Genomic DNA, 144,179 nt, shown 5'->3' with positions numbered 1-144,179 from the left:
GGTTTTTGTGCCAAGTCATCAGAATCATGTTTATTGGCCAAGTATATGTGCATACAAATACAAGGAATTTGGTTCCGTAGATGGTGGCTCTCGAGCACAGCAATGTAAATCTCACACACACACACACACACACACACACACACACACACACGCACACGCACACACACACACACACACACGTATCTATATATACATTACACATGCATACCCATACATACACAAAGCTGTGTAAACCAACTATAAATAACTAATCTAAACGTATATACAGAAAATACAAAATGAAATGAGGTGGAATGAATACTACAGAATGTACATAAGGTGCAGTTGCAGTCTGGCAGTGGGAGGAGTGTGACAGTTCAACTGTTTAGAAGGGAGATGGTGAGGGAAAGAAACTGTTCCTGTGTCGGGTGGTCCTGGTCTGCAGGCTTCTGTACCGTCTGCCAGAGGGCAGCAGATCAAAAAGTCTGTGTCCAGGGTGTGAGGGGTCTGTGATGATTTTCCCTGCCCGTTTCCTGGTTCTTGAGAGGTACAGATCCTGGATGGAGGGCAGGGGGCGCCGATGATCCTTTCTGCTGCCCGTACAGTCCGCTGCAGTCTGCACCTGTCCTGTTTAGTGGCTGCACCATACCAGACTGTGATGGAGGAGCACAGGACAGACTCAATGACTGCAGTGTAGAACTGGATCAGCAGCTCCTGTGGAAGACTGTACTTCCCCAGTTGTCTCAGGAAGTACATCCTCTGCTGGGTCTTTTTGAGGATGGAGTTGATGTTGGTCTCCCACTTCAGGTCCTGGGAGATGGTGGTACCCAGCAACTTGAAGATCTCCACAGTCGACACAGGGCTGTCTGATATGATGAGGGGGCAGAGTTGAGGATGTCTCCTGAAGTCCACTGTCATCTCTACAGTTTTAAGAGTGTTCAGCTCCAGATTGTGCTGACTGCACCAGAGTACCAGCCGCTCAACTCATCATAACATTTGTGTTATGTTATAGTATTACTACTAAGTGGAGGAATTTCTGTCATGTTACAGTATATGTGCTGATTACAGTATTTCTGCCAAATATAGTATTTCTGATTAATTATAGTTTTTCTACCAAATCATATTACAGTATTTTTGCTTTTTATACCATTTTTATAGGATTTTATATTGCTTAATATAGTATTTCTGCTTTTATAGGATTTGTGCTTAATATAGTATTTCTGCTTTTTATAGGATTTGTGCTTAATACAGTATTTCTGCTAAATGTAGTATTTATGCTTAATCACACTATTACTATATATTCCTGCCAGCTTCCCAGCCAGCCAATCATATCTGAGGTCTGCCGCTTCTTCTCTCGTCATATCTCAGCGACGGATGTACAAAGAGTAATGAAAATCGCAGTCAAAGTACACCAAAGTCCGCTGATTCACCCAGTACAAGAATTATGCTTCTAGTCCACCTAGTTTTGGAGTTACACGACGTTTTGTAACTCCAAAAAACGGCGCTCTTTGCCTCTCACCGCGATCTAATTCTGACTGCTCATCACCCCGTTTCCCAAGAGCTCACTGTCTTTCCCAGTGGGGCAGCTGGTAAGGAAATTATAGCCATTTGTTTGAGAGGAGTCCTCACTATGAAAAATAGACTGCACAAATCCTGTCTCTGTGCTGCGTGTGTAAAAACAGGTGCACCTGTTTTGGCGGGAAAAAGTACATAGCCTTTCTGATTGGTGGATTCAAATTAAGCAGCTCCAGGCTTTTTGACCCACCTAGAAACATACAGGAAACACTGTATGTACAGCCCCTGTTTGTTCACTTGCTTCTGCTGCTGCTGCGTGTGTGTGTGTGTGTGTGTGTGTGTCTGTATGACAGAGAGCGAGAGAGAGAGAGAGAGCCTTTTTATGGGTGTATCTTATTGTGTGATTTAAAATCAATATATTTACACTGGTTGATTGAATTGGATCCTGTGTGTGTCTCTGTGCATGTGTGTTTCCATATATGGGGAAGCGATCGTGGCTCAAAAGTTGGGAGTTCGCCTTGTAATCGGAAGGTTACCGGTTCGAGGCCCGGCTCGGACAGTCTCGGTCGTTGTGTCTTTGGGCAAGACACTTCACTCGTTGTCTACTGGTGGTGGTCAGAGGGCCCGGTGGCGCCAGTGTCCAGCAGCCTCGCCTCTGTCAGTGCGCCCCAGGGTGGCTGTGGCTACAACGTAGTTGCCATCACCAGTGTGTGAATGGGTGAATGATTGGATATGTAAAGAGCTTTGGGGTCCTTAGGGACCATAAAAGCGCTATATAAATAGAGGCCATTTACCATGTCCATATTTGTAATTGTGCAAGTTATTACTATTATGCTAAATTACAGTATTTCTGCTACTTTTCGGTGTTTGTGCTAAATACAGTATTTCTGCTAAATCTTAGTATTATTGCTTAATCATATTATTTGAGCAAAATCATAGTATTTGAGCATATTCTTTCTATTTGTGCCATAGCATAATATATTTGCTGAATTACAGCATTTCTGCTATGTTGTAGTATTTGTCCTAAATCACAGTATTTGTGCAATGTTTAGGTATTTTTGTTTAAATAAAGTATCTATGTAATCTTGTACCATGTTTGCTAAAATCCTGTATTTCTGAAAAGTTATCTTGTTTCTGCTAAGTTACAATATTTATTCTAATTTCTGCTGCTAAGTTCTGCTATGTTATTGTATTTCTGCCAAGTATTATGTTTTCTTTACGTTATTGCAGTTCTGCTAAGTAATTACATTTTTGCTAAGTTCTTATGCTTCTGCAAAGTTATTACAATTTTTTGCAAAGGTTTTACAACTTCTGCAACTTTTCAGCTTTTTCAGCTAGTTTCAGCTGACAGCTTCAGCTTTACAGCATCCACACTGCATTTTCGCAGGAAATGCAAATTTTTAGTTGTTGTGTGATGCTGGAGGCATCCACACTATTGTTTTCCTGTTTCTCTTTATTCTTTATTATTCTTCAAGTTGCTTCCGTACGTTTTTCGTCCGTTAACTACTTCCACAATTTTCAGCCGATTTTCACCGTTCAAATTTTAAACTATTCTGCTATTTTTGCTAATTCCTGCTATGACTTTTGCTATTTTCTGCTCTTATACTTTTTAAAATATTAAGCTTTTTTCCTTTAATTTGTCCCATTGAAATGAATGGGAAACTTCCGCAATTCTGCTAAAACTTACTCTTTTTTGAAACTTAACTACTTTGTCATACTTTCGCCTAGAACAACCATTCAAATTTTAAAATGTTCACAAATTATTGGGCTATTCATGAATGATTCAGCTTTTTCATATCTGTTACCGTTTTCATCTTATCCCTCTTTAAGTTTTGAGTTTCATCTTTGTGATTTTTCACAAAATACATGCGTTGTTATGGTTGCTATGCAGTTGGTTCTAAGTGAGCCACTGTACCTTTGGCAATTTTCCTTCATGTCCGAACAACTTCTTGCTACTCACTCAATTTTCACTCAACCCACACAAATTATACATCAAAACGTAGGTATTTTTGCTGGCTTTCAGAAAATGTCACCATCATTGTTGTGAAATTTATAGAATTTTGGCAAATCTCCTCAGACCAACACAAAGTCAGAAAACTCTCCATAGAAAGTCAATGGAGAGTTTGTTCAAAATCATCGCTTGATTTCTGTAATGAGAGGCATATTCGAATCGTCATATCTCCTTAACGAGCGAAGTTACGACATGAGGCTTGTCCCGTATATCTTCAGACACTCCTGACGCTCACAATTCAAGAATTATTTTCTCACCTATTACCGTTCTGAAATGAGTTAGACTTGTTTGAGGGTAGGAAATTCGTCCTTCGCTCAGATTTCTTCAGATTTCAAACTCTGGAAATGAACCACTTTTTTCTCTCGTCATATCTTTTTAATGGATTTCCACAGAGACCTGAAAATTTCCATGATTGTTCACCAAAGCCTACTGTCTCTTACGGTGAAAGAATGATATTGATACTCCAAATAGATTTAGAGTTAGAAAGCGTTGTTTGAGGGCAAGTCAAGGCAGTTTTGCTTTGCTCTACTCAGTTATGGTGCATTAGAAGTCAAATATCTTTAATAATTCATATTTTAATGATAAAGTGTCAACACTTTAAGATTCCCCCATCTCTTCTGAACAAAACGGTGTAAGAATGACCGTTCTAGCCCCTACGGTTAGGAAATTATGGTCATTTGTTTGAGGGGAGTCGTCATTATGAGAAATAGACTGCAAAAGTCCTGTGTCTCTCTGTGCTGCGTGCACCTGTTTTGGCGGGAAAAAGTGCACAGGCTCTCTGATTGGTGGATTCAAATTCAGCAGCTCCCAGGCTGCTTGACTGAGCTAGAAACTTACTTCTCTCTCCCTGTGTGTGGGTGTGTGTTTGTGTGTGTGTGTGTGTGTGTGTGTGTGTGTGTGTGTGTGTGTGTGTGTGTGTGTGTGTGTGTGTGAGAGAGAGAGAGAGAGAGAGAGAGAGAAAAGCCCTTTATGGGATGATCTCATTGTAAGATTCAAATTCAATATATTTAGACTGGTTGACTGAATTGGATCTTGTGTGTGTGTGTGTGTGTGTGTGTGTGTGTGTGTGTGTGTGTGAGAGAGAGAGAGAGAGAGAGAGAGAGAGAGAGAGAGAAAGCCTTTTTATGGGATGATCTCATTGTAAGATTCAAATTCAATATATTTAGACTGGTTGACTGAATTGGATCTTGTGTGTGTGTGTGTGTGTGTGTGTGTGTGTGTGTGTGTGTGTGTGTGTGTGTGAGAGAGAGAGAGAGAGAAAAGCCTTTTATGGGATGATCTCATTGTAAGATTTAAATTCAATATATTTAGACTGGTTGACTGAATTGGATCTTGTGTGTGTGTGTGTGTGTGTGTGTGTGTGTGTGTGTGTGTGTGTGTGTGACAGAGAGAGAGAGGGAGGGAGAGAGAGAGAGTGAGAGAGAGAGAGAGAAAGCCTTTTTATGGGATGATCTCATTGTAAGATTCAAATTCAATATATTTAGACTGGTTGACTGAATTGGATCTTGTGTGTGTGTGTGTGTGTGTGTGTGTGTGAGAGAGAGAGAGAGAGAGAGAGAGAGAGAAAGCCTTTTATGGGATGATCTCATTGTAAGATTCAAATTCAATATATTTAGACTGGTTGACTGAATTGGATCTTGTGTGTGTGTGTGTGTGTGTGTGTGTGTGTGTGTGTGTGTGTGTGTGTGTGTGTGTGACAGAGAGAGAGAGAGAGAGAGGGCGAGAGAGCCTTTTTATGGAAGCATCTTATTGTATGATTTAAATTCAATATATTTAAACTGGTTGACTGAATTTGGTCCTGTGTGTGTCTCTGTGCATGTGTGTTTCCATATGTGTACATATTTCTGATTGTGTGACTGTTATACTTTTTTTTGCTGATTTTTTTTCATTTAACAATTATATTTGAGGGACCCTTAGCATGTTCAGGATTTTTTCAGCTGTCCATTTTGCTTTTCCAATTTTTCTATTTAACTTATTACTATTGTGCTAAGTCATAGCATTTCTGCTGCTTTTCAGTATTTGTGCTAAATACAGCATTTCTGCTAAATCATACTATTTCTGCTATTTTATAAGATTTGTGCTAAATACAGCATTTGTGCTAAATCATACTATTTCTGCTATTTTATAGGATTTGAGGTAAATATAATATTTCTGTGTAATTATAGTATTTCTACCAAATCATAGTATTACTGCTAAAACTAAAAGTATTTCTGCCAAATCTTGATAGTTCTGCTATGTTATTGTACTTGTAATTAATTATAGTATTTGTGCCCTAGCATAGTATTTCTGCCAAATCTTAGTATTATTGCTAAATCATAGTTTTTGAGCAAAATCATATTATTTGAGCATATTCATTCTATTTGTGCCATAGAATAGTATATTTGCTGAATCAAAGCATTTCTGCTATGTTGTAGTATTTGTCCTAAATCACAGTATTTCTGCAGTGTTTAGGTATTTTTGTTTAAATAAAGTATCTCTGTAATCTTCTACCATATTTGCTAAATTTCTGTATTTCTGAGAAGTTATCATGTTTCTGCTAAGTTACAATATTTCTGCTAAGTTCTGCTAGGTTATTTTATTTCTGCCGAGTATTATGTTTTCTTTACATTATTGCAGTTCTGCTAAGTTTTTACATTTTTGCTAAGTTCTGCTATGCTTCTCCAAATATATTACAATTTTTTGCTACTTTTCAGCTTTTTCAGCTATTTTTAGTAGACAGCTTCAGCGTTACAGCATCCACACTGCATTTTCGCAGGAAATGCAAATTTTTCTAGTTATTCTAGTTGCAACTTTTTGTACTTTTTTGGCACTTAACTACTTCCACAATTTTCAACCGATTTTTACCGTTCAAATTTTAAACTATTCTGCTATTTCTGCTAATGTGCGCTATGACTTTTGGTATTTTTAACTGTTATACTTTTTAAAATATTAAGCTTTTTTCCTTTAATTTGTCCCATTGAAATGAATGGGAAACTTCCATAATTCTGCTAAAACTTACTCTTTTTCGAAACTTAACTACTTTCTCATACTTTCGCCTAGAACAACCATTCAAATTTTAAAATGTTCACAAATTATTGGGCTATTCATGAATGATTCAGCTTTTTCATATCTGTTACCGTTTTCATCTTATCCCTCTTTAAGTTTTGAGTTTCATCTTTGTGATTTTTCACAAAATACATGCGTTGTTATGGTTGCTATGCACTTGGTTCTAAGTGAGCCACTGTACCTTTGGCAATTTTCTCTTCATGTCCGAACAACTTCTTGCTACTCGCTCAATTTTCACTCAACCCACACAAATTATACATCAAAACGTAGGTATTTTTGCTGGCTTTCAGAAAATGTCACTATCATTCTTGTGAGATTTATAGAATTTTGGCAAATCTCCTCAGACCAACACAAAGTCAGAAAACTCTCCATAGAAAGTCAATGGAGAGTTTGTTCAAAATCATCGCTTGATTTCTCTAATGAGAGGCATATTCAAATCGTCATATCTCCTTAACGAAGCGAAGTTAAAACATGAGGCTTGTCCCCGTATATCTTCAGACACTCCTGACGCTCACAATTCAAGAATTTTTTTCTCACCTATTACCGTTCTGAAATGAGTTAGACTTGTTTGAGGGTAGGAAATTTGTCCCTCGCTCAGATTTCTTCAGCTTTCAAACTCTGGAAATGAACCACTTTTTTCTCTCGTCATATCTTTTGATAGATTTCCACAAAGACCTGAAAATTTCCATGACTGTTCACCAAAGCCTGCTGTCTCTTACGGTGAAAGAATGATATCGATACTCCAAATAGATTTAGAGTTAGAAAGCGTTGTTTGAGGGCAGGTCAAGGCAGTTTTGCTTCGCCTCTACTCAGTTATGGTGCATTACAAGTCAAATATCTTTAATAATTCATATTTTAATGATAAATTCTTAACACTTGAAGATTCCCCCATCTCTTCTGAACAAAACGGTGTACGAATGACCGTTCTAGCCCCTACGGTTAGGAAATTATGGCCATTTGTTTGAGAGGAATCCTCACTATGAGAAATACACTGCAGAAATCCTGTCTCTCTGTGCTGAGTGTGTAAAACGGCTGCACCTGTTTTGGCGGGAAAAAGTACACAGCCTCTCTGATTGGTGGATTCAAATTTAGCAGCTCCCAGGCTGCTTGACTGACCTAGAAACTTGCTTGTCTCTCCTGTGTGTGTGTGTGTGTGTGTGTGTGTGTGTGTGTGTGTGTGTGTGTGTGACAGAGAGAGAGAGAGAGAGGCGCGAGAGAGTTTTTATGGGAGCATCTTATTATATGATTTAAATTCAATATATTTAGACTGGTTGACTGAATTTGGTCCTGTGTGTGTCTCTCTGTGCATGTGTTTCCATATGTGTCCATATTTGTGATTGTGTCACTATTATACTTTTTTTTGCTGATTTTTTCATTTAACAATTACATTTGAGGGACCCTTAGCATGTTCAAGATTCTTTCAGCTGTCCATTTTGCTTTTCCAATTTTTCTATTTAAGTTATTACTATTGTGTTGAGTCATAGCATTTCTGCTGCTTTTCAGTATTTGTGCTAAATACAGCATTTCTGCAAAATCATACTATGTCTGCTATTTTATGAGATTTGTGCTAAATACAGCATTTCTGCTAAATCATACTCTTTCTGCTATTTCATAAGATTTGTGTGCTAAATATAGTGTTTCTGCTATTTCTGCCAAATTTAGTATTTTTGATTAATTAGGGTTTTCCTACCAAATCATAGTACAGTTTTACTGCTTTTCATAGGATATTTAGAGGATATTTATATTGCTTAATATAATATTTCTGATTTTTATAGGATTTGTGCTTAATATAGTTTTTCTAAAAATGTAGTATTTATGCTTAATCATACTATTTCTATATATTTCTGCCAGGTCCCCAGGCAGCTAATCCTCTGTGAGGACTGATACATACAAATACATATCAGGGCCTGCACGGCTTCCCAGCCAGTCAATCATATCTGAGGTCTGCCCTTTCTTCTCTCGTCATATCTCAGCGACAGATGTACAAAGAGCAATGCAAATCACAGTCAAAGTACACCAAAGTCCGCTGATTCACCCAGTACAAGAATTATGCTTCTAGTCCACCTAGTTTTTGAGTTACACGACATTTTGTAACTCCAAAAAACGGTGTTTTTCGCCTCTCACCGCAATCTAATTCTGACTGCTCATCACCCTGTTTTCCAGGCACTCACTCTCTTTCCCAGTGGCGCAGTTGGTAATGACACAGGTCTGCAACCCAAAGGTCATGGGTTCAATTACACCTTGGGCAACATGTGTTTTTTCCCTACAAATTAATACACTATCACAGACCACTAATTCATATTCATCATTTATTACAATTCTGCAACCTTTTATGATTTTAGCAGCTTTTCTAATATGGACCTCAGATTCTTGTTAACACTCCATGGCACAAATACTGTTCCCTTTAGGCTCTGTGTGTGTGTGTGTGTGTGTGTGTGAGAGAGAGAGAGCGAGCGAGAGAGAGCCTTTTGATGGGAGCATCTTATTATATCACTTAAATTCAATATATTTAGACTGGTTGACTGAATTTGGTCCTGTGTGTGTCTCTCTGTGCATGTGTGTTTCCATATGTGCCCATATTTGTGATTGTGTGACTGTTATACTTTTTTTGCTGATTTTTTTTTTTTTCAATTAACAATTAGATTTGAGGGACCCTTAGCATGTTCAGGATTTTTCCAGCTGTCCATTTTGCTTTTCCAATTTTTCTATAAGTTATTACTGTTGTGCTAAGTCATAGCATTTCTGCTGCTTTTCAGTATTTGTGCTAAATACAGCATTTCTGCTAAATCATACTATTTCTGCTATTTTATGAGATTTGTGCCAAATACAGCATTTCTGCTAAATAATACTATTTCTGCTATTTCATAAGATTTGTACTAAATATAGTGTTTCTGCCAAATATAGTATTTCTGCTTAATTATAGTATTTCTGCCATTTTATAGTATTTGTGCTAAAACATAGTATTTCTACTAAATGTAGTATTTATGCTTAATCATACTATTTGTATATATTTCTGCCAGGTCCCCAGGCAGCTAATCCTCTGTGAGGACTGATACATATAAAATTTACATATCAGGGCCTGCACGGCTTCCCAGCCAGCCAATCATATCTGAGGTCTGCCCTTTCTTCTCTCGTCATATCTCAGCGACAGATGTACAAAGAGCAATGCAAATCACAGTCAAAGTACACGAAAGTACGCTGATTCACCCAGTACAAGAATTATGCTTCTAGTCCACCTAGTTTTTGAGTTACACGACGTTTTGTAACTCCAAAAACAGCGTTTTTTAAGCCTCTCACCGCAATCTAATTCTGACTGCTCATCACCCTGTTTTCCAGGCGCTCGCTCTCTTTCACAGTGGCGCAGTTGGTAATGACACAGGTCTGCAACCCAAAGGTCGTGGGTTCAATTACACCTTGGTCAACATGTTTTTTTTCCCTACAAATTAATACACTATCACAGACCACTAATTCATATTCATCATTTATTACCATTCTGCAAACTTTTATGATTTTGGCAGCTTTTCTAATATGGACCTCAGATTCTTGTTAACACTCCATGGCACAAATACTGTTCCCTTTAGGCTCTGTGTGTGTGTGTGTGTGTGTGTGTGTGTGTGTGTGTGTGTGAGAGAGAGAGAGAGAGAGAGAGAGAGAGAGAGCCTTTTTATGGGATGATCTCATTGTAAGATTTAAATTCAATATATTTAGACTGGTTGACTGAATTGGATCTTGTGTGTGTGTGTGTGACAGAGAGAGAGAGAGAGAGAGAGGGAGAGAAAGCCTTTTTATGGGATGATCTCATTGTAAGATTCAAATTCAATATATTTAGACTGGTTGACTGAATTGGATCTTGTGTGTGTGTGTGTGTGTGTGTGTGTGTGTGTGTGTGTGTGTGTGTGTGTGTGTGTGTGTGATTTAAATTCAATATATTTAGACTGGTTGACTGAATTTGATCCTGTGTGTGTCTGTCTGTGCATGTGTGTTACCATATGTGTACATATTTGTGGTTGTGTGACTGTTATACTTTTTTTTGCTGGTCATTTTTTCATTTAATAATTACATTTGAGGGACCCTTAGCATGTTCAGGATTTTTTCAGCTGTCCATTTTGCTTTTCCAATTTTTCTATTTAGGTTATTACTATTGTGCTAAGTCTTAGCATTTCTGCTGCTTTCCAGTATTTGTGCTAAATACAGCATTTCTGCTAAATCATACTATTTCTTCTATTTCATCAGATTTGTGCTAAATATAGTGTTTCTGCTACAAAATAGTATTTCTGCCAAATATAGTAGTTTTGATTAATTATAGTTTTTCTACCAAATCATAGTACAGTTTTACTGCTTTTTATATGGCTTCCCAGCCAGCCAATCATATCTTAGGCCTTGCACATTCAAATTTGCATATTGGGGCAATCATGGCTTCTAAGACAACCAATCATCTATGTCATATATCTATGATATTTCATATTTTTATTTTAAATGGTCAACATTTCAAGATTCTCCCATGTCTTCTGAACACAACGGTCTAAGAATGACCGTTTTAGCCCCTACGGTTAGGAATTTATGGCTGTTTGTTTGAGGGGAGTCCTCACTATGAGAAATACACTGCAAAAATCCTGTCTCTCTCTGTGCTGTAAAAGCCTGCACTTGGTGCACCAGTTTTGGCAGGAAAAAGCACACAGCCCCTCTGATTGGTGGATTCAAATTGAGAATCTCACAGCTGTTTGACTGACCTAGAAACATGCTGTTAACAGCCCCTGTTCACTTGCTGATGCTATGTGTGTGTGTGCTCGCGTGTGTGTGTGAGCCTGAGTGTGGGTGTGGGTGTGAGTGTTTGAGTGTGTGTGTGTGTGTGTGTGTGTGTGTGTGTGTGTGAGAGAGAGAGAGAGAGAGAGAAGAGAAGAAACACACACAAAGCCCTTTTAGGGCAGCATCTCATTGTTGGATAAAAATATAATATATTCAGACTGGTTGACTGGCATAGACCCTGTGTGTGTGTCTCTCTCTGTACATTTGTGTATCCATATTTGATTTTGTGTGTATTTGTTGATTTGTGTATCCATATTTAATTTTGTGTGTATCTGTTGGCTGTTCTTATTTGTATTTCTAAATGTATTTTTATTTTATTTTTCACAGGTGAACAAAAATTAGTTTTGAGCAAACTTAACCATGTTCCTTTTTATTCAGCTTGTCATTTTACCTTTCCAATATTTTCACTTAAGTTATTACTATTCTGCTCAATCATAGTATCTGTTCTAAATCATTGTTATTGAGCTATATTTTAGGATTTCTGCTAAATCATAGTATTTCTACTATATTATATTTTTCTTTCTAAATATATCATTTCTGCTATATAATAGTTTTTCTGTAATGTTTAAGAATGTTTGGCTAAATATATTCTTTCTGTTATCTTATACTATTTCTCCTAAATTCTTATATTTTTGAGAAGTTATCGTGTTTCTGCTAAGTTACAATATTTCTGCTAAGTTCTGCTATGCTATTGTATTTCTGCCAAGTATTATGTTTCCTCTAAGATATTGCAGTTCTGCTAAGTTACTACATTTTAGCAACGTTCCTTTGCTTCTGCAAAGTTTTTACAATTTCTGCAACTTTTCAGCTTTTTTCAGCTAGTTTCAGCTGACAGCTTCAGCGTTCCAGCATCCACACTGCATTTTCGCAGGAAATGCAAATTTTTCTAGTTGTGTGGATGCTTTAAGCATCCACACTATTGAGTTCCTGTTTCTCTTTATTCTTTATACTTTATTATTCTAGTTGCTTCCGTACGTGTTTTGGCACTTAACTACTTCCACAATTTTCAGCCGATTTTTACCGTTCAAATTTTAAACTATTCTGCTATTTCTGCTAATGTGCGCTATGACTTTTGGTATTTTATACTGTTATACTTTTTAAAATATTAAGCTTTTTATGCAATTTTTGTCCCATTGAAATGAATGGAAAACTTCCAAAATTCTGCTAAAACTTGCTTGTTTTTGAAACTTAACTACTTCCTCATACTTTCACCTAGAACAACCATTTAAACTTTAAAATGTTCACAAATTATTGGGCTATTCCTGTCTGATTCAGCTTTTTCATATCTGTTACCATTTTCATCTTATCCCTCTTTAAGTTCTGAGATTCATTTTTCTGATTTTTCAGAAAATACATGCGTTATTATGGTTGCTATGCAGTTGGTTCTAAGTGAGCCACTCTTCCTTTTTCAATCTTCTCTTCATGTCCGAACAACTTCTTGCTACTCACTCAATTTTCACTCAACTTCCACAAATTATGCATCAAAACGTAGGTATTTTTGCTGGCTTTCAGAAAATGTCACCATCATTGTTGTGAGATTTATAGAATTTTGGCAAATCTCCTCAGACCAACACAAAGTCCCAAAAATCCCCATAGAAAGTCAATGGAGAGTTCGTTTAAAATCACCGCTTGATTTCTGTAATGAGAGGCATTTTCGAATCGTCATATCTCCCGAACGAAGCGAAAGTTAAGACATGAGGTTTGTGCCAATATATCTTCAGACACTCCTGACGCTCACAATTCAAGAATTTTTTTTCATCTATTACCATTTGGCCATGAATTGGGTTTGTTTGAGGTTAGGAAATTTGTCCCTCGCTCAGATTTCTTAAGATTTCAAACTCTAGAAATGAGGCACTTTTTTCTCTCGTCATATCTTTTTGATAGATTTCCACAGAGACCTGAAAATTTCCATGACTGTTCACCAAAGCCTGCTGTCACTTACGGTGAAAGAATGATATCGATACTCCAAATAGATTTAGAGTTAGAAAGCGTTGTTTGAGGGCAAGTCAAGGCAGTTTTCGCTTTGCCTCTACTCAGTTATGGTGCATTAGAAGTCAAATATCTTCAATAATTCATATTTTAATGATAAATTGTCCACACTGTAAGATTCCCCCATCTCTTCTGAACAAAACGGTGTAAGAATGACTGTTCTAGCCCCTACGGTTAGGAAATTATGGTCATTTGTTTGAGGGGAGTCGTCATTATGAGAAATAGACTGCAAAAGTCCTGTGTCTCTCTGTGCTGCGTGCACCTGTTTTGGCGGGAAAAAAGTGCACAGGCTCTCTGATTGGTGGATCAAATTCAGCAGCTCCCAGGCTGCTTGACTGAGCTAGAAACTTACTTCTCTCTCCTGTGTGTGTGTGTGTGTGTGTGTGTGTGTGTGTGTGTGTGTGTGTGTGTGTGTGTGTGTGTGTGTGTGAGAGAGAGAGAGAGAGAGAGAGAGAAAAGCCTTTTATGGGATGATCTCATTGTAAGATTTAAATTCAATATATTTAGACTGGTTGACTGAATTGGATCTTGTGTGTGTGTGTGTGTGTGTGTGTGTGTGTGTGTGTGTGTGTGTGTGTGTGTGTGTGTGTGTGTGTGTGAGAGAGAGAGAGAGGAGAGAGAGAGAGAGAGAGAGAGAGAGAAAGCCTTTTTATGGGATGATCTCATTGTAAGATTCAAATTCAATATATTTAGACTGGTTGACTGAATTGGATCTTGTGTGTGTGTGTGTGTGTGTGTGTGTGTGTGTGTGTGTGTGTGTGTGTGACAGAGAGAGAGAGAGGGCGAGAGAGCCTTTTATGGAAGCATCTTATTGTATGATTTAAATTCAATATATTTAAACTGGTTGACTGAATTTGGTCCTGTGTGTGTCTCTCTGTGCATGTGTGTTTCCATATGTGTACATATTTCTGATTGTGTGACTGTTATACTTTTTTTTTTTGCTGATTTTTTTTCATTTAACAATTATATTTGAGGGACCCTTAGCATGTTCAGGATTTTTCAGCTGTCCATTTTGCTTTTCCAATTTTTCTATTTAACTTATTACTATTGTGCTAAGTCATAGCATTTCTGCTGCTTTTCAGTATTTGTGCTAAATACAGCATTTCTGCTAAATCATACTATTTCTGCTATTTTATTAGATTTGTGCCAAATACAGCATTTCTGCTAAATCATATTATTTCTGCTATTTCATAAGATTTGTGCTAAATATAGTGTTTCTGCTATTTCTGCCAAATTTAGTAGTTTTGATTAATTAGGGTTTTTCTACCAAATCATAGTACAGTTTTACTGCTTTTTATAGGATTTTTAGAGGATATTTATATTGCTTAATATAGTATTTCTGCTTTTTTTTTAGGATTTGTGCTTAATATAGTTTTTCTAAAAAATGTAGTATTTATGCTTAATCATACTATTTCTATATATTTCTGCCAGGTCCCCAGGCAGCTAATCCTCTGTGAGGACTGATACATACAAATACATATCAGAGCCTGCACGGCTTCCCAGCCAGCCAATCATATCTGGGGTCTGACCTTTCTTCTCTCGTCATATCTCAGCGACAGATGTACAAAGAGCAATGCAAATCACAGTCAAAGTACACCAAAGTCCGCTGATTCACCCAGTACAAGAATTATGCTTCTAGTGCACCTAGTATTTGAGTTACACGACGTTTTGTAACTGCAAAAAATGGCGTTTTTCGCCTCTCACCGCAATCTGATTCTGACTGCTCATCACCCTGTTTTCCAGGCGCCGCTCTCTTTCCCAGTGGCACAGTTGGTAATGACACAGGTCTGCAACCCAAAGGTCGTGGGTTCAATTACATCTTGGGCAACATGTGTTTTCTACAAATTAATACACTATCACAGACCACTAATTCATATTCATCATTTATTACAATTCTGCAACCTTTTATGATTTTAGCAGCTTTTGTAATATGGACCTCAGATTCTTGTTAACACTCCATGGCACAAATACTGTTCCCTTTAGGCTCTGTGTGTGTGTGTGTGTGTGTGTGTGTGTGTGTGTGTGTGTGTGTGTGTGTGTGTGTGTGTGTGTGTGTGTGTGAGAGAGAGAGAGAGAGAGAGAGCCTTTTGATGGGAGCATCTTATTATATCACTTAAATTCAATATATTTAGACTGGTTGACTGAATTTGGTCCTGTGTGTGTCTCTCTGTGCATGTGTGTTTCCATATGTGCCCATATTTGTGATTGTGTGACTGTTATGCTTTTTTTAATGATTTTTTTTTTCAATTAACAATTGGATTTGAGGGACCCTTAGCATGTTCAGGATTTTTCCAGCTGTCCATTTTGCTTTTCCAATTTTTCTATAAGTTATTACTGTTGTGCTAAGTCATAGCATTTCTGCTGCTTTTCAGTATTTGTGCTAAATACAGCATTTCTGCTAAATCATACTATTTCTGCTATTTTATGAGATTTGTGCCAAATACAGCATTTCTGCTAAATCATACTATTTCTGCTATTTCATAAGATTTGTACTAAAACATAGTATTTCTACTAAATGTAGTATTTATGCTTAATCATACTATTTGTATATATTTCTGCCAGGTCCCCAGGCAGCTAATCCTCTGTGAGGACTGATACATATAAAATTTACATATCAGGGCCTGCACGGCTTCCCAGCCAGCCAATCATATCTGAGGTCTGCCCTTTCTTCTCTCGTCATATCTCAGCGACAGATGTACAAAGAGCAATGCAAATCACAGTCAAAGTTCACCAAAGTACGCTGATTCACCCAGTACAAGAATTATGCTTCTAGTGCACCTAGTTTTTGAGTTACACGACGTTTTGTAACTCCAAAAACTGTGTTTTTTCGCCTCTCACCGCAATCTAATTCTGACTGCTCATCACCCTGTTTTCCAGGCGCTCGCTCTCTTTCCCAGTGGCGCAGTTGGTAATGACACAGGTCTGCAACCCAAAGGTCGTGGGTTCAATTACACCTTGGGCAACATGTTTTTTTTTCCTACAAATTAATACACTATCACAGACCACTAATTCATATTCATCATTTATTACAATTCTGCAAACTTTTATGATTTTAGCAGCTTTTCTAATATGGACCTCAGATTCTTGTTAACACTCCATGGCACAAATACTCTTCCCTTTAGGCTCTGTGTATGTGTGTGTGTATCAATATTTCTCCCATTTTAAAGTATTACTCCTCCATAATTGTATTTCTGTTAAATCAAAGTACTTTTACTACATCTTAGTACTTCTGCTCAATCATAGTATTTCTGCTAAATCATAGTATTTTGCCAAATTATGGTTTTTGTGCCAAATCATAACATTTGTTTTATGTTATAGTATTACTACTAAGTGGAGGAATTTCTGTCATGTTACAGTATATGTGCTGATTACAGTATTTCTGCTAAATCATAGTATTTCTACTATATTATATTTTTCTTTCTAAATATAGCATTTCTGCTATATAATTGTATTACTGCTATGTTATAATATTTGTGCTAAACCAGAGTATTTCTGCTGAAACATAGTATTTCTGCCGAATGATAGTATTTCTGTCAAATTACAGTATTTTTGCTAAAACATAGTATTTTTAAAAAAAATTTCAATATTAATAGTAAATTACAGTGTCTCTGGTAAATCGCAGCATTTCTGCTATGTTGTACTGTTTTTCTAAATCATAGTATTTCTGTAATGTTTAAGAATGTTTGGCTAAATATATTCTTTCTGTTATCTTATACTATTTCTCCTAAATTCTTGTATTTTGAGAAGTTATCGTGTTTCTGGTAAGTTACAATATTTCTGCTAAGTTCTGCTATGCTATTGTATTTCTGCCAAGTATTATGTTTCCTCTAAGATATTGCAGTTCTGCTAAGTTACTACATTTTAGCAAAGTTCCTTTTCTTCTGCAAAGTTTTTACAAATTCTGCAACTTTTCAGCTTTTTCTGCTAGTTTCAGCAGACAGCTTCAGCATTACAGCATCCACACTGCATTTTCGCAGGAAATGCAAATTTTTCTAGTTATTCTAGTTGCCACTTTTGTACTTTTTTTGGCACTTAACTACTTCCACAATTTTCAGCCGATTTTCACCGTTCAAATTTTAAACTATTCTGCTATTTCTGCTAATGTGCGCTATGACTTTTGGTATTTTTAACTATTATACTTTTTAAAATATTAAGCTTTTTTCCTTTAATTTGTCCCATTGAAATGAATGGGAAACTTCAGCAATTCTGCTAAAACTTGCTTGTTTTTGAAACTTAACTACTTTCTCATACTTTCGCCTAGAACAACCATTCAAATTTTAAAATGTTCACAAATTATTGGGCTATTCATGAATGATTCAGCTTTTTCATATCTGTTACCGTTTTCATCTTATCCCTCTTTAAGTTTTGAGTTTCATTTTTGTGATTTTTCACAAAATACATGCGTTGTTATGGTTGCTATGCACTTGGCTTTCAGTGTGCCACTGAAGGTTTCGCAGTCTTCTCTTCATGTCCGAACAACTTCTTGCTACTTGCTCAATTTTCACTGAACTTCCACAAATTATACATCAAAACGTAGGTATTTTTGATGGCTTTTAGAAAATGTCACTATCATTGTTGTGGGATTTATAGAATTTTGGCAAATCTCCTCAGACCAACACAAAGTCTTGAAACTCTCCATAGAAAGTCAATGGAGAGCTTGTTCAAAATCACCGCTGGATTTCTCTAATGAGAGGCATTTTCAAATCGTCATATCTCCTTAACAAAGCGAAGTGAAGACATGAGGCTTGTGCCAATATATCTTCAGACACTCCTGACGCTCACAATTCAAGAATTTCTTTCTCACCTATTACCATTTGGCCATGAATTGGGTTTGTTTGAGGGTAGGAAATTTGTCCCTCGCTCAGATTTCTTCAGATTTCAAACACTGGAAATGAGGCACTTTTTTCTCTCGTCATATCTTTTTGATGGATTTCCACACAGACCTGAAAATTTCCATGACTGTTCACCAAAGCCTGCTGTCTCTTACGGTGAAAGAATGATATCGATACTCCAAAGAGATTTAGAGTTAGAAAGCGTTGTTTGAGGGCAAGTCAAGGCAGTTTTCGCTTTGCCTCCACTCAGTTATGGTGCATTAGAAGTCAAATATCTTCAATAATTCATATTTTAATGATAAATTGTCAACACTTTAAGATTCCCCCATCTCTTCTGAACAAAACGGTGTAAGAATGACTGTTCTAGCCCCTACGGTTAGGAAATTATAGCCATTTGTTTGAGGGGAATCCTCACTATGAAAAATAGACAGCACAAATCCTGTCTCTGTGCTCTATGTGTGTAAAAACGGCTGCACCTGTTTTGGCGGGAAAAAGTACACAGCCTCTCTGATTGGTGGATTCAAATTTAGCAGCTCCCAGGCTGCTTGACTGACCTAGAAACTTGCGCCTCTCTCCCTGTGTGTGTGTGTGTGTGTGTGTGTGTGACAGAGAGAGAGAGAGAGGGAGAGAGAGCCTTTTTATGGGAGCATCTTATTGTATGATTTAAATTCAATATATTTAGACTGGTTGACTGAATTTGATCCTGTGTGTGTCTCTCTGTGCATGTGTGTTTCCATATGTGTCCATATTTGTGATTGTGTGGCTGTTATATTTTTTTTTTGCCGATTTTTTTCATTTAACAATTATATTTGAGGGACCCTTAGCATGTTGTTAAAATCCCAGTTCTTTTAATCTTTGGGCTGAAGGAAGGACAACACTCGGTGTATAAATGCTCAATCAACAATATTTTATTTCCATACAATTCAACACTTAAGAGCATATGAACGTCCGGACGGGAGAGATGCTTGTAGAGGGTCACAGCATGTCTCAAAATGGTGACGGGTTACTCAGCCTTTTATAGCCCCTAGTGGCCCCCACCTAGTCATAAAAAGCCTAAACATTCACATGTTTTCTCTCTTACGGCGCCTAAGTTATGACCTCGGCTCCCTGTCTTTCTGCTCTCTGTAAAGGTGGGGGTATGGAATGTGGTCGTCTCTTCTATTATCGGCACAAGGTCTTCTGCACACAACATTCTCTTCATGATTCAGCAGTATGAAATGTCAAGAAACAGTGTAACACATTCAACAGTGTCGAGTAATACAGGTCAATCAAATAGATCTAATGATTTTCACACTCTTTTAAGCCAGAAGTATAATGCAAACTAAAACTACATACTGATCACACACTCTATATTAAGGGGTATAATATGATCTACAGCAATATCATAATTCAACTACTTTGATTACAGATATAAGGTAACATATGATAACAGAATAATCTCACAATTCCCCCTTTTGATCTCTTAAAAAAGAGATCACTTATAACATACACTCCAGCGTTACAAGGTCCAGTTCTTCTTGGCCCTGAGGCCCTCTGTCCCCCTTTAACGGGTGGACCATATGTGGGATGACCTCTGTGTTTACGCAGTTCAGATGCAACAAAAATTAGATTTACAACCATAACAGCAGTTACAGATGACACTCCCATCACTCCCAGTTCTCCCACAGCTTTATTTTGGTGCTACAGTTTCCCACTCCCATTTTGGTGCCACCTTATACCTTTCAAATGTACTCAGACTAGAGCCTCTGTCTAAGGAGCTTTTAACCTTTATTTTATTGCTGCAGCTACCAGTATCTTCCAGTTGGGTGATTCTCAGCTTCTTTCTTCGACCTCCGGGGTTAGACCACCCTTTAGTCGTTGCACAGATCAGGGGATTATTCTGCCCCGATTTCAAACAAAGATCTGTGTATTTTGGGGTCACCGCCGTGTCCCCCTTTTTGCCAAGAGCCTCTCGAACCTCGTTGGTCTGGTGTTCCTAGATTTTCGCCAACCCCTTCATGGTTATTGCTGTGTTTATGGGATCCATCTTCTCAAGGAGCCCAAACGCCATGACACTTGACCCCAGTTGCTGTCTCGGGAGTCCCTACGTCTGTCTCTGCTGTGAAGGGTCCTCATATCTCCGTGTCCTCGTCTGGTGTCTGTTCCTCTCTCTGTGGGAGACAGAAAACCAAAACACCTCTCCCCCTAGCCTTGATAATCTATTATATATTATGTTCAGGACTCTCTGACCCAGGGACTTATTCTAATCATAATCTATGTGTGTGTAAAAGAAATCAAAAATTAATGAACCATTTCTAAGTCTAACATACCCTAAGCTTAAGTTTTACCATACCTAAATTATTGAACACACAAATAAAGCCATAAAAATTTTTATATGACCATTGTTTGATGTTCAAACTCAACTTCCATTGTTTGATGTTCAAACTCAACTTCCACTCCCCCCTTTTTGACACACTCCCATGTGTCAATTCACCGGAGCTAGAAAATTAAAAGAGAAGGTTAGTGACATCATATCTCAGAACTCAAAATTAGCATTAGCAACCAAAGGGTTAAATCTGCAGTTCCACACTCTCATGTGAAGCTACCGTCTCCTCTTCAGTCTCTCTTATCCTCCTGCTCCTGCAAGAACAAAACAAAACAAAGCGAAGCATCCACCCTTCTCTTGCCGGCTAGGTGAATTATTTGTTGGCATTTACTAATCCTAAAGTTGGTGCAGTCATTGTCTCAGTATCAAGTCAGTCAAAACTTTTAGTCCGTCCATCACAGTCCAGTCACATGCATTCATTCACACCCATTCATACCAGATGTTGCTGATAATGGAGTCTCACGCGCGACCTATTCGAGCATCCATCACCAGCAAGATGACGTCATCATTTTAAAGGAAAACAATTCCTTGTTTTTTGGACTGGATTGACTCGCTGCAATCCTTTTAGACTCAGGACTTCTCACGTGATCAGTGTCCCCTATAAGTGAATTTCTCTCAAGCCAATTACAATCATGGAGAAGCACACTTTGCAACTGTTTACTGTAATAATATTTTATAGCGCTTTAAATTTCAATCTTTCAGGCCTGGTTTAAAGAGCTGATTGTTAAATCATGAACTCACAAAATATCACCACCGGTGGATCACACCTCTCAGATTTTCTTATCTCAGTGCACTGTAACAAAAAACGAAAACAGATGTAACCAACAAAATACTAATAAAATAACACAAACTAGGGCCCGTTGCAGACATGTCCAAACATAAAATCATCCCTCTCTCGCTTAGAGAAAGAACACAAGCCAAAGCTCACTGATAAAATCAAGCTAGCGCTAAGCAAAACCAAAAAATCAACCAGAAATTCACAGGAAAGTTTTGCTTCCTGCCGGGACAGTATTGTGTGGGAATGAGAACCTCAGGTGCCGTAGCACCTTTGTTCCTCCTTGAATTAATTCTCAATCACAGAAAATGCCGTACTCTGACCTAAAACATCATCATTTTCACTCTGTGCCACTGTTCCTCATCAGAGCTGTGTGAAGCACAGCAAAGAATTCAGTCAAGGCCTTGAGCCATAAACAGATATCACGCACAGACATTGTTTTCATAACCAAACTGTTTCAGACCTTACCCCTAAAATCTACATAAATGTCCTCTGGGTGACATAAAACACATTTTAAGTAATCAATGGTAATCAATGGCCTCATAAAAATTATGTATTGGGATATTTGTGTGCAGCATTTTGCATATCAGCATAAGCACTTGTTAGCAAAGCATTCTTCATTGCATCAGCATGTGTGTGTGTGTGTGTGCGCATCACTCTTCATTGCACAAGCATGTGCATGTGTTTGTGTGTGGATCACTTCTCAGTGAATCAGCATTTCGATGTGTGTGTGTGTGTGTGTGTGTGTGTGTGTGTGTTCGTGTTCATCACTTTCCTGTTCTGGTGTCTTGGGTAAACCACAGCCTGAAGCGTGCCCTGAGGTCCTGCCCTCCTCCTTTTCAGTCTGTTTGCGACCATTGCTGCTGCTGCTCAAAGTCCTGTCCATCCTGGTTCTGACCCCAATTGGGGCAGTCCTTTTCTCCAGTGTCCATGTTCACCGCAGGTGAAACCTGCATCTTCTCCTGTGTTTTTTGTCCATTCTGAGGTGCCTTTTGACCTCAGTTGGTCCTTCGGTCTCGGTCACGCCCTTTTCGCTGCCGTGTTGGTCCATCACTGTCCTGCACAGTGTTAATGCAGAGTTATCAAGATCAGCATTCTTTTGTTCGGCCTTACTTTTCATTCGGGCTTGGCGGGCGTCTCGTCACAGCTCTGTCAGCTGAAGCTGTCGGAGAATTTTCCCCCGTGTAGTGAAACGGGCCTTAGGTTTAGTGCTCTCCATCTCCGCTGCATGAGATCCTTTTCCTGCAGCACTGTTGACATTTTCAGGTTGTTGTTGTGGGTCCAGCTGTTGCAGCATTTGGTCAGGGTCACGTAGAGGGGAGAGCAGGAGTCCAGGTCAGCCTCGGCTTTCAGGGCCGGCAAAACAGCCTGTAATTAAACATAAAGAAAAAAACAAAAAACAAACCAAACCAAAAACAAACCGAAGTGTACGAACAGGAAAATGATGTTATTTTGGCTGTGTTACAAAGAGAGGGGAGAAACACCGGGCCAGGCCCTGTGTCAGCCTTCTCTCCCCCTTTTTTTTTTTTTTTTTTTTTTTTCACGATATAATCAACTCATAACCCACCAAGTTGACAGGACAACATGCACATGTTCAAATTTTTAAGATCATGTTTAAACTCACAAAAGAGAATTTTCTTTCCGTCAGTAATCACTTGTTGTTGTTCAATCATCAGAAAACATCTCACAATTTGACTGTTAACCACTAAATTTGTCGTTTCATCACTAGTTGGTCATACCAGTCTCTTTATTTCCTTTTTTCTTTGAAGCTAAATTGTTGTCCTGCAACCCAGAGGGTTTATTTGTTAGTAATGGATAAACTTCATCATTAAAAAACAACAGGTGTATGTTAATTTTGCTGCTTTAACCTTGCTGGAAAATCTTCACATGTTCATGAGTGTAAGCTGTTTTTTCATTGCATGTGTGTGCATTTGTAGGCAGGTTAATTTTGACTTTTTCTCAAACTAGGCGTTACCTTAAAAGGAGCCTTTCTCTCACATTTCTCTGCTTGTGTGTGTTTTTGTTTCACCTTTTGTTGTGATGCTCCGGACGCCTTCCCAACCTCCACAAGTCTGTTGGCCCCAATTTTGTGTTAAAACTTCTCTTAATTTCTCCTCTAATTCTCTCCTCGCTGCTGTCTGTTTCACAGCTGCTGATTCGTGCTGGGTGTGGTTCCCATTACTATAATTTTGCTTCGGCCGCTGTGCTTGTGGGGGCAGTTGGTCCAGGTCCGTAGCTTCCTGTATTAACACACTAAGAGATTTATTTAATATCATTTTCATCACTGTTAAACAGATAAGCAGGCAACACGCCCACCTTGACAGCGCAAACTGCACGTCAGTCTCCCAACACATTCCTCTCTCTGCTTCTCAATAATTCTCCACTACACACCTCTTACTCTCTCTCTCTCCTTTTTTTATTGTTTTTATTTTTATTACACCACAGAGTAATACATCCAATTATGCCTGTCTATCTCTATGTGGCTCCAAATTCCCTCTTTGTTCGTAATTTCACGCTATCAGGGGACAGGCACACAACAATTTTAACCACTGAAACGTCACTGAAACGAGGACTCTAACCTCTATTTTTCGACTAATATAGAACTCAACCTTAGATGTCAAAGCATTCTCTTGTTCTATTCCAGAATAAATGTGAACCCGTGATTACACGGCCGTTCCAGTGTTATTCTGTAGCTATGCGGGAGTCCTCAGTTCCCAAGTCGCCACCTCGGCACCCAGACGACGCTGGACCGGCCTGTGCGTCCACAGACAGGGGGGTTGCCACACCTTGAACAAAATTAATTTCCACAGGTACACTAGGCGTCAACCTTTGATCTTAAAGCATTCTCTTCGCACTAATGTCCTCCTATTCACACATCAACCGTCACTGTCACTGTCACTGTGTTCACGCTTCACACATGGAAACACACCCAGAGCGCCTCTCACACACAGAACAGCACCCAGAGCGCTTCACACACACAACGCCCAGAGCGCGCCTCACCAGCAGTGAGACCCACAGAGAGCGCTTTTCATCAGCGGAAATTTACACAGAAACCTCTGAACTCAACTGTTAGAACTCTTCCGAAGCACAACCGCACCATATACCAGGTACCCCTTTCACTGCGCTTATGGCCGCCACCACGGGGCAAAATCGCATCATAAACAGAAGTGATGCTCGTCCCCGAGGCTCAAAACCGACACCATAAACCAGCGTCTACTTTACCTTTAATCGGGGTGAAGTAAATATTTTACTTATAATTTTATGGCCGCAGCCCTCGAGGCTTAACCGACACCATAAACCACCGTCTAACCTCTATTCAATGTGCTGAAACCAGCAACCCCTCACTACTGCACTTACGACCGCATCACCAGAACACGGCCGCATCATAAACCAAAACCTACGGACGTGTTTCGCATTACGCGTTGCTGGCGCTTAACCGACACCGTAAGCCAGTATCTGCTTACCCTTAATTTTATACTAATTTTATGACCGCATCAACGAGGGCTTATAACCGACACCATAAACCAACTTCAAAACCTCTATTCAATGTACTGGACTTATGGCGCTCTCCAAAAGATTCTAATGTATTATTGCTACAGAAGCCAGTCTTAGACAAAGTTAAATGTGGAAGGTAAAGTGGGCTGCAACTAGACTCAACGTAGTATGTAATTAGTATCTTGCTAGAAGCAGTTCAGCTGCAACTAGACTCAACGTAGTATGTTATTAGTATCTTGCTAGAAGCAGTTCATTTAACACACTGGAATTCAGCCTCAACTTATGTTGTTAGTATCTTGCGCCAAAAACCAGACACCGACAAATTTAATGTGAAAATACGTGTAACTCAGCGAACAGATTAATTTGGAAAGCCCAATATGCACATTTGGTATTTATAATACAACAGGCTGTGCTTACCTTTTTGTGTGGACCGGTCCTTTCTGTTCGCCTCACCCCACGATCTCACCACAGGCCAAATCTGCCCCTCCTCAGCACGCCAAAGATCCGGGTCACCGGCACCAAGTTGTTGAAATCTCCCAGTTCTTTTAATCTTTGGGCTGAAGGAAGGACAATATTCGGTGTATAAATGCTCAATCAACAATATTTTATTTTCATATAATTCAACACTTAAGAGCATAAGAACCATCATGATGGGGAGACCTGCCTGCAGAGGGTCACAGCAAGTCTCAAAATGGTGACGGGTTACTCAGCCTTTTATAGCCCCTAGTGGCCCCCACCTAGTCATAAAAAGCCTAAACATTCACATGTTTTCTCTCTTACGGCGCCTAAGTTATGACCTCGGCTCCCTGTCTTTCTGCTCTCTGTAAAGGTGGGGGTATGGAATGTGGTCGTCTCTTCTATTATCGGCACAAGGTCTTCTGCACACAACATTCTCTTCATGATTCAGCAGTATGAAATGTCAAGAAACAGTGTAACACATTCAACAGTGTCGAGTAATACAGGTCAATCAAATAGATCTAATGATTTTCACACTCTTTTAAGCCAGAAGTATAATGCAAACTAAAACTACATACTGATCACACACTCTATATTAAGGGGTATAATATGATCTACAGCAATATCATAATTCAACTACTTTGATTACAGATATAAGGTAACATATGATAACAGAATAATCTCACAATGTTCAGCATTTTTTCAGCTGTCCATTTTGCTTTTCCAATTTTTCTGTTTAAGTTATTACTATTGTGCTGAATCATACTATTTCTGCTATTTTATAAGATTTGTGCTAAATATAGTATTTCTGCCAAATATAGTATTTCTGATTATTTATAGTTTTTCTACCAAATCATAGTACAGTATTTTTGCTTTTTATAGGATTTTTATAGGATATTTATATTGCTTAATATAGTATTTCTGCTTTTTATAGGATTTGTGCTCAATATAGTATTTTTGCTTTTTATAGGATTTGTGCTTAATACAGTATTTCTGCTAAATGTAGTATTTATGCTTAATCATACTATTTCTATATATTTTTGCCAGGTCCTCTGTGAGGACTGAGACATTCAAATTTACATATCAGGGCCTGCACGGCTTCCCAGCCAGCCAATCATATCTGAGGTCTGCCGCTTTTCTTCTCGTCATATCTCAGCGACGGATGTACAAAGAGCAATGAAAATCGCAGTCAAAGTACACCAAAGTCCGCTGATTCGCCCAGTACAAGAATTATGCTTCTAGTCCACCTAGTTTTTGAGTTACACGACGTTTTGTAACTCCAAAAAACAGCGCTCTTTGCCTCTCACCGCGATCTAATTCTGACTGCTCATCACCCTGTTTTCCAGGCGCTCGTTCTCTTTCCCAGTGGCACAGTTTGTAATGACACAGGTCTGCAACCCAAAGGTCGTGGGTTCAATTCCATCTTGGTCAACAGGTTTTTTTCCCTACAAATTAATACACTGTCACAGACCAGTAATTCATATTGATCATTTATTACAATTCTGCAAACTTTTATGATTTTACCAGCTTTTCTAATATGGACCTCACATTCTTGTTAACACTTCATGGCACAAATACTCTTCCCTTTAGGCTCTGTGTATGTGTGTGTGTATCAATATTTCTCCCATTTTAAAGTATTACTCCTCCATAATTGTATTTCTGTTAAATCAAAGTACTTTTACTACATCTTAGTACTTCTGCTCAATCATAGTATTTTGCCAAATCATGGTTTTTGTGCCAAATCATAATATTTGTGTTATGTTATAGTATTACTACTAAGTGGAGGAATTTCTGTCATGTTACAGTATATGTGCTGATTACAGTATTTCTGTATAATAGAATTTTGGCAAATCTCCTCAGACCAACACAAAGTCTGGAAAATGCATAGAAAGTCAATGGAGAGCTTGTTCAAAATCACCGCTGGATTTCTCTAATGAGAGGCATTTTCAAATCGTCATATCTCCTTAACCCAGCGAAGTTAAGACATGAGGCTTGTGCCAATATATCTTCAGACACTCCTGACGCTCACAATTCAAGAATTTCTTTCTCACCTATTACCATTTGGCCATGAATTGGGTTTGTTTGAGGGTAGGAAATTCATCCCTCGCTCAGATTTCTTCAGATTTCAAACTCTGGAAATGAGGCACTTTTTTCTCTCATCATATCTTTTTGATGGATTTCCACAGAGACCTGGAAATTTCCATGACTGTTCACCAAAGCCTGCTGTCTCTTACGGTGAAAGAATGATATCGATACTCCAAAGAGATTTAGAGTTAGAAAGCGTTGTTTGAGGGCAAGTCAAGGCAGTTTTCGCTTTGCCTCTACTCAGTTATGGTGCATTAGAAGTCAAATATCTTCAATAATTCATATTTTCAAGATAAATTGTCAACACCTTAAGATTCCCCCATCTCTTCTGAACAAAACGGTGTAAGAATGACTGTTCTAGCCCCTACGGTTAGGAAATTATAGCCATTTGTTTGAGGGGAATCCTCACTATGAAAAATAGACAGCACAAATCCTGTCTCTGTGCTGCATGTGTGTAAAAACAGGTGCACCTGTTTTGGCGGGAAAAAGTACACAGCCTCTCTGATTGGTGGATTCAAATTCAGCAGCTCCCAGGCTGTTTGGCTGCTGCTGCTGCTAGTGTGTGTGTGTGTGTGTGTGTGTGTGTGTGTGACAGAGAGAGAGAAAGAGAGGGCGAGAGAGAGTTTTTATGGGAGCATCTTATTGTATGATTTAAATTCAATATATTTAGACTGGTTGACTGAATTTGAATCTGTGTGTCTCTCTGTGCTTGTGTGTTTCCATATGTGTCCATATTTTTGATTGTGTGACTGTTATACTTTTTTTTGCTGATTTGTTTTCATTTCACAATTACATGTGAGGGACCCTTAGCATGTTCAGGATTTTTTCAGCTGTCCATTTTGCTTTTCCAATTTTTCTATTTAAGTTATTCATATTGTGCTAAGTCATAGCATTTCTGCTGCTTTCCAGTATTTGTGCTAAATACAGCATTTCTGCTAAATCATACTATTTCTGCTATTTCATAAGATTTGTGCTAACTATAGTGTTTCTGCTAAAAAATTGTATTTCTGCCAAATATAGTATTTTTGATTAATTATAGTTTTTCTACCAAATCATAGTACAGTTTTACTGCTTTTTATATGGCTTCTAAGACAACCAATCATATATCTGAGGGCTTGCACATTCAAATTTGCATATTGTTGCCTTCATGGCTTCCCAGCCAGCCAATCATATCTGAGTGCTGAGACATTCAAATTTGCATATGGGGGCATTCATGGCTTCTAAGTCAAAAGATAATCCATGTCATATATCTATAATATTTCTTTTTTTTTTTTTTAATGGTCAACATTTCAAGATTCCCCCATGTCGTCTGAACAAAACGGTCTAAGAATGACCATTTTAGCCCCTACGGTTAGGAATTTATGGCTGTTTGTTTGAGGGGAGTCCTGACTATGAGAAATAGACTGTAAAAATCCTGTCTCTCTCTGTGCTGCATGTGTAAAAGCCTGCACTTGGTGCACCAGTTTTGGCGGGAAAAAGCACACAGCCTCTCTGATTGGTAGATTCAAATTGAGAAGCTCACAGCTGTTTGACTGACCTAGAAACATGCTGTTAACAGCCCCTGTTCACTTTCTGCTGCTGCTGTGTGTGTGTGTGTGTGTGTGTGTGTGTGTGTGTGTGTGTGTGTGTGTGTGTGTGTGAGAGAGAGAGAGAGAGAGAGAAAGACCCTTTTTATGGTAGCATCTCATTGTTGGATAAAAATGTAAAAATGTAACAGCAAACTTAACCATGTTCCTTTTTATTCAGCTTGTCATTTTACTTTTCCAATATTTTCACTTAAGTTATTACTATTCTGCTCAATCATAGTATCTGTTCTAAATCATTGTTATTAAGCTATATTGTAGGATTTCTGCTAAATCATAGTATTTCTACTATATTATATTTTTCTTTCTAAATATAGCATTTCTGCTATAGAATAGTATTTCTGCTATGTTATAATATTTGTGCTAAACTGGAGTATTTTTGCTAAAACATAGTATTTATATAAAATTACAATATTCATAGTATATTACAGTGTCTCTGTTAAATCACAGCATTTCTGCTATGTTGTACTGTTTTTCTAAATCATAGTATTTCTGTAATGTTTAAGAATGTTTGGCTATATATATTCTGTCTGTTATGTTATACTATTTCTCCTAAATTCTTGTATTTTTGAGAAGTTATCGTGTTTCTGGTAAGTTAAAATGTTTCTGCTAAGTTCTGCTATGCTATTGTATTTCTGCCAAGTATTATGTTCCCTCTAAGATATTGTAGTTCTGCTAAGTTACTACATTTAAGCAAAGTTCCTTTGCTTCTGCAAAGTTTTTACAATTTCTGCAACTTTTCAGCTTTTTCAGCTATTTTTAGCAGACAGCTTCAGCATTACAGCATCCACACTGCATTTTCGCAGGAAATGCAAATTTTTCTAGTTCTTTCTTATACTTTATTATTCTGGTTGCTTCCGTACGTTTTTCGGCGCTTAACTACTTCCTCAATTTTCAGCCGATTTTCTCAGTTCAAACTCTATACTGTTCTGCTCTTTCTGCTCTTTCCTGCTATGACTTTTGGTGTTTATTACTAATATACTTTTTAAAATATTACACTTTTTTCCTTTAATTTGTCCCATTGAAATGAATGGAAAACTTCCACAATTCTGCTAAAACTTGCCTGTTTTTGAAACTTAATTACTTCCTCATACTTTCACCTAGAAACTCCATTCAAACTTTAAAATGTTCTCAAAGTATTGGGCTATTCCTGTATGATTCAGCTTTTTCAGATCTTCTACCGTTTTTAATCTTATCCCTCTTTAAGTTTTCAGTTGCAAAATTGTGATTTTTCAGAAAATACATGCGTTGTTATGGTTGCTATGCAATTAACTCAGAGTGGACAGTGAAACTTTCTGAATTTTCACCACTTGTCTGAACAACTTCTTGCTACTCGCTCAATTTCCACTCAACCCCCACAAATTATACATCAAAACGTAGGTATTTTTGCTGGCTTTCAGTAAATGTCACTATCATTGTTGTGGGAGTTACAGATTCTTTGCAAATCTCCTCAGAACAACACAAAGTCTTAAAACTCTCCATAGACAGTCAATGGAGAGCTTGTTCAAAATCACCGCTGGATTTCTCTAATGACTCTCATTTTTAAATCGTCATATCTCCTTAATGAAACAAAGTTGAGACATGAGGCTTGTGCCAATATACCTTCAGACTCTGCTGATTCTCACAATTCAAGAATTTTTTTCTCACCTATTACCGTTTTGAGATGAGTTACATTTGTTTGAGGATAGGAAATTCGTGCCTTGCTCAGATCTCTTCAGATTTCAAACTCTGGAAATGAGGCACTTTTTTCTCTCGTCATATCTTTTTGATGGATTTCAACAGAGACCTGAAAATTTCCAAGACTGTTCACCAAAGCCTGCTGTTTCTTACGATGAAAGAATGATTTTGATGCTCCATATAGATTTAGAGTTACAAAACGTTGTTTGAGGGCAGGTCAAGGCAGTTTTGCTTTGCCTCTACTCAGTTACAGTGTATTACAAGTCATATATCTTCAATCATTTAGATTTTATCTCTGAATTATGAAGACCTGCAGATTCCCCCATCTCTTCTGAACAAAACGGTGTCAGAATGACCGTTCTAGCTCCTACGGTTAGGAAATTATGGCCATTTGTTCGAGGGGATTCCTGAATGTGAGAAATACACTGAAGAAAATCCATAGCTCTCTCTGTGTCTGTGTGTGTAAGTGCTGATTACAGCAGGTGCAGCCAATTTAGCTGACCTAGATATACCAAGCCCAGACTCTTAACAGCCCCTGTTCACTTTGCTCTCTGTGTATGTGTGTGTGTATCAATATTTCTCCCATGTTAAAGTATTACTCCTCCATAATAGTATTTGTGCTAAATCAAAGTACTTCTACTACATCTTAGTACTTCTGCTCAATCATAGTATTTCTGCTCAATCATAGTATTTTTGAAAAATCATGGTATTTGTGCCAAATCATGGTTTTGGGGCAAAACCATAATATTTATTTCATGTTATAGTATTACTACTAAGTGGAGGAATGCATGTTATGTTATAGTATATTTGCTGAATATAGTATATCTGCCAATTCATAGTATTTATGCAAAATCACAGTATTTCTGCTAAAAAGTAGAAATAGTACCTTTTAGCAGAAATTTCTGTCAAAAGCAGGGCTCGCAAAATCGCTAGCCCGACGTCCCGGGGCTAGCGATTTTTCCAGTCGGGCTACCAAAATCTATCTCAGCCCTGCCCGTCGGGCTATCATAGGAAGGGAAAATATATGTCAATGCTTTTGCATTCTTTCGGAAATGTAGCTGAGTAATTATGTCATTGGCATTGATGAGCCTCTGCCAATATGTGACATATTGAAATCGCGTTTTAATTTGTGCTTATTTTTTGCTTTCACTTTCACTTTGCGTTCGCGCGAACGGTGTGTAGAGAGCGGCAGCACTGATTGGTGAGTGACGATTAATTGCGCACCAATTCCTCTGACATCGTCTTATCACTCATTAGCTACTATTCAAACGTGACAAGTGAAATCTCCCACAGCAAGCTTAAACATGTGAGAGGTTGATTGCGCAGAGAATCGCTGACCGTTATGTAAGTACCTGTGTAAAAGCAGCAGGATTTACGCCGGTATTTTAGTTCTGCTGAGCCAAATAAGACAGGTCAGGGTGAAGAAGGGGCAGCCAATGAAAAGCCGACCACAAAACGGAAAAGTTATGACAAATCAGATTATGAGGCAAAAAGAAAGCTCAGCTTTTTTGGTTTCATGGACAAAAGAATTTCTGTGGCTGGAATACGACGAGCTAAATAACATAATGTTCTGCCAGGTGTGTCGTGAGTTTCATTTCATTTGAGTCGACAAGTGCCTTTGTAACTGGGACCAGTAATTTTAAGAAAGACCCCATCAGAACCCATGACAAATGCAAGAAATGCATTATTGCTCAGTATGCAATATCTTTCCCAGAACAAACAGCAATTGCAAAAAACATACTAAAAATAAACCAAGCACAAGCAGAAGTCCTGAAAAATCTTTCCAAAGCATACTATGTTGCAAAGAGTGAACTACCATTGTCAAAATTTAGCAGTCTTTGCAAACTTCAAAAAGCAAATGGCCTCGATCTTGGTTCCACTTACCCCTTACGTGTGACTTCAGTGGAAATTTCAGATTCAGGATCTGACACAGACTGATTCATGTTCTACACAGTTCTTACAAGTTCATAGACATTTCTGTTCAATTAGAAACAAGTATTTGAGTTGATGACTGTGATTTTTATACAGTTGTTGTGATTTGTATTTTAACAACTTTCTGATTAATTTTTGTTTACGTTACAATATTATACTTTAATGTATAATATTGTAACGGATACAAACATTAAAAAAATTGCTCTCTTTTTTATTCGGGCTACTTAAATTTATTTTTGGGCTACCAAAAACTGAAGAGTGCCTGCCCGAAGGGCTACTAGAGATTTTGAAATTTTGCGAGCCTTGAAAAGATATTATTTATGTTAAAACATAGTATTTCTGCTAAATCATAGTATTTGTGCCAAATCATAGTATTTGTACTAAGTCATAGTACTTGTGCCAAATCATAGTATTTGTATCCAATCATAGTATTTCTGCCATATCATAGTATTTTTTTGCCAAATCATGTTATTTGTGCCCAATTAAAATTTCTGTTATGTTATAGTATTACTACTGAGGCATAGTATTTCGACCAAATCATAGTATTCCTTCAAAATCATAGTATTACTGCAATTTCATGGTATTTGAGCAAAATCGTAGTATTTGTGCAAAAATATATTATGTCTGCAAAATCACAGTATATCTGTTGTGTTATAGTATTACTACTAAGGCATAGTATTTCTACCAAATCATAGTATTCCTTCAAAATCATAGTATTACTGCAATTTCATAGTATTTGAGCAAAATCGTAGTATTTGTGCAAAAACATACAATGTCTGCAAAATCACAGTATATCTGTTATGTTATAATATTACTACTAAGGCATAGTATTTCTACCAAATCAAAGTATTCCTTTAAAATCATAGTATTACTGCAATTTCATAGTATTTGAGCAAAATCGTAGCATATGTGCAAAAACATACTATGTCTGCAACATCACAGTATATCTGTTATGTTATAGTATTACTACTAAGTCACAGTATTTCTGCCAATTCGTAGTATTTGTACTAAATCATACTACTCGTGCCAAATCATAGTATTTGTTGCAAATCATAGTATTCAAATCAAAATATAGTATTTGTCCCAAAGCATAGTATTTCAACAAAATCACAGTATTTCTGTTATGTTATAGTATTTGTGCTTGTAGAAAAACCTGTGTTAGTGTGAGCTACATTACCCAGCAGTGAGGGAATTCATGGGACTTCTGAGCTAGATGGTCTTCCTTCGTTCCTGGGCTAACGATTGAGGAGAGAGCTGCTGGGAAGGGGAGCAAATAGCCCATCCTGTATTTGTTGGGGATGGTGTGTGTCACATAAACGTGAGTTAATGTTCCATGCTTAAGATGTTTACCCTGCTGCTTGTGCATATTGGTTTTAGTTACCTTTAGCGTATGTGCTAGTTAGCGATAGCTATGGCAGCGCAGTTATTTGATTGTTTTGGGCTTGTTCCTGCTTTGTTTGTTCCCCCTGCAAATTTATGTGAATTTGTACACTGTAATATCGCTGTATTACATAGTGGCTAAGTAGGAGGCTGACTGTTACTAAGTGCATCAGTGTACATAGGTCATCTCTTGTGTTGGAGTGCCCTCTTGTGGCGCCTTTTGGGTAGTGCCTTAGTAAACGTGAACACTGCAAGAAGTGGTATCAGACTGGTTTGTAGTGGAGGAATTTGTTGCCAGTTTCTTTCATCTTTAATCCGTATTCATGTTGTAATGTAGTAACTTTTGTGGCACAAATACCACAATATGGCAGAAATACTATGTTTTGGCACAAATACTTTGATTTGGTATACTTTAGCTTCTTCACCCCTTTTCAGCAAAATTTTCATTTTTTTCACCCCTTTTCAGCACAAATTCCAGCTTTTTTGGCTGTTTTCAGAAAAAAACTCTTTTCAGCAGAAACTCTGCTGATTCACCTCTTTTCAGCGCAACTTCTGCTTCTTTGCCTCTTTTCTGCAGAAATTCTGCTGATTCACCTCTTTTCTGCAAAATTTTCATCCTTTTTGCCTCTTATCAGCACAATTCTCAGCAGCTTCTGATAATTTCAGCAGAATTGTCAGTCTATCCACCTCTTCTTTGAGAGAATGAGTTTGGGTCCGTGAGATGAGTAGCTGCCTTGAGACCAGGAGGGCCAGGTTTGAATCCTGCTCATGGCAAATTTTCTTTTCACCACTTTTCAGCAAAGATTTCTCCGTCTTTACCCCTTTTCAGTAGAATATTTGGCTTTTCACCACTTTTCAGCAAAAATTTGTGCTTCTTCACCTGTTTTCAGCAGAATTTTCAGTTCTTCACCGCCATACAATTTTTTGCAACTTTTCATCTTTTTCAGCTACTTTCAGCACTGCTGACACTCACAGTGGAAGCAGTTTTTACAATTATCTTACCGTTGAGCAATGAATTACGTTTGTTTGAGGGATGGAAATCTGTCCTCCTCTCAGTTTTCAAACTCCGAAAATGAAGCCGTTTCTTCTCTCGTCATATCTCCGCTACGGAGGTACAAAGAGCTATGAAAATCGCAGTCAAAGTACACCAAAGTCTGCTGATTCACCCAGTACAAGAATTATGCTTCTATCCCATCTAGTTTTTGAGTTACACGACGTTTTGTAACTCCAAAAAACGGCGTTTTTCGCCTCTCACCGCGATCTATTTTTTGACTGGTCATGTGTTTGTTTTTCAGCCGCCCGCCCCCTTTCCAGGTGGCGCAATCAGTAATGACACGGCTCTGCAGCTCAAAAGTCGTGGGTTCAATCCCACCTTGTTCAACATTTTTTTTTTCACTACAAATTGATACACTATCACAGACCTGTAATTTATATTGCTAATTTATTACAATTCTGCAAAGTTTTATGATTTTAGCAGCTTTTCTAATATGGACCTCAGATTCTTGTCAACACCCCATGGCAGAAATACATACAAGTACACAGCCTGATGAAGCAGACAGAAGCAGTGCCTCTGATTGGTGAATTTGAGCAGAACCAGGTTGTTCTGCCTCTTTTCAGCAGAAATTCTGCTGATTCACCTCAGACTTTTTAGCCTTTTCACCTCTTATCAGTGCAATTCTCAGCAGCTTCTGCTCATTTCAGCAAAATTGTCAGTCTCTCCACCTCTTAATTGGGAGAATGAGTTTGGCTCAGTGAGATAAGTAGCTACCTTGAGGCCAGGAGGGCCGGGTTCGAATCCTGCTCAGGGCAACGTTGTTGTTTATTTTCACCACTTTTTTAGCAAAATTTCGCCGTCTTTACCCCTTTTCAGTAGAATTTTTTGCTTTTCACCACTTTTAAGCAAAAATCTCTCCTTCTTCCACTGTTTTCAAAAGAATTTTCAGTTTCTTCACCACCATACAACTTTTTGCAACTTTTCATCTTTTTCAGCTTTTCAGCAGACAGCTTCAGCGTTAAGGCATCCACACAGCATTTTCGCAGGAAATGCAAACTTTTTCTAGTATGGTATGACTTTTGGTGTTTATGACTTTTATAGTTTTTTAAATATTTTGATTTTAGTGCAAATTTGGGCCAATTTCTAGGCTCCTGAGAAAGATTCTACTTTTGGCCCCATAGAAACAGACTTCATTTGTGGTGTGTTGGCTCTCTCTAGTGGTATACCGGGAGTAGTACAGCCGAAAAGATGCATGCTTGGGGGGGGGAAACTCCATATCCCACAATTCATAGCACGTCTCTACAGAGTAAACAATGGCGGCCACCACTTCATTTTATATGTCTTTTATTAGTGTTTCTAGGTCACAAAATAAACTTTTAAGATATTTTCAGGCGAGAATGTAGGTGTGTAAACTTCAAATATCTGCTCGTTTTATCAAGACATCCCATATTAGCAACCAGGGCTGGACTGGGACAAAAACTCGGCCCGGGCATTTTGACTAGAGACCGGCCCACCAGGATAGAGATTGAAAATGTGACGTCATTCAGGGGTAAAACCGCAAAGGATTCTGGGAACTTGAGGCAAGAGGTACTAGCGCACGCAGGCTTTCAATTGAACTCAGTTACACAGCGATAAAAAGAAACCCAAAAAATGGCAAGAAGCTGTTGTATTATTAACTGCAATAGCCGGTGGCATGACAGCCACGGGAAGCCGAAGGGTAAAGAGATCGTTTTTTGTTTTTTTTTTTATCGGATTACGTCGTTGAAGAGAAATTGTTTAAGCCATGTTTCCGAAGTAAAAGCCGACGGATGGTCTGGATATACCAAATATAACGTCTCAGAACACTCCTGCTCACATGTTAGTCTGCTCCAAGCATTTCCACAAAGGTCAGTGTTTTGTAGCAGTTAATATGTCATTTTTCATAACATAATTGGTGATATAGGTTACAAGCAAGTGTGGCGCTGAACAGAAATTGTCGCGCTATGCTCCTTTGTTTAATGTGCATAAATAGTGAATTGTCCTGACACAATATTATGTTTTTCGCTTCTGTTATTACCACGGTACATTGACAAAAACATATACTTTTATTTACAGGATAAAACAGTTTTTTTGTGTCACTAATTGCCCAGTGGATTACAACATACAATATTATTGTCACTGCTACATTTCTGTAATGCGTACCAGAGATTATTTCCACTACTAATTAATTACCGTTGAGCTCAAAGGTTATATTAATAAACGGTTAACGATTGTGTATTTATGAAGACGATTTGTGAGACTGGTAAACTTACCTTTGTTTGTACGATGGTCGTTCTACACGGTGCATTTCAAGGTCCTGTACCCATCCGTCGGTAAACTGTACCCAGGCTTGTTGCAGTGACCTGAAGTTACTAAAAACTTCATGAGTGTATGCACTCACTCCAAGAACCGTATAATTATAAATCTGAGCGTGGTGAAAGTTGGGCAGCACGCTAACGTCTTTTGTCCACTCTGTGTGCTCGTAAGGGTCTGACCCTTTCACTCCTTTGATTTTTTTCCTCGTATCTTTTCGTTGCCTTTTCGTCGAGTCTGTCTTTGTACGGACCGGCATTGTTCTCCTTAGTTTTGTACATTCCTTTTTTGCGCGGCAAAGAAAAACCAAGAAGGTATTGGAACCGGAGAATGAACGTTTTGATGGTGCTGCAAATGCTTGCATTTGATGCGGTACTTGGATTGTTTTGCCTCGAGTTCCCGGCATGCAATGCGCGAAAGTCACGTGATCTGTCAATCGCTATAGGAAAAACCTTAAATTAAGACCAAGAACACTAGAGGTGAGACATGATCATTAATTAATATTAAAATTAATAAATGACAGATTTAGTGATATTTTCATAAACACCTCCTTTCCTTTTTTTGTTCTCCATTTTCTTTAGTTCGTCTATAAGATTGCTAAACAAGGGGGAGCGCTGTTTGTTTTTACCATAGTTCATGGTGGAGAATGGCTGCTCTGCTGAGTTTTGCTCTCTGTAGCCATATGAATGGCAAACTACACTGATTAGCAGCGGCATAGGCACACTTAAAATTTCTTCTGAAATTTTCGCTTTCTAGTTTTCTTTTTTCTTCTTCTCAAATGCCACAACAACAACATACTCACTAGCGCCCTCTAGCGCTTCTGGTAAATGCATCTACAGAACAAATGCAATAGTATGTGGACACAACAGTAGCACACTTACAAAGATGGGTTAACATGACACAGGGAATTGTGACTTGTGTGGACAAGAGGAGACATTTGAGCATGTAGTGTTGGAGTGCGATAAGTACAAGAGAGAAAGGGAAATATTGAAGTCTGAATTGCAGGAAAATAGAGTTCACCTAAGGGTAAGGGACATATTTCAAAGGAGTGCAGGGGATGTAATTTATAGGGCAGTGTTTGGCTTTTTAAGATCGACAGGTGTGTATCCGAGACTATAGATTGAAAAACCGCTCCGACCGACACTCCAATCCAGAGGGTGGCGGTAAATGCACGTAAAAGTTGTTTGCCAACCGCCATTAAAATGTAGGAGAAGAAGAAGAAGAATTTTCCGGAAGTGTCGTCTGAACTAGCTGTGAAGCTATTCGGTTACAGTCTTTGGACTGCTCCGTGTTGTTTTGTGTTTAAAATTTCGGTTTCTTCAGAAAAAATGAAACAGATAAGCAATCTGTAATCCTAGTAGTTTAATCAACGGATATACCGAAAGCATTTATTGCTGTTTTCTCTAAAAGGGAGGTAAGTACACGGTTGAAGAACTGGTGTGCTGCGTCATTATGAGTTAGCGCCTTAGTGTTTAGCAAGGTTAGCCGCAGCTAACAAACATGTGAGCGGACGGTAAAAGAGGACGTTTTATGCTTCAACCTTTCAAATTGATTAGACTGTATGTCTTGGATAGATTTAACCTTTCTCTTTCAATGTGTCAGAACATTCATGACTAAATCAAAGCTAACCGTATTTTACGAATATTAGCTTGGCGGTATGGCGAACGTCGTTTTAGGACAACCAGGGCTCTGTCAGCAAGCTAACTAATTCTGTAGTTAGCTTGCTGACAGAGCCCTTAATATTTGTGATGATGTTATTATTTAGGATCTTAATCTGCGAAATGTTGCGATAATGCGAAAATGTAACTTTATATAGAACAAACGACGTTCTGCGGTATGTTGTAGAGCACTTATTGTAAAAAGTACTTATTGTAAGTAAAGCTAATGCTAACCGTTAGCTTAGCAAGAGGCCATTATACGTTCATAGTACGTTTAAGATATCTCAACGCGCCTGTAAGGAGAATGCCAGCACCTCACACGAAATGATTCATAAGTGATTTAAGAGGAGCAAATTATTTTCGAGCCCAAATAGGAAAATACTGTATACGTCTTTCATATTAGTATGCCGACAATTTTATAAATGTTTAGGTTATTCTGTACAGTTGTAGATTAGTTATTTTTCATTGGTCTGTGTTTACTGTATTACTTTTGTTTGTTAGTCAAATCTACACCAACATACTTATGTTTCTGTCTTTACATGTTCAGGTCTTTGTGGACAGGTTCCTTGCAGTCCAGCTGACAAATCACAATGATCACTAGAAGTCGTCGCACTGTCACCAGCACAGAAGTGCAGTCTGCAGAGGTTGAGGCAGTAGATGTGGAAAGTATGAAAGGTCTTCCGATTCCATGTGACGGATTCCAAGATGAAGATATGGATGCTGCTGGAGTAGAGCTTGATGACCTGTTTGAAGACTTAAAATGGACACTAGACAGAGATGCTTCATCCCCGCTCTTCAATATTGATTTGGCTGATCTCTGTGTGTACAACACCAAAGATGGAGACTCCGGGCTTGAAGCTTCAACTGCCTCATCTCCAGAGAGAGATTCTTCTGACTCCCAGAACAGCAGGCAAAAACAGTCAAGTCACGTGAATAACAAAAATGCCATCGCTGCCAGATTAAATCGTCTCAAGAAGAAGGAATATGTCAACAGCTTGGAGCAGAAGATCGGCATTCTTTCAACAGAAAATAGCACGCTCAAACTAGAAAATTCTCAGCTGACCAAGAGAGTGGAAGAGTTGGAAGATGAAACCAGGTACTTGAGGGCTGTGCTGGCAAATGAGAGCATGTTAGCCCAGCTCTTGTCCAGGCTGAGCGGTGTGAATGGGATGAAATTATCTTCCTCGCTTTTCCAGGGGCCCAACTTAAACGAGCATGACTACGCCCTGCCCAGGAAACGGGCCAGAGTGGAGGAAAAAGAAACATCTGGTGGTGTGTGTCTACATGTGGACAAGAATCATGTCTCAGTGGAGTTCTGCACCAAGTGTGCAGAGAGTGCAAGCACGGTGCTCAAAATGTAGGGTCAAGTACTTCTCTCTGTTTTCAAATATTGAGACTGAGCTTGATGGGGCTCAGTGTGCTGAACTTGAGGGTGGATGAACGCTTTGAATTGGTTAATTACCTAAGAACTGTGTATGTGTTTTTGTGTGATGATGGAATGAGTTTGGATGGAATGAGTTCATGTTACTGCTAAACCTTGTTGACAGTTTCTTCTAGGTAATTGGTTGATCCACCATGCGGGATGAGTGGCTTTCAGAGCGCCTTTGCCTGCTTGGCTCCTTGGTAAGGATCAGATAAGAACAGACATTTTTTGTTTTGTTTTATTTCACAGGGTATAGCATTCAGCCGTGACGCCAGTGTTTTTGTTTCTATACACTTTATTTTCCTGCTAGTTTTTTGAGCACATGTCTTTTCCTTATGGATCGTTGTTATAGGAAATAACTTGATTAAAGTTGATCAGATTTTACTCTTAATTGTTTTTTATCTTCAATCTTAAGATGTTAAGATAAAGGTGGGGGTCCACAAAGAGTGCTCTTGTATCGTCTCAAATTGGAAAAGCAATAATCTGTCGAAAGACAATTTTTTTTTGTACGTTCAGTTTTTGTAGAACTAATCTCTTTGTGAACCTGCACCCCTGTACAAAAGAATACTTTCATTTAGCGCCACCTATTTTTCTTTATGCTAAAGTGGATTCTGCTGGTGGAAGGGGAAGAGGCTGGACAAGCGGCTGCCATCATGGCCTGGTATTTTTTAAAGGTAGTATTGGTATCAAATGGTATTTGTGATCCTATTTCATCACTACTCCACAACATCTGTAGCTGCAGAGCCTGTCAGCATAGCTCTTGCAGCATTTTTAAGGGCTGACTATAGCTTCTCGTTTATGCAAACACAAGTTTAACAGTCTCAGAGTTATAACTTGTATATATTGTTGGAATGTATATTTAACATACATAGACAAATCTGCTGTAAGTGGGAAAAAAAAATGTGTAAATATGTACATAACTCTGAACACATACTGTTTTAGGTAAATGGCCTTTGAGAAATGCTGGACGAATAAATCCTATTTGCAGTACTTTTGACTTAAAAGCATCTGCTTGTTTTGTTTTGTTTTTGAGTCTTGTTTTGTACTGTTGATATTAATGTATCTCTTTTTCTCTCTCTAAACAGCAAGCTCTCTGCCGATAAACTGAACATTTGGGTCAAGTCTGGTAAAGGTTTTCAAAACAAATGACCAAGACCTCATTTGATGGAAGCACAAAGCATGAGGGCCCACAGGGGTTATTCATCTTGCCCATGTTTTAGCCCATTTACTTCAGATTACACAGCCACATCCTACACCTAAAATTAGTGGCGTTTTCATAGGTCTGGGTCAGTCCACTTAAACTGTACCAAGCCAGTCCCTGGTGATCTTTTCACTACTACAGTAGCCCTGTGACTGTCAAACACCACTTTCAGTAGTTGTGTAGTTACTTAGGAACAGGAAACCTTACTTTCTTTGAGCTTAACTCATTAGTTCAATTCAAATGTTCAGCTTTCATAAGTTGCTCTATCCTTGAGTCAGCTTCACATGAAAAGCTGTCCATGTGAGAACTAGTGGAAAGCTTTTATTTTGAAGTGAAAATGGGTGTAATGAATCAGATCTGTACGCAGTACAAGTGTGGTCTGTAGACAGGAGATGGGTTTAAGTGAACTGCTTTAATTTCAGTCACTAATATTGTATACATTGTAATATAGTTTATTTGAAAACTACCTTACAGTCCTTTGATCCACTGAGATCTTTCATTTTTTTCAGTGCTCGTATGCAGACTGGAATGATTATCACCCCGGCATTAAATTGTGATGCATGTGAAAGTGGAGTCTGAGCTTGCATGGAAACCAAATAAGTGCATAGCTTCTCTGACTGTCCAAAGTTTATTTGTATATTTTTCTGTTCATGATGGTTAGCTACAGGCTGTTTGACTCTGATTTGAAAACCAAAATCATCGACAAGGGAAACTCATTTACATACAAGTCAGACTGTAAGATCTGTAGCTTAATGATTATCTGTGTCAATCCTCATGGATATGAGTCTACATGTGAACTGTGTACTTAAAACAACTTGACTTTGTGTATTGCTGATTTCAAGACAAAATATTTCAAATACTAAGGAATTGCTTTTAACATCCATCTTTGCACGTGCACAACCCCAGTGCTGTTCGTAGTTAAAAAAAAATTTCCCCCACTTGTAGTACAAATGGCAGTGTGTGGTTGAGTCATGTCTCTTAAGAACGTCCATGCAAAGCACTCCCCAAGTGGGGAGGGAAAAAAGCCATCTTAAAACTTGAAGTAGATGGGCTAAAACCAGTTTATAGCAGCAGGGAAAGTGGCCATGTTCAATTCATACCACTCATTTAAAGGTTAGAAAAGGGTCCATTTCACCTGCTAAGTGTTTATTCAGTAAACTGCTGGGGAGTGTTAACATGGAAGCCCAGCATTTTTTTGTAAACCCTGATTATACAATATTAAGAAATGATAAAGAAGACCTGCTCATTTCCACGTTCCTTTTATCTGCTTTTGGTTTTATTTCTTTTCTATTAGAATAACTAGTATTATGTGTGTCTATGTCAATTTATATGCAGCTAATAATTATTTATGAGGCAGCTTTTCTGTTGTGAATCCTCAAGATATTTTTAGGTTATTAGTATTTTCAGTTGACATATTTGGCTTCCTGAAACCAGCCATCACAGGGCAGTACAGGGGTCCGTTCTTCGTACCTCGCTAAGTAAGTTAGCCGGATTTGATTGTTGACGATTTCGCGTGATCTTGGATCATTCGGTTCTCCGAAGCTCATCCGGGACTTGCTGTCATAGCAACAGATCCGTAAGCGTAAACCTGCTCGGGAGCAGGCTTACTTTATGTAAACAGGATTAGATCGCAGCCACTCAGGTATGTCCGCTTCATTTATACGAAAGCAACAGCGATATTTCTCCACTGTTTTGCCATAAATAAATATTATAAATGTAACTAAAGATAATGCAGTATTTGATTCTTTTATTGATTTCATACAGATACATACAGGTCATTTCCGAAAAAAAGGGAAATGTACTAGTAATCATTCTATGTCATGTAGTAGATTATGTCAGATGTAATTCATATTTTAGAGTAGTAATAGTAAATTACTTCGTGCAATCAAGATGAGAGACCACGGCTATAAAAGCAAAGGTGGATTTGGGAAGTCTGTCGCAGCCATGTCCTGTCCGTTTGTACGCGAGCAACCCATTGCGGAAGGTGCAAGATTGATAAGGAGAGTTTCCAGAATTCAGCGTATATTGCGGGATAGACAGGATCCTTTAGCTCAGCGCGACAGTGTGCTCATAGAGAGATATCGATTCTCCCGTGAGGGTATTATTTTCTTTCTCTCTCTCTCTCTCTCTCTCTCTCTCTCACTCTATAGATATATAGATATATTTCCCAACTTACTGTGCATGCTTCAGTCACCCCTTGCATGGGAACAGGTAAAAGTGATGGAGTGTTATGTCAAACTACAAAAAACCCACAATGTCAATAAATGTCACAGTACAAAAAGGGGTGTGACGAGGGGGTGCAGGACCACCACCTGTCTTTACTTGCTCTGTCCTTTTCTTGGTTGCTGTTATAAACAAACAAACAGATTATTTCAGGGTCTCTTTTCAAGAGACTAAAAGCAATATAAGTGATAAATATTACCATTCTGTAGAATATTCTTATATTTCACTTTTACTTGTTCCCATGTTCTAGTGGGTCCTGTTGTGGCTCTAATGTGGAAGAGGATATGATGTAATATAATATAATGTGGTATAATATAATATCACATGATATAATGTAATATCATGGATCACTTACGAGTTTAATTTGTCAGCGACATTCTGCCAGCCCTCTCTCCTTGCTTTTGCAGCCTTTGCAGTGTTCCCCTACGTTTTGATTAAATTCTGAAACTCCTGATATCCCTCAATAAAGAGTTCTTGCTCTGCTGCTGTCAAATACTGAGCGCGCTCCTTCGACATCTTCGCCGACCAATCACAGGGTTGCCGATCAATGTTTCTACTATCGATGCGTAACCCCTTTTAAGCCACCCAGTGATCTCAGATTACTTCATCCAGCTATACTAATCGTCAACAACAGGTGTGTTCGGAGAACCGGATTAGCGAGCTCAAAGTTAGCGCGATGATTTGATCTTGGATGTGTCATTTGATCTTGGATGTAGTAAGCGAGGTACGAAGAACGGACCCCTGGTCTCCCTGACAAACTGAGACATGGTACACTCACACAGTAGTGACCTAAGATAACAGGTTGAAAAATGAATATAATTTTGTTTTTAGTAAGACCTCAAACTATTGAGATCATAAACTCACCAGTGAAGTGTTTACCAAGGATAAAGAACACTCGTTTTAAATGTATGATTTCACATAACCTCATGTTTAATCAAAGAAGTCACCCCCTGCTGGCCATGAGGAATAATGCATATTTAAGGTACTTGAGCATTGTATGTGACATACGTGGACATTGTTGACTGTTTCTTGTACAACTTTGTAAGAAATGAGCAGTTTCAGCTTCAGTCAGTTTAAATCAGGTGTGTCAAACAAAAAACTCAACTATTCAGTCTCATTAAAAATCATAAGCTCAGGAGTGCTCACCGCTCCCCTCAAGATCTCAGACCGAGTGAATCACCAGTGATACAGCGGCGACCAGCTCCAAGGTTAAAGCAACAAACCTTGAGGTCAGACTTGATCCAGGAAAGATGCCAGCCTACTAGATGCCTTTGGAAAATGTGGAGGGCATGGATTTTGGACTTTACTCTATTTACATAAATTTTGCAGCTATCTGTACTACTAATAAAGACACTGCCACATGCATAGACAAACAATTACTTGATGGAGAAGTTTCTGCTTTTTAATTACAGGACAGTACACGTATGCGGCCCCAATGTAAATGAGTTTGACATTCCTAATTTAAAGCAACTGTGTCCTGATTTACTGTATCTATCAAACAGTAGGTGGGTGAAGGCTCTGTGCTTATAAGCAGATTTGTATGTCTGAGATCACTAAATTAGGGAAGGCTGAATGTTTTGCTTTCTTGTACATACAAAGAAATCGTACTACTTTTTGAAACTTTGGCTATTATTAATTTGAACATCCACCACTTGCCCTGTATGCGTATTTGTATAGACAGCTAAAAAAAACACATCCACGTTCCTTAAATGTTTTTGAGCAGTGCTGTGAAGATTTGCATCTTTTTTTTTTCTTGCATAATTGTCACACATTTTACATCATCAAACAGATTTTGATAACCTAAGCAAATGCAAAATGCAGTTTTTAAATGATGATTTCATTTATATTTAGAGGGCAATTACTTTTTCACAAAGGGACAGGTAGGTTTTGATAGCTTTTTTCCATGGATAAATAGATTATTAGACAAATTATTTGTTTAACATATATGTAATATTTATTTTTTAAATTAAGACCCAAATTAAAACAATTCTGTATTTTTTTGTGTTTCAGCTAATTATCCCATTTCAGAGTACATAATTGAGTCCTTATGTCCAGTTGTTACAGTTTCCAAAACAAAAACACTTAAAGATGAATCTGTTACCAGATGTTGGACCACTACTCATAAACTGAGTTCCAAACCAATGAAACTTCCATCAGTTTTAACCGCAATTCTGAAGAAGCTGACAAAGTGCAATGACATGCATCTCTCATAAGCCTACAGTTTAATCACAATGTATCACAGGTAACATCAAATGTTTAAACTGAGGAAATGTACTATTTTGAGAGAAAATGACTCATTTGGAATTTTGGCAGCAGCACATATGATCAGAAAGTTGAGGCCGGGCCATGTTTTCTACAGTGTTGCAGTAGTGCTTTAAACATCTGAGAACTGAGACCGGTTGCTGGACTTTGGGAGAGGACTGTCCTCCCATTCTTATCTGATACAAGATTCCAGCAACAGCTTCACAACTGTAAGAATAAAATAAACATGAATAGGATGTACTTCGGGGGATCATATTCAAAAGTCTACTTATCCTTATCACAAGGCCATACCCTTATCAAAACTACATTAGAGGATAAGCAGAAGTCATATACCAATAAGTCAACAACAGACTATTCAGCCTGTCATAAGGACTCTGCAACTAACCCACCCACTTTTACTTCAGCAGAAGCGCCTGACAAAGCCAGCCAATTTTTTCTGATGTGACAGCTTTTGAAAATATCACCAGTTGCATTTATTTAACAGAGACAGTCTCCTCCAAGAATAGCTAGTACTTCAAAAAGAAAAGAAGAGAAATGACTAAAGCATCTAAATATTTAATTTTTACCACAGATATGTGGCAATGACCTAAAGTGTCACGAATCCCACCTGTATTTCTTATGATGTCATAATAATGTCACAGCTGAGTCTGTCCAAATATCACTTAAGAGACGAGAACAAGGCTATTTTAGTTTGTTCAGACAGGTGATATTGTATTCCACATCAAAGCAGAAAAAACTGCATACAAAAAGTCTGAAAGCTCTGTTTGGGACAGAAAGCACAGTATAAAGGGTGTTTTCTGAAGCAGAAGTTAAGTATATGCAACGATGTAGCTGGAGTGTTTCCAGGGTTTATTTTTTAATGTTGAAGGACAGGAAGGACCAATGACAAAGCAGGGGGCCCACAAGAAAGCCAAATATTTATCAAAAATAAAGTAGGTGTAGAACGATTATAAAACATTAGGCATGATTTTCAAGCTCTGGATTCTCTATATCACAAGTGGTGTTGCACAAGACTTGAAATATTGTTTTGTACTTGATAAATTGTTTTGCAAGGTAGATTAAAGTACTGAGTTAAAGTAATTTAATAGTGGACAAGATATGTGATCAAAGTATATTCAAATGAATAATAAACATACTCATTATATAGACTGGCCCTTTTTGGAATCCTATACATTATCATTGCATCATGATTATTGATGTGTATATAACGCTTTAATGTGGTAGCTGATCTGTAATATCAACTTATCCTTATCGGGGGTTCTGGAGCAGGGGTGCACATAAGTGGTCCGCAGGTGCGCATGCGCTGTCAAAATAAAAGACGTGCACCAGATAAGAATTTGCAACGCGCGTTTGCGTACATATAAAAGGCACTGTTTTTGTACCTGGAGGTAACCACACAGACACATAGAGAATATGCAATCTTAGCTGGGAACAAGGAAACAAAGAAACCCAATGAATCCAAAGAGAGTCTATGAAAGGTTGCTGTGGACAAAGAAACTCAAAGGAAGTTCTGAAACTGTGGAAGAGATGGGCAAAGAGTGGAAAAAACCAAAGCAGAGTTTAGCCAATTGAAAACCTTAATTATACGTTTAATTATATCTAGTCTAATTTACTTAAAGTTTGAGGATGAGAAAACTTAAGATAGTTCTTTGGGAATATGTGTAGACATTAGTTAACAAGGCTTGAGTGTAATGCCATACATCAAGGGCGTAGATTTGGCATGGACGGAAGGGACATGTCCCCACCAATATCCAGCGATTATTGAATTGTCCCCACCAATAATTTGATCTCTTCGAGTAAAGAAAAACAAAACCGATAGAAAGAAAAAAACGATCTGTCAACGTCTCATTCACCCAGCGGTGCAGAAAGAGTTAAATTACGTTCTCTACTGGAGACCTACCTCATGTGACAAATATGGCCAATGTAATTGGCTGTTTCTTTCAGGGAGCTCTGTTTAGTTTTAGCAGCGGCAAGCCTGCGCTGTGAGGACCTGCAAGGAGGAGAGGAGGATGGCAGCAAAAAGGAAGAACCTGAATATAAGAAAGTATTTTTCAAAGAAACCTGTAAGTCACTTAAAGTCAAGTTCACTCATAAAATGTGTCCGTCATAATAACGTTACAGGCTATGCAAGGCTTTGGCCCACATCAGTCTAAAATTGTATGTAACCATGAATAACGTGTTTTGGAAACTAACTGCACAACAGGCAGCACTATTACTTATCTCAGTCTCCCAGAGTAGCATTTATAATTTTGATTGAAAGTGTCAGAGAAAACGGCAACCTCGAGCAAGCCAGGATATTAGTTTAAAGAGGCTGTTAAAATTATATGTCTAACGTTAAAATGTTGGTGACACAATAATTTCATCCTAATGGTACTGACATAGGGTTAATTTTTGAGACAAAATATCATGAGGTAGTCATGATTTTGCAAATATTCCACCTTGGAGTGCAGTTTGCACAAATTGTTTTAAAAATGCACTCACACTACAAGATCTGCACAAATTGACAGAAACACTGAAGCAGCTACCCATTTTATTCTTATTATCCATTTGTCAGGTGACAGAAGAACCAACACAAAGCTCAGAGAGTAATGGTGATACAAGATCACAGGTGAAATTGGATGATGACTTGGTGGTTCATGACTGTATTTGAAGCACATATGTGACTGCATGTATTTGGAATGTCTCACTGTTATTCATCAGGTGACAAAGGCAGCTCTGCCATGTTGTACTTGGACAGAGGTGAAGAGGCAAGGTCACAGGTGACTGACTGATGATTTGGTTAGCACCAAATCATCAGTAATAGATTAACTATATTTATTTATTATCATGACAATTGTTAGGCTGCTGATGTAAATTAATTCATTAGTGTATATTTGACAAAGAATCTGAATTGACATGTCTCACTTTTTATATGGCACGAATCAATGTGTTATTTTATCAGGTGGCAATATGTCCTAGTGCAGTCAGAGGGGAAGAGCCAGGGCCGAAGGTGAGGCACATCAAGCACATAAGAATAATTTTGTGGTGATCTTAGATGAGTAGTTTTATGGACAAAAACCCCCAGGTCATTCAGTGTTCCCTTAGTGCTAATGTATAAGAGATGTTGGTGTACTATAACTGAAGTAATGTTGTTAAGTCCTTAAAGTCATATTCTTTTATTGTCTTGACTGTATTTGAAGCTATTTTTATTTTTGTATGATACCTGGTTTATATGGAATATGGCTGAAGTAAACTAAAGTCTAAAATACTTAGTCATTTGTTTAATAGTAATTTATCTCTTCCTCTTCCGGCGCCCCCCGTGTGCGGCAGCCTGTTACAGCAGCTCTGCTCATTCTGAGTTTCTTTCTTTCTTATCTTTTTCTTCTCGTAATTTTTTTATAACTAACGTATTAGAAAAAAAAATTTAACAAATTTCCCACGTGTGGGACTAATAAAGGTTATCTTATCTTATCTTAACATTATATAATTCACATATAAAACTATGAATTGTAATTTTAAATGGTTTAAAAGCATGTAGATTAGCATATGTAGGCAAGCATATTTTTCCTTTTTTATCAAGAAGCAAAGACCAAAAGGAAAAAAAAAAGAAACAGGGCAGGGTTCGGTGGTTGAATCAACCGTCCCCACCAGTGCCAAAACCAAATCTACGCACTTCCCATACACATGTGTGTGTGTGTGTATATATATATATGACAGCAACATCAGGAAGAAGGAACACGAGAAGCTCGAGAAATACCAAGGGCTCAGAGAAGAGCTTGAGAAGATGTGGAGGGTGAAGGTAACGGTGGTCCCAGTGGTAATCAGAGCACTAGGTGCAGTGACTCCCAAGCTAGGCGAGTGGCTTCAGCGGATCCCGGGAACAACATCGGAGATCTCTGTCCAGAAGAGCGCAGTCCTAGGAACAGCTAAGATACTGCGCAGGACCCTCAAGCTCCCAGGCCTCTGGTAGAGGACCCAAGCTTGAAAGATTGACCGCCCGCAGGGGCGAGCGGTACACACGTGTGCATGTCATCATGACATCCCTGCACCACTGCGCTTGACAGTGCCTGTAGCAGTATAATTATATGTTTACCTAGACCACAAACTAACTAGGTAAGATTTTTTTAAGTTTTGGAGGGAGCTATTTGTTTAGACAGCTGTTTTTTGTTTGTTTGTTTGTATTCAAAAAGTTTATATAGGTTGCAAAGTTATACCGCCTTTTTTCTCTCGCAGTTCTCATTTATGTAACGCTCGTGCTTTTGCGTAGTTAAAGTGATTTGCACATATGTAAAATTTACATATGTGCAACGGAAAATAGTAGCTTTAGTATTTACAGTAAATACTAAAGCTACTACTTTCCGTACAAGTGCAGAGCGTTCATTCAGTGTTTGCAGAGATGGTCTGTGTTTGTTAGCAAGCTAGCTGGCATGTTGCCTAAGACAGTGACTGTAGCACTCTCTCATAGTTAACAATAGTGACGGTGAACCTTGGTTTGTAACTAATGATGGCCAAATGAAGCTTAAGCATCAAATGTTGTATTGAAAACAATTGAAACCCAGTTCATTAATCCAAGATTTTCACAGTCCTCTTTGGTGACATCTGGTGGCCAAAAATATGAAGAGCAGCTTGAATCTACAACTTGAAATTAACAGTTTCATTGTGATTGCCCACTCTAAAGTGCTGAGTTGACAGCTTCTGTTTCATATCATGTGACAGGTCTCTGAGATATTGGGCTACTACTCCATAGTAGTGCTTTAAACGTGTAAAATTGTGGTGTCTATTTGATTTGATTAATAAATTGTTTTGATAAATAAAACTTCATTATTTAAACATGTGCAATGGTGTATTCTCCCTTTGCTTGTGACTTCTTGATGTTTTAATAAATAAAAATAAAATACACTGTATTGTGTACACTGTACTCTGTATAATGCACTGTACACTGTATCATACAATATAACCTTGGTTGGGAGTATGGTTGTGCTGTGAGGTCCCTGCATCCACGTGATTATGTACCTATGGACAGGTACGTTTATATCAATTGCTGTTTTCTTCACTTGCTGGTTTATATATAATATACTATAACTTATAGTTTACTTCTTATGTACATTTTAGACCTGGGGGTTGAATTGCTAATGAACTGCTTTTCATTCATGAAGAAGCAGAACTTCCTCGCTGTCCGTTATTATGTTGCACGCTGGTTCACTATCTCTCACACAAAATCACCACCAAAACAAACCATCAATCCCGCCAATGATTCAATGTGTTACAAACCACTGAATCAAGTACTGAAGCAGTGACATGCCGAATGAAGCTTCGGACGTCATTAATCACTTGCCTGTTCAGATGAACCAAGCCTAATAAACACCTTCATATAGAAACTGTGTAAACTTGCGTTGTCTGGGTGTAATATTTAAATTTGTTTGATCTGAAACATTTAACAAACATACAAACAAATAGGAAATCAGGAAGGGGGCAAACACTTTTTCACACCAGTCTAAGTGAATTGGAAAAAAAACACACACGATGCCTAATGGGAAAACTTGGATTCATTAAGTTTCAACCTCAAACACATGCTACCATGCAGAAAGCATTTAAAAAAATTGTTTATAGGTGTGAGATAATAAAAAGGTTTCATTTTAGGCCATATCATAGTTTTAGCCTTGATTTTGTATCTTTCAGACAACTGACATTCTGGCTCACAGAAAGTCTACAAGGGTTCGAGGTTTGCCTTTATTCTTGAGGGAGAAACTGGGCAGGTTTCTGAGGACACATCTGGTCAGGCCAGTTCTGTTAATGTCTTTAAGTTGGAATACTGAACAAGATGTTACACCCCAGCCCAGGGGAAGCCGGTATGCAACACAAGGAAAATTAAAAAAAAAAAAAAAAAAGGAAAATGCCCCCACACTCCCTGCTCTCAAGGAAGACAAACCAAATATTGCCACAGATTTACATCATCCAGTCAGTTTTTGAAGTCCCAAAAGGTAGTGGACGTCAGGGTGAGCATGGCCAAAATAACAAACAAAGCTCTCTAGAAATGAAATGCAACTGGCTTACCTACTCGGAGAAAACCCAAAAGAAAATACAGGTCTCTTAACTGCCTCCCTAACCAAAAAATAGGAGAAAAGGTTCCAAAAGAAAATGACTTCTCACCCCTACAGCAACGGAGTAAAAATATTTACAACACAGCAAAAGCTTCCAGAACACAGATTCACACGCAGCCGCATGCAGAGTTTGTTGGGAACGGGAATTTGCATGGGAACATTAATGCAAATTTTCAGCAAATCTTCACTTATGTATTTTATTGCTTCTACTATTTCGGTTAATATCTCTGTAGCAACAAGGTTACAAGTGTTATGCACTCATTACATGCATTTTACAGAACTCTTCTTCAGAGTGACTGGTCACATTAAAAAGTGGAAGATTGCATTGGTCATTATGTAGTAATAGTGTTTTGACTTGTTTGTGATTTGGGACTAATCTGGTACGAAAGTTATATATATTAGTTTTTGACTTTCTTTGACCAAAAAATGTCTTTTCATCTTGACATTTCATTTTGTTACATAATGAGAGAAAAAAAGAAAACCTCAAAGTAAATAATCATTGTAGTCTCTGTATACGTTTAAGTAATTCAAACGGTGTTCATGGCTCTGGTAGGTGCTCATGCTAACATTTTTTTTGTGTAGATCCAGCATTATCATTTGACCATGATTACTGATTTATGTTAAATCTAAAAGATAAAAGCAATATCTGACTAATATTTCAGAAATGTCCCATTTTTTATATTGTACAGATAAAAATATTGGTAATGGAATTCTTGTTTGTTCAAAAAAGTGTGCTTATGACAGATATTTTTTGGCATTTTTCACTTAGTTCCAGTGCATTTTCATGTGCCTTACACTTAAGGGCAAAATATTCCATTTTCTTCAGCAATGGTCAGTCAGACTACATGTGATCTGTAACTAACCTTTTTTTGTTGACAGGTTATCCTTACTTAGGATACAGTTAGATGCAATAATACAGTGTGGAAGGGGAATTCAGAAATAGTTACTGGGACTGAATTATTATATAATAATTTGTTCATAATTATCTCTTTCTTCTTAAATGTAATTCCAACACTGAGAAATACAGAAAAGTAACTATTGAGGTTATTATTAAAGTTGTTATAAAAGATCCAACAATTATCAAGAGGTTCCCAATTCATTCTTCTTCTTTACTAACTTACTAACTGCACATTTTCTTGCACATTGCTAGCTAATGTTCCTTTATCCAGTGATTTCACATGGCTGGGTTTGGGGAACTGTTTCTTCTTCTTTTTTCTTTTTTTTTTGGGGGGTCTTTTGCCATCAAAATTATTGTCTAAAGGCCAAGAAAGATGCCCGATGGATTTACTTTACCAAATGGACTATCCCGGCCTTGCCGTATCTGTCCATTTGATTGACCTGTGTTTTTATTGTTTATTTTATTTTATTTTCACTTGCTATACACGGGACAGACATGACTGGGGGAAAGAAAAGGGAGAAAGAAAGAGCGGTAGGGAAAGAAAAACAAGGGAAGAGGAACGGTGATAAAGGGCAAAAAACAAAAACAAACAAAACAGACAAAAAATACATATCAATCACGTGGATCACCTGTTGAGAAAGAAAAAAGAGAAAACAAGCAAAAAAAGAGAAATATAATAAACAACATCATCGCGATAATCTATGAGAATATAACAGTAAATACTAAATATTGGATATTATTGTGCAGCACGTAAGATCGACAGCGCACAGTGTGAACTGTTTCTTCAACCGTCCTAAACTTTGCTCTGTATATTACATATAGATTATGAGTTTCCTTTTAACCTTATTGCTTGATTATAGTACAGCTGAACTATCCAGTGCTGGTTGTGCACTTAGTATATATTTAAAATGTTTTTTTCTAATTTATTTTTATTCACTTTACGTGGCAGAACCTTAGGGGTGACGCAGGATTTTATTGCTAAAAAAACACATTTTAAGAATGTATATTGACCCTTTGCTTTCTACCATTTTAATTTTTGAAACTGACAGACCTTTTAGAGGTGGTCACTTTGGTTTATAGAATATGTTTACAATTTTGATATTATAAAGTCCAATGGTAGAAAATGTTTCAGTCTTTTCTGGTTTCAGCAAAATAATTAGCATTTTTTTAAAAGCTATAGCCCTTAGTAATGTAATGTGTAAACCACTTATTCAAGCCTAAAGAGAAACACATGAAAGGAAATCCTGTTTGTTTATTAATCACCAGAGCATGTTGCATAAAAAGAGATGATGTGTGCTAAAGTCGGGGGTTAAAAGCCAGACGGTGTTTGTTTTTTGTTTTTTTTTACACAACACCAGAACGACTGCAGGTGTCCGTAAATTCCGGTATTTGAGAAGGGGAGCAAGCATTTAGAAGCGGAGCAAGCATAAAGGGGGTGACTTTTTAAAAGTGACACTCACTCAGAGATGGAGAAAAATAAGAAAGACAGGACAAGAGAGGAAGAAGAGAGGAAGAGCTGCTCAGTGGAATTTGATAAACTGGAAATGTAAAGCTTATGTAATGAAAGTCCTCATGTTTTTAAGTTAGATATTGGGTCTGTACATGTTACATAATATTTTTTCATATTGTGAAACATGCTGCAAAGCAAACTGATGATCCTGAGATTCATTCACTCAATTCCACCTTCATACCAACTTTATACTGTTTAAAATAAAGACAGCCTAAACAGTGTACTGTAAGTGTAGAGGATGAAAATCAGGCAGGACAACTCATGAAACATCTTTTGACATCTGGTTGAATTCAGTTGTGTACATCCACAAAAGCAGCAGCTCAGCTGATCACATCATGCACACTAAGAAAATCTGCTGGAACTCTCAACTTCAGGGTTCCCCCACCTGCTGAATCCACTTAACCCTTGACTGTGGTCATTTTCCTGTTTAGAGGCAAAGTCACCCTCTACAATGTACGTAACCAAAAATAGATATATATATTTTTTATTTTCCTATAAATTTCCCTTACTTTCAGATTCAAGCAGCGTATAAGCAGAATGAAAAAAGGTAAACTGAAGTTTGTATTCCCATCTAGTGATATTATATCAATATGGTTCAGTTAGCTTTGCACAAAAATAGAAACACCTTCCAACGAGCTACTTTTCACTTTGAGTACATTTCAGAGCCTGTACTTTTTTACTTTTACTTGAGTAAAGAGGTTGAATCAGTACTAGAGTATTTTTAACAGTAGTATTTGTACTTTTACTTAATGTCTTAAGTAGAAGTACAAATACAAAGAGTAGAAGTACTTAAGTACAGAATGTCTGTACTTTTGTCAACTCTGCTTATACATACACAAACCTCGTTAACTTCAATATCCGAATTCACCATTTTGACAGGATGTATTACAAAAAATAAGAAAACACCTAAGAAGCCTACTTTAATACTATCCACTCCACCTGTTTGACAAGCCACCATGTTTGTTGTGCAAGAGGTTTATTGAAGAAAGTCAGCTGAAGCGTCAGGTGTTGCTTAAATTTGGTGATTTTACTTACGTTTGAGGGACAGGATGACACGTCACCTTGTGCAGAGGTTTAAAAACGGAAGGGCATTCCTGCATTATTGTGAAAAAACAACACAGGACCACACAAACTTTGTCAAAGTTATTATTGTAGAATACTTTGATGTATTTTTTTCTTTCATACAGACAAAAGGTGTTGGACTTAATTTCCATTAAATTCTCTTAGATTTCCATACAGACTTAGTCTACAGTATACAGGTGTGTTCTTTCTCATATATAGATATTTATTCGCTTAAATAACAGGCAGGTAACTCTTTAATATATTCAATAGTCTTCATGGTTTTTTTTTTGGTCTTTTTTAATTTCAGCACAGTTAAGGCTGCATTTTCTGTCTGCAGAACAGGACTGCTTTGTGCAAGAAGGGGGACCATTCCACACATAATATTTACAGTAGTATGTATAATGAATAATGTAAAAGCCTTCATTCGTTCCTGTGGTAACATGGCAGTAAATACTGGTGGCAGATCTAAAAGAGCAGCCTAAACAGCACATGGAAGCACTGCACTTCTGCAGTCTCTAGCTCTGCATCGCCTTCTGATTCTCCATCCTCTCTGGGTCCCCACTTTGTCCAGTCCTTCAGACTATAATGAGGTACATTTGTATCTCCTGTTCTCTATTTACAGAGTGGTGTCTCTGGTCTTAAGAGACTGTAAGCATCTCTGCACCTCTGCACACTTCAGGGGCTGTTCACTGGACAGAAAACACAGCCCTCAGAATATGCTCAGGAGAATGTGCAACTGTCTTTCCATCAGTGGGAGCACCGGTGGAGAAAATCAAGAGTAATAATCATAATAATAACAATATAATACAAGCGCTTCCGTTTTGTTGTTCCTCTCTTTACAAAAAGCAATTGGAATAAAAGAAAGAAACATTTAAAAAAAAGTGTAACAGGAACATAGTACCTGTAAATCAAAGATGCACATGTGCACATTTGGGCGATCTGTACAATTGTGGTGCAGTTGTACAATTTATAATTTTGATAAATAATTCTGATAAATATATTCTTCTTCACATTGTTTTGTCTTTTGTGAATCTGGCTCACAACATCATGATGTAACATGGCTGGACAGATGGATAGAGATGGCTGGACAATCAAATTTACACCACTGGAGATTATCACCCTGTAGTCTGGTGTGTGTGTGTGTGTGTGTGTGTGTGTGTGTGTGTGTGTGTGTGTGTGTGTGTGTGTGTGTGTGTGTGTGTGCGTGTGCGTGTTTTCATACATACAGAAAAAAGCACTGATGTAGCTGTACTGAAATAGAGGAGACTTGAACAGGATGTGCGCATGCGTGCGTGTGTGTCTGTTTGTGTGAGAGACAGAAAGAGAGTGAGAGAGAGGAAGAGAGCAGATGTGGAGAGATCAGTAGCCTAAATGACTTACCAACACATAAAGAGTGACATTAATGATACCAAATGCATGCTTCAAAACAGACAGACCAATACAGTGTCACCGCCTGCCCCACCCAGCTTGGGTCGGTTTAAGGTGGTGACGATGATGATGAGCATTCAGAAGACAAGAGTTCTGTACAGGTAAGGGTGTTCCCAGAAAGCCCTGCGCGCTTCCTGAAACAGAACTAGCAGGACAGATGCGTTCTCACTGTGGTTTTAATCCTACGGCTGGGTGCGTTTGTCAACATGGCAGTCTTTTGCATATCATCTGCCCTTGCCTTAGTCTGGCGGTGGGACAAGTCAGCCGCGAGGGAGGTGCAGGGGTAGAGGAAGGGAAGGAGAAAGGGGAGGTAGCAGGGGTTTGCATTGCTTTGAGGTGTCACACTCTGAGGCAACATGAAGTCAGCGGTCCACCCACACCTAGTACAATATGGGATACAGGAGGGCACTCTCACAGCCGCTCTGGAATGTGATGTTTGGAATGTATGTTCCATGGAATGTCAAGGTGGAGGTGATGTCATGGGTGTCGTCACTATGGTGGATATCTGATTTTTTTTCTCTTCTTTTGTTGTTTTCGGCGGGCTGTGTGCTCATGTAGTGTGTTATGGCCTTTTAGGTTGGCAGCTTAGACATAATGTCAGTGGCAAAGTGGCTGACTGGGTTTCTTGTGGGGAGTTAGATAAAGGCATGGGTGCAGCAGGAAGTTAGCTTAGTTTAGCTTAGCTTGACATAAAGACTGGAAACAGTTAACATCTAACCTGTGAGCTTTATAATTGCTACTAACCATTTCTCTTAGGGATTCTCAAAATTTTGATGATTGGTTGCCAGTTTAGCAAGCCTACATTTACTTCACTGTATGCAATGTCTAACCAGATGGTTTTTTATATGGGTAATTGTGGTTAATTGTTTTTTTAAGCACTAGTGAGCTGTTCTATTTTTTGACACTGAAATTGAGTTTTCTATGACGATTAGCAGAGTTGAGTCATTATATCTCCTTCTGCACTGGATCACACCATGTCATGACATATTGAAGAGTGAACAGATGTACAGTAATGTAGTTGCTGGCTATGTTTTTAAGGGCTATGAACTGGAAAGGACTTGGTTGATACTTGTGTTTGTTACCAGAGGCTTTGGCCTTATTTCCTGGATGTGAGTTGAAAAGTGAATGAAATGCGGCAAGTTTAAATTCCATGCCCTTTCACCTTTTATGTGATGAGGCAACACAACAGCAAACCTTCAGAAAGCTCTGTTGTAAAAACTGTAAGAGATCTAGATTAGTGTCACAAAGAAAACTTACTACCTGTTTCATGGGCCTGCTGTCCAGAGTCTGGCTGGGGATGTTTTAAGCCCTGAAGTCTTTATTGCATCCTGTTTTAATTTTAAAATAATTTAATAAATGAGACTTGGGCCTGCATAAACAGCATAAAGTGGAAATAAATGGAAATAATGTGTCAACAACTATGAGACCATTATGGGACTGGGCGCTTTGTGGTGTAGGAGCAGCGGTGCCTCTTGTTTGCTGTCTAAAACATCCTCCTGCAGCACAGTCCACTGTCACCGCAATGCTGCTCTTTCTTTGTAGCAGTCTGATGTCTCTTGACAGCCAAGAGAGAAGAGATTTTGACCTGCACGTGTCCTGTGTTTTTTAAAAGTTACAGAACCATCAATGTATAGGCCTAACGTCTGTATCAAACACTATCAGCCTTCACTCACTGCTATTGTTATATCTGCATTTAGGATGGCATTTACAGATCCTTATCCGTGTGTCATATTTTGCCCTGACTATGTTTTCATAGATATTGTGATGAATAGCTGTCAGACTTTAACTAAGATTTTGCTTGTTTCCCTAGAACAAAACAAAAGCAATAAAATTGCATAACTCAAAAATTTAAAAGGGAGATGTCATGGAGTGCTTTACAGGTGTTTCTGAATAAGTTAGGCTAACTCTTTATGCTAAACGGAGCTAACTAGCTAAAACACCTAGCCTTATATCCTTAAAGGTATCCCAATCAATGATCTGTACATAGTAATGAAGGAGAATGCGCAAGGACATAATAACGTTTACAATACGCTCTTCTTGGTTGTTCCTGATAACTAAAAGTGAACACTGACATTAGTCGTGGGCAAGTGGTTGAGACACTGAGCAGGTTAAAATGGCATAATCCTTTTGTCTGTGCAGAGGGCGCTGGTTACGTAACAGAGACGACCTGATGTCAATATGAGCAGGAGGGGCTTCCAACCGAGTGCACGTTAAGTCTTAAAGGGCCTTCGCCTGTGCATTGCGTGTTTGATGGCATTTAAAGGGTTAATGCTTCCCAAGCATTCAGCTTTTTTTCCAAAAAGAAAAAAGCTGACACACACACACACATGCACCGACAAACTCATGGACGTAATGCAACAAAATGAGCAAAGGAGGAACAGCAAGAGAGAAGACGATGGGACACGGAACAGAAATGAAGGGACTGGAAGAGGATGTCAGCCATGGGGGTTGCCCAAGGTGACAGGTGCAGATATTCCCCATGCATACTGGGGATATGGCAGGAGGCTGGAAATGAAGTTTACACAGTACGTAGACATGTATATATCCAAATTAACATGACATCTCATACACTGTTCATCTCAGAGCAATATTCCAGATAACAGGTCATGTGGACTAATGGGGCAGCATTCAAAGAGAAAGTGAAGTGATGAATGAGTTCTGTGTTGTTGCTTCCCAAACATTTACATCTATGTATCTATAGACAGATGCATAGATATAAATGCCCTGATCTTTTAGACATTGTCGCAGCCATTGTATTTAAATGAACAGCAACCTGTTTTGTTATGCTTTTGTCAATTTTTTCAGAAGAGACAAGACAATACACGTACACACAATGAACGAGAAAGAGGGATGAAAGAAAAAGAAATCTAAAAGTTTCTGAGAAGAAATAAAATGATATATAAGAACGAAATAAATGAGCACCATTATGTTGGAAAATAAATGAGTGGGAAATGGAAATGACTGTTAAAGCTTTAACAAAGCGCTTTACTTATATTACAAGCAAAGTAGTGACTTTGAAGCGGCTGCAGAATCTACCCAGATAAATGGTGGTGGAAAGTGGGTGACAACCACATTAATGATGAACACTAATAAAAACGGAGTGAGTCAGCCCCCATAGACGCATGGCCTTGTTCTGCTGAAGCATTAAGGGATGTGTGGTTTTCTTCTGGAGGTCTGTCACCCCAACCCCCACCGCCCCACCCCCCACCCCCACTCAGACCCTGCCAAAGCACACCTGCAGGTGTGTGTGACAAGAGTGTGCATGAGGTCGGTGTGCAGCTGGGCAGGGTGAGTGGCGTTCCACGAGGAGGGGATGACAGACTGAGTTGGATGGTTTTGTGGGTGTAGGAGGGGAGGGACTGGGGTGAAGGTAGGGAGTCAGACTGAGAGGGCTGGAGTAAGGGCAAAGGGAGGGAAAGTGGCAACATGTTCTCAGGGAGTTGTAAGCAGAAGTCTCCGGCCATTGTCCACTCCCTCCTTGTCCCTCGCTCCCTCTTGTGAGCTTGTTGAAAGGGCGATTAGATGAAAATGTCATGTGTGTGTCCTCTGCCCTCTCTCGTTCTCACCCTAACTTCATCCCCCCTCTTTCCATCCGCCTCCCAAACCCAAGTTCAGCTCAGTTATAAGGAGGTCTCCACACAGTAGAGATGGGCCGGGTAGGGGGTGGAGGGTTTCACCGGCCTGTCCCTGCCATGACGATTATGGTGGCGGTGGTGGTGGTGATGACGGGGGCTTCGGTTATAGGTGATGATTGCGTTGGTGCTGTTTCGGTTGCTGTAGGCGACCATTGAATCAATGCTGCTGCTGCTGCTGCTGTTGTTGTTGTTGTTTCGGTTGCATGGGGTCACCGGGAGGCTGTACTGGCGGTAGGGACGGGTGGGACGGGTGCGAGCCGGGGGTTGGGGCTGGGTGGGAGGTGGGGGTGGCTTGCGGAGGGCTGGGTGCAGGTGCTGGTATCTGCTGAGTTCTGATTCGTCATCCACATCGGTGTCGTCGATCAGCGGGATGTTGTGGATGAGGTCATTGATGAGGAACTCTGGGTGGACCATGAAGTTGTGGATGGAGTTGCGGGATTCCGGTTTCTCCCGGCCCTCGTACAGTGAACTACGGAATGCTTTCACCACTCGCATCTGCCCAGAAGAAAAAAGATCAGGGAGAGACCACAAGAAAGACAGAGGAGAAAGTCAGAGAAAAAGAAGAGAAAAAGGAGACATGGGAACCCCAAAGACAGACCCACTTGTGTCCTCCAGCAGACAAACAGAGTGAAAGACAGGCAGACACTCAGGGCCAGGTGGCTGCAGTTAAAATAAAGGCAATGTAACTTCTAATGGTCAGTTAAGTTTTGTTATAGATTTCTGACCAAGAGCTGCTGTGGAAGCTGAAATTAATAGGACTCACTCAGGACAAAGGACAAAGGCACTATCTTTGACTAATCTTTGACTTTGTAATCAGAGTCCAAGTAAAATAATTATTTTGAAATTATAAAATATGCTTCATTTTTTTTTTTACTGAGATTTAAGGTGTGTCCACACTGCAAGCGACTAGTGCTCTTCAGAATGATATCAATCATTCTAAACGACACATCAATATTTTTTTAAAGGATAAGAAACCCTTAATTGTATTGTAAGTTCATTCTCTTAACTTTGGACATGGTTAGGCTAGCGCTATCTCTCTTGCTTTTTTTGTTTTTTTCTTACTTAACTTAAGCTAAACCTAAACATCACACTCTTAGTATGAAGAAAGATTTTGAAAAAGATTTTGAAAAGGCTCAAAGACACAAATCTGAACTGATACCTTTCTTGTGTCAGTCTGCTAAATATAAATGTACAGCTAGCACACTGTTAGCTAAATGGCCCGTATTTGTATAGCGCTTTTACTAGTCCCTAAGGGCCCCAAAGACACAACCAGTCATCCACCCATTCACACACTGGTGATGGCAAGCTACATTGTAGCCACAGCTGCCCTGGGGCGCACTGACAGAGGCGAGGCTGCCGGACACTGGCGCCACCGGGCCCTCTGACCACCACCAGTAGACAACGGGTGAAGTGTCTTGCCCAAGGACACAACGACCAAGACTGTCCAAGCCGGGGCTCGAACCGGCAACCTTCCAATTACAAGGCGAACTCCCAACTCTTGAGCCATGATCGCCCCGCTAGGTCTTGATTTCTGATCTTCTGCTCTTGATTTATCTTGTTTAAAATCCCCTTCAGAGCAGTAGCTTTTAAAACATTTTTATTTATTTATTTCACATGAATTACATTTAGAATTTAAGTAAAAACACAATAAAAGCATTTAATAAATGATGAATAAGTGATATTATATTTTAAGCTTTAAGGTGCTAAATAATATGGGTCATCTGAACGACTTGTCAAATTAATTTAAATCCCTTCTTGGCTCTTTTCACTCTGCCCCGCAGGCATCTTTAATTGCCCAGAGTGATCAAACCCAACTTCTTCATGCCTTAAGCCCCTTGATGTCATAGATTTTAACACTGTATTCTTAAAAGCAGCACAAATACTGTAGGACCTATGTTGTTAATATTTATATTTTATGGCAAGGATTCTGGTAAGAAGCAAGTTAAGAAAATGCTATAAAGATGATATGATAGCACAAATTGAGATAATCATTTGACTGGTATGGAAGAAGGTTGATAAATAGCCATGGATAGGAAAACATGGATTAAATAAATATATTTATAACTTTGTTTAGATAGCTGTTGTTTTAGGTAGTTTATTTCTACACCTGGATCTGTATGATGTCATTGAAAGTGGATATCCCTAACATAGACAAAAACAGCCCTGGCTGTGAGCACAGAAGTCTCTCCTAGCTGTTGCTTAGACTTGTTGTTTATGAAGGGAGGCCAATCAAAAGAAAGTTGGCTTAAAGTGACAGTAGTGTTAAAGGACAAGTTTCTTTCAGACAGGACCTCTACGAACTGAGAGGGTGTTATAAGACAGCAGAATAGGTCCTTTTGAAAATAAATTGGTGCATTTCATTTAATTGAGATATATCACCATATCATGTAATAACCACCTAAGTCCTTTGTGTTGCCTGCATGTATGATCAGTTCTGCATAGAAACACATTTTTCAGAAGCTACACCATATTGTTAATAAGCAGAATAGATCTTGTTTAAAGTTTTTAACTATATCACCATCCAAACCATGGCACTGCACTATTTTAATAGCAATCTGTCCTACCATTGTCCATTTGAAGATTAATTATACTGGGGTAACATCATATGTGGATTAATTTAGTGTCAGCTAGACATCCACCTGATCCTGTGTGTCTCCAACACACAAAAGTGAAAAATAAATAGTTTTAAAATGAGTTGGTTGGTGACATGTTTCCGTCAGTTCTCACACATCAATCACACCTTACAAGACAAAAACATTCAGTAGCCACCATCACAAAAAACACAGAAGCTGCAGAAACTTTACATCACACACACGGGGCATATGTGTCTTTATGACTGTGTTTGTGTGTGCATGTGTTGGGCTGGTGATACAGTATGCATGGGAAAAACACTCATACCTCAACACACAGGATCACTGGCATGCACACATGAAGGTGTTTGTTAGGCACAAATGGAGAAAGAAGCAGGAATGGTGAGTGTGTTAATTCAATGTACAACAAAAAAAGAATTTTGCAAGAACCTATAGCAGTGACCAAACACACATACACATATAAATAATACATGCATGCAGCAGAGTGGACCAGAGTTATCTCCACATCGTGCAGTTTGGAGTCTGAATTCCGCATGCATCGGGCAGCTGTCAGACATGGGGGCTGTTTGTTAAAGAGAGCTGCTTTATAAACACATCGACAGCCAAACTGTGAGTCATTCAGTCAGCACTCCGACACGTGTGCTCATGCACATGTGCAAAGTGTTCTGTGTGCCATGCAGCAGTGACAGACAGGAGAGCAGAGTGACAAGAATGATGACGATGAAGTTGCTGCGGGATATAAAATAACAAATCTTGCAAAACAGAAAAGTGACATCATGAAGAATCAGCAGGTTAGAACGCTATGCTAGATTACTAGTAACAAAAGAGTGAAGCTTGGGTGTCAGCCCTGCCACACAGAGAGAGACAGTCAGGTCATGCTGAATCAGATCTTTGTCACTTACACTCTCTTTATGTCTCTGCCTCTCTCTCACACACATGCGCGCACACACACACGCGCACAAGTGAGTTTCACGAGTGCACTTCAAGGTGCATTCAAGGTGGTGTATGCGTGCATAAACACATTCCTTTGCCATAGCAGTTGGTCCATGCACCCCTCTCCAATGCCCAAACAGAGGAAAAGAAGCAGCATGAGCTCAAAAGAAAGAGAGACAGTTTAATGCAAATATACTGACAGGCAGAGGCAGACAGAGCCTTATACAGAGACAGTTTGGCCGAATGAGATCGGCAAAGAAAAAGCTTCATGTTCACTGCAACACCTACTGGAGTCCCAACTGTGATTATGAGAGGCGGATGGTCAAGCAGCTGAATGGAGTTCAGTGCTGCAGTTGGCCAAACTAGGAGAAGTCTCTATATATGACTCTGGCTCATATGATAGACTGAGAGACATACAGATGTACAGACAGACGGTCAAGCAGTTGGTTCAGTGCTTATCTGTTTTTCCAAAGAGCATGTCAGACAGTAGAAAAACACCTCATGCAGCCTGAGAAGGTTTCAGAATGTTACTTTCTCACTTCGTCAGTGCTCGGTTTGTTTTCATTTTGTCTCCATGGTAAGAGTAAACTTTCGAGTATATGACGCCCAAAGTGTGACCAGAGAGGCCCGGAGGTCAGGGCACTGCTGTGTTACTTATTCCTCTCAACCATTTCCTTTCTCTCTCCCCCTCTCTCCCTGTCGGCTCTTTCAGCAGTGCTTGATGGAAAAACGATGATGGTTAAAGAACGAGAAGAAAAAAGGGCGCTGGAAGATAGAGAGGCAAAAGAACTGCTGATGAGAAGAGACTGCAACATAAATACAGGGAGAAGCTGTGAGGTAGATGACTGGTTAATGGTTCTTATTTCCCGAAGTGAGGCCCAACTGAAGAGGCACCCACCCCTGGATATAATGAGCTGTAATCCATAACGACACCTTGTGGCATTAAGAGCATCTTTTCCTTATATGTCCTGCTCACATCCCATTTAAGGGTGGAGGCTGATGTATTTTTTTTATTTTTCATTTAAAAATTCTTTACTAAAGAACTGAATGGATGAGAGTAAAATATCTTATTGCCCTTTGTTTTTTCCTGACCAAAGTAAACTTAAAGGTTAATCTCTTTAATGGTACTTGCTCATGGAATTAACTTGAAATGAAAAGAAACTGGATCCAGATCACTTCTAAAGATCCAGAGGAATCTCTAAGATCCAGGTGAATGATGGCAATAAACAAAGACTTTTATCATTTTTATATCTCCACTTATTATTTGTAATTTTTCCTTCGAATTTCCCTATGCTGTCTTCTCATAGAATTGGTCAGGGAGTCAATGGTGTCAATGTCAGGGTGTAGGCACACCATAATTCAACAGGGCACAAGTCTGGTTGCTTTAGAAAGAACTTTGGGTAGTGGGTTAGAGTCCGTCCCTGAAACAAACTGTGGATAAGCAGCAATGCAAGGCACTGTTTGGATAGCACATGGGCATCTGCAAGTAATGTGAATTTGGTGCTTTGGTCCAATCAGACAACCAACCCCTGGCAATGAAGGGGACAGTTTCCCCATCTTAAGAGGTCATTTTTTTAAAAATGGGTGATAATATAAAACAATTTCCTGAATTGTGACAGCTTCACTGACAACTTAAACTTGTGGTCACTCATAGTATTACAGTCCAAATCTCTTTCACACTGTTAACAAATTAATATAAATAATCATAGAGTAAAACTGTTTACAGGACAGCCACAACTACGAAGAAGGCCAATTTTACCTTTAACATTTTTTTAAACAATTTTCAGTCCATTCGGCCCAGAAGTATGACTATCCCAGCTGACACTGGACGAGTTGCAGGGTATAAAATGCACACCGCATCAGGTCATACGCGTTCTGGATATTAGCATGTTTGCACTGGCATAGAAGAGGAAAACACTGTAAATTTAAAAAAAAGTGGGGATTTTGTTTCCAAAAAAATATTTCACTATAAAAAGATTAATTTATACCCCTTGTAAGCTGTTATAAAATCCAGTTCTAGCTATGTGTTATATGTGCTACTACGCTTGCTTATACACCACTAAGGCATGTGAAAAAATAAAAATGGTGCTCACAGATTTCACAGATTTCCAATTTATACACATTCAAATCCATGTAACACAAAGTCAAAAGAGAGCCGTGAATTGGATCCTCCTCCGGATTGTTGGTGTAAAAGCACACTTTACCCACTGTAAGCAGGTTAGCATGCTGGCATTCACTGATAGCAGTAATGTCTACAACCAAAGAACATCTGAGTACTCCCAAATTCATCGGGGCAAAAATTTCACTGGTTAAGCATTTTTATCACGATTTTGAGCAAAGGGACTATAAATGGCGTATTAGGGCCACATTAAGAACAGAAATGTTACTGTTAATTTTGAGAATAAAGTCGAAATTTTGAGATTAAACTCAAAAGACAAAAGCTGAAATACGATTTTGACTATGTGAGTTGTAGAGAGTATAGCAGCTGTGGCAAGTGTTTGATTTGAAATGACAACTTAAATCTCAACATTCTGACTTCATTCTCAAAATATTATTTTGACTTTTTCTCTCAAAATAATATTTAATCTCAAAATTGTGTTTAAAAAAAAATCTCTTTCTGTAATCATTACAGAAAGCACTTAGAGCCTGTGGTGAATCTTTAACAGAAGAATCAGCATGCATTAGCTGAATGGTAGCATTTTATGAGCAAAATCTTTGCCCATGTAAAGAAAAAAAAGCTAAAGCAAACTAGTGTTGTTTTGTTTCAGTTTAAACAGTGGGAAAGGTTCACCTTGACTGGCACAGGTATAAAGAGCCATGGATGAATACTCTTGCAGGCACATTACATGTGTTAGCATATGTGTTAGCACCATACATTCATTGTTGGTTCTGAACTTTTTTTATATAATTTTATTATCACCTGACCTCTTCTTTAAGAAAAATCCTTTCTGGTATATATATTTCTCTGGCTTAGGCTTGTGACACATTCAGATTTATATTTTTTGTATAAGCCAAGCTGGATCTGAGAATAATGGGACCACTGGATGCCTCCAGACAGCACAAAGTGATTCAGAGAAGACAACCTGGGTCACATCAGACTCAAAGTTAATGCTTGGTCCTTCACATTTTTTCCCTGTTCCATTTGTTTGTCCAAATCCATTTTGTTTCCCATCAGGGGCTCAGCCACTACAAGATGACTGCAAAATGCAAAAAGTATGTGTCACACTGCTGTTGAGTAACAGATTTGGACATAACAAGCTCTTCGAATTAAGGTAGAAGACTAGAAAAAGCAAGCAAATGAGCTAGCAGACCTAAAAACTTGCTTCATACTTGGACTGTACATCCCTCCTTCCACTCCTCTACAACAAACATTACACCAAACCAATGTTCTACTTTCAGTGTTGATATAATACATTTTTTAACATGCTATATTATGAAACGTTGGAGTGAAGGATGTGTTTCCAAAGTACTTAAACAAAGCCCAGGTTCCTGCTACTGTCTATGCAGGGTGATTGTGACAATGAGGTATCAACAGAGCTGACTTGGGCCTCTCTGTATTTACACCTACATGTGATGGAGCACGGTGGAGAGGAGGTCAGCATGAAATGGAGGAAGGGAAGGATGGACGGGAGGGAGCAAGGAAGGTAAAGAGAAGCAACTGAGAAGACGGTTGATGACAATCAAATGAAGAGACAGCACAAACACACGCATGCATGCACACAGTCACACAGACAGGTATACGAGCACAGGTGCACACACCCCAACAGAGAATACACACAAGTCAAACTGCAGCTCTCGGATATGTCAGCAAAGAACACGTGTTCAAAAGGGCTTTCACACAGACGTGCAGAACTGACATACGAAGAAATCAAGAGAAAAGATGAAGGGGCGATCACTATTCTAGTAAGAAATGGAAGATGACAAAAAGGGATGAGGTAAAGGACAAAGTAAGATCCAAGAAAACTGAGGAAAAAAAATTTAAAATGAAGAGAAACCTACTAAAGAAATCTTATCAGTATGCTACACAAGAGCCTGTATTTAGATCTGATGAAATCTAAATACCACTACAAAAGAACAACTCTACTTATGAAGAACAATTAGAAAACATTTCACAGAATATTTCTGCAAACAGGGAACCTGTAATATCTCATAAATAAGGAAGAAAGACAAGAAAGAGAAAACTGCCATTGAGAGAGAGAGAGGGGTGAGGAAAAACAGAGTGGACAGAGAGAGAAATTAGGACTTTTTGGAGACGTCAGGGGGCCAAACTTGTGACGTTGGAGCTGGAAATACTGTTACAGAAATAACCAGTTGACAACAATTTCAGCACCGAACAAAAGTGAGACAAGAAGAAGAAGGAAAGCTAGAAAGATAGAGGAAGAAGGAACCGTTTCTTTATAAAACTACATTCTTGAAGACAGCAGTGTGTTATAGGGCTTTTATACTCGAAGGTTTACAGTATTGCTGAAGCCACATGGAAGCCTTTTTTAATGATAATGAATTCTATGGCAGTGAAATATATTTGTAGCATTTTCCCAAGTATGTAGAGAATCAAAAACGTAGTAGAGAAGTACTACATTGTGTTGTTGTTCAGAGAATAGAAAGACACCTTTACAATAGAGATGTTTAACAGAGGCCAACCACAGTAACTACGCTTGACCTCAGTCACGGACAAGAAATAACACATTGTGCAGGAGGAGCTGTTATCTGCTCTCTAAACTTCAGGATGCACCCGCAGCTTCTGAGAATTATGCATAACAAACTCCTTGTTTTTTTTAAATCTGAGTCACTTATAAAAGTGTTGCATCTTTTGCATCAGGGCACATCAGACAGAGAGAGAACAGTCAGCTTCCTTCTGCACTGACAAATGACAAAAACAGTCTCTGGCCTGGGACCAGGAGTGGGTTGGGACCAGACCAGATAAGACCAGAACTACACAGCCCTGGCAGGATTGGGTGCTGTTTGAAAGGGAGGATAAGAGCAAAGAACAGAGGACACATTGCACATAACACGAGTAGCGAGCGAGCCGGAGAGACACAACCATAGAGAGTCAAAATACTGCAGTCCACGTGCCGTGCAGCTGTGTGGCAGTGTGTGGGTGGTTGGGTGGATGCGAGTGTGTGTTTCTGTGTCTCTGAATGAGTGTGTGAGTGTGTGCATGTATGCACGAATGCTTCTGTATGTGTGTACATGCGTTCGGCGGACTCACTCCCAGGGGCTGGGCTGGTATGGGCTGTTGCAGTGGAGAGAGCTACGTGAGAGGGGGTAGAGATAGTGTTTACGTCGTGGAGCTGACTGAGCACAGAGGAGCGCCGTCTCACCGCTCCCTGAAACGAACCGCTTCGCTTGAATGTGCTCACTACCTCCATCTGCAGGACAAAGATACAAACAGCATCATTCAGTGAGGGCAGGAAAGTCCAGTCTGAGTGTGTGCGTGTGTCTTTGGTCCTTTTAAAAGATTCTCCTGTCACAGAGGAAATGACAGAGTACAAAACTCTCTGATTTCAGTGTATCATAACTGATTTATGAATGTAACTAACAAAATCTGTGCGTCTACACACTACACACTCAGACCAAACCCTCTTAATGAAAAACTGGCCACTTTATGCAAAGACAGGCACTTAAGCAGAGAGTCTGGCCTGGGTCTCTAACACTCCTTAGGAGGAGACTGCTCTGGTTTCCCTGTCTTAAAGTCCACTCTCACACAAAGTTGTGCAAGAATCAATCAAAGTAATCAATTGAATCACTGGCCTGTCTACTTGCATAAGCTTGTGTACAACATGTAAATACTCACTCTCACACACACAAACATATACACACACATACGCTCACAGCATTTATCTCCTGTTATGTTTATGAGCATCTAAAATAGCACTTTCAAGGTAGATAACGCCATTGTGTGACTGTGACTGAGCAGAACAAAAAGGTTAGCTGTGTTGGGGAGAGAGAGAAAAACAAAAACCTGAATCATTATGTTTGGCACAATTCAGAAGAGCACAACAGAATGGATGAGAGAGATTGACTTTTGAAGAGTAAGAACAAATCTAAAATTGTAACTTTCAAAGAAGAGTCATGTATGCAGCACTTCTTTCTTTCCAAAAGTCTCTTTGCGTGTGAAGGCCATGATACTAACAGTTTATTTAGGCAGTAACAACACCCCCATAGTAATGTGGATTTTATCATGCTGCACATGATTAAAGAAGTGCAGCTGTTTGTGATACATACCACACCTTTTAAAGATTCCCCAATTTATCTGTAATTAACCTTGAACAAACTGCTTGTGGTCATGACCAAGCGAAGCTTCTGGCTAGCATGTGTCGAAATCTGTTGGTAAGACTTTTGGTTAGGGCCTGGTTAAACAGTACCTGGGTCTGGATACGGTTGAGGCCTCTGAACCAGAGGATCTGTCCACGGCGCAACTCTCTTTCTGCACAGTCGATCTCCTCCTCATCCTCTGCCAGCTCTTCCCCTTCCTCCTCCCCTGGTTCTAGTCCCAGCCCCGCCTCCTTCAAACACGGCAGTCGCTCTGCAGGAACTGTAGCGATCACCTGGAAGCCAGATTTGTAACAATGTTACTTGACCAGAACAAACCGGAGTGACAAAATAATGAGCAGTGTGTGTGCTTTTCCAACCTTAGTTCACATGCAGTGGTTTATTATTTAACTGTCAGTTTTAGCACAGAATAACTCTGAAGTGTTCTCTCAGGCAGTGTGAACACGTTTCCTTAGCCTCACCTTGGAAGAAACCAGGTCTGCCAGCCTACACTTGCTTAGTGTTGTTTGATTCAACAGGCTGAAGAGCTACTTACCTGCCCCCAGAGCAGCTCTCCAACTCCCACAAACAGACACCAAAGCCACTGCTCGATGTTGAGAGGAGCACAGCTGAAGGGTTTCCCTCCAAACTGCACAATCACAATCTGCAGCAGAAACACAGGAAAAGACATCATTACACACATACACAAACAAAGCAGAAAGCAGTGCTGCACCAAGTAGCTTTGCTCTATCCATCACTAACTTTCACACTTCTTAGCATGCCCAATCTCATCTAATCTCAGAAACTAATTAGGGTCGAGCTTGGTTAGCACATAGATGGGTGATCACCGTTGAATACCAGAGCCTATTTTGGTGGTTGTGGCTTAGGAGGTAGAATGGGTCAGCTAACAAAGAAAGTTGGTGGTTTGATCCTTGGCTCCACAAATCTACATGCTGAAGTATTCTCAGGCAAAGTACTAAAGCAGAAGTTGGCACGGAAACAGCCATTGGTGTGTAAGTGTGTGAATGTGAATGTTGCTGTGTTTTTTTTCTACACACATCATCAGGCTTTCCAATATGTTAGTGCTAACACTGATAGGTAAAAACCACAAATGATGATATTAAATAAAGGATGACATTACTTTCAGGTTGTGATTAAGGTGGCAGAGGTATGTACACATACAGATGAAAACAATCATTTGTCTATTGGTTTTGCTCGATAACAGCCTGCAGTCATTTGTTGTCTCACTCATGTCTCCTGAGCAATCCAAGCGGATTCTTCTTTGGTGAAACTCTCAAGCTCCTCCAGATTTTATGATCTTCTAGCATGGATCTTGGTCCACGAATTTTCAATGAGATTCAAGTCAGTCCTTGATGCAGGCCAGCCAGTAATATTCACTTTGGTCTTCTGGAGGTATATTTTGGAACATTGTCGTGTGAGAAGGTGACAAGGCGACAACCCAGACCCAGTTTTGCTTCTGACTACTTAAAGCTTTCTTTCAAAATCTTTACATATCCTTCTTTCTTCATAGTTCCTTCCACATTGATGAGATTCACAATTCCAGCCGCTGGATAATATTCCCACCACCGTGTTTCACTGTGGGAAAGGTGTTCTTGGATTGTACATCTCTCTCTTCATTCTCCAAACAGAAAAGTGTGTCTATTCAATTCAATTTTATTTATACAGCGCCAAATCACAACAACAGTCACCTAATGGCACTTTATATTGTAAAGTAGACCCTACAATAATACATAGAGAAGAGCTGGCTCTGTGGCTAAAGAATTCTAGTTTTATCTCATCTGACCAAAGGATGCACTTCCAGTATGCATAATCTTTTCTCAAGGTTGTCGATGGTATACTTCAGTCTAACTTGAAGTCTAACTCTTCTGCAGAAGTGGTTTTTCTTGGTCTTGTTAGAGGCCAACCTTGTTAGGGAAACCATAGTTGGCAAGCACAGCAGTAAAGCATTTCTTGTTGCTGGTCACCAGGTTTGCACAGATCTCAAGAGGGATTCCGGGAAACTCTCTAAATTCCTTAGTTTCCTTGGCTGCCACTTTACAACTTAAAGCTTCAGCTCCTTACATAGCTTCAATAGCTTTTCTATAGAACTGAGGTCTGAATTTCATAGACTTTTACAGTGGCTTGCAAAAGTATTCGGCCCCCTTGAACTTTTCCACAATTTGTCACATTACAGCCACAAACATGAATACATTTTATTGGAATTCCACATGAAAGACCAATACAAAGTGGTGTACACGTGAGAAGTGGAATGAAAATTATACATGATTCCAAACATTTTTTACAAATAAATAACTGAAAAGTGGGGTGTGCGTAATTATTCAGCCCCCTGAGTCAATACTTTGTAGAACCACCTTTTGCTGCAATTACAGCTGCCAGTCTTTTAGGGTATGCCTCTACCAGCTTTGGACATCTAGAGACTGAAATCCTTGCCCATTCGTCTTTGCAAAACAGCTCCAGCTCAGTCAGATTAGATGGACAGCATTTGTGAACAGCAGTTTTCAGATCTTGCCACAGATTCTCGATTGGATTTAGATCTGGACTTTGACTGGGCCATTCTAACACATGGATATGTTTTGTTTTAAACCATTCCATTGTTGCCCTGGCTTTATGTTTAGGGTCGTTGTCCTGCTGGAAGGTGAACCTCTGCCCCAGTCTCAAGTCTTTTGCAGACTCCAAGAGGTTTTCTTCCAAGATTGTCCTGTATTTGGCTCCATCCATCTTCCCATCAACTCTGACCAGCTTCCCTGTCCCTGCTGAAAAGAAGCACCCCCAGAGCATGATGCTGCCACCACCATATTTGACAGTGGGGATGGTGTGTTCAGAGTGATGTGCAGTGTTAGTTTTCCGCCACATATAGCGTTTTGCATTTTGGCCAAAAGTTCCATTTTGGTCTCATCTGACCAGAGCACCTTCTTCCACATGTTTGCTGTGTCCCCACATGGCTTGTGGCAAACTGCAAACGGGACTTCTTATGGTTTTCTGTTAACAATGGCTTTCTTCTTGCCACTCTTCCATAAAGGCCAACTTTGTGCAGTGCACGACTAATAGTTGTCCTATGGACAGATTCCCCACCTGAGCTGTAGATCTCTGCAGCTCGTCCAGAGTCACCATGGGCCTCTTGGCTGCATTTCTGATCAGCGCTCTCCTTGTTCGGCCTGTGAGTTTAGGTGGACGGCCTTGTCTTGGTAGGTTTACAGTTGTGTCATACTCCTTCCATTTCTGAATGATCGCTTGAACAGTGCTCCGTGGGATGTTCAAGGCTTGGGAAATCTTTTTGTAGCCTAAGCCTGCTTTAAATTTCTCAATAACTTTATCCCTGACCTGTCTGGTGTGTTTTTTGGACTTCATGGTGTTGTTGCTCCCAATATTCTCTTAGACAACCTCTGAGGCCGTCACAGAGCAGCTGTATTTGTACTGACATTAGATTACACACAGGTGCACTCTGTTTAGTCATTAGCACTCATCAGGCAATGTCTATGGGCAACTGACTGCACTCAGACCAAAGGGGGCTGAATAATTACGCACACCCCACTTTGCAGTTATTTATTTGTAAAAAATGTTTGGAATCATGTTTGATTTTCGTTCCACTTCTCACATGTACACCACTTTGTATTGGTCTTTCACGTGGAATTTCAATAAAATTTATTCATGTTTGTGGCTGTAATGTGACAAAATGTGGGAAAGTTCAAGGGGGCCGAATACTTTTGCAAGCCACTGTATGTGGTTCTTCTTTAGCCACTCCTTTGTTGCCTTAGTGGTGTGTTTTAGGTTACTGTCGTGCTGGAGGACCCATCCATTGCCCATTTTCAGTATTGTACATCATGGCTCAGGTAATTTGTCCTGTACCCTTAGCAGAAAAACAGCCCCAAAGCATAATGGTTCTACCTCTGTGCTTGAGTGTGGGGATGATGTTCTTTGGATCATACCAAGCATTTATCTTGCTTCATTTGACCACAGCACTTTATCCCAAACCTTCTCTGAATCATTTAGATGGTTACTGGCAAATTTAACACAGGCATATACATGTGCCTTCTTGAGCAGGAGGACCTTGTGAGCGCTGCAAGATTTCAGTCAATTATGGGGGTTTTTTTCATCATTTGTTTCTGCTGTAGCAAATAGGCAAATATCCAAGTAGGCAAATAGGTTTGGTAATAAATAATATCAACTGATTAATATACTGGCCTAAAACATATAAGGGCATCTGCACCCAAAAGCCTGTATCAGGCCAGCTCTGATAAAATATCCTTTTCTTCAGGGTCACTGACTTTGTACAACACAAAAGACTGCAAGTGTTTTAGTCTTATTGCTGCAGGGAAAACACTCAACATTGACAATTAGAATATGTTCCTGTTGCAGTGTGCTGATTTAAACTAATGAGATTTGAGTTTAATGGAGTATGTAGTCACTGAACACATTAGTCATTATTTGTATTTCCCAGATTTCTTTGAGTGTGGAGTCTCCTGATTCCAAAAACAATCAACTGGAGAAGAGGCTTGCAGTCGCCATTTAGTGGAAGTTGGAGCTTTTTTGTTTATTTGTTTTATATATAGAAACAGGAAAAAAATGGAGTGGGCTTTGAGAAGAGTGAGTGAAATCATATGACCTCCAGGTAAGTTAAATATATTACTTTAACTTATCTCCAACCATCAGATGTACTGCTCTTGTGTCATCCTGCAAATATTTGTTGGTTTCTAAAAGCACACTTAGATCAGTGACATGAGTTAAAACTTTGCCTGAACACTACTTAAAAGTTATTCTACAAGGGCAACCTCTTCTACTTTTTCCAGATTATCTGTGATACAGATAAAAACATCAACATGACATAATGATACAATGCAGCTCTTAAAACTGGATTTTACCACTACTTGAGTGGTGGAAACTTCTGGACCCCTGGAGATCTGTTACCCCTGGGCAGATTCATCTTTGGTAACTCAGACATGATTGTAAGCTGAGAACAGGGAACCTCTGCCATATTACCCAGAGCAGTCAGTCTGCCCCAACTTACATCACTGTGTAAAAATATGTATATAATGTATAGATTATTATCTATTATTATTCCAAAACATGTGGCTAGCTCAAAACCACTTCTTTAAGCTCAAAGTAAAGCAGCACTCTTATGTCCTCTAAGGTCTACATGCGTCAGTGGATGTACCAACAGCACTTTATACAGCAGCATGATCATTTACACCTGGAACAAGGCTTATCAGTGATCATCTTTGGACCAACCCAGAGAGTCGGAAATCACACTGTGAATACGACCCATCATATCACGTGTAATATAATTTTGTAGCTTTACGTATTTCTTCCTCTTTCCACTCTCAGAGATCTCTCTGAAGTTTTTTGGTTTTGTTTTGGGTTTTTTTTTACAAATCTGTCTCTTCATCACTATTATACACCAAATCCCTACTGTTCCCCTCAAGCCCCCTCTTCTCTTGTTTTTCTCTCCCCAGGGTAACACCAAGCACTGTAGAGTTCTGAAAATATTCTTCTTCTTTCTTCCCTCCTCTCAGTCTCTCTTTGTTTTCTTGTCTGTATTTCTGTGTACACAGAGTTCCTTTCTCATTGCATTGCTAATGTGTTCAGCATGAGTCAATTGATCCAAATATGGACTAAATCTATGAAGGTGACCAAATCAGCAAAATAAATGACCACAATGTAAAACCCAATTACAGTCTTGTGGGAGCATTAATTTTTTCCCAAACTAAACTAACTGTTTACCAAACTGTTGAGATGAGACATTCATTTATGTCTCACTTCAAATAACAACTATAATACAAAAAAAAGACATTAGAGTTCTGGATATGGAAATGTTAGCATAAATGACATATCAGTGACATGCCATCTATGCAATGAAGTTCCAGTAAAAAAAAAAAGTGTTTTGTAGAATGTCATGTCCATGTACTATGAGCTTCCATTGCTAGTCTTGCATCTTAGAATTGAACTGAACTGAACCAAATGCAAATAGTCAGTTTTAATAGAATTCATCCCTCATACGATTATTATAAAGGTGAGAACCTTAGGCATAAATCCAGCCCAAGCTATTTTTGTAGCATTTACACTTTAATTTCATGGCTAAAGTGTGACATTTTAACACTGGGGTCTGTGAGGTTTTACTGACTCTTGAAACAGCCACAAGTGGTCATTGGAGGAATTAGTTTTTGGTCCTGGAATAACACAGTATGCTGTACCACAAGAAGGACAAAACATCAGCAGCATTTCCTCTATGAAATACTAAAAGGTGTTCAAGGATTAACCTGACCTGCACAGCAAAAGTTCCCAGAACAATGGAGCAGAAGATTGGGTTAGAAAAAATGCCATCAAAAACATTTCTCTCTCCGTGGATTTTGCGAGCATTGATCTCGTTGAAAAGCTGCATGAGGACAAAGGTGTTGAAGATAATGGTGTAGTGCTCAGAGGGTGGGGAGTGAAGCGGAGCATTACGACCACTGTCAATGTTGAACATTCGTTCGCCTGGAGAGCATAGAAAAAAAGAAGAAATAAAAGAACATTCAGACTTGGTCTTAGGGGTAATATTAGAGACAGGTTTAGGTTAGGGCTGGCGTGGTCAATTCATTTGGAATGTTACATAAAGTACATAAAGTCACAAAGAAAGGTGCAGTTGAGTGTGTTATATTATTTTTTCTAAGATTTTCTTCCATATTGGCCAACCCTACTTCTGAACTCATCTCTGTGCTTGTCTTGCTAGTCCTCAGTGCAGCACAATATTTTACCTCAATGATAGAACACTCTGTTGGCATTAAAGAAATTGTCCTGCAAACACTGGAATCATATCTATTTGATAGATTCCAAACTGAGCAGGGAAATGGGGAATTTTCTTCACACATAAAAGTTATGGAGTTCCACAGGGTTCTGTCCTGGGACTAATATTGTTTCACTTAGACAATATTATTAGAAAAAAATTATACATTTTCATTCTTTCTCCATGAAACCAGATGACATAAATCAGTTAGTAAAACTACAGGTATGTCTTAAAGCCCTAAATGCCTGAATTTACTTCTTTAAAAAAAACAGAATCGCAATGGGCCTAGAAAGAAAGACCGTGTATTAGCTTATGCATTGGCTCCCTTTTAAATATAGGAATTGAATTTAAAATCCTTTTCCTCATATAAAATTTTTTAAGAAGTCATACTTTAAAGACCTCATAGTACATTATTATCCAATCAAAGCACTCAGAATGCACGCTTACTTGTAGTTCCTAGAATTTTTAAAAATACAAAGGAAGACAGAACCTTTAGTTTAGGCTCCTGTGGAATCGGCTTCCAGTTTGGATGTGGAAGAAATACACTCTCTCTAATTTTCAGATGAGAAACTTGCCTTTTTGATAAAAAGTTATTGTTCGGTGACTTGATAGGTTTCTTTTGTGTCTCTCTGTTCTCTTCCATTTCCCTTCACCCCTAACTGTCCTTGGTAAATGATTGCCCCACCCTGAGCCTGGTTTTCAAGAGATTTCTTCCCGTTAAAAGGCAGTTTTTCCTTCCCATCAAATGTTTGCTAACAGGGGGTCATCTGACTGTTGGTATTTCTTTCTAATATGGTCATACATATTAGCCTACAATACAAAGTGTTTTTAGGTGACTACTGTCGTATATTGGGAATATAGGAATAAAATGGAATTGAATTGGTTAAGGTTAGCATAAAGGGAAGGGGAATACATTATACCGTCAAGTATCCTGAGCCTGTATATCAACCGGTACTCAATCCGAGTATATAGCCTGTATGTGTGTTTATTTTTAAGTGTATTTCTGTACCTATGAACAACAGGGTAAAGATGATGACCAGCTGGTACACTCCATGGCCCAGGATGTTCTTCATCATGGTCAGTGAAATGAGCGGGTTGTTCCGGCCATAAGGCTTTCGTAGCAACAGGGCCTCAGTGGGGGGCTCGGTAGCAAGGGCCAAGGAAGCAAACGTGTCCATGATCAGATTCACCCACAGCATCTGCACCGCCTTCAGGGGAGAGTCCTGCAGAGAGATTTGCAACCATGGGCTGGTATCACAAATCATGCAAGTTCCTGCAGCAATTTATTTCTTCTGAAGTTGGAACAATTATTTTATTAATTGTCTATGTGTGTCTGTATGGTAAAAGTAATCTAATAGTGACTGTGAGGTTGCTGAGGACAGACTGTCTGCAGTTATCTTAGTTTTGTATTTTCCATTTGTTTTTATTTAGTTTAACATTTTTATTTTCAGTTAGTTTCAGAGTAGGTTTACTAATTTAACTTTTGTTTTTATATGTCTGTGTAGGTTCTCAGTTATTCAGGTCATGGTAGTCTAAGGAGCTTGGAAAAAAAGCCACTGGTCTTCTTTAAGTCAAGTCACTAAAAGAAGTGTCCTTGGAATCCTCCGCTAAGTTTCAGTTGTATCTCTACAACTGAGGCAGTGGAGACGGTCAGAAAACTACGGAGCCCCTCTGATGACATGGTCCAAAAAATAAATAAATTGTGGCCACAAAATACTACTTCATGCCCTCGAAATAGTAAGAAGTGCCCACGAAATACTTATTTGTGGCCACGAATTGGGTATAACGTGGCAACGAATTACGCATTTGTGGCAACGAAATAGATAACGTGCGCACATCATATTGATACAATTCCTGGACAGCTGCGTAGAGACATAAGCATAAGAGTAGGCTAAACCTATACACCATGGACAGAGACAGTATGATTGAGTTTTATTTTAGGCTGGGAATGAGCTACAAATGCATTTTGAAAAGCCTGGCACTGCAAAGAACCATTATTACGGAGAGACATTTAAACAGGATATTGAGAGCCCAGTTGCTTTACAGACGTAAGTACGACCTGGACGCCGGGATAGATTTTATTGTCAACCAACTGCAAGGGCCTGGGAAGGATCACAGTTATCAGTCAAGTGTTTCGTGCCCACAAATTAGCATTTCGTGCGCACGTTATACCTATTTCGTGCCCTCGAAATAGTATTTCGTGGGCACAAATAAGTATTTCGTGGGCACATTATACCCATTTCGTGCCCACGAAGTAGTATTTTGTGGCCACAATTTATTTATTTTTTGGACCATGTCATCAGAGGGGCTCCGTAGAAAACAACTACAGCAAGACAGCTCCTTAGAAAACAGAACCAGATTCACGCCTGATCAGATTTGCACCTTGTTAGGCCTCTGGCTTGCCACCACATATTTTAAATGCAACACAGGTTTCTATAGAGAAAAACCTAAATGTGCCATGGGCACATTCCTTTACATGGAGGAAGGGGAAAATAAAGCTCTTGGTTCTTTTAAAGGGACAGCACCTAGCCACTGGCACAAATACGTGGATGACACTTGGGTAAAATCCAAACCCAAGAAGTAGAAGCCTTCACTGTTCACATCACCTCAGTGGGTAGAAACATAAAAGCCTTGAAGTTTACTGGAAGCCCACACATACAGTGGCTTGCAAAAGTATTCGGCCCCCTTGAACTTTTTCACAATTTGTCACATTACAGCCACAAACATGAATACATTTTATTGGAATTCCACGTGAAAGACCAATACAAAGTGGTGTACACGTGAGAAGTGGAACGAAAATTCTACATGATTCCAAACATTTTTTACAAATAAATAACTGAAAAGTGGGGTGTGCGTAATTATTCAGCCCCCTGAGTCAATACTTTGTAGAACCACCTTTTGCTGCAATTCCAGCTGCCAGTCTTTTAGGGTATGCCTCTACCAGCTTTGGACATCTAGAGACTGAAATCCTTGCCCATTCTGCTTTGCAAAACAGCTCCAGCTCAGTCAGATTAGATGGACAGCATTTGTAAACAGCAGTTTTCAGATCTTGCCACAGATTCTCGATTGGATTTAGATCTGGACTTTGACTGGGCCATTCTAACACATGGATATGTTTTGTTTTAAACCATTCCATTGTTACCCTGGCTTTATGTTTAGGGTCGTTGTCCTGCTGGAAGGTGAACCTCTGCCCCAGTCTCAAGTCTTTTGCAGACTCCAAGAGGTTTTCTTCCAAGATTGTCCTGTATTTGGCTCCATCCATCTTCCCATCAACTCTGACCAGCTTCCCTGTCCCTGCTGAAAAGAAGCATCCCCAGAGCATGATGCTGCCACCACCATATTTGACAGTGGGGATGGTGTGTTCAGAGTGATGTGCAGTGTTAGTTTTCCGCCACATATAGCGTTTTGCATTTTGGCCAAAAAGTTCCATTTTGGTCTCATCTGACCAGAGCACCTTCTTCCACATGTTTGCTGTGTCCCCCACATGGCTTGTGGCAAACTGCAAACGGGACTTCTTATGGTTTTCTGTTAACAATGGCTTTCTTCTTGCCACTCTTCCATAAAGGCCAACTTTGTGCAGTGCACGACTAATAGTTGTCCTATGGACAAATTCCCCCACCTGAGCTGTAGATCTCTGCAGCTCGTCCAGAGTCACCATGGGCCTCTTGGCTGCATTTCTGATCAGCGCTCTCCTTGTTCGGCCTGTGAGTTTAGGTGGACGGCCTTGTCTTGGTAGGTTTGCAGTTGTGCCATACTCCTTCCATTTCTGAATGATCGCTTGAACAGTGCTCCGTGGGATGTTCAAGGCTTGGGAAATCTTTTTGTAGCCTAAGCCTGCTTTAAATTTCTCAATAACTTTATCCCTGACCTGTCTGGTGTGCTCTTTGGACTTCATGGTGTTGTTGCTCCCAATATTCTCTTAGACAACCTCTGAGGCCGTCACAGAGCAGCTGTATTTGTACTGACATTAGATTACACACAGGTGCACTCTGTTTAGTCATTAGCACTCATCAGGCAATGTCTATGGGCAACTGACTGCACTCAGACCAAAGGGGGCTGAATAATTACGCACACTCCACTTTGCAGTTATTTATTTGTAAAAAATGTTTGGAATCATGTTTGATTTTCGTTCCACTTCTCACATGTACACCACTTTGTATTGGTCTTTCACGTGGAATTTCAATAAAATTGATTCATGTTTGTGGCTGTAATGTGACAAAATGTGGGAAAGTTCAAGGGGGCCGAATACTTTTGCAAGCCACTGTATGTTACCTATTACGTAACTGTACATTTGTAAGTTGATCATCGTTACTTGTCAAACATATAGAAATCTTTCCAAGTGTCGGGACATCACTGCTTATGTAAGCTTGGTGTACAAATGCATAAAAAAGCATTGTGCATTACGTTTGTCTTAGCAGGTATAAGTGAGCAACATTTCCAGAAGTGACATCTGCATGTGTGTGTGTAGGTAGGCACATGTGCCAGCATATATGTGTATTCATCTGTCTGTCTACCTGGGTGATACAGGCCCCGGTGAACGCCACAATGACAGCCACTACGTTGACGGTGAGCTGGAACTGCAGAAACTTGGAGATGCTATCGTAGACGTTTCTTCCCCACATCACCGCCTTGACAATGCTGCTGAAGTTGTCATCAGTCAGGATAATGTCAGATGCCTCTTTAGCCACGTCTGTCCCTGCGATACCCTGACAGAGATTGAGACAGAGTGAGGGGGAGTCAGAGACTCATGACATGATTCATGCAAGCATTCAAGCATCCAAATTACTTTGGAGTGCTACTGTCTCAATATCGTGCTGTCCTGCCTCCAAGTGCTACCACTTGGCATGAGTAAGAGCTGTGGCCAAAATAAAATGCATGCTACTCAAAACACTTGTTATTACGAAGTACAATGGAAAATACTCTGTTCTTTACAGATTTATAATAGATGTATTTTATACATCTTGAATCATAAACAAATTTACTTAAAAAATACAGGATAAGAGACTGATTACTTCAACAGATGTCATGACAGAAGCACTTTAATCCCAAATAAACACTAATGGTGAACAGTATCTCAGGTTACCATGGCAAAGCCCACATCAGCCTTCTTCAAAGCTGGTCCGTCATTAGTTCCGTCTCCTGTTACTGCGACAACCTGCCTCTGTTCTGCAATGCTGCTATCAATGATGCCTGGGTTTAAACACGAAGGAGAAAAAAAACAGTTTTAATTGGCAGTGAATCAGTTTGTGTGTGAGTGTGTGTTTTGGTTTATGGCCTTGAGACTCACCTTTAACCAAAGTGTGTTTATCAGTTGGTGAGGACCGAGCCAGCACGCGCAGTTTGGGCCAGATTTTATCTATACGCTCCTGTTCAATCTGTTAGTTTAAAACAAAGAGAAGCCATTAACTAGTCTGTGCTTTCACTAGATGTCACTATGTGTTAAACACGCTACAAAGGTGTGACTGACAGAAAAAAATAATAAGGAGAAGAAGCGCTTGATTCTTACAGTGGCTTGCAAAAGTATTCGGCCCCCTTGAACCTTTCCACATTTTGTCACATTACAGCCACAAACATGAATACATTTTATTGGAATCCCACATGTAAGACCAATACAAAGTGGTGTACACGTGAGAAGTGGAACGAAAATCATACATGATTCCAAACATTTTTTATAAATAAATAACTGAAAAGTGGGGTGTCCGTAATTATTCAGCCCCCTGAGTCAATACTTTGTAGAACCACCTTTTGCTGCAATTACAGCTGCCAGTCTTTTAGGGTATGTCTCTACCAGCTTTGGACATCTAGAGACTGAAATCCTTGCCCATTCTGCTTTGCAAAACAGCTCCACAACTGCCCTGTGACGGCCTCAGAGGTTGTCTAAGAGAATATTGGGAGCAACAACACCATGAAGTCCAAAGAACACACCAGACAGGTCAGGGATAAAGTTATTGAGAAATTTAAAGCAGGCTTAGGCTACAAAAAGATTTCCCAAGCCTTGAACATCCCACGGAGCACTGTTCAAGCGATCATTCAGAAATGGAAGGAGTATGGCACAACTGCAAACCTACCAAGACAAGGCCATCCACCTAAACTCACAGGCCGAACAAGGAGAGCGCTGATCAGAAATGCAGCCAAGAGGCCCATGGTGACTCTGGACGAGCTGCAGAGATCTACAGCTCAGGTGGGGGAATCTGTCCATAGGACAACTATTAGTCGTGCACTGCACAAAGTTGGCCTTTATGAAAGAGTGGCAAGAAGAAAGCCATTGTTAACAGAAAACCATAAGAAGTCCCATTTGCAGTTTGCCACAAGCCATGTGGGGGACACAGCAAACATGTGGAAGAAGGTGCTCTGGTCAGATGAGACCAAAATGGAACTTTTTGGCCAAAATGCAAAACGCTATATGTGGCGGAAAACTAACACTGCACATCACTCTGAACACACCATCCCCACTGTCAAATATGGTGGTGGCAGCATCATGCTCTGGGGATGCTTCTCTTCAGCAGGGACAGGGAAGCTGGTCAGAGTTGATGGGAAGATGGATGGAGCCAAATACAGGGCAATCTTGGAAGAAAACCTCTTGGAGTCTGCAAAAGACTTGAGACTGGGGCAGAGGTTCACCTTCCAGCAGGACAACGACCCTAAACATAAAGCCAGGGCAACAATGGAATGGTTTAAAACAAAACATATCCATGTGTTAGAATGGCCCAGTCAAAGTCCAGATCTAAATCCAATCGAGAATCTGTGGCAAGATCTGAAAACTGCTGTTCACAAACGCTGTCCATCTAATCTGACTGAGCTGGAGCTGTTTTGCAAAGCAGAATGGGCAAGAATTTCAGTCTCTAGATGTGCAAAGCTGGTAGAGACATACCCTAAAAGACTGGCAGCTGTAATTGCAGCAAAAGGTGGTTCTACAAAGTATTGACTCAGGGGGCTGAATAATTACGCACACCCCACTTTTCAGTTATTTATTTGTAAAAAATGTTTGGAATCATGTATAATTTTCATTCCACTTCTCACGTGTACACCACTTTGTATTGGTCTTTCATGTGGAATTCCAATAAAATGTATTCATGTTTGTGGCTGTAATGTGACAAATTGTGGAAAAGTTCAAGGGGGCCGAATACTTTTGCAAGCCACTGTATATACTGCTCTCCTTCATTCAGTGTAACCACCCTTGTATAATGATCACTTACACACAGCATTTTTAAGTGTACATTTAAATTCATACTCCATAGAAAAGTAGAGCCACGGCACTAATCAACAGCCATCTATCCCATTAAGCATTCTACTAAATTCAAAGGCTAAAGCTAAATAGGCTAGATAAAAGCATTGCCCATACAAATTTTGCATTTTATTGTGTGCACTAACTACAGTGGATGCAGCCATGTCAGAGGTAATCTGAACCTCTTTATATTGGTTGCAAACCCAAATAGCTTTCCTTTAAAAATTTAACTGATTTTAGATGCCATCTTTGTGCAAGTGGACTATGAAAACAGAGTAGCTAATATTTTGTGTGCTGCATCCTGCATGCTCTGCCTAGGCATCTACCTCGCAGAGTGTACTTCCTGTAATTAGAATGCATCTGATTTCTATTGTGTTTCATGTTAGATTTGTGAATATTTGTGAAAACATCTGTAGTTTCTCCTCCTGTCATGACCTGTCAGCTCTCGCCAGCTGCAGCTGCTTGTCATCGCGGGCAGCCTCCCTACTTAACTGTGTGGCTGAGCTTCAGTCGATGCTGGATTGTTGAGTTTAGTTGTCAGTACAGCCCCGGCTCAATAGTGAAAACTTTGTGTGTGTGTTGCTCGCTAGACTAATCGAAGGGTCTTGTCTTGCCAGGATTCGGGAGCGGAGGCACTGTACAGATTGGGATTTGGAGTTTCCCGATTCACGCCACAGACATGAGCACTGTGTGGGATTTTGGATAAATCGCCACAGGGGCCACAGTGCGGGGACTGTGACATTGTTATTCACTTTTGTTCACTGTAGATAAATTCACTGTCTCTTTTTTGGAGAACTCCTTTGTTTGGGTCCAATTCTTACCATAGATGTCACACCTCCCAAATTTACAGACTTTTTTAGAAAATTAAGCCACCTATGACTTACATATCAGCTTATCAGCATATTTTACATATTGACATTAAATAAATATAAGCTTATTTATAATAAACATTTGGATAGAGTGTATAAACGATTCACATTACATCAGAAAAGTGAAACTAATGCAGATGTTGTGTGAACCTGTATTCTTTTTAATGACCAGCAGGTGGCAACTCCTATGATTGTAAAAGACCTCTCCAATTGTATAGAAGTCGGTGGCAAACTTGCACTTAGCTCTCAGTAAACATTTTCACTTTAACATGAAAATGATTTTATAAATTTAATTAACTAGCTCATATTCAGTGGCTAATAGCTTATTATTGACAAATCGTGGCTGGTGAGTGTGCAGTGTTCTGCTCTCATGATATCTGATTTCAAAAAGCTAAGTTGGCAACATATGTGTCTGCTTCATTCATGTTAAAAACAGGGTCAATAATTCAAAAATCTCTGTTTTAAGGGTCTTTAAAGGAAAGAGAAGTCCAGCTGTTTGACATGAAAGAGATGCAATCATTTTATAGTTTTAAAACAAATGTATTAGTGTTTATGGAATCCAAGTTGACAAGGTATTCAATTAATTTGAGACCACCACTTACCTCTCCTTTCTCGTTCCTGATTCGTCGGTTAAAGTCTTTGCCCTCTAGACAGATAAAGTCATCTCCGGGGTGGATGATGCCACATTTAGCAGCAATGGCCCTGGCTGTGTTAATGTTATCACCAGTCACCATCCGCACTGTAATGCCTGCACGCTGACACTTACGGATGGCCTCGGGCACCTTGGAGGACAAGGAGGTTTGTTCGCAAAAATATATAACAATAGTATTTTTGACAGCACAGTTGCATTATGGCATGAACAAACGCAAAGAACCAATTCAAATTCCAACTATTCCAAAACACATGCTAGCTCTCAAATCCCATACTTTCATACTGACACTCGAAAAAGTGTATTCACTCAGTAAAAGGACAGCTAAATGAAGTGTTTGACGAGTGGCCACATGGTGTACTCAGTTGCTGAGTGGACACATCTTGCCCTCGACTGTCACTGTCCTAAGTTCTACAAAGCAGCAACTGAAGGACCACCAAACAATTTCCAGCCAGTGGAAGGAGCAGAAATCATCAGTACAGTAATCATACTAATGCTAGCTGGCTACCTATATAGCTAACAGCACAATTTACTTAATACACAAGTATATATGTAGTGGACTATACAAAAATGAAAATGGAATTATCCAAATTACCCAAACTGAGGCAAACAAACACACTTCGTTGTATCCTACCTCAGGCCGTACAGGATCCTCTATCCCAACTACAGTGATGCAGGTCAACTCCGTTACTATCTCTGCCTCGTTGTCCCATTCTGGCTCCGGATTGGATGGAAGGTCACGGTATGCAATGCATATGGTCCTCAATCCTTCACATGCCATGGGCTCAATCACCTATTAATAATCATTATTGCAGCAATAATCAGGAAGATTAGACCACACTGCTTATTGTCCTGTATATAACATTCAAATATGAATACACAGCTGGAAGGAAAAGACCTCAAGCTGCAGACAGCAGTAATGTAAAGATGAGGTGACTAAAGCTGCCACAGTGGAAACTGAACTACTGAGCTGGAACAAAATTGTGTAAGAAATGATTTTTCTCACGGCAGAAGTTGTTTATCAAAACGCAAATGTAGGCCAGTCAGGCAGTCTGTCAATTAACAATACTCAGCCTGCGCAGGCTTAGAACTATGTGGAGCAAATACATGTGTTTTGCTGTTAAAAGTTTTAGTTACATCAAAGCTGATCTGGCAACACGTATAGCAGATTTAGAATGTATGTAACTCTACCAACGCTGGTCTTAACTCACATTCTGTTCTGTGATGCTTATGGTGTTTAGTGTGACTCCAAGTGTGACTTCTTATCTATAATGTGTGAAGAATATTTTTGCTAGTGGATATTTAAGGTAGAATATGGGCAGACTGAGTCAGGAAAGCAGTGGCCTTACAGAGTTTTTATCTGGTTTCAAAAAGTAACAGCCAAACGTAATGATGCTACAATAGGCCTCTGTCTATCAGGAGAACACTGATACAAGAGATCCTTGTGGCAGCACCACCGGTGAAGGTTGTGCTTATCATGACAGTTTCAGGATGTAATAAGAGGTGCCAGCATCTCAAAGTTTGTCCTACACAATAGTATAGCTCCTCACTAACAGCACGCATCTAACAAGATTATTAAACAAAAGAGGTACAAATTAAGTGATAAAAAAGTCGTAACCAGCTTTAAACAACTCTGTATACTGTTTTATTTCACTTTCATAGCTTTCTTATATTTCTGTTTGCAGCTTTACCTGCTTCCCATAAAAAAGCAGAAAGGCACAGCTAGAGACTATGACGATTACTTTAAGTTTTGGCACTCAGCGCTCAGTCTGGGGTTGAGTTTCTGTTTAAGTCACCCCTCTGTATGGAATTTCTGTTTGATGTTTGTAGAAAACAAAAGAAAATCTATCATGTTTTGTGACATGTAAAATCTTCTAGTTTCTGAAAATGGAAAGTTTTGCAAATTACTGAGAAGGTAGCTAAAATCTATCAGGAGAAGGACTTTTAGAATGATACGATGAAGGAATCAGAAAGTCTTACCTGTTTTACCATCTCATCTCTGTCACGTGGGCGGAAACTGCGGGATTCTCCATTGGCATCGAGAATGTAGGAACACCTGGAGACAGATGAAGATTTTTGGGGAGGAAAAAGAGCAGCTTTTATTTACATTAAAACCATTGAAAAAAATCAAATTAAACACAGTGTGAGCTGTTGCTGTTATATTAGTTTACATAATCTCATGTAACACCAGACCACCTCCTCCTCATCCTTCCCTATCACTCACTTTTTTAACATGATTTCAGATGCTCCTTTGCTGTAAAGCCGGAAGGAACCATCAGGCAGCTTGATCACCGTGCTCATGGATTTACGCACTGAGTTGAATGTATACACCTGAGAGAGAAGGGCAGGGGAGATGTGTGATACATAAGAGTACAATCAAAAATAGACTTTAATATCCCTGACTTAACACCCCACGGGGTGTGCTGAAAGTGTACTAAAGGGTTTGAATCTTTATCAATGTGAGAAATCATGCTTGCTGCACTGTCAGCATGTCGACTCATCATAAAGTAGGGGAAATCAGCTATACCCCCATCATTTCATCACTGAAAAGCGATTGTGGCTTATGTAGCTATGAATAAGTGATGATTTGAGTCATCGCTGTGATCTGCCAGCACCAAGGAAAACAACACGCTTGTTTGTCTCCCATCATTGTAGCAGAGAGAATGCTGTTGAACCCAATTGTCAAGAGAGTGTTTTAAAATCCTGTAAGATTTTACAGCAGAGGTGTCAAACACAGATTTACCAAGTCTGATACCCCTTCTCATTTAGCAAGTTTAAAGATTGCGCAATGAGAATCAAATCAAGGGCCAAATATACAGCATAGTTCAGTTCAATTCCATTTCAGTTATTCAGCAACAAATCACAACAAGTTGCCTCAAGGCCCTTTATACTGTAAGGTAAAGACCCTAAGGTAATACAGAGAAAACTCCCACAATCAGTCAACCTCCTATGAGGAAAAACTCCCTTTAAGAGGAAGAAACCTCTGGCAGAGGGGCAGCCATCCGTGACTCGTTTGGGTTAGGGGAGGGTTGCTTTCATTAAAAACGTATGTACAATTTGGTCCACATAAATACCTCAACCAGCAACAAAAAACCTTTATTAGCCTGAATAAAATTTATTCAAGCAACATAATTCATTGTGGTTACAGCACCACACAGCAGCAACAACAACCTGAGCATATGTCAGCTACCAGCATTTAAATTTTTCTCTCACAGAGCCTGTTTCATAAATCTAAAGATGACAACTCAACATCTTGGGGGGGAATTCAGTTGAAATTCAAAAATCAAAGTAAAACATATTTTACTGCATTCTATGTTTTTACATTTGCATTGCTATTGTTAACAGAATGTATTCTGCTTGTTAATGTGTCATTCAGGTATGCGTTGCTTGGACCATCCGTCCTGTTAAAAAATTATAAAACATCTACTGCTGAGCCCACTTAAGTATAATCCTTGTGACTTGCTTACATCATCAAAAGTGCAACAGAATGCAGTTCTTCCTTTGTTTCAAGGACACTCAGTGTGATTAGCTCCCACTTGATTTTGTTTATTAAAGCATATTGTGAAATTGTATAATTTAATTCTCAGACTTTAAAAAACACAATATAAAGTCTGTTGATTCTTTTAGTTAGATGAGTTGAAATACATAGTGACCTAACCTTCTGGCAAACTTTTACTGAAATGTTCTAAAAATAAAAATTGAACTGGTGAAAGTGAAATGTGCTGTATGAGTTCCTACCTTGTACAGTCGCTCCTCAGGGATCTGCTCTCTGATGGGGGCATAGTCCTGTTGTAGGTCTAATACAAATCCCAGCAGGCCACACTCTGTCTTGTTGCCCACCTGCTTTGCCAAACCCCCTTCCACATCAGGTGGCTGATGGAAAGTTAGTTGAGGTGTTTGATTGGAGAGCGAGAAACGATGGAGGGCAGAGAAAGTACAAAAATAAAAATGATATTAAAGAAAAGGAACAGGAAAAAGAAAACCCACAAGTCTAATTAATTAGTGACAACCAAGGACTGGTAAAGCATTATTAAACCAGAGAGCAACATGCAACAAAATGGGACCTCTGTCAATACATGACTCACTAAGATCTTGGAGGTGTAGGCACTGTTGATTGCGATAGCATTGACTAACAGATTCAGTGTCCGGGGGTTGATTTGTCCAGGTTCTGGGATCACACGGTGGTGCACATCACCTGAAAACAAGAATATCACTTTATTCCACATTGGTAATAGATTTTTCTGTGCTGCTATTGTGCCATCAAGCTGATAATGAGTCACCCATGACAGGAAGTTGTTTTTTACAAGACAGAGGACTACTATGCTGCTAAAGCTTTTTTTCCCCATTGTTTCCAGTGGTGAGTTTTCGTAAGAGGAATGTATGTAGTATAGAGGCACTTTTTTCATCATGCAGAGTGCTGCTGAGCCTGTCAGAACAGTTGTATAACATATTCTGTGGCTCTGCAGGCGCTTTGTCAAGCCCTCGAAAATAACCCTGGCGATATCATCAGGTGACTACAAATTTATGACAGAAAGTAATTGTTACAAACATTGTGTTTGAAGGGCATCGCTAGAAACTATTGAGTAAAAAGGATTCAGTATGTTTTGGAGCTTGACTCAGAGCAAGAACTAAAAGTCAAAAGTTAATTTTAGCCTCTGCTAGTCACTGTTAACGAATCTTTTTGAAACACGTTTCTTACAAGCTTCTTAACTTTGTAAAGTTAAGAAACTTGTAACTTGTAAAGTCTGATTTTGAAAAAGGAACATGAAATATAAACAGCTACAAAAAAGAAGAGGTGACTTTAACCAATTCATTGTGGATGTAGAGAGACTGTCAATAACTAGCATGTAATGTATTAACTAACAATGACAACTGTTATTGTTGTAAAAACGTTATATGAAGCTGTGCATCATCTGCAAAACAGGCAAAAGATCTAATATTTTTGGACACACTGAGCATGCATAAACAACAGTTCCATCTCCTTTATACCTTGAGGCAATGTTAAAAGGGATGTCATATATTTAGAGTTTCAAATCATAGGCCAACGTTTCAATTAATGAGTTCAGTTTATAGAATCTTTCTATTTATTTATTTAACTAGAACTAGACTGTCACTAATTGAACTAACTGAACTACACTACAGAATATTGCAATGAATGAAAGTTTGATTTAAACAGAATCTTATTTGGAGGTTTAAAACATCTAAATTAATTCTTACAGAAAAAAAAGTGAAAAAATATCAACAAATGGTATATAAATGATGACTGTTAGAGTTGATTTGGAATACACGATGGGAAATTGTATGCCCTAAAAAAGGCTGATGAGACTGAGGGGCAATGCCATCACACAGTATAAACTAAAATGTACTTATTTTGAACTTGGACTCTGCTTCCTTACTAATCCTGTGACAACTGTTCATCCATCCATCTTCTTACGCTTATCCAGGACCGGGTCGCTGAGGCAGCAGCCTAAGCAGAGAAGCCCAGACCTCCCTCTCCCCAGCCACCTCCTCCAGCTTGTTCTGGGAAACAACAAGGCATACCCAGGCCAGCTGAATGATATAATCTCTCCGGCGTGGCCTCCTCCCGGTGGGACATGCCCGGAACACTTCACCCAGGAGGCGCCCAGGAGGCATCCTTGTCAAATGCCCAAACCACCTCAACTGGCTCCTTTCGATGTGGAGGAGCAGCAGCTCTACTCTGAGCCCCTCTCAGATGGCTGAACAAAGGGAGAGACCAGCCACCCTTCGGAGGAAGCTCATTTCTGCCGATTGTATCCGCGATCTCGTTCTTTTGGTCACTACCCACAACTCTTCAGCATTCACAAATTTGTTCACAAATCTTCAGTATGGCACTTATGAATTATCACTTGTACTCACCGATGTAAGCCTGCACTACAGTCATGCGGTTCGTGGTGAGGGTGCCTGTCTTGTCAGAGCAGATGGCCGTAGCATTACCCATGGTCTCACATGCATCAAGGTGCCGTACGAGGTTGTTGTCCTTCATCATTTTCTATAAATGACATAGCAGTGTGTGAGGGGAGGACAGGAGGGAGGATGGGATGGTGTGAATGAGGATAGATAGATAGATAGATAGATAGATAGATAGATAGATAGATAGATGATAGATAGATAGATAGATAGATAGATAGATAGATAGATAGATAGATAGATAGATAGATAGATAGATAGATAGATAGATAGATCTGATGTAAAGCAAGCATTACATCAGATGGGTAAAAAAATGGTCTGTATTTGTATAGCGTTTTACTAGTTCCTAAGAACCCCAAAGCGCTTTACACATCCAGTCATCCACCCATTCACACACTGATGATGGCAAGCTACATAGCCACAGCCACCCTGGGGCGCACTGACAGAGGCGAGGCTGCCGAACACTGACGCCACCGGGCCCTCTGACCACCACCAGTAGGCAACGGGTGAAGTGTCTTGTCCAAGGACACAACGACCGAGACTGTCCAAGCCGGGGCTCGAACCGGCAACCTTCCGATTACAAGGCGAACTCCCAACTCTTGAGCCATGATCGCTGGTGCAGAATTACACAGAGTACTTGAACTGTATTAATAGTATACACTATGACACCAAACCCTTTTTCTGAAACTAGATGGACACTGTATTAATGTTCTCAATCACATTCTTTTAGAAAACTGATTTAGACACACCTCCTCCCCATCTTACCCACCACCAGTGTCTAGACTCCGGGGGGTCCTGTTCTAATTCCTAACACCACTGGGATTCTGTTCTGCTATCATGGGGTCATCTGAGTCTAATTGCCAAATATCTTAATAGAATTCTGTATCTCAATAAATCACTTCACTTCTTACAAATGAGCTCTCTTCATTGAACTGGCACAGTGGGATTCTCATGTTCATTTCAGAGCTCTTATTTATTTATTTATTTTCTTCATAAGGATTTCTGCTCTTTTATTAGGTTGCATTTTTAGTTTTTACTTTTTCTTTGTGTTTTAAAGTATTCAGCAAAGAATTTTTCACATTTCCCTTTTTCACAACATGTAATTACCCCACTTTACCTTACATCTGACCTTGTATACATGACTGTAAATGTCACTGGAACGACATGTGTACCACTTTGCAAGGGGAAAGAACAAAGATTGCAATGATGATTTAATGGATTAAAGACTGTGTGAAAGAACCACTGAAATCAGTGTAATATCACCGTTTTGGGGGACTTGCCTAGCCCTAGGGGGGCCTCACAGACGCCAATCCTCAGTTTCCCTGGCCCTTCCTCTGCCCGACCCTCCAGTAATAAGAGTGGGCAGGTTCACCCTGTCATTCTCTGTCATCTTCGCTCTCCAGATCACCTCAAACATCGGCATCTGCATTCAACCTTGAAGAAAAGGGCCTTGGGGCAGCGAAGAAAAGCTGGTTACAAGACTGAGTACAGTGGCCTTCCACCAGAGAAGTCTCTCTTTCAATTTCTGAGGATTCAAGACTCCACGCTAGCCTGCTCTCCTGCCTCAGCATGGCCATTCAGCGTACCAGAGCTCCCGCTTCCTGACCCGTCAGCCTTGTCGTTTAACATGGGAACATACTGCAGCATGGGACTGTTTGCCAGCCTGCGTCAGCCAAGCTGGGTTTTCCAAGACCATGCCTATCATGAGTAAGACTGACGTGTGCCTTTTCTGAGTTGGCCAATCTAAAATTCGTGTTTCATCTTCATGAGTCAGCCGATATGTCTGGGACCATGAAGTTTGTTTCTTTAATGAACATTAAGAACGTTGAGTCTTGTCTTCCTGAGCGAGCTAATAAACAAAGTGTGTTTTGTGTTTCAGAAAAGGTTAATAAGAAGAACGTGTTTGGTGCTTCTATACTGGCCAAATTTAAAAAAGTGTTTTCTTTTGCTAAGCTAGTAGACAAGATAACTCTGTATGGTGTTACAGAGTTGATCTTTTCAGAAACTGATAGTGTGTCTTGTCCATCCTTTTTAAAGCCTGTTTCTGTGACTGAGCCACTCTCCCCAGAGACTGTTAAGGTTTCACAGCATGTCTCCCCAAGAACTGATTCACAGCACGACTCCCTAAAGACCATTAGTGGTTTGGCTGGCTGGCCTCCCCAGAAACTGTTGCCCTGCTGGGGGTTTCCTCAAAGACTGCTAAGTGCGCAACTGTGCTGACCAGCCTAAAAGACTGTTCCGCTTCCTAGCTTGGTTTTGTAGAGACTGCTGCTTCACCAAGGGCCACTCCAGAACCTAACCCTTCACCTTTCCCATCCCCCAGAGTGAGCGTAGCCAGGATCCAGCCTGTCCCTGCATCCGTACCCACTCCCAGGGTGAGGACAGCTGTGGTTCCTTCTACTAGTGCCTGCTCCCAGGGAAACTGGTGCCCAGACAGGGCTCAGCATGTCCCTACCCCCGTTCCCGTCCCTAGGATGAAGGTGGCTAAGTTTCTGCATTAGCACCACTCGCTAGCAGAGATGTGAGCCCTGCATAACCCTAGCCTGAGCAACTCAAGCTTCCTGCATCCCCCCAAGTCATCTCCGGAGTCATCTCATCTTCAGTGCTGCTCCAGTCCTGCTGAGCCAGAGTCTGAGCCACATATACGTGAGCCTGTGGGTCTCAACCAGCCCAATTCTAAGCCACCCGAAGCTTAGAATTGTTGATCTGGGCCCCAGCCAAACCAAGACAGATTGCCTCTACCACCAGTTTCTATGAACCTGATCTGTTGCTGGTCTCTAGACGACTTGTGTCACCCCTTTGCTGGCTTCTTGAAGTTATGAGCCACTGGCCTCACAGCCAGCCGGAAGAGTGCCACTGTCTATGCCGCTGGGTAGCTCCCAGAGTTTCTTCATCACAGCCATTTGCCTTTGCAGAACCCTTAAACTGAGTTGCCCTGTGACAGAGCCAGCCTCCTAACCATGCCCTGCTGTTTTAACCCTATGGTCAGGTCAGCTCCCAGGACTGTTTCTCTGTTTCTCGGCTCTGTTTTGTGTTCTCCCTTCATCTATTATTAGTATTTGCATTCCTTGCTCAAATCTAGCCTTATTTGTATTTTCATATTATTTTTCCCCATGATTACCAGTAATAAAGCTGCCCTTTGAATTTACTTTCTGTCTCCAGAGACCTTCACATTGGGTCTTAAACTTGACCACCTCACAGAATACTATGACACTTTCTGTGAGTGTTCTTGTCAAACTATAATAACAACCCTATTGTCACGGCTGGGGCAGCAGTTGTGTTGTGGATGAATGAGGACCCAAAATGCAGACAGCCGACTGATGATATGAGTGAGCGTTTATTTACAGAGTGGCAGGGTGGCAAACAGGCAGTGAGGGATGACAAATAACTGAAGAAGACCTAAACTGGGATAAACTAAAGAGCAAACCTGAAGTCATATGAACTGGAGAATGCAGAGAGACGCAGAGATACACGGATGACGCAGATGACACAGAGAAACGCAGACTACACAGAAGAACGCAGACAAATGCAGAAGAACGCAGACGAGCCGACAACGAGCACAGACCGACACCCACTAAATATACACACACCAGGTAATCGGGTAATCACACACAGGAGGGGAGAACAGCTGATCCTAATACACACGACGACCTGAGGAGACAAGCTGAACACGATGACAACAGACACTGACCTTCAGAATAAGACAGGAAATCCAGAACACGAACAGGGCACAAGGGGAGGACACAGAATACCAAATCAGAATACACACGAGGCACAAAATGAACTTCAAGGAAACACAAAACGCTGGGTCAAAATGACCCAGGATCATGACAGCACCCCCCCTCCAAGGGCTGGCTCCAGACAGCCCAAAACAAAAACAGACGACCAACCCAGGGCGGGCGGTGGGGGGTCCAGGACGGACGGACCAACACCAACCAAAGAAGCTCCAGCGAGTTACAGGAACTGTCCAAAACACAAACACTGGAGGTCAAGAATAGGGTCCCAAAACACAGTTCAGGAGGCCGGCCCAGAGGCTGGCAACTCAGGAGCCTAGAGCAATTCCTCTCCGGAGGCCGACCATGCGGAAGGGAGCGGTGGCGATGGGGAAACAGTTCAGGCGGCCGACCGTGCACACGGCAACGGCGGCGACGGGGAAACAGTTCAGGCGGCCGACCGTGCACACGGCAACGGCGGCGACGGGGAAACAGTTCAGGCGGTCGACCGTGCACACGGCAACGGCGGCGACGGGGAAACAGTTCAGGCGGCCGACCGTGCACACGGCAACGGCGGCGACGGGGAAACAGTTCAGGCGGCCGACCGTGCACACGGCAACGGCGGTGGCAGAGCAGGTCCGGAGGTTGGCCGCGAAGCCTGCGGTGGCGGCGTGTTCTTTCAGGAGGCCGCCCTCGACGGCCATGATGCCAGCTTAGAGGCCTGGAAAGCGGCCAACAAGGATGAGGTGGCACAGGGCGAGCTGGCTCTGACGGCAGTGTTGACGAGGCTGAGGCTGACTCGGAGGCTGCAGCCGGAGCTGGACCAGGCGAGGCAGGAACAGATGCTGAAGCCGGACCAGGCGGCGAGGCAGGAACAGATGCTGAGGCCGGACCAGGCGACGAGGCAGGAACAGATGCTGAGGCCGGACGAGGCGGTGAGGCAGGAACAGATGCTGAGGCCGGACCAGGCGGCGAGGCAGGAACAGATGCTGAGGCCGGACCAGGCGGCGAGGCAGGAACAGATGCTGAGGCCGGACCAGGCGGCGAGGATGAAGGCGCGGAGGCTGCAGCTGGCGAGGATGAAGGCGCGGAGGCTGCAGCTGGCGAGGATGAAGGCGCGGAGGCTGCAGCTGGCGAGGATGAAGGCTCGGAGGCTGCAGCTGGCGAGGATGAAGACGAAGCGGACTCGGAGGCTGGACCAGACGAGGATGAAGCCGGAGCTGGACCAGGCGACGGCGTGGGAGAAGCCGCTGCTGCAGGCGGCGTGGGAGCCGAAGACTGAGGCGCTGCAGGCGGCGGCATGGATGAAGCTGCTGCTGGAACAGCTGGTGGCTGGACGGGCTCCTCGGGCCCCCCAGCAGACGAGGAAGGAGGCTGGAGCGGTCCCTCGGACCCTCCAGCTGACGAGTCAGGAGGCTGGACGGGCTCCTCGGGCCCTCCAGCGGAGACAGGAGGCCAGAGCGGTCCCTCGGACCCTCCAGCTGACGAGGCAGGTTGCTGGACGGGCTCTCCAGAACCCCCAGCGGACATGAGGACGGGCTGGCCGGGCTCTCCAGAACCCCCAGCGGAGACTAGAATGGGCTGGCCGGGCTCTCCAGAACCCCCAGCGGACATGGTCATAGAACCAGCGGGCACAGGGGCCCCTGGCACACATAGGGCTGAACCAGCAGGCTCGTGGGCCTCTGGAACACACATGGCTGACTGCAGCTGCGCGGAGCACTGACCCTGCTCAGACAGCGACAGCTGGGTGCAGTCCTCAGCTGGAGTCTTAGCCTTCAGGGGTCCAGAGTAGGCTGAGGGCTGAAACTCAGCCTCTGGGGAGGCCCTGAAGTGCGTCACAGTCTCTGAAATGACCAGCTTTAGAGGACTGATTACAATATTGTGTGGTTTGTCTCTCTGCTTAGACCGAACAGATGAAAAACAGTTCTTTTCAGGTTGGATTGGCTTCGCTTGTTGTACAGGAGGAGTAGGTGAAGATGACGACTGAATAGGTGGCTGGTCTGAGGGTGACTGACGTAAAGGTTGGAACAATAATGGTGGCGAAGTTGGAGACTGAGCTGATGATAAGGCTGATGATTCTTTTATCAACTGAGCTATAGACTGGGAAATGGACTGTAACATAGTTTGTAATAAGTCAGGCTGTGATAGTGACTGAGCTATGGGTTGTGAGGCTGAATGTGATGGAGGTGACGACTGAGCGGCCAGCTGAGCTAGTGGCTGCTGTGCGGCTAGCTGAGCTCCTGGAGGCTGCGCAGCTAAGTGAGCTCCTAGAGGCTGGGCAGCTAAGTGAGCTCCTAGAGGCTGGGCAGCTAAGTGAGCTCCTAGAGGCTGGGCAGCTAAGTGAGCTCCTAGAGGCTGGGCAGCTAAGTGAGCTCCTAGAGGCTGGGCAGCTAAGTGAGCTCCTGGAAACACATTCTTGGAAACGACAGTTGCAGGTGAGCCAGGGAAAACACCATAGTCCTTACTGGCTGCACAAAAAACGGCCCCAGAATAAACAGTCCTTAAACTGGAAGGCTTGTGGTTACTGTCTTTTTTACTCACCACAGCCGGCAACTCAGAAGTCTCAGGACACGGCTGTGGCGATGGGCGTCGGCGGCGTGAACGTCGCTTCCCTCTTGGGGATAGCACTGACCGGCCGGGTAATTCCACATCTGGCGTGCCAGGCCGCAGATTCCCCGGCGGGCAGAGCAAAACATTCGCCGCCGGGCTGGGTTGGGAAGCGGTAGCGGCTGGAGGGTGAAGATGAAGCTCGTTGAGGATGAAGTCCTGTGCGAGCGGGTGAAGAGAGTCCAGAAGCCAGGGGTGAGTAGATATTAACTGCTGTAGCCTGGCTTCTACAGCGGCTGAGTTCCCTCCCTCATGTTCAAGCCACAGGTTAACCAACCTCGAAGCAGTGTCAATTAATTCCTCCCGAAACTCCTGGGAGGGGGCGGATGCTGCTGGGTCCATGTTTGGTCGGCTCGTACTGTCACGGCTGGGGCAGCAGTCGTGTTGTGGATGAATGAGGACCCAAAATGCAGACAGCCGACTGATGATATGAGTGAGTGTTTATTTACAGAGTGGCAGGGTGGCAAACAGGCAGTGAGGGATGACAAATAACTGAAGAAGACCTAAACTGGGATAAACTAAAGAGCAAACCTGAAGTCATATGAACTGGAGAATGCAGAGAGACGCAGAGATACACGGATGACGCAGATGACACAGAGAAACGCAGACTACACAGAAGAACGCAGACAAATGCAGAAGAACGCAGACGAGCCGACAACGAGCACAGACCGACACCCACTAAATATACACACACCAGGTAATCGGGTAATCACACACAGGAGGGGAGAACAGCTGATCCTAATACACACGACGACCTGAGGAGACAAGCTGAACACGATGACAACAGACACCGACCTTCAGAATAAGACAGGAAATCCAGAACACGAACAGGGCACAAGGGGAGGACACAGAATACCAAATCAGAATACACACGAGGCACAAAATGAACTTCAAGGAAACACAAAACGCTGGGTCAAAATGACCCAGGATCATGACACCTATCAGAGAGCATGAAGTCCTGTATAAAGCCTGACAGGTAATACTGGGGGCAAAAAAGAAACACTTTCACTTATGCTCATACAAAACATTGGATCTGGAATTTGACAGCTGGACACTCAGAGAATCCAGATTATGGAAATTTCAATAGGGACCTCAAGTCCAAGACATGCAACATGTCAGACTGGATGCATTCTAATGACACATACTGTCCAAAAGCATTAATTGGCCATTGTTGATTTCAGTATTCACATTGACGCTTTAGCTGACTTTTTTTCCCATGACAGTCTCAGCGTGAAGCCAACGTGACCAGCTAAAGAAGCAGCAGTTCCTACATGTCCATGTGGTTAATCATTCGTTAAAGCTGACAGGCGAATGTACCTTGACAGAGTAAGCCAGAGAGATTGTGACAGCGAGAGGTAAGCCTTCTGGGACAGCAACAACCAGCACAGTGACTCCAATGATGAAGAACTTGACAAAGTACTGGATGTAGACTGGAGTACACTCCGGCAACCATGAGTGACCTGCAACACACAGCAAACTGCATATTAAACCTACAAAACCTCTTTTGAAAGCCTAAGAAATGTTCAACATGACAAGAAAACACTGTTGTGTTTAAAACAGTAATGAGCGATTGTTGGAAAGCTGTATGTTGCAAAGCTGCATAAACACAAACCTTCAACGACAAATGTGTTGATGACAAAGAACAGCACCAAAATGATGACAGTGATGGCTGACATCACCAAACCTGTAGGGAGATCAAAGAAGAGACAACTCATCAGAATTGCTCATTCAAGACTGCATTGCATTTTATGTTGGGCCTGTAGTGACACATGCCAAGCGAATAAAAACCCATCGTTCACATTCCTGTAGAAGTTGAGAACATCATCTTGCACACATGCCTGTTTCTGAACAGTAATACAGCATCTTTCTACCCAAGTCTTCACACTTTCACACTCAGAGCTTCACACTATTCCCACAATTTGTTTTTCATACTGAGAAACCCATACATTGTTGCAACAAAAGCTCAGTAGGACATACAGCTGCAGATTCTACTTTTTACAGCTACTTTGTGCAGATTCTACTACTCTGATATTTTAGAGGACACCGAAACTATAAGGGCGTGAAATTCTGCCCGGTATAGGGATGAGTTGTGTACCTGCTTTGCCAATCTGAACAGCCAGCTTTGTGAGCTTTCCCTGCAACACACTCTTCTCTTTCTTTGGAACATTGGTCTTCTTCTTCTCTCTGTCCTCTACCTCTCCTCCTTCTGCACTCTTCAGAGGTTGCATCTCCATGGCAACTCCCCCATCCTGTTTTTTGGCTGAAAAACACACACAGCACAAACATTTGAAAACTGTAAATGTCTTCAGCACCTGACAATAAACTCAACAACAAACTCACATTCAAACTAAACTCCAACCAAACACAAGCCTCTACCTTTGTTCTGATTGTTCTCCACTGCACCATCAGGTTGCTTTCCTGAGACAAAAGGAGGCCAAGTTAGACAGAGTCATAAAGGTCAAAGAACAAGAACACAAAAAAATAGAAACAGAAAAACACACAGAACAATACTAAAGGGAACAGTTCATACTTCATACATTGGGTTATACAAGAGAGTGAGAGACATTGTCAAAGGTATTATCCAAAGGTAATCCACATAATCTGATATCACCGCAATGGTGTTCCTACAACATGATGACCAATGTTACTCTGGTAGTCACCTCACACAAATGGTTTTGGCTTCATGACATTGTTCCAATCAGTGTTTTCTCCATTAAAAAAACAAAACAAAATAGGACTAGAAACAGAGATCAGGCTTCTCTTGACTAGCTTCCTGTAAAATCTAAAATTGAATTGAATTTAAAATCATTTTATTCACATACAAAGTCTTGAATAATAAGGTGCAGCCATATCTTAAAGACCTCATAGTACCACATTATCCTAATAGAGCACTTTGCTTTCAGACTGCAGGTCTAATAACTGAAGGCTCTCCTCTGTGGAACCAGCTCTTGGTTTGGATTTGGGAGACAAACACTCGACGATTAGATTTAAAACATTCCTTTTTGATAAGCTTATAGTTACGACTGCATCAGGTAACCTTGTAGCATTCCTTAGTTACACTGCCAAAGGCTGCTGGGAGATTTCTTGTGATACACTGAGCATTTCTTCTCCACTAACTTCTTTTCAAGCCCAGATGTTAATGTCCCACTGCTGCATATCATTATTTTTTGTCTTCTCTCTTTTCCAATAGCTTGTAAGTCTTAATATTTCGTTTCCCCACTCCTGCACACCCACCACAACAACATGAGCTGCAATGACAGTCCCAAAATAACATCAATATGATACTGCAGGATGAACATCAACACAGTGATATCAGATACACAGTGGCATCATACGGCACTGTCACTTTCACTGTGTACACTATGGGGTCAATTTGTTGAGGAAAGGAGTGGGGCGGATAACTTTATGCTCACATACCATTGGTGACTGTGCTGTAACTGGCATCTGTAGTGATGAGCAACTCAGTACTCTCCTCTGTTCGGGTAAATGTGTGACAAAGGAAGGTTTTTGTGGGAAGGGGCACATGAAGGATTTGGCAAAAAGGGAAAAACAAAAAACAGCAAATCAAGAATAAAAAAACTCAAGAAGTGAATGTGTTTGTATGCACAGCTCTGCGTGCGTAATGCATATTGCGTAGAATGAAACCTCAAAATAGGAGACAGATTAAAGAAGAAACATAAACAGCCCCACAGCAAAATCCCACTGCATGAGGAAAAACTAACAAGTTCTGGCATTTGTAGTCTTCTGAATAATGTATTAGTTCCAGTAAACGAGTGTCTGAACGATCCAGCCCACAGAGGCAGCTGCACTGAGCTGCAACACATCCCAGGATGCAACGAACACTTTGGGAACAGAACGAAAACAACAAGCTGTAAGAGTATTTCTTTAATAAAGTAAGTGTCATCAGGCGGTTTGTTGTTGTCTATTTCTGCATTCCAGGAAGATGCGTTCTCCTTTTTCAAGACATCAACAGTAGCAGACGCATTCCAATGCAGAAGTGAGAGCTGCAGCAGTACTGTAGAGGCACAGAAGAGTGCACTAATAATGATATTAACCTTAAGTGCTTCTGAAAGTATTTGTAGCTTCTGCTGTCTGCAGCTCTGCTCTGACTGCAAGGCTCCTACGGAACAAATATGAGCACAGACTAATGCTTTGTACACTGACCAACCAACACTCTTCCCTGAAACTCTCCAGCTGCCTCACTCTCCCCTGCTCTTTCAATAATTGATTCAATCTGCAGCCTCAACCTCTCTCTCTCAGATTAAGGGTGGGGAGGAGAGACAGTGGAGGGTAATGCCAGAGAGAGGAAAGTGAAAGAGGGCACAAGAGAAACAGTGAGAGAATCGGAGAATGACGGGCAAGCTGATAGAAGAGGGGGAAAATGAGAAAACAAGTGGGGAAAGAGAAAGGGAAACAGGTAGTGGAAAGAGAGATGACGAGGATGTGGACTAAATTATCTATGAGGTTAAACTGGTGTGTTTCCTGTTGAAGCTCTTATCTGAAATCATTCAGGCATTCAGCTAACCCCATACACACACACACACACACACACACACACACACACACACACACACACACACACACACACACACACACATCCCAGCACACGCATGTCGCAGTGTGTGAGCATGGATGGATTATGAAACAATAGGCCCCTGGGCACAGACATGTAACAGCCTCCCCCCCCCCCCGCCATAAAAGCAAGACCTCCCTACTGAAGCAGACACAAAAGAAGATGGCTGTGTTATTTGTAGTTTCTGTTTTTTTCTTTGCCATATTGTGTCTTATTTTTATGCTGGGTTCTATGTCTTTTGTGCTTGTTTTGTATGTTTGATTATTTTGTTTCTGTTTCTGTTAGTATGTGTCTCTTTGTAGTCATCTTGTGTCTTTTGATTTTGATTTTGGTTTTTTGTCTGTTACTGGTTACTCTTGATATATTATACATTTTGAATGTCCTTATAGATTTTTCTCATCAGCACAGTCTCATTTAGTTACAATTTCAATGTAATTTCATTTATATAGCATCAAATCACAACAACAGTTGCCTTGAGGCGCTTTGTATTAGTGAGTTTTTTAAGCTTACCACATTGTGAATTTTCATTTTGTTTTTCTTTTGTTTTTCTTTTTTTTTTTTAAATTTCAGTTAAATAATGTTGTATTATGTGTGCCAGATGATAACCAAAAGATAACCTTGTAAAGAAAGGGCAACTAAACCAAAGGTCACAGATGTGATAAAAAAAAGAGAGCTTTATCTCTCTCTACTCCTCTACTGGTTTGAATATATCAAGAACAATACTGCATATATTAATAATGAAGATGAAAATATTTAAACCTATCATAAAGGTGTAAAGCATCTTCAACAAAATGATCGTAATTATTGTCATTTATTGTCTCCACTGAGTCACTTACCTTTCTTCTCTTTCCCATCTTCCTCCACATCTCCAGCTCCCAGGAGAGTGAAGATGATGCCTGTCTGTGAGTTCACACCAACAGCTGTCACCAGCATCCTCCCCGAGCCCTCCATCACATGGGTACCTTTAATAGTTTAGATGAGTGCTACATGTAAAGTGTTGGTCTCAATAGTTAAAGTAAAAAAAAGACAATATGGAGGAAAAAATTTAGAGTTAAGGCTAAACCCTAGCCCTCAGCCAGAGTGTAGACATGAGTTTGGAGACTTGGACTAGAGTAGGAGCAGGGTCACAAAAATACTGACTTGTCTTTTGTTGACTTGAATTGATGGCAAAAAGCTGACAAGACTTGACTTGGTGACCCATAATATTTATAAATTGAATATGTTTGTATAGTTTTACAATCTGTTACTTTACCAGACAGTTATGAATAATAAATATCATCACGAGGATGGGCTTCATCTTCATAGCTGCATGCACACTTGTAATTGTCACTTGCCACTTGTTGAGCAAAAAAACAACAAACAAACCTGAGAGAAGCATGGGGTCCTTATCCACAGATTTGCGTACATGGTCAGACTCTCCGGTAAGAGAGCTCTCATCTATCTTCAGATCATTTCCTTGGACCAAGATACCATCAGCTGGCAATAGGTCACCTGAACATAGACATACACATATCAGTGTGTACACACACTCAGCTTGCTTGTATTATATATCCTCACTGTTACTGCACAGCACCACTTAAATTCACTTGACTTTAACTGCTTTTTATGCCATTTCCCTTTCTCGCTGTCTCTTTTTTATCTCACTGCAGATAGTATCCCCATCAATGCATGCATGCAAATGGCGTGACATAAATACTACAACAAACACAAGAAGGAACAATAAATGTACTGCTTGGAAAAACCAACATCCCTCTGAGTTCCCATTTATTTTACAGGCTGTGATTCTGGATGCTTGAAGCTTTGCCTCAATTCCTCACTTCCAGTCCCAGCATCAACAGAGAGCATCAATAGCTAATGGTATCTTCAGCCCCAGTCATAGAGGTTTAGAGACTGGCTGGTGATTACCTGGCAAAAACTGATCATTAGGGTAAAGTATTCCCCGTAAGTGGTTGCTGAAGGTTCCTTAGAGTCTCTATGATTTTAGCTAAACCACAGTCACACAGGCCAACACAAATGTGTGTTTCCGAGTGGCTGGTGGTTGTTTGCTGAATAAAAAGTGAGAAAAGGTATATGGTGCTTCAGCATGGTTTGCTAGTGACCAAATTACAAGGAGGTTAATGGTGCAGCAGCTTCTTTGTGATCAATTTTACCTAGCAATATAACCAACCTTCAGCAACCAGCTGGTCGGAAAGGCACATTTTTCCCTAGTGATCAGAATTTGCCACGACTGTCTCTAGGCATGTGTGACTGAGGCTAGGGCTGCACGATTAATCGTTAAAAAATCGCGATCTCGATTCATACTTATGTGCGATCTCATTTCCAAATGACAACGATTTAAAAAAAAAAAAAAAAAAAAAAAAAGACGACAACGATTGTACCGCATTTTGATCCGGGACGTAATCTGCATGAAAACAAGCGCTCCCTCTTCCTGCTCAACAAATGACAAGGGCGGAGCCTTATACCACATGATACAGAAGCTGTGCCGTGATGCTCAAATTGGCAGGGAAAAAACAACGGAGAACACGTCAGGGATGACGAGAAAGTGACAGGAGAAAATTCGTCCCGGTCAACCCCCCAAACATCAATAACGGGAACCTTATACAGTGCTTCCCTATACACGTCAAACTCCCGCAGGCACAAAGAAATTACGGAGGCTATTACTTATCACCTGACCAAAGATATATCAACACTGTGCAAAACGAGGGATTTAGGAAAATGATCAACACCCTAGACAAACGCTACACAGTGCCGTCCCGCAACTATTTTTCTATTGTTGCACTACCTGCTCTATACACGCAGTGTCGAGCAACGGTGGAGACAGAATTTCAAGCAGTACAACATTTTGCGGCAACCACAAAATGTGAGGCATTTATTGTTTTTATGTTTATTTATTGTTTTTATGTTCAGTTTCAACTGTTACGAAGTTGATGTGCAGTTAATAAGTGCAATAAATATTTATATTGGAAAAGAAAATCGTGAGAGAATCGTGATCTCAATTCTAAGCAAAAAAATCGTGATTCTCATTTTATGCAAAATCGTGCAGCCCTAACTGAGGCCTTACCTAAAAAAACCCTAAACATATCTGAGTGCAAATGCTAGTTAACCTGTTAAATTATTATTATTATTGAACAAGCTAGCACAAGCATATGTATGACGTCAAATAGTATAGTATATCAAATAGTATATCAAATAGATTTTAGCCATAAGGAAATCACATAATGACCTAAAGCGAAAATGGTGCCTAGCATTAGTTAACATTAAGTTAACTTAACACCACCTTATACAATATCTCTCAGTTGTTGTACAAGATACAACAACACACAGTACATAAAACAGAGCCTCGTGTATGTCTCATCACTGTTTTCGATGACAGTAGCTGACACATGAAGTCGACACAAGCTACACACAGACACAAGCAATAATGTTGACTGTGGTTCATTTATTGCTATGGGTATCATTAATAGCAATGGTTTTCTGAGGTTACACAGAGCTCCCCTAACAGCATACATTATACAGTATGTGTAAGATTAATTATAAAGAATATTTTTCAGCTGTCAGTATTCAGTATTATACTAAACTGAGGTAGGTTTTGTGAAATTTGTACGTCAGCTTTCATTCTTTATTAGATATGTTTGTGATTGACTCTTGTGATTAAGTTTTATTTTATCTGCAGTGTCCTTAGATCTTCTAAATTAATCAAAATACTTACAAAAATGAAAGTGAATGAATCTTTTAATTTGTTGGTATGTTGTTGGTTTTTCTGTATAGGAAGATCTTATAGTGGATTCCTTACCATATTTGACCTGAGCCATGTCCCCCACCACCATGTCAGCCACAGGGATCTGGATGACGTTTCCTTTTCGCACAACAGTGAACTTCTGCTCTTGCTCAATTCGACTCTGTAGACCCCGGAACTGCTTCTCTTTAGACCAGTCGTTAAACGCTGTCACCAAGACAACACACACAACAGAAAGCAGGATGGCAGCGCCCTCAATCCAGCCAGCATCTGCCTCGCCTTCATCCTCTGCACCCGCCGACACATTCCCGCATGCTGAAGATGGAGCAATTGTTTAGAGTGAGATATTTTTTGAACATGCCTCGGAAAATCAATAACTGTCTTCCAAAAAACATCAAATTTCAAATGGGGAGGAAAATAACAGGGGAAAATATAATCAAATGGCCCACTAGAAAAACTGATATTAGGTAAATATCAAAACTTCATCATTGTTTCTGGTGAGTCATAGAGAACAAAACAATATGGCTTAAGCTTAGAAGTGCAGGGGCTACTTTTGACTGCTACTTTGAGCATCATCTAATGACTACACATGGTCACCGCTCTTTGATTTGCATGTGTGGCTGGTTTTACACAGAGCCACAGTGTCCCATATCTGCATCCTCTGATGAGCCCACTTCCTCTCTATCATGACCCTTCATTGTCACAGAATGGCTCACCAAATTCAACAGACCCAATTTGGTGAGCCATTTCACTTTCTGTTTCTTCAGCTTTTGTCTATTGTGTGCTTGTATTTTTCTTCCTTATTTAAAAAGATTCTTATTTTTTTTTCACTCCTCTCTGATTTCACCAAACAACAGGAAAATCAACAGCAACAAAGTACAATATTTTGCTAAACAGAACATCTAGAAGCAACATTTGAGAATGTTTTGATGGAAGTACTTATATATCTAAATGAGATACTAAAAAGCATGCAAATTTGTCATGAGAATAACCTAAATCATCCTGGTTGAGATCTTGGGTAAAATATGTCTACTGGAATGGGACTCTGTAGACAATTTGATGTTTAAAAGTCTCAATGCTGATGCCATTTTGTGCTAAAAAGTAAATGTGATAATAAATGAGCAGCTAACTTTGGGTAAAAAGAAAATCAGGACTAAGAAAAAATCACTTTTGCACCAGGCTAAATTATGTTTATTTCTTCTCTAAAGTCTGGTATTATAGGTAACATAGGACTCTATAGGGACTGACTCACTATTAGATCCACCATTCAAAGAATTGCTCTAGCTTATACAGCATTTTTCAATAAGCTGTAACTGACATCACTGAACAGCTGGCTGACTTTAGTGCTTTTATAAACACTTAATCTAATGCTTTCATACTTATGTCAATTAATTTCTATTTTGGGCACTGTGAGGCCAAAAAAGAAATTAGTTAGTGGTGATTGTTACTATATTTAGCATTTTGGGTTTTTGTAATTTTTGTCTACATTAAGTTTAACAGAAAAAAACACGTTTAAGTTACTGCTGCATTATAATATTTGCTAATGCTGATACAATTTGAAAACAGATAAAACTAAAAATAAATAACTTTGCATTTTTCTCAACTTGTCTAAGGTCTCATTATCTATGCTGCTGTTACACTGTGTTTTAGAATTTCATACTATTCCAGTATTCACAAAGTAAGGCAAAGTCAATTAGCTAAATGCTTACATAGCATTAGCAGAACATATTATTTACTTACATGTGGTTTCATAACAACAGCCTGCCTTATATGCTAGTCCTAGCAATTCTTCTTAGCTTTGCTCTAATATACTTTTTATATTGGTTTCATGATTTGATTTGACCAAGTCTTCTCAACTCAAGTTCCACTTCCTTTTTTTCCAACAGCATTTAGTTTTTCACTAGCAGATTGGATTTGGATGAATTTAGCTCTTCTTTATTAACTTTTGACTTCTCTTTTTACATTGCCATCATCATGTAAATGGCTTGCTTCAACCGTCTCCCTTAGTTTTCTTTTCCAGTGTTTGTGTATTTTCTTCATATAACCTTAACTTCTCCTCTGTCTTGTTCCTCCTCTCTTATCCTACTATATGTATACTGACAATGTCTTACTTTTACTTGTCTTTATCTCATTTTCATTTTTCACATCCACCTGTTCCACTCTTGCTGATAGACTTTTTGTCACACCCTCCCAAACCAGAAACCACACCCTTTGTCCACATCCTCACATTCAGTTTCTTTTCCAGGAGGCTGGTAGAAGGAAAGGCCAAGGGAGATGATGGCAGCGGCCTCCAAAATGATAAGTGTGACGTCCTGTAAGGCCTCCCACACAAGTTCCAGGAACGTCTTGGCCTTTTTGGGCGGAATGAAGTTTTGGCCGAAGGTTTGGCACCGACGTTCCAGGTCTGCCGGATCCCCACTGAGACCTGATAGAGGGAGTGGGAGGATGAGGCACGTGAGGCAAGGCTGAGATAGAAAATGCCATTTCGTAAAATAAATGCTTTAAAATTTACATAGCCAAGTGAAAAAACAAAACACCTTTGCATGCACAGATGTGCATGTTTCATTCCTGAGTGAAGATATATGTGGAGATAAACCAACGGTGTACATAGGGACAGTAAGACACTTGGAATGCGACATACATGCACAAAGCATCACCCACACACCCACAAAAAGCCCTTTGCCCAGTAAAATAATCTCAAAGTCTTTAAAAAGTGTAGCTAACCATGGCTGTATATTTCTTTTGATGAGTTTGTGGACAAGAGACTAGGCATAGAGTCTTGTTGTACTCTCTCTGGAAATTTTAATGGGTGGTAGGGGGTGTCACCTGAGTCCACCTGAAATCAGGAGGACTGTTGTTGTCAAAAGTCTGTCTACACTCATCATGGGGATGAATATCATGGTTGATTTGGGTGTTTAATGACTTCTTTGAACTGTTCCTTTTCCAGGGTGGAATGATTGTACACCCCATGTCATTATGACTTTAAATAATTTTGAATTTATTTTGGATTTTCTCCAATCCAGCCAGAGTCAAAAGCATACATACAGACTTAAATATATACATACACCTAAATCTTTTAAGAAGTGCTGCTCAGTGTTCTACAATTTCTTTTAACTAGACAAGGCCATAGTCTATTAACTTGATTATGTTTGACTGTAACTGTAACTATCATTGCCAGCACAAAAAGGATATGCTTTTTAAAAATAAGGGAGAAGGGAGAAGTCAATGAACTCAGTAAAGATTTACACAGATTAGGAAGGTCTTTGACAATGTTTCTAAACAAGCATAGATTGTTACTAGATTCCAACATCTTTGCTTCAAAGAATTCGAGCTATTTGGATGTGTCACCACTTTGCCAACGTCTAAAAGAAGAAACAGATGAGATCTGGCACTATATAAATTGACTTGAATTGAATTGAACAGAACTGAATTGAGAGACATTTGCTTATAATGTTCAAGAATAACCCAGGAACCATCAAGGCTCAAGCTTGTTCTGAACTAGTAAACTAGTAACTGCTGAAACATCTCTGACTGTCAGCAGTAAAGCGAATTTTACACCGCTATGGACTGAGCGGGTGCCAACCAAGAAAAATCAGCACCTTCAAGGTCCACTGAAATTTGCAGTTGCCTTCTGGAGAAAAAAAATAGAGCTACTTGGCCACAAGGATGAAATGCATGTTTAGAGGAGTAAAGGTGAGGCTTTCAGACCTAAGCACAATACACGGTAGTGGTAGCCTCATGCTCTGGGGTTGTTAATAAATTAGATGGAATAATGGAGAACTACCTCCAAATTTTTCAACATTGCTTCAGATTAACAGCTAAATGGTTGAAATGTGGACACAACCAGTTGGACCGATGCAACAATGATCACAAACACACTGGTTTTTGAATGGATAACATTAAGCTAAGAATTGGCCTTCCTGAAACTACAACCTCAAACCTATAGAACGTTTGTGGATTATGCTGAAAAGCCAGATTCAGGAAATACAGCTAATTTAAATAAACCTGAAGAGATTAATCAGCTATCCAAGAATGGATATGTCAGCAGCTTGTTGATGGCTACCAAAAGTGGTAAGGCTTGCTTAGAGATATTTAAGCAAATATTAATGGGAGCTGTATGTATTTTGATCCTGTGTGAATTAGAGAAAATCCAAAATAAATTTACATTCAAAATTGTGAAGCCAGTTCTTTTTAAAGTATTTAAAGCTGTATGCTGTACAGCCATTCCACCGTGTAATCAAAAGCCCAAATTTACCATGACATTCATGCCCATGATGAGTGTATGCAAACTACTGACTACAACTATACATCTATGAATACATCTCCATCCTCACCCTCCTCTCCCCTCCCTTAATGATTCCGTTTCCATGGTGACTAGGACATCAGGACCAGGACTTCCTGTCTCTAAGAGGTTTCTGCCCAGCAACAGGTGATGTCATTTCTCCCACATGGTAGGTTTGAAGCAGAATCATTTTTTTCTTTTGTGATTGGCCGCGGGGGATAGGAAATGGCAATTTGTATGCTACTGTGGTTGGCTGAGCTCAATGACTGTGTGCGTGCTTGTGTGTGTGTGTGTGTGTGTGTGTGTGTGTGTGTGTGTGTGTGTGTGTGTGTGTGTGTGTGTGTGTGTGTGTGTTTTGAGACATCCTGCTCCAGCACTCTTGCAGGAGAGGAGTCATATGTAGCTCCCAGCATTGCTGAAGAGTTGTGTGGCAACAGGAGAGAGAGAGACAGAAAACAGGTGACCTTATGCTGAGTAATTGTATCCTCCTTTTATTAGTCCCGCCTTTTCTTTCTCATCCATCCGCTCCATTCTTCCTGTCCTCTTCATCCTCTTCCATAGCCTTTCTACTCCTCCTCCTCTTCTTTCTCCCTCACTCAATCTCCCCTTGATGTGTCCTTGACAATGCGGCAAGCTGTTCTAGCTTTTCCTCCTCAACCCCTCACCCACATCACACACAGACACAAACACATACACACACACAGTTTATCTTATGCCCTCTTTCTCATCATTTCTTCTCCCATTCCATGTCTTCAGTGTTGGTATAATGGTCTCACACTGCAGTGTTCTAGTATCCATACACTGTGCGTAAGTGACAGAGAGAGAGAGAGTGCATCCATGCAGATCGGTAGATCATGTTACAGATGATGTTCAGCATTAACTGCATCATAATGTATACTTGTGTGGCGTGTTTTCCCTGGTGTTTCTGTTTGTGCAACACAGTATATACCCATTGTCTCCAATCTGATCTGTCAATCCACATTCCAGCTCTATGTTCGGCGTGATTGTAATCATAGAGAGCAGAAGAAGCAGCTTTTGTTGGTGTGTCAGATCTGGAGCAGAAAATATTTCATGGAAATGATCAGCCACAAGTTTTTAAGCACATCATTACAAGGTGGGGATAGGAGCATCTTTTTTCATGTATGTTTGCACTTTGGCTGCTTTGTCGCGTGAGATGACACCATATGTGATTTGTGAAGATGTGAGAAGATGGTCAAAGTGTGTGGAGATCACCATTTGTGTGTGTGTGTGTTTGTGTGTTGTTTGCCAACTGTGCTTTGTAGGGACATCTGCAGATACATTACACCCTGTCAGAGGGGGAGAGAGTGACTGTGTGTGTATTTATGTGTGTGTTTTTACATTAGGTTTGTTGGGACTTGCTGCACTGACTCCTGACCAGCTCACAGTATCAAATTAGCAACACTCAACACAGACTAGGAGCCTGTAGCTACAGACTGTAGCTTAACACCCACCACCCCTCTCATGTTTTTTCAATCTCTCTTCTCTGTCTCTCATTCTTACACACACATCTCACAGATTTTACTTACACTTGAGTACACACACACACACACACACACACACACACACTCTCAGTTCTTGCTCTATTCACCTCTCTCTGTTCATCACCATCTCACAGTTCTCACTCTTCTTTCACTCTCTCTTGCTGACTTCCCAAGCCAACTTCTCTCTGCCATTGTGTTGCTAGGCTACAAACTAGTTGAAGGAGTGGGTGTAGTGTGGTACCACACCCCTGGTAGAACACACAAGTGTGCACATCTATACATACACAAATATTAAAGACACAAATATCCAAAATCTAGTTTGGCAAATTCATTATAACTTGATCTTTGGGAATCATGTATGGCAGAAAGAGAGACTGCATGAACAATTTACAGCACTGCAGAAGAAATTAGTTGCTTAATCAGTTAGTTGTATGAAAAGATCAGCTGACTTGTTTAGTGTTTCTCACACACACACTTTGCATGTTCTTTTTATATCCGAGACAACATGTAATCAACATAGTTTTGAATAATACACAAACTTTTATTTTGACTAAATTGGTAACCAGCTAGCATAATCTTTCCCTTATTTCCTTGCATGCAGGCTGGAGAGGTCTGTGTTGAAGCCAGTTTGAACGTCCACCATTTGAAATGCAGCTGGCGATGGTAATTGTTCTGCTATATTGGATGTGGATTTCTGCTGCAAGTTGGAAGGTCACTCTAACCAGAACCTGAACCAGCTGGAGAGTCAGCGATGCTGTGTTGTAGCTCACTGAGTCTGCAGAACGAAAAGAGGAATACTGTTGCCAGTGGCAGTGCAAGACTATAAAGATGAAATGTGAAGAACTCATAAGACAAACACCTGATTATTGTTATATTATTATTATTATTATTATTATTATTATTATTATTATTATCATCATTATTATTATTATTATTATTATTATTATTATTATTATCATGTTACAAGATATTGGTAGCATTATGAATTCATTTAAGAAAGCGTGGGTGCTCCTTTCTCTCATACACAGGAACACACGTGCAAATGCAATATAATCTAATTCTGGGGGAATCACTCATTTATTAAGTTAAAATTCATCTCCTGGTATTGTCAATCTTCTTTTGTCTGCTAGATAAGAGACTTTCTGAATAAGCAGCTGAATCAGTTTAAACACCTGAGTGGGGCAGGGAGGTCTACTTGGTTAGCAGAACTATCAATATAATTGTGACAAGATTAATTCCTAGTTAATCTTTTTTCCTAAGTTAATCACAGATGGAGCTGTTCACTAAGTTGCATAAAAAGATAAAAGCTAAAATACATTTGAGCCAGGCATCATTCTCAACCCTACCAAAGTTTGATAAACACTGACATTACATATTTAAAAGTTTCATACATTGCCATGGATTATATGTGTGTAAAAGTACACCTCCGTGTCTTTGAATAGGGGCAAATCTTTGAATATGCAATTTGGTTGCAGTTCCATCTCCACCAACACCTACACCATTCACTCAAGCCTAGCTCCTCGCCTCCTCACAGGCTGCAAGCTGTAGTAATTCATCTATATATGTTCTACTCAGAAACCAGACGAGGAGCAAACTGAACAGGTCAATGTATCAGAACAGCCATGAATTTTATGTGAACTGCAATGTTATAAATGTAACAACAGTTACCAAGCATTACAAAGCATTACCAATTGATGCATTACTGTACTCCCATTACATTTTTCTGTGACACAGTAAAGCAATGATGCCAGTATGTCACATGGTCACACAATGTAGAATTATCAGCTTTATATATTAGAAGAAAAACAGAAGAAAATCAACAATTTTTATATGGATTTACATAACAAACTCCTTTTGAGTTGAGATATGCACATTCCTTCAAATTTGTTGCCTAAAAAGACAATAATGGGATAGTTATACGTGCTATTATTGGGATACATATGTGGAACAATAGGATGTCAACTGACTATTACAAGACAGTGCATCTCAGGCCATGTTGCAGAATAAGGCTAAGTAGTAGCGGAACGAATTACCTTCTACAGTGACCAAACAGAAAAATAATGTCATTTTTACTACTTCATATTACATCTATTTTTTTACATTGCAACTGTACTACAGTACTGCACAGTATTAATATTAGGCATTGGGCACACCTCAGGTTTGAGGGGTGTGTTGGCTGCTAATCTCCAAGGCAAACTAATGACTTCAACCTAACAATGACAATTTACCACATCCCTGTGGGTTGTGAACAAAAATGGCCGTTGTGCACATCAATTAACTTTCACTATTGTGTCATGATAAGCGGCATTTATTACACACTGAGAAGAAGGACTGATGTCCAAATTTAAACCCTTGGTTTGGTTACTATGATGTTGATCAATGTGAGCAATTTGTCTAATGCTCAGCTTATGTACAACTATAAAAAAGACAAAGCAGAAGAGGAGTAATGTTGGTGTAGCTAGGTCAAACCAAGATGGCATAAACAGGCAGTAAACCACAAAACACTTGGTTTCCATTGTCTATTTACATCCTTTTTCTGGACCTCGCTAGTGAACAACGTTAAACATGACTGATAGTCTTGTCTCTCACCAAATGCCAGGAGTTTGTGCCTCTGCAACGGCCTAATCTCACACGGCGCCCACCGTGCCTCCAATAGCAGTTAGCGGGAGACTGGAGGCACAGTGACTAATGTTAGTGGTTTAACTAACATTAAATATAACAAAACAGTGAGATACCTGACAACAATGATGAACTTCACCTCCATCAACTGCCCAGCTCTCCCAAGATGTTAACATGATTTGATTGGCTTTCCACTTCCACATACTGAATAAAACATTAAGCTCATTTTGCAAGTTTTAGTCATTATACATGCCAGAAAGGAGGAGGAGGATCTGATCACTGACTAATGGCTGTAACTGGGAAGTTGTTAACCAATGAGCAAGCAGCTTCACAGTCAGGGCTACCATATTTAGTTTCAAAACACAAAGATGTTGTTGCCAAAAAGCACTCATCTGAACGCTTCAGAACGAGTGCTCAAAAACCTATAGATGACATTATGTTGGCTATATCCATCTTTTATACCATCATTCTTTAAATTTAGAAAATTACATAAATATTTATATTTTTAATATATTAGTGATAATATATAATGTTGTAAATATTATTAACCATCAGCAACTCAGGTAAGTTAGCGCCACCAAGCAAGTTACTGGAACTGGTTCCTTAGGTTTGTTACATATTGTTAAACATACATATAGCTGTGTGAGTCCATGTTTACGCAATGTTATCAGTGCATAGCAGTTACTAAGTGACTGTTTATGCCACTAGGTGGCATAACAAAACATTTATCAAATTTGAAAGGCTCAAAAGTAATGACAAGCACATCCGTGGCCAGGTGAGGTCGGCACCCTGTGACTCAATGACACATTAAGCAGATAAAAGTGAGATCTAAAGAGAGGCCAAAATAAACCTATCAATCTATTGGGTTCTCAAAAATAACAGTAAACAGGCTAAACAGTTAATACCTTTATTAAGCCTCTTGAACTAAAACTGAAAATCTGTAAACAATAAGAAGAAGAAGAAGAAGATAAAGACAAATATAAGTTAAAGTACTTCTTATCTTGATGACCTGACTGTATTACTTTAGTGAGTGAGGGTTTATAACATTCCTGCAATCAACCCTAACTTCATGAATGTTGTGATGTTCAGTATTTGCACAAACCACCAACGTGAGTCATACAGAGAGGTATATTAAGGCTAACTTCATTGATGTGAATGAGGCAACATTCACACTGCAGGCGAAAGCGCATCAAATTTGACTTTTTTGACCCTATGCGACCCAAATCCGATCATGGTATGACAATTTGAACAGCACAAATCTGATATTTTCAAATCTGACCTAAGTCACTTTCGTATGTGGTACTGAATTCGATACATATCTGATGTTTTAGAAAGCAACTGCTGTTTGAATGGTCATGTCGCATTAAATCCATCTTTTACGTCACTGACACAAGACAGACGCCAATTATCAGCGTTGGAGAAGACAAACGAGAAAGCATGGCGGCCATTATTAAAGCATGGACTCTCTTTTTTGTCAGTGTCCTTCTTTCTCTAATTAATTTGTCAAAAATCTATCGGTTACGACTGTGCAGAAATTGATAGACTACTGCAACAACACCTACTAGCTCTGTAGCTGCCATTTGTACTTCCGTAAACAGAGCGCGTTCTGTGTGACGTCTTCTTTTGCACATGCGGGCCACTTTGATTGCTGTGAACCATTCACACTAGAGCGCGTTTGCTGTCACTGCTGTGTGAACAACCAGACAAAAACAACTGGATTTGATCAAAAAATCGGAATTGAGCATTAAGACCTGCAGTGTGAACGTAGCCTAAGACAGGAAAAACACTAAGCAAACACAGGTATAGCTGAACAGCTTCAACAACCATGAGACAACACTCGGGCATCATAATAACTTTGAAAAGGATTTACTAAAGGTTTGTTTTATTAGTATGTTCTGGTAACTGGCAGGCTATGAAAATGATTATTTTTCCTTTTGCCTCGTTGACTGTTAACAGTTGAGACACAAACATAATAGACTTGCACCTAAACCACCAGACACCCTTGCAGGCATATTGTCAGAGATTGTAATTCGCCCATTTATTGATTTACTCTATCAGCTTCCCATTCACCCATCCTATATAATCCCTTCATCCATTCACCAATCAGACCATCCGCCCATATTCTCTTTGCACGCACCTCAACCAAAAACTGCTTTCCAAGGTCAGGATTACAACTACAGGAAAATGGAGGCGCCAGCACTTAATTCAGAATTCATCTAACATGTGTTGCACTCATTTGTGTTTTGATATTGTGCGCATAGCATCAATAAATATCATTAACAGTTTTAGTGCATGTTTGTAGCTTGTTAAAATAAAAGGTGGCTTTGTTCTAAAATGACTGGTGACCACACCTAATCTGTTTCTGTTGGCCAAATGATGTCAAATGATGATGAGACAGAATCACCACTCATGCACTGGTGCCTGTGTTTGACTCTAATCAAGAGTACAATCTCATTCATCCTCCATCTTCTGCTCTATAAATTCATCCAATCAGCAAGCCAGCAGCAATCATTTCTACTCATCCACCCTACCATTCCTCCACCAGCCCATTCATCCATCTAGGCACGTCTTCTTTTGTTATCAATTCTTCCCACTGAACCGTTTCTACACCCATGTCTGCTCACCATCAGTGGTGTTGGACTGTAGTCGCCGACAGAGCCCCTCTGTGTCTCCATAGCTGTCCTGTATCTTCTGTAGGGCATCAGCCCCTCGGAGCTCCATCAGCTCCCTGAGCTCCTTCACTGTGACCCCAAAGTCTCCCCCTGCATGGCTGCCATCTGCCCTTCCTCCTCCTCCACCCCCACCTCGTGTCCCTTTGGGGTAAAACTCCACAGCGCTGTTTGCCATTTCACCCATTGTGGCTGTTGTTGACATGTCAGTAAAAGGTTTTGTGTGTGTGTGATTTCCTTTCTCTCCGTTGTCTACTCAGGTCCCCTTTGGTTTGGATTCTGGAGGGTTGTTCATGTGCTCAACAATGCTGTTTCTGACTAAATGTTTTATTCAAAAATTATTTGATATCAGGGTAATGTGTATTTTTTCACTTTAATGTCTTGGCTTAGTCTCTCACTGCTCCTTTAAATCTCCATAACTGAAGAAGGCTGAAGAGGAGGATGAGGGGGATGAAGGACAGCGAGCAGGGCCACTTCAGAAGCGTGACATCTGAATGAATCCAACTTTCTTTTCCGTCGTCTCCTCTGCGACTCCACTCTTTCCTTGTTTCTGTCCCCCTCCCTCCAGAGTCACGGCCAGTCCATGGACAGATGCAGGTACGGTTAAGTGGACCAGCTGTTGGGCTTACTGATGGGGATGAAGGAGTGATGAATGGATGGAGAGAGAGGCGATCAAGGCAGAGGCGGCTGATAAATAAGAGACAGGATGTGGAGCCAGTTCAGAAGTAGCTACATCAGGACCTGAGAGCAAGAGAGAAAGAGAAAGAGAAATTACCAGCCTGTTTTACCAGTCTCAGTCATTAAGATTACATCAAATCATTTCTTGGGGCAAGTCGACAGAATCAGATGCAAAACTTGTGCTGTCTATGCAATAGTTAAAAATGAAAGCATTTATCTTAACATAAAATAAATGTACAAAGAGGAAAAAGTCACAATAAAACCCTGAACCACAAACCAAAGATCATCACCCATATAGTCATTGACTTTTTAGCAACTTGGGAGTAGTAAGCAAGGTCAAAACACAACATTATATTTATTATATTAAACAGTGTCTTACTTTGACAGCAAGCTCACAGTGAACAGCATTAGCAGTAAGTTCATTTTCAGATTTTTGAGTTTTGTCCCCAGACATTGAGAAGAATAACTGAAGTCTCTTAAGCTGCTAAATGCACTGCAGTTTTGTGTTACCGTTTTTCTTTTTCAGTGAAAACTACTGATGAAAGCAATGAGAGTAAATCCAAGCAGCAGTGGAGATAAAGCAGAAACGAGACAAGAAAGTAAAAAACATATTGTATTCTATAAAAATCTTAAGTTACCCTTTCTTTCTTTATATTTTGCTTCCAAGGAACTTTCATGTCATTTTTCAAAATGGTCTATTCTTTTCTTTTTCGTTGTTGTTAAACACTTATTAATCAATCAAGCATTAAAACACAGCTAACTCAAGGATTCAACCAGTGCTGTGTTTACATGTCACAGACAACTTAGCAAAGACTTACCAATATTAAATTGTATCTTTAGGCACTTTGTTACTAGCAGCATGTGAACATAATTTGTTCAAATTTTTTTTGTTAAATCAACAAAAAAAAGACAAAGATAACTCACTCTGACAGCCAAAAAAAGTATTTTTGCACCAACAAGGTGATTCACGAACAACTATTAGTTCTGAACTTTGTATAGTGTGTAGTGAGTCCTTAAAGATGGTAGGAAACGGTACAAACTCTGTTTTTGACTTTACAGTTAAACACTTTTTTTAAACATATTTGTTTTGATTTTTGGTTTACTATGTTAAATCGAAAATCAAAACAAATATCAGCAGAAGGCAAAGAGCTCAGCACTCAAAGCAGATCACTGAAAGCAAATAACCTACCATAATACACAGAAATAACACAAGCAAGCACTTGGCGACAGTGGGAAGGAAAAGCTCCCTTTCAACAGGAAGAAACCTCAGGGAGGGGCAGCCATCTGCCACAACTGGTTGGGGGTGAGGGGAGGAAGACAAAAGACACCCTGTGGTGTGGAGCCAGAGATTAATAGTAATTAATGATTAAATGTAAAGTTATGTATAAATATATAGAGAGTGAAAAGCAGTGATTAAGAAGAAACACTCAGAGCATAATGTGACAATCCCACCAGCCCAAGCCTATTGAAGCGTGACTAAGAGACGATTCAGGGTCACCTGATCCAACCATAACTATATGCTTTAGAAAAAAGGAAAGTTTTAAGTCAAATCTTTAAAGCAGAGAGGTTGCCAGTCTCCCAAATTTAACCTGGGAGCTGTTTCCACAAAAAAGTTTCAAGTGTCTGCATTGCAAATGCAACACAACAACTTTCTCAACGTTCTGAAAACTCACCCAGTCTGCAATAACATGAATGCACAAAGGTCAAGGAAGACAACAGAAATTGTCCGACATCACCTCAGACATCCATAAAAAGGAGTCTGTACAGATTGTAGCATTTAGCTCACAAAGATGAACTGCCTTCCTGCCTTCTGCAATTGCATATTGGGAACAATTTTAATTTTATTCATATCCATCATGCAGGCACAATGAATGGCCTGCATGATGTAGATGTCCTTAAAGGATACACTTAGGTCAGACAAATAAACACATTATTTATCTGCAATAAACAGAAATGTAGCACAACTTAAAACGTAAAAGTTGATCTAATTTAGGTAAATAAGGAGGATGATTTTATGTTGATGCAAAGATTTGTACAATAGTAAGAAAGCAGAACAAAAGTGATGTAAAAGGAGTGTTAGTGACAAATATTTTGTCACTAAAATCAATAAGAATACTTGAATAGAATGACACTGATTAGAAAATTCAGGATTATCATGACTATAAATATGTAGCCCCCAAAAAATGCAATAACATAAAAATAAATACAATGCAATACAACTAGGATATTCCATGAAGTTAAAACTTTAACTTTGCAAGAATTACTGAAAACTGAAATGTTTAAGTTCAAAAATATTTTCTGAGATTGTAAAGTTACATTTTTTGCCATTTTGTGCATCTGCAACAGATTATTCAAACCAATTACAGTCTACTTGACACAATATGGAAATACCTACGACTAAAGTCTATAACAGAAATTAAAGAGACACTGACATAAACTGTGTCTAGTCAAAAAAGAGCCGAAAAACCCCAAAACAACAAAACACTAATTTAAACTGATGTAAAGAAACAGCTTTTGTGGATCAGGAACTAAACACAACAAGCAGATATAACCTGACACACAGCTGGTTACATTCTCTTTACTGAATCCATGGATATCGGCCATAATCCATGATTATAAGACTTCAGGGTTCGTGGATCATTAAAACACCATATTTGCCTTGATGACCTTTTTGTCAATAAACACCATGAGAAGACCTAAACCTACACCCTGGTGTACCGCTGGGTGATACATAGATAAAAATAATTATCATGCGAAAACCTTCCTATATAAGTATACCAAACATAATCAAAATCAACAGAGAGCATTCCAGCCACGTTTTGACAGACAACACAAAAGGCCAATGACAATGAGAATAGTGCTGCCCATAACCAAATATATGATTGGAATAGTTAACGCCATGTCAACTTAGGTTGGCACACACAACGCAGAATGTAGGAGGAGGAGCCAGGAGCAGCACAGAAGCTAATGTTTGGGCTGCTACGCTACACCAGTAAATTAGGAATGCCGGCGAGATAAAAGACAAGATGACATCTGAAAATATTAGCAAAAACTTGAGTAACATCGTTACCGAACATGACACCCCAACGGACACGGCCCCCAGGCTGAAAAGCAAGGATAATGTTGAAAAGAAGGATTCGAGGAATTTGGGAGTATGGAGATATTTGGGATATTTAAAGTACGGCAAAGAACCACAGCAGCATGCGGACAAACGCAGGTAACACCACAACATTATCTCAGTAGCGACATGTCAGACTTAAACAGCTGAATAAAGAGACTGACCCTGACTACCAACGTGGCCGTAAACATTTCTCGCTTTTGTTGGCGACAGCCGAACTGTGTTTGCCACATCAGACTGATGTTGGCATGACTTGCACACTAAATCATATATAAGCCTCAATGCTCACTTCATTGAGACTGTACAACACTTCCCTTGGACCATAAGCATCACAATTGAGTGAATATGTCCATTTCTGTTGTCTCTAGTACAAATTCAAGAAACTTTTCAAATGTGAACGCAGGATCGTCAATTCTAAACAGTTTATTTCTATACATATTTATCTACTTTATTTCTTTGGAACTGATCAAAAGATTTCAATTTCTTTGTGTTTTTCTGTACAGTGGTCCCTTGCTTGTAACGCGGTTCACCTTTCGCGGCCTCGCTGTTTTGCGGATTTGTTTGGGTGGAATTTTGCATGCTTTTTTTTTTAACAGTGCATTATGTTTTGCGTCCTGATTGCCTGTAGACCACTGTAAATGGTAAATGGACTGATTCTTATATAGCGCTTTTCTACTCTCCCGGAGTACTCAAAGCGCTGTATACAACATGAAACATGCATTGTCAGTCAGTCTCGTGCCGTACCTCCTCTACAGAATGCGTTCAGCTTGTCAAATTTACATAAATCGTCGATCGCCAGTAATGTGACTCTGAAGTACTGTACTGTATGTCTGCAAGTTTTCTCCCCAACAAACACAACAATGTCGCGTTTTGCACCGTCAAAACCGCGGGTGCCTTGGTTTCATTCTATAATACTGGACTTATTTTTCTATGAAGATTTGAACTTTGAGTGTTTAAACAAATGAGAGAAAAGTGTGAAAATGTTAATGCCTGTCTGAGAAAAGTGTATAAAGTGTGTAGTGAGGGGTTTTACAGCCTATAATAATTGTAAAAAAATAAAGTTGGCTACTTCGCGGGTTTCACCTATCGTGGGTTATTTTTAGAACGTAACTCCCGCGATAATCAAGAGACCACTGTAACACCTAAAGGTTTTGCTTTAGTTTGCCTTTTATACCCATGTTATTTATTTAAAATACAGTTGTTGCAGTACATTTATAATGTTCAGCTTCTGACAGAAATAATATTTAAACCAAAATCGACCATATATTTTCACATCAGCTCCTTGCATTTTATATCATGACAATATGAAAATGGTTATATTCTTTTCCATATCTCCCAGCCTGGTGCTCTGTTGCTCAATACTTCTCTGTCCTGTCCATGTTACTCAGCCACAAGCAGTGGGACAGAGAGCTTCCCAAATTCAGAGCTCTTTCCTCCTTCCTTTCTTTAAAGTGGATCTGAGAGGGTCTGCTCATTTCAAACCTAATATGCTTAATCTCTGCTGTTTACTGTGTGTGTACATGCTTCACAGCTCAGAGTAATCTTACACTAATTATTTATGAAGCTCCTCAGCTGATGCTCATCTAAAATAATATGTTTTCGGTCCCCTACCGCTCCCTTTCAGATAACTTTCTTCTGATTGGCTGCCCCTCACAAAGCTTTATAAAGTCATGTGATCAAGGCCTATATGCTCACCACCAGACCTACTCTCACTGACATCATACAGAGCCAAACAGAAAGCAAAAGACTGTGTCAAAGTATGTGACTGAAGCAGTCTGAATCCTGAGCTTTTCACTCAGACCGATTACTTGTACATACGATAACCACATTAACTGAAAGACTGGCTATGTTTTACAGTGTCATGCACCTTTGGAACAGTATACAGGGAACAGAAATCCGGGTAAAGCAGAATAGACCCATTTAAAAACAGAGCAATGCTGTTTTTTATTGCTTAAAGAGGACTAAACTGAGCTTTTACAGATACAACTGTGGGTCAAAATGCAAACGTGGGAAATGAGAGAGCATGTCACCCAATGTAACACTGTGCCTAAATGACAATAGTGTTTTTTTTCTACTGCCTACCATTCTCTAACTTCTTTACTTTACAAAGGAGGACTTCAAAGTATGTGTGAGACGTTATTCTTTAATTCTACCACTCAATAGAATAGTTTTATATTTACAGCGCTTCACTGTTTTAGCCCTACTATCCCTGGGAATCTTGTCCTGCGTCATACATGGGGTCACCATATGGTTTTATAAGGCAGCCACATGTCATACTGTAGAGCCCCTTTATGTAGTTGGGAGGTCTGTACATAATTAATGTCATGGAAACTCACTGAATTTGCAAGTAATTTTAGCTGGTTTGGTTTTACTTCAGATGGAATTTTCTGATCCCACCCCCCGATTCTCGGTTCGCTGGGGCTATTACATTAAAAAAGGAAAAAAAAATCATTTAAAATAAAAACTGGAAAAACCCCTGGCGGGAAACTAGATATATTCTTCTTTCCTGATTTGGATATTTTGATATTTTTGTGGGACCTCTAAACAGTAAGCTAGCCTATCATACCCCGATAGTATTACTTTAGATCAGTTGAATACACTACATCTGAAATTTCCTGAAGTGAGCTCCTCATCTTAATCTACTGAAAAACAATTTCCCAATCACTGACAAAAACATGTTAACCTATCTCTGGGACAAATTTCATTAAAATAAATCTGACACCAACATCGCTCAGCATGGCTTAGTACAGCAGCAAGTTCCTTTCTCTTTCCACTCCACCAACACTAACGGAGCTTCATCCTGCATGAGCAAATAGCACCGCCTTTAACTATTCTCAGCATCACACATGACACATCAGATTCTTTTTCCCTATCAGAGTATTTTACATATGGAGGAGCAGGAAAAAAACAAAGTGAAACTGATTATTAATTCCTTTTCTCCTCCCTCCTCTCCACTTTTCAGTCTCCCACAGCTCCCTCTGCCTCTTGCATCTTCTCCCTCCCCTTTTTCTTCTCTTCCCTGTCATGCTTCTATCCTGACTGAGAGTGTTAGTTTATGACTGAGTCACCCTCCTTTGCCTTTGAAGCTTCCTCTTGCTCTGTATCTGTCTTTCTGCTCCATCTATATGGGTTTACCACCTTTTTTTGTTCTTCCATTCTGTGTCTTGTGGTGTCTCATTGCTCGTTATTATTTTTACCTATTTTTACCCCCACCCCAATCCCAACACCCTTATCTTACTGCTCTCCCTGTCTACCTGCTTCCTGCTACTGCAATCATTTATTTACTCACCCAGTTGCACATTTTCTTACCCAGCCTGATGTCTTCCATCTGATTTTGTAACAGTCACGCAACAAACAGCTTCTGTTCATCCTCCAAACTACTGCACCCAACTCTGAATGTGGCCTTCTGGTCAACTCAGATTTGATGTGCGCAACACATGAGTGCATGTAAGGCTGCATTATATACATAGCAAAAAAAGAGAAGCACTTTGTTTTGTCATGCATTTCTAACTCTTATGCACACAAACCTTTAGGCACAGGATGCAAGCATCACAAATGGACAGTAAACACACAAAGACACAAACCCTCATGCCCAGAGACATCAATTATATGATATGTCATGACATACACAAATGTGTCACACACGACGACGCTTTCAAAATAAGAGAGTCAGCGAAGGGGGTAGGGGTGTCCTGTCCTGACTGAAAAACATGAAAAGAGTCAAACAAAAGGTCACCACAATTGTCAGCAGACTGCCCATTTATACTGAATGCTGGACCTGCTTGTCCACACACTATCCCTTAGAGGGTTGAAGCAATTTGATTTTTTTTTTAAAGAGAAAGTGTCCGCTCCGTTCCCTCGGGTGTTTTCTCTTCATTGCAGCAGCAAGGAGGTTGAGAAGTGTGCAGAAGAGACAGGAGGGAAGATCCTCATGGGATTTGAATTTCAGGCCAGGAGGTCCGTGTGTGTGTGTGTGTGTGTGTGTGTGTGTGTGTGTGTGTGTGTGTGTGTGTGTGTGTGTGTGTGTGTGTGTGTGTGTGGTGGATAAAGGCAAACCAGGCTCCATACACACAGACTTGAGCATATGTAACTGAATAAGTTTGTGTGCAGCTGTGTGTTCACGTCTCTAAATCTTGTGCACACTGTTATCATCTGGGGTGAGATTGTCCACATTCCGTGTGTGTGAGCGTGTCAGTATTCCCTATAGCTCGGCTGCAGTCCACCTGTGCACCTGCAGTCCTACTTTCCGACAGGCATCTGAAGGGTCACCTCTGGTGGGGCCTTTGTATCTGGGCAGCTGCCTGCCTGGCTTGGCGCCAGTCACACACTTCTGTTATTCCCCAGTGGGAATAGCACACTTAGAATTCAACACAGTCAGAGGCTGAAGCCATTAAAGGTGGGCCACCAACAGGGCTTAGATATCCACATTACGGTAGAGCCCGTTAAAGAAACAGTGAGGTTGGAGAACGTTTGAGACAGACAACAAAATCCTGGCATCAATTTGGAGAAAGAAAGAATGAAAGAAAATGGCCTGATGATAACCAGTTAATGGGCACTGTTGTGTATCCATCTGTATCCATCACATCCAGCACAGATATACTCAAGGTATCCCATGTCCTTCCCACATGAGCGCCTATACATCTCCACCCACCCAAAGCTAAAGTCACACTCACACACATTACTAATTCTTGGTGCACCTAGAGCTGCCCCATGCAACAGTGTATTTCCCACTCAAAACGACCTTTCCTGGTCACCTTCACACTTACTCAAGCTTCATCTCTCCGCTCATCTTCAACACATAAAGCAAGAAGAGGAGGTTATGAATAAAGTCGAGACACTTACACGGCAGGCCCGCTACAAGGCAAGGAGAGACAGAGTGAAGCCAGTGGTGCGCCACTAGCTTACCCGATGTCCCTCCGCAAGGTTACTGGCCTGGCCACCACCGGCCCACTTTGCCTAACTCACACCCACGCGACGCCGGGCGACATGTGAAGGTCCCTCGGGTCACGGATCATTACCGGATCAAAATGAAACCCCCGCAGTTGGCGCTGCAGGTGCGATGCGCCGTAACCGAGACAAACAACGCAACTGATCCCAAATAGCCCTTACATGCCTGCTGCATACAGCGCCCGGGAAAAACGAGAGGCAGGCGCGAGAACAGCGCGTGCTGTTGGGTGATAATGTGGGACTGTAGCCCTTCATCAACTGACACGGGACACGGATGAGGGGATGGATGGAAGGATGAATATATATGTGGATTTACACAGGCGTGCGCACGCATATCGGCGCGTAGACGCGCGTACACGCAAGCACACACTTCCTTATAATGTCATAGCGCTGCTCGCCAGGTTATTATGGTATGCTCTACTGTATAGGCTTTATTATAGCTGTCTAAGGCCTGCGATGACAAATGCCACATCAGGCCATGTTGCACATTCTGTAAACCCGTAAAAACCTCCCGACATGCGAGTAATGAATCACAGCGAAAGCAGCACATCTTCCCCATTAAAAAGGCGCTCGGGTGCCCGGGGTAAATAATAGTCACGCACGCGAGCACGCACAGACTCATCGACTCACCGTCCAGGCCGAGCTCAAGGACATCAGCATCAGCGCGGGTGGGGAGGCAGAATCCCCGTTAATCTGTGTGTGCGTGGAGCGGAGAATGTCCCAAACCGGATGAGAGGAGACAGGGGGGGACTGGGGCTGCGGCAGCTCCGGTTGCCTGGAGTCCAAAGGAGTGAAGGGATGAAAGTCGACGGCCGTGCGGGTGAATATTCCGCTCAGCGCGGTCACCTGACGGTTGGTCGGCAGAGTTCTGCGGCGGTTGGAGAGAGAGAGAGAGAGAGAGAGAAAGAGGGAGAATGCGCCCGGTTGAGAGTTTAAACACCTCCGTTGTGGGGAGGGGGCGTCCGTGTGCCTGGACGAGGATAGCTATTCCCCGCTGTGAAAGCGGCTAATTTAACCAAATTCGGCGAACTGTGAAGGGCAGTGGGAGAAAAAGGAAAGAAAAGAAACGTGTGAGGAGAAGCTCATGCGACATGTTTGCAGGATGAGGAGGAGGTTGAGCTGCTACCAGAGCTCGCGCACACAGGAGCTCAGTCTCAGCATCAGTTAGAGGGGGTTGAGGGATGCTCTGTACGTCACCCCCACCTACTCGCCTGCGTCATGACGACACCAGACACACCGCAACGAACGTTTTTCCTCTAGAGTAGTCTCTGTTATCAGTTGGCATCTAAAGCCATCTTTTAAAAAATCCCAGCACGGGCACGCATTGATCTAAACATTATCTTTTACAATAAAACTTCCAGTCGTCCACTGATAGGCCTATAGCCACAATCTAACCATTCTAATCCACTTCACCGCTGTGCAGGTCCTTAATTTGGCTTAAATTGAGTTCTCCAAATTACCAAAATAGGCAGCTATTTTGGTAATTTGGAGTACTCATTTTATGCCAAATCAACTAACGACAAATGTTATAACAACGGAAAAACATCAAAACTCTTATTCTGCAAACAGCAAAATATGAAATCCATCACCTTTAAACTGCAACATGGCAATTAGTACTACATTTTAAGAACACGAGGATCAGATCCTGTTCATTTAAATTCACTACAATCTATACATGTCTGGCATTTGAGTTACGAACACTTTATACACAAAGAACACCAACATTTTCCTTAAAGGTTCACATAAATGGTGTGGTGTTTGTGGTGATATGTTATTTTGCCAAATGTGTGCATTATGCTGTGCCTTCACTAGCTGGGACCACGTCCTCATTTAGAGTTTCAGGTAGATGATGGTTAAGCAAGAATTAAGGCTGCAGTTCGGGGACAATCTCAGCTTCTGGGCCAGGCATAGCTTCATGTGCTAATGAAAGGTAAATGAGTTTTAAAAAAGGGAGGGAGGATGTGCTGTAAAAATAAACAGCTTTTCTTTCAGGAGGTGGTGGTGGGAGGGGGGGGGGTCATATATAGACAGACAACTGGAAGGGGTTTGTATGAGGTGTTGGCCCGCTCCTAAAATTCAGATAAATTGTCTCCAATTATGAGCTGCATTATGGCCAAACATCTCCACTTTTGTCTTGTCCATCCAACGGACATTATTCCAGAAGTCTTGTGACTTCTTCACATGCAGTTTTGCACCCCTAAGCCTTGCTGCCATGTTCTTTTTAGAGGCTTTCTTCTGGCAACCCTTCCAAACAAGCCAGACTTGTTCAGATTTTTTGTTATTGTACTGTCATGAACTTTAACATTTAACATGCTAACTGAGACGTGGAATCTGAGATATAGCGCTTGGGTCTTTCTGTTTTTTTGTTTTGTTTTTTTCTTTCTGAGCATTGCATAGTCTGACAGGACAGCCATTCCTGCGAAGATTGTGACATTGTTTTAACACACACCTGAATGCTCCATACAAGCAAACTGCCACAACTTCTTTTATAGAGGTGTTCACACTTGCTCCTTGAGTGCTCGATTAGCTGTACCTGGATGCTAATTACCTTCTTAATTCATGGCAGCCGTAATGGTATACTTACCTTTCACAGGACTGCATAGAGTCCCATTAACACTTGTTTTTTTTTTTTTTTGTCATTGTTTTTATTGCAGTTCCATTAACACTTGTTAATGTTGTTTATCATATTACTGTAGTAGCTCTGTTCCAGTCTTACTAACCAACATTTGATTGTATGGAAGTCTGTGAGGAAACAACACATTTTAATGACCTTGTATTGTCCCCTAAGTAAACAGTGTCCTGATGCCTTTTGTTCTCTATAATGCCACACAATGTTTCAGGTAGGCCTGCTTTGTTGTAGAAAAGTTACTAATACCAGCATGCAGAGTCATTTGGTTTCTCGCTCTTTGTTTCTAATTTCCTCCACCTGTACCACCCCTGCAGTACAGGATATTAATAAATATACTATGTTACTCTCCAACTTTAAACTTTAATACTTTAAAACTAACATGCAGACAGAAGCTAAAGGTAAATAAATGAATGTTATAAATGTTAGCTGTGCTTGCATGCTTTAGTAATTTGTTTAGCACCATTTGTATCCAGTTAATTAAAGCCCTTCCTGTTCTGTTTGCTGTGTGGTTCTGGGAAATCTCCTCTGGGGCACAGGAGAAGATGAGTTTATATTTCTGGAAGCAGCAGCAATTCTTATGACATGAATGGAAAAGGATGCCCTGTTATGTGGAGTGAGATCAACTGAAGAGACAAAGCGTTCTTTTCATGCAAACTCTATGAAGTCAAGTGCAAAAACAATGTTTTTCAGAGACTGCACATACAAGCCCCGTAGATAGTGGTCTCCACACATTGGGAAGCTGGTCCACAGCTCATGTGTCTGGGTGAGAGGGACCAGAGTTAATCCCACTTTAGAAGCTGGGGGCTGTTCTTCTGTTCTCTGCAACTCCACAAAGCTCAGGAACTGTCCACTGTGCTGAAAGCTTGCATATCCTGGCGCTGAAGAACAGAGTCATATGTTCACTTCATGTAATCTCCAGCCAACACACACACATGCACCAGTCACCCAGACCCCCACCGTCCCTCCCCCATCCACATGCATGGCTACTGTCAAAGCTGTTGTACAGCATTATAGAGCAAGCCAGTGTGAGGAGAAATAGGAGAAATGTATTTATAGCTAAATCAAATGAATTTATTAATAGATATCCTCTACACTGCAGGGAGATGGACCACAGACTGTCCATGCACACACACACACACACACACACACACACACACACACACTGCACACATCAGCTTTGGTGCTGATTTTATAGTTTCGTCTTGTTATCTTTAACTTGAGGTTCACATTTGTGTTGTTGTCGCAATCACAGTTGAGAGTGATTTGCATTCCTCATGATGAATGAGAGATAGTATATCTGGATTTCAGGAGCGGGTTCTTTGTCCATATATGACTCCCCTGTACTACAAGCTGTTTGTTCTTGTTTTAGTGCCCCACCATCCCTCCCTTTTTCAATTCATTTACCTCTCATGAGGTAAATGAGGTACAGTACATGAGGATCAGCCCTGCCTGGGAGCCGGCGCCAGTCCCCTCTGAGCCCTTCCCCAAACTGCAGCCTCAATTCATGCTCACACCATCTGCCATTATATACTCGAAAAACTGCCAAACCTAAACGTGGATGTGGTCCCAGGTAGTGAATTGTAATTACTTTCCTGATCGTTTTAACCTAGCACCAGCCTCAGGTCAAAATTTTATTCTGTCAAATTCTGTACCTTACTGATAATTATCAACATGCTGGAGACATGCTTATGAATACAAGTTAACAAACAAGCTCCTGTTTCCATTTAAGTTTCATTTGAGTTTAATTCAATTCCCAAAAAGTTGAGAAGCTGTAAAATATATATCAGAAAAGACAGTGCAAAGTCACATAGTAGAGCTACTGAAGTCTCAGAGGAACAAGACATAAAATTCTGATATGACGACTCTTATTAAACACACCTTTGTTATCATGATGTGGGAGGTATTTGAGGGGATCCAGTGAGTGAAATATATTCATCTGCTTTAAATAAAAAAGCATCTCAGCAGTAGATACTGTAGTTAACTCTTCCATTAAAAAAGAATAAAAAGAAAACAACATATTTTCTATTCAGACTAAAAGCACGGCTCAGGATATGATATCATCTGATGGATGATACAAATCTTTTTTTTGTAACTATATACTTTCCCACCTCGTACCAAATTTGAATATTATTCTTGACAACTGGATCACCAGCGTGCGATTACAGGTTTTTCATATTAGCATATCTGCTCACAGCACGGCAACATCCAAGTAAAGCTTCCAAGCTGCTGGCATGCCTAGAGACTCTTGGCCTTGAGTCTTAACTTAATAAATTATAACTGAAGATGTTTTTTCAGAGCACTTTGTTTTTGTTACATAACATCTATTTTTACAAAGAAATGCTTCACATTTAAACAGTTTCTTTGTAATTATATTCCCAGTAAGAAAAGCTGAGTCTCATAAGGCCTTGACAGACCTTCAGCTGACAGTACGATGGCTTTTTCTGTCTGCTGACCGATCCATCTTTTCATTATCTCTCTGTTTACACGAACGATGAATCATGCAAACTGCTTTTTTTGCTCCTCCCCTAAATACTAAGACCGGGCACACACACAGGCACGCACACAGACAGACACACACAAACTTGCTCTGTTCAATCTATTGTCTGTGCATTAGGCATTTAGTGTGTTTAGAAGCACTTGGTTGGTCTCTAATAGGTCTGAGGCTGAGGCTGCAGGGCTTTTATCAGGTCAAGGACACTCAGCTCTCCTAGACTGCAGGCTTGATACAGCATCAACATCCAAAACTGTCATTTTGATATAAACACTCGCGCACATGAAGATGCACATGAACACAGCTGGTTGTGTGAGTGTGACCTTCTGACTTGCCCTCAAGCCCAGAGTAAAGGCTGAAGTGATGTGTAAGCAGATCAGAAGTCGACAGAGGAGAGGGGAGGCCATCCGAGCAGGCTGGAGAGTGCTGAAGTGTGATACAAAGACAAACTCTCCAATCCTCCACTAGTCATTTTACCCTCGTCTTCACTTCCTTCTTCTCCTCACCTGCCAGCCTTACTTCCAGTCCTCTCACATCCATCTATGTTGCTTTCCTTTCTCCCTACTCCTCTGGCTCCTTCCCATCTGATGGTTAATTTATGGAGCCTGCCTGAACGTGCACCTTCTCCATTATTAATACAACATTAGGGAGACAGAGGGAGGAGGAGAGCAGAAGGGAGGAGAAGCAGAGAAAAAATGTGGGAGATACAGGGACAGATGACAGACGGTGAAAAGAAAAGCAGTGGAAGGAAGCTGAGGATTTTGGCAGAGGGATAAGTACGGAGACAGACAGCAACAGAGAGAGAAAGAAAATCAGAGACAAGGATGACAGGAAAGGAGCAACTGAGGAGAGAAGCAGCCAGATTTTTCCCCAGTAGATACACCAGGGGGAAAAAAACTGGAGATAAATGAGAGTGACAGATGAGAAGGGAGAAAATGTGTCAGGAAGAGGAATGCTACGTGTCACGTGATGTTGTTGGGATGCATGCAATGTACATGCATGCAGAGCGGAGGGGGCGCACAGACTCAGATGTGTCATAAGTGATCATGTGACTATCTTCAACCTGGACAAACACACAAGTACAGGCAGACCTGATTTTTTTTTTTTTTTTTTTTTTTTTGCAAGCTAAATTCAGGAAAGTGAGGTACTCATCTGCTAAATATATCACAGCTTCAAACAGAAGGAAGAAGAAAAAAAAAGACTTTAATAGTATTCACAATTTCAGTTTTCTCCTCACACACAGCAGCAATGGCATGTAAGGATGGATATATTCCATATTCATCTTATCATCAGTATATCTTCAACAGATAATCACAACCAGGAATGTGGCAGACATCCAAGCACAGTGGCAAACAAGAAGGAAGAAAACATACATTTCACCGTAATAATTTATCTCAGTTTAGTGTTTTTAAGTAGTGTAGGTCCGGGGGGGAGTGCATGGGTAAATGAGACATGTTATACAAGAACCAGTACATTTAACAAAGGATTCAGGATTACCCTGAGTAAAAACAAGAATAGGATCCACTGTGGCGGACCACCAGGTGGCTCCACTCACACCCAAGTTGAAAGGAAGTGCTGGGGTGGAGATTTTGGCGCTTACTGTATGTGAAGTTTGTGAGAGTCATTTAATAAAGTTGGAGTGAGACACTGAGACCTCTCCTGTCGTTATTGACTATGTGCACGAGAAAATGCTAACTTCCTGGTTTGAGGCCGGATGTGGGGTTGCACATTTCCGGTAGCTTTACTTTGCGGTAAATCGCTACTGCGAAGATATACTCCAAAATCATGTCCAAAACTTGAAAACGGAAAGATTGCGTTAAGTTCCAAAGAGCAGAAGGTGGGAACACTCACCACTGTTGTGTCACAAAAAAATCTAATGATAGATTTTGACGTTTAACCACTTAAGCCCCACGTCTCCGGTACCGGGGGCAAAAAGGAGGAGATCACGTTTAATCGGTTATAATGCGGGTTGAGAAATATAAGTCCAGACATGTGTGGTATCCACAGAAACCTCATAATCTCAGCTAAAATGTCATATAAACCATTTCTACAACCACCAAACACACCGAAAATAAGCCGCGATTAAACGAGCAGTTACGTAAATGCGCAGAAGTCCGCTAAACAAACAAAACCGAACCAGAAATTCTTCAGACTTCATGTAAGTAACCGGTTAAAGATAGGCTGGTTAGCTCCCAGAGCTATCACTGACTCCACACACCAAGTTTCACCACGATCAGACCAAAATTCACTGAATTAGCCGCAAAAGAAGACCACAAAACACACAGCAGCGCCGTCGCGCTAAGACAGAAATTGGCTTACCGTCCCGATTTTTTTCGCGGTAGCGGTAACCACGTGATTGACGTTTAAAGAGTTTAGATCGATCGGTTGTTTGCATCACTCAACACAAGCAGAACTACATCACTGCAGCATAAAACACATCGTCCACATTCAGAAGCACATCTCTGTATAGTGACTGGTCTTATTCTTTAAACAGGCAAATGTTCAGCATTCAAACTACAGATGAACAACAGTCACAGATGTTTCCGTTATGTCGATATCAGCGAGTCAAGTACACACCTACACAGCATGTTAACAAACCGTGAAAAAGCCACACAAAAATGAACGATTGCTGGTGAGGGTTTCTATACATTAGTATGTATGAAGGGTATGTTGTGACTTACCTTCTAAATTAAAAAGTGCAGTACTGGATGTCCACGATGTCCACGCATCAAAATAATAAAATTGGCTACTTGATTTCACCTATCGCTGGTTATTTTTAGAACATAACACCCGCAATAAACGAGGGACAGCTGAGAAATATAACATTTGAATCCCTTTTCTCTTTTGCTCTGAGGCGTGGGGGCAAAATATCGACAAGTCCATGAACATCATTTACAGTTATATTGGGTAAATGACCAAGACATCTATAGAAATGTAAATCGACGCTTAATTCATTCATTTGGTTAACTTCTTTTGGACATTAAACAGGGCGCGAATAGGACACCGGAAACAAAGCTCCACACAGGATTTTCCGCACCGGAACTAGCATATGCTATCGTGCACATAGTCAATTACATACCTCCACATTGGTGACCCCTGTGGCGAACATGCTAAGGCTCGAAGACGAAGCCAGCTCCGGCCTGGAAGCATCGGCTGCCGCCGGACTTCCACCTCCGCCGATGGCTGCGTTTGCTGTGGCGCTTAAATTGCCGGATTTTTGGCTTCACAACCCTCCTTCATGGTTCGTGCACGTAGAAGCTCAGTTTGCTCTTCGTGGAGTTTCAGCCGACGATACTAAATACCACCATGTGGTGGCCTCACTTGACCCGCTGTCAACCCGCCGCGTGATGACTCTCCTCCGGGACCCCCCAGCCCAAGGCAAGTACACCGCCCTCAAGGCGCTGCTGCTGCGGCGTTACTCCCTCTCTGATGCTGAGCGAGCCAAGAAACTCCTTTCCCTCGCGGGCTTGGGCGACAGCACAGCTCTCGAGCTCATGGAGAGCATGCTGTCCTTAATGGGCGCGGATGACGGAGGATTCCTCTTCACCCACCTCTTTCTCCGACAGCTGCCGGCTCCAGTGCGTGCTGGCCTTGCCAACTCCCCGCTATTGGCCACGAAAGATTACCGCTCCCTTGCGGAAGAGGCGGATCGCATCCTCCTGGCTACCAGAAGTTTCGGCGTCCAGGCGATTGTCCCGGATTCACCAGCCGTTTCCCCCGCCCCCTCACCGATGCTCCAGGGGCCCTCCGACTCGGCCACGGTGGCTGGAATCGCTGCACGGCGGCACCGTGGAAAAGGGCTTTGTTTTTATCACCAGCGTTTTGGAGCGAAGGCACGGCGCTGTCTCCCGCCTTGCAGTTTCCAGACCCAGGGAAACGGGCACGCCAGCGCTCTGTAGCAGCCGCGACCGCTGGCAACAAGGAACGGCTGCTGTTCATAGAGGACTCACGCTCGGGGAGGCGTTTCCTGGTGGACTCCGGCTCACAGAAGAGCCTTCTTCCCCCGGCTGGCTCGGACAGGCTAGCTGAGGGCTGCGGGCCATTGCTAACTGCGGCTAATGGCTCCCCCATCAAAAAGGTTGGTGACTGTTTGCTTTCATGACCGTGACTTTCAGTGGAACTTTGTTGTTGCTGCTAGCTCTGTGCCTATAATAGGCGCTGATTTTCTTTGTGCTCACGGACTGCTGGTTGATGTTGCTAACAGACGTTTAATTGATGCTGTGTCATTTTACTCATTACCCTGTTTGACTCGGGGTGCCCAGCCCGTGGTGCATGCTAACTCAGTAGATTCGGGTGACGCTTTTCAGTGTTTGCTTTCTGAGTTTCCCTCACTCACTGTCCCCACTTTCTCGAGCACTGTGACGAAGCACGGGGTGGAGCATTACATAACTACAGTAGGGCCCCCGGTGTTTGCGCGCGCGCGCCGCCTCGACCCTGCCAAACTGGCTGTCGCTCGGGAAGAGTTTGCCACCATGGAGCGCCTGGGCATCGTGCAGCGTTCGAATAGTGCCTGGGCTTCCCCGTTACACATGGTGCCCAAATCTGACGGTCGGTGGCGACCTTGTGGGGATTTCCGCCGTCTCAATGACGTCACAGAGAACGATCGTTATCCCATTCCCCACATCCAAGATTTTTCCGCCCATCTTGCGGGGACCTCGGTTTTTTCGAAGATCAATTTGGTACGGGGATATCACCAGGTTCCCGTGCGCGCGGAGGATGTCCCCAAAACCGCCGTCATTACACCTTTCGACCTTTTGGAGTTTCTGCGCATGCCTTTTGGCCTGAAAGGTGCCACCCAAACCTTCCAGCGGTTGATGGACTCGGTCTTGCGCGGGCTGCCCTTTGTTTTTGTATATCTTGATGATATACTGGTGGCCAGCGGCTCAGAGGAGCAACACATGTTCCATCTGCGTCAGGTTTTTCGGCGTTTGGCGGAGCATGGACTGATCATTAATCCGTCTAAATGCCAGTTTGGGTTGCCGGTTCTCGACTTCCTCGGGCACCGTATTTCCGCCCAGGGCGCGGTTCCGTTGCCTGACAAAGTCCGAGCTGTTTCAGATTTTCCGCGTCCCACGAATGTTAAGGCACTGCAGGAATTTTTGGGGATGGTGAATTTTTACAACCGTTTTCTTCCCAGAGAAAAGCATCCAAGCGTTTTCTGATGCTAAGTCGGCGTTAGCTAATGCTGCCCTTCTGGCCCACCCATCCCCGTCGGCACCGATTGCGTTGACCACCGATGTGTCGGACATAGCGGTGGGTGCGGTGCTGGAACAGCGAATCCCGGGTGTCTGGCAACCGCTCGCCTTTTTCAGCCGTACGCTACGTGACAGTGAGCGCAATTACAGCGTTTTTGACAGGGAGCTACTGGCTCTCCACCTGGCGACTCGTCATTTCCGTTTTTTTCTTGAGGGTCGTCACTTTACCGCATACGTGGACCACAAACCCTTGACGTTTGCCATGTCCAAGGTTTCTGATCCATGGAGTGCACGCCAGCAGCACCAGTTGGCAGCCATTTCTGAGTTTACCACGGACATTCGGCACGTGGCTGGTAAATCCAATCATGTGGCTGACTGTTTGTCCCGTGCGCTGGTTTCTAACGTCTTTCTCGGCATAGACTACTCCGCCATGGCTGCCGATCAGAGCAGTGACCCAGACATCCTCGCGCTTAAGTCCACGCAGACGGGCCTCATACTGGAGGACAGACCCGTGCAGAACGGCGGTCCCCTCCTGGTCTGTGACGTTTCCACCGGCCGCCCTCGCCCAGTGGTTCCCGTTTCCTGGCGTCGTCAAGTTTTTGACTCGGTACATGCTCTCTCTCATCCGGGGGTCCGGGCCTCTGTTAAACTGGTAAGCTCTAAATTTGTTTGGCCGGGCCGTCGCAAATCGGTTAAGGAATGGGCGGCGGCATGCATTCCTTCCAGCGTGCGAAGGTTCATAAACACACCAAGGCGCCCCTGGAGCAGTTCTTCATACCCGGCAAACGTTTCGATCATGTGCATGTCGATCTGGTGGGTCCTCTGCCGCATTCACAAGGTTTTACGCACCTTTTGACTATTGTTGACCGCACCACCCGCTGGCCGGAAGCAGTCCCCCTGGCGTCCACTACCGCAGCAGTGGTGGCCAAGGCGTTTTTGTCAACCTGGGTCTCGCGTTTCGGCCCCCGCGGACATTACCTCAGACAGAGGCCCCAGTTCATTTCCGAGCTTTGGTCGGCCATGGCTGATGGACTGGGGCCAAGGTCCACCGCACAACCGCGCCACAACCCGCAAGCTAATGGGATGTGTGAACGGTTCCACCGGTCGCTTAAGGCTGCTTTTCGCGCCTACTTAAAGGATGGAAATTGGGTTGACCGCCTCCGTGGGTTTTGCTTGGGCTGCGCTCTGCGGTTAAGGAGGATCTCGGCGCTTCCCCAGCTGAGCTAGTGTTTGGTCAGCCCCTCCGCGTGCCTGGAGAATTCTTGCCGAGAACCCTCCCCTGCTTCGATCCATCGGTGCTATCTCTCAACCCGCTTTTGCACTCGCTTGGGTTCCTGGTCCGGTGCACCATTGCCTGCCTGACGCTTTTGTTCCAAAGACTTTAGAGACTGCTAAGTTTGTTTTTGTCAGGCACGATGCCCACGGACACCGCTAAGGGCTGACCGCTGTATGACGGCCCATTCAGGGTTATCGAACCGGGCCAGAAACATTTTGTTTTGGATTTTGGGGGTCGTAGGGAGACTGTGTGTGTTGACAGACTTAAACCTGCACGTTCTTCCGGACAGTCATGTAGTGCCGGCCCAGGCCCCTCGCCGTGGCCGCCCTCCTTCGATGGGGTTAACAGACTCTGGTTTTCCCCCCAGGACTACCCCCCGCCCACCGGCGTTTGAGCCTCCTCCTGCCTTTCCTGCTCGCCTTCGCCAGCCTCGTTCACAGGATGGACCTTCCTCTGCCTGTTCTCTCCCTCCCAGGTTCAGTCATTCGGGCCGTTTGCTTAGGCCCAGGGTCCTGGACTGAATAGAGACCTAACTGTGTGTTCAGGGGGGGGTATGTGTGGCGGACCACCAGGTGGCTCCACTCACACCCAAGTTGAAAGGAAGTGCTGGGGTGGAGATTTTGGCGCTTACTGTATGTGAAGTTTGTGAGAGTCAGTTAATAAAGTTGGAGTGATGTTAAGAACAAATTTAAAAAGGGAAATACCTAAACATGCAACAGGCCTACAACGAGCTATCAGGACCTGCAGTAAATACAAATTATGGCTTAAAAACCAGACCATGGAATGTCACTGGGTGATCTAAACGTTGGACCAAGATTGTTGGTGGGTCTTGTTTCCTGTTTTGGCCCAATGGTTTTGGTTTCACCCCACACAAATGGAGGAGCAGTTGGAGTGAGACACTGAGACCTCTCCTGTCGTTATTACATACCTCCACACCACAAGTTTTTTATTTATTTTGGATTTCCTCTAATCCGCACAGGATAAAAGTATACATATATACCCAGGACAATATTTGGCTAATTGTTAAACGTCCCTTGAGAAGTTGCACATTGGCCAAATGTTTCTGGTAGCCATCAACAAGCCTCTGGTATTTGCTGGATATTTGATACAATTTTTCAGTAGAGTTGAAAACGGGGCTTTGGGAAGGCCATTCCAGCAAGTTAATGTTAGCCTGCTTTATCCAGTCCAAAACAAGTTTTGGTGTGTGTTTGGAATCACTATCCTGTTGAAACATTAAGTTTTATTCAAGTTTCAACTGTCTAGCCATTGATTTGAGGTAAAGTTATTAAAGATGTACAGATGAGGATTACAGAATTTGTAGCCCTCTATGAAAATTTATTGGTAGTTAAATATTTTTGCTATTATTTTGCTGTTAAACAGAGCAGGGAATTTTTCACATAGCTTTCCCAAACATCATAGTTTTATTTTGGATACTTTTATTATTTTTACTCTGCTCACTGAAACAAAATATTACACAAAACCCCCAAACTACCAATTTGAAAATTATTAGCCCCCTGACGCTAATAGTTAACTGTATATGAGTTTGCTAAATAACAACCTGTAGTCGTTTGTTGCAGTATTAAGATGCATCCAAATATTAACAGAGAGAAGCCCAATCATCAGGTGATGCACTTTTTTAACAAGAACTTGGCGATACTGGGAAAGAAAAACTACATTTTAACACGAAAATAGGTACAGCAGAATCAGCCTCGGAGGGGGAGAAGCAATCTGCCTAAAAAAGGTTGGTTGAAGGAAAGACGAGAATATGAGGACTGAGGACCAAAGAAAAGTGACTTCACAAACAGTGTTGACATGTTTTCTTTTATTTATTGATAACTTTGTTTATTGGTATTTGTTGCCATAAAAACAACTGACAAACAAGTCACATTAGGTGATACAATGCAGTGAATCAAGCCGTTTTGAAATATAAGAAATTACATTTAAGACTTGATGATGCCTTTTTATACCAAACAGAATGAAATTTAATCCCTGCTTCACGATCAAACCAAAAGAATCAAGACATCACTAAATTCCAGCAGGGATTTACAGAGAGCAAAAATTGCTTTAATTTTTTTCCAGTACTTCCCAGCAGTCTTAGATAAAACAAAACATTTCAGTGCTGAGTCGAGATAGTTATATTTAGTATTGATGGAGATTTTTTAGTCCTTAACCCTAAAATGAGTATTAGGTTTGGCATTAACTCTTGCATTCTCACTCTTGAAAATTAAAAAAACAAAACAAAACAAAAAAACCACTCTTAAATTGGACCTATTCTGCTGATTTCCAGCTAAGTATTATTATTATTTGACTAAAGGAATTTTATATGATTTACAAGAAATAAGTGCAACTGGATTAAAAAAAATTCTGCCAGGCTTCTCATCATTGTAGAAGTTAATCAAATGAATTTAATTGTTGTCAATGTATGCCATATTAAATTATGCTGAAATGTTATTGTGTATGTTATGTTGTTCTGTCACAAAACGCACCAGACACTGCGAATTGTAGTGACAGTCCAGGGAAACTAGCAGCTGCATTGCTGTGGCTAATGTGAATCTTACTAAATGAAACATGCCATGTAACCATAAAAAGCACTAAAAATGGAATAATATGTCTGTTATGGACATCACTGTAACATCATTATCTTCATTTTGTTTATTTTGTCAAAAACAACACAAAAAGACCAAAACCTGCATTTTCTTGGTCTGTTTCTCAGTATTTCCCTTTATTGTCTCTCACTCTCAGTCCCAAACAAATTGGTTACAAATCTAGTTCCTTTTTGTAGTTTTATTAAAAAGATCTTTTTATTTTAATTTTCAACACTATAATTTCATTTTTGGACAACACAATGTTAACTTTAAATGATTCAAAGTTCAACAACATCTTTTCCATTCAAAGTATTTTCCTACAAATGAGCTTGAAAAAATATATGTAAAACTAAGGAATAAAGAACTATTTAAAAATCTCTTAACACGGTTTTATCTATTCATTTGACATCCATGAACTTAAGGTAGGCTCAGTCATTTATAATCATACTGTAAGTGAATTAGGTCAGCTCTTCCCTGGTATATAGACCATTCTGGAGGTGGGAAATATATTCCCTCATCTCCCCGTCTACAGAGCTGCACTTACTCAGCTTGCTCATGTCTGTGCATTTGGCAATAAACATTTCAGTTGCTTTATGGCACTATACCCAACTCTTTCCTGGTGGAAAGCCATTGTAACACAATGTATTTATGACAGAATATAGGGAAAATAAGCCCCAAATATTTGTATTATTATCAGAATGAGCCCCCCCTTTAAATTACAAACAGTTTCTAATCATAATATGTAACATTATTATACATGGAGAAAATGAAAAATATGTAAAGATTTGCTAGCCCTGAAACAGACTTGTTTAGCAAGTTGTTCAGCATACGATGCCTCTCGGCCTAAAGTGGCTGGGATAGGCTCCAGGCCTCCTGTGACCCTGAACTGAACAAGTAGTTAATAAAATGAATGGATTAATGGAAATTACACTGCTGCCAGATATTCCTCTATAATACTTCATCCAACCAATGCATTTGAATACTATGCATCGTAAAAATACGAGATATTTATGGTATCCAGTGTGTAGCATTCATTGTCCTTGAAAATATGCAGGTTTATTCTGCAAGGTACTCCTCAAGCCTATAATCTCAAAGAAAAAACAAACAAACAAACAAAAAAACTGTGCAGTACTACCCTAGTCCAGAAAAATCTAAGAGTAGTGACCATTTAGCATTTGTAGTAAAAATGTGTGATGTGTGGAATATAAAGAGATCAGTGGTACTGAGAGTTGGCATGTTTTTGAAGTGCTCAGGATCTATTATGCAGTGCAAGGCCGACAAATCACAGATCAGAAATGAAAGAAATGTCTCCCCACAGTGGCAAGAATCAGTAGTGCAGGCATGTTTTGTCAGCTCACAGAATAACTGGGGCAAAGACACAAAGTGCTCTTCTACCTCAGACACACCTGAACACAAGCGGTTTGAGTGCTCAGTTGTAGCATAGCACTATATCAGTAAAGTTTTACACTACAATGTGCACCATAACACACGTTTAGCTTTGTACTACACAGTCAAGCGGCAAAACAGAGACGTGATGGTCTTGTAGGTGTGTTGTTCAGATACACTTGGCCTCCATATCGTAGAGCTGAAGAAGGTCTGCGATCACAGCCTCGATATCTGCTTTCGTCACATCGTCACACAGCACCTACACAAATACATGCACACACAGACGTCAATAAACAGCAGACATCAAAAGGTCGACACACCATTTTAAAAAAAACATTTTTTTTGTCCTCTTGGCTTGAGGAACGAAGCAGAAAGGCAGAAAAAAAACTGGCTTTGCTCCATTTCCATTTAAATACTGCAACTTAGGAAAAAAAAAATCTAATCTGGGAATGAGATAAGATAAGATAAACCTTTTATTAGTCCCACACGTGGGAAATTTGAATGAGACACGGGAATGAGAGATGCCTCATTTGTAACACTGTGAAAATGCAAAACTGGGATTTCTACCACCCATCAATTAACACTTGTGACATCTGTGCCTTTGAAACATGGCTGTGGTTTGACGGTCAGGTTAATGTTACTTCGGTTTAAGCGCACAGTGACGCAAACGGTATGTAAACACTTACCAAGAATGCAGGCAGAGAATCCTGACCGCATGTTATAAAACGTCCAAACCTCTCACATGTCTGGAAATGCGACCTGGGCCAGTCAGCGAAATCTGCTGGCTGACAGGCCCAGGAAGGCTTTTCCATCTTTAACTTGTGTAGCATGCCGTGAGAACTGTGATCGATCCGCAAGTTTCTTATAAACATAAAGGAGAGTTTAGTCAGAAGTTTAGTCATTTCTGAATGGGCTATACAAAAGTATTTATCCATCTGTGTCATTATAAATCACAAAAGTTCAAAAAGTTTTCATTTTTCAAGTTAAAAACTTATAGAATATAGGCAAAAATACATGTAATTCAATTCAATTCAATTCAATTTTATTTATATAGCGCCAAATCACAACAAAAGTCGCCTCAAGGCGCTTTATATTGTACAATAGATCGCACAATAATAAATACAGAGAAAACCCCAACAATCATATCATATGACCCCCTATGAGCAAGCACTTTGGTGACAGTGGGAAGGAAAAACTCCCTTTTAACAGGAAGAAACCTCCGGCAGAACCAGGCTCAGGGAGGGGCGGCCATCTGCTGCGACCGGTTGGGGTGAAGAAGGAAAACAGGATGAAAGACATGCTGTGGAAGAGAGACAGAAATTAATAACAGATATGATTCGATGCAGAGAGGTCTAACACATAGTGAGTGGCTGGAAAGGAAAAACTCAATGCATCATGGGAATCCCCGGCAGCCTACGTCTATTGCAGCATAACTAAGGGAGGATTCAGGGTCACCTGGTCCAGCCCTAACTATATGCTTTAGCAAAAAGGAAAGTTTTAAGCCTAATCTTGAAAGTAGAGATAGTGTCTGTCTCCCGAATCCAAACTGGAAGCTGGTTCCACAGAAGAGGGGCCTGAAAACTGAAGGCTCTCCCTCCCATTCTACTTTTAAATACTCTAGGAACAACAAGTAGGCCTGCAGAGCGAGAGCGAAGTGCTCTAATGGGGTGATATGGTACTACAAGGTCATTAAGATAAGATGGGGCCTGATTATTTAAGACCTTGTATGTGAGGAGCAGGATTTTGAATTCAATTCTGGATTTAACAGGAAGCCAATGAAGGGAAGCCAAAACAGGAGAAATATGTTCTCTCTTCCTAGTCCCTGTCAGTACTCTTGCTGCAGCATTTTGGATTAGCTGAAGACTTTTCAGGGAGTTTTTAGGACATCCTGATAATAAAGAATTACAGTAGTCCAGCCTGGAAGTAATGAAGGCATGAACTAGTTTTTCAGCATCACTCTGAGACAGGATATTTCTAATTTTAGAGATGTTGCGCAAATGGAAGAAAGCAGTCTTACATATTTGTTTAATATGTGCGTTAAAGGACATGTCCTGGTCAAAAATGACTCCAAGGTTCCTCATAGCATTACTGGAGGCCAAGGTAATGCCATCCAGAGTAAGAATCTGGTTAGAAAATTAATGTGTTTGTGGCATATTAATTCAGAATTGTAGAAATGTTCTCAGGCGTTCCATACCACTCAATAAAAGAAGAAAATTATCTCTGATATAGAGGAGTGGGACAACATGTAACTTTGTCTACGGCTTGTGGTTTCAATGTTAAAAAAAAGTGGCTGATGTGAAGTTTTTTAGAACGCG

At 40.6% G+C, this 144,179-nt stretch overlaps 3 protein-coding genes across 3 annotated transcripts in view; 1 reads left to right on the top strand and 2 right to left on the bottom strand.

Annotated features, from left to right (window-relative positions):
- Positions 1-38,472: 38,472 nt before the first annotated feature.
- On the top strand, positions 38,473-41,351 carry crebzf (CREB/ATF bZIP transcription factor). Its single transcript, XM_031727387.2, has 4 exons — positions 38,473-38,664; positions 39,456-40,265; positions 40,456-40,531; positions 40,937-41,351. Exons 2-3 carry the CDS (start codon positions 39,499-39,501, stop codon positions 40,463-40,465), a joined length of 777 nt encoding a protein of 258 aa, XP_031583247.1. The 5' UTR covers positions 38,473-38,664; positions 39,456-39,498; the 3' UTR covers positions 40,466-40,531; positions 40,937-41,351.
- Positions 41,352-55,635: 14,284 nt separating this feature from the next.
- On the bottom strand, positions 55,636-127,159 carry atp2b3b (ATPase plasma membrane Ca2+ transporting 3b). Its single transcript, XM_039605025.1, has 26 exons — positions 126,933-127,159; positions 117,515-118,300; positions 108,715-108,912; positions 106,545-106,802; positions 104,117-104,242; positions 103,588-103,713; positions 100,555-100,596; positions 100,274-100,438; positions 99,791-99,862; positions 99,496-99,638; positions 91,808-91,940; positions 90,016-90,125; positions 89,669-89,803; positions 88,155-88,261; positions 87,911-87,986; positions 86,565-86,723; positions 85,884-86,063; positions 82,475-82,562; positions 82,271-82,377; positions 81,702-81,893; positions 78,197-78,410; positions 76,687-76,898; positions 70,963-71,070; positions 70,520-70,702; positions 69,410-69,523; positions 55,636-61,125 (listed from the first exon to the last, which is right to left on the bottom strand). The coding sequence occupies exons 2-26, from the start codon at positions 117,762-117,764 to the stop codon at positions 60,616-60,618; spliced, it is 4,008 nt and encodes a 1,335-aa protein (XP_039460959.1). The 5' UTR covers positions 117,765-118,300; positions 126,933-127,159; the 3' UTR covers positions 55,636-60,615.
- A 12,541-nt stretch (positions 127,160-139,700) lies between these two features.
- ccnq (cyclin Q) overlaps positions 139,701-144,179 on the bottom strand; it is an 11,784-nt gene continuing 7,305 nt past the window's right edge. Inside the window, exon 6 of the mRNA XM_031727389.2 lies at positions 139,701-142,123. Coding sequence (XP_031583249.1) covers positions 142,034-142,123 — 90 coding nt within the window. The 3' untranslated portion in view covers positions 139,701-142,033. The remainder of the gene's footprint in view (positions 142,124-144,179) is intronic.

This window comes from Oreochromis aureus, linkage group 20, assembly GCF_013358895.1.
Source record: "Oreochromis aureus strain Israel breed Guangdong linkage group 20, ZZ_aureus, whole genome shotgun sequence".
NCBI classification, from domain to species: Eukaryota; Metazoa; Chordata; class Actinopteri; order Cichliformes; family Cichlidae; genus Oreochromis; species Oreochromis aureus.
This window is presented reverse-complemented; position numbering and strand designations above follow the sequence as displayed.

What these genes read in the sequence shown, in the direction of transcription:
- atp2b3b (XM_039605025.1), bottom strand. Translation starts at nt 117,764, where the DNA reads ATGTCAACAACAGCCACAATGGGTGAAATGGCAAACAGCGCTGTGGAG. An exon ending in CCTACACCTCCAAGATCTTA is followed by an intron (nt 89,804 to 90,015) that starts GTGAGTCATGTA and finishes ACTTTCCATCAG; the next exon opens with CCACCTGATGTGGAAGGGGG. An exon ending in GAGAGCTGCTCTGGGGGCAG is followed by an intron (nt 70,703 to 70,962) that starts GTAAGTAGCTCT and finishes TCTGGCTTCCAG; the next exon opens with GTGATCGCTACAGTTCCTGC.
- crebzf (XM_031727387.2), top strand. Translation starts at nt 39,499, where the DNA reads ATGATCACTAGAAGTCGTCGCACTGTCACCAGCACAGAAGTGCAGTCT.